This window comes from Chenopodium quinoa, unplaced genomic scaffold (genome assembly GCF_001683475.1).
Source record: "Chenopodium quinoa cultivar QQ74 unplaced genomic scaffold, ASM168347v1, whole genome shotgun sequence".
Classification (NCBI taxonomy): domain Eukaryota; kingdom Viridiplantae; phylum Streptophyta; class Magnoliopsida; order Caryophyllales; family Amaranthaceae; genus Chenopodium; species Chenopodium quinoa.
The window spans coordinates 2,059,703-2,186,057 of record NW_018744996.1 but is presented as its reverse complement, the minus strand read 5'-3'; the positions used below and the strand labels follow the sequence as shown (position 1 = coordinate 2,186,057).

The 126,355-nt window shown below is 34.8% G+C and overlaps 10 protein-coding genes and 1 non-coding gene across 14 annotated transcripts; 6 read left to right on the top strand and 5 right to left on the bottom strand.

The window, feature by feature from the left end:
• Positions 1-12,838: 12,838 nt before the first annotated feature.
• On the bottom strand, positions 12,839-18,945 carry LOC110707292 (methionyl-tRNA formyltransferase-like). Its single transcript, XM_021885309.1, has 10 exons — positions 18,290-18,945; positions 16,364-16,498; positions 15,514-15,616; positions 15,191-15,261; positions 14,997-15,101; positions 14,662-14,695; positions 14,000-14,100; positions 13,847-13,906; positions 13,597-13,791; positions 12,839-13,248 (listed from the first exon to the last, which is right to left on the bottom strand). The coding sequence occupies exons 1-10, from the start codon at positions 18,473-18,475 to the stop codon at positions 13,117-13,119; spliced, it is 1,122 nt and encodes a 373-aa protein (XP_021741001.1). The 5' UTR covers positions 18,476-18,945; the 3' UTR covers positions 12,839-13,116.
• Positions 18,946-31,815: 12,870 nt separating this feature from the next.
• On the top strand, positions 31,816-33,084 carry LOC110707170. The gene has a single exon (XM_021885176.1). The coding sequence runs from the start codon at positions 31,816-31,818 to the stop codon at positions 33,082-33,084; it is 1,269 nt and encodes a 422-aa protein (XP_021740868.1).
• A 10,942-nt stretch (positions 33,085-44,026) lies between these two features.
• Positions 44,027-63,062, bottom strand: LOC110707291 (villin-3-like). 2 transcript variants are annotated; one of them, XM_021885306.1, is made up of 24 exons: positions 62,868-63,062; positions 62,227-62,367; positions 61,744-61,843; positions 60,713-60,781; positions 60,395-60,631; positions 60,125-60,302; positions 59,908-60,040; positions 58,043-58,202; positions 57,591-57,741; positions 57,410-57,510; positions 57,147-57,305; positions 54,916-54,984; positions 54,768-54,836; positions 53,459-53,596; positions 53,145-53,273; positions 52,227-52,374; positions 51,843-51,853; positions 51,606-51,746; positions 51,399-51,524; positions 50,488-50,550; positions 46,294-46,398; positions 45,080-45,335; positions 44,615-44,856; positions 44,027-44,524 (listed from the first exon to the last, which is right to left on the bottom strand). In XM_021885306.1, the coding sequence occupies exons 2-24, from the start codon at positions 62,280-62,282 to the stop codon at positions 44,411-44,413; spliced, it is 2,955 nt and encodes a 984-aa protein (XP_021740998.1). In that variant the 5' UTR covers positions 62,283-62,367; positions 62,868-63,062; the 3' UTR covers positions 44,027-44,410. The 2 variants fall into 2 exon arrangements, with proteins under 2 accessions (XP_021740998.1, XP_021740999.1); XM_021885307.1 differs by having other exon boundaries at positions 62,227-62,291.
• Positions 63,063-66,949: 3,887 nt separating this feature from the next.
• On the bottom strand, positions 66,950-71,401 carry LOC110707290 (protein N-terminal glutamine amidohydrolase-like). Its single transcript, XM_021885305.1, has 6 exons — positions 71,227-71,401; positions 69,359-69,464; positions 68,763-68,840; positions 68,464-68,591; positions 68,183-68,307; positions 66,950-67,663 (listed from the first exon to the last, which is right to left on the bottom strand). The coding sequence occupies exons 1-6, from the start codon at positions 71,280-71,282 to the stop codon at positions 67,506-67,508; spliced, it is 651 nt and encodes a 216-aa protein (XP_021740997.1). The 5' UTR covers positions 71,283-71,401; the 3' UTR covers positions 66,950-67,505.
• Positions 71,402-73,694: 2,293 nt separating this feature from the next.
• Positions 73,695-78,500, top strand: LOC110707287 (DTW domain-containing protein 2-like). Of its 2 annotated transcripts, XM_021885302.1 has the most exons (3): positions 73,695-74,739; positions 75,504-75,939; positions 77,832-78,500. In XM_021885302.1, the coding sequence occupies exons 1-2, from the start codon at positions 74,361-74,363 to the stop codon at positions 75,899-75,901; spliced, it is 777 nt and encodes a 258-aa protein (XP_021740994.1). In that variant the 5' UTR covers positions 73,695-74,360; the 3' UTR covers positions 75,902-75,939; positions 77,832-78,500. The 2 variants fall into 2 exon arrangements, with proteins under 2 accessions (XP_021740994.1, XP_021740995.1); XM_021885303.1 differs by lacking the exon at positions 77,832-78,500 and having other exon boundaries at positions 75,504-76,181.
• A 279-nt stretch (positions 78,501-78,779) lies between these two features.
• LOC110707286 (cytoplasmic tRNA 2-thiolation protein 2-like) lies at positions 78,780-87,585 on the bottom strand. Its single transcript, XM_021885301.1, has 7 exons — positions 86,796-87,585; positions 85,653-86,001; positions 85,482-85,568; positions 85,255-85,376; positions 85,057-85,135; positions 84,572-84,972; positions 78,780-79,204 (listed from the first exon to the last, which is right to left on the bottom strand). Exons 1-7 carry the CDS (start codon positions 87,107-87,109, stop codon positions 79,156-79,158), a joined length of 1,401 nt encoding a protein of 466 aa, XP_021740993.1. The 5' UTR covers positions 87,110-87,585; the 3' UTR covers positions 78,780-79,155.
• On the top strand, positions 79,979-83,922 carry LOC110707288. The gene is made up of 2 exons (XM_021885304.1): positions 79,979-81,451; positions 83,532-83,922. Exons 1-2 carry the CDS (start codon positions 81,256-81,258, stop codon positions 83,669-83,671), a joined length of 336 nt encoding a protein of 111 aa, XP_021740996.1. The 5' UTR covers positions 79,979-81,255; the 3' UTR covers positions 83,672-83,922.
• Positions 87,586-88,936: 1,351 nt separating the features above from the next.
• On the top strand, positions 88,937-92,668 carry LOC110707285 (dentin sialophosphoprotein-like). 2 transcript variants are annotated; one of them, XM_021885300.1, is made up of 5 exons: positions 88,937-89,238; positions 89,343-89,400; positions 89,501-89,579; positions 89,663-89,745; positions 90,526-92,668. In XM_021885300.1, the coding sequence occupies exons 1-5, from the start codon at positions 89,156-89,158 to the stop codon at positions 92,521-92,523; spliced, it is 2,301 nt and encodes a 766-aa protein (XP_021740992.1). In that variant the 5' UTR covers positions 88,937-89,155; the 3' UTR covers positions 92,524-92,668. The 2 variants fall into 2 exon arrangements, with proteins under 2 accessions (XP_021740992.1, XP_021740991.1); XM_021885299.1 differs by having other exon boundaries at positions 88,938-89,238; positions 89,660-89,745.
• A 3,078-nt stretch (positions 92,669-95,746) lies between these two features.
• TRNAK-UUU lies at positions 95,747-95,818 on the bottom strand. Its single transcript has one exon. It is a non-coding gene; the product is annotated as a tRNA-Lys (tRNA).
• A 6,462-nt stretch (positions 95,819-102,280) lies between these two features.
• On the top strand, positions 102,281-109,981 carry LOC110707284 (exosome complex component RRP43). Its single transcript, XM_021885298.1, has 9 exons — positions 102,281-102,450; positions 102,982-103,179; positions 103,630-103,679; positions 103,777-103,846; positions 103,951-104,056; positions 106,488-106,554; positions 106,678-106,753; positions 107,492-107,790; positions 108,683-109,981. The coding sequence occupies exons 2-9, from the start codon at positions 103,020-103,022 to the stop codon at positions 108,764-108,766; spliced, it is 912 nt and encodes a 303-aa protein (XP_021740990.1). The 5' UTR covers positions 102,281-102,450; positions 102,982-103,019; the 3' UTR covers positions 108,767-109,981.
• A 959-nt stretch (positions 109,982-110,940) lies between these two features.
• Positions 110,941-117,753, top strand: LOC110707283 (magnesium-chelatase subunit ChlH, chloroplastic). The gene is made up of 5 exons (XM_021885296.1): positions 110,941-112,648; positions 113,171-113,253; positions 113,856-115,658; positions 115,962-116,438; positions 117,199-117,753. Exons 1-5 carry the CDS (start codon positions 111,238-111,240, stop codon positions 117,574-117,576), a joined length of 4,152 nt encoding a protein of 1,383 aa, XP_021740988.1. The 5' UTR covers positions 110,941-111,237; the 3' UTR covers positions 117,577-117,753.
• The last annotated feature ends 8,602 nt before the right edge of the window (positions 117,754-126,355 follow it).

Here is a 126,355-nt window from a genome sequence, read left to right as displayed (position 1 = left end):
AGAATACGAAAAACCTAAACTTTAGGAGCATGTTTAAGGAATTGGTAAAACTTAGCATCATATTAGGAAATTTGTGATTGATTGAAATTGTTTGGTAACAAATCTCTTTGGTTATTATTCTTGATTTTGTATGCCATGTAGTCTTATGTATGTTGAGTCATCTTGTAAGTAATTTTATATGCATTACCTTGCAAGATGAACTTCGAGGCAAAAGTACTTGAATGTGTGGATTGGATCATTATTATATTATTACTAATCGTTCATGATTATTGAATTGGAATGAGTAAAGGGAGAATTGAAGTCTTATAAGACAAGGTTGAGGATTTAAGGTGCCTTATGCACTTAAGATATTTATACACCGAGGTAGTTTAAAGGATTCAATACTAAATGTTGTTTGTCACTAATAATTCAAGAAATGAATTGGAAATTTTAATTGCTTAGATGATCAATGTTTGATTGGTTGTATTGTTTCTGTATTTGAGTCATCACCATGTTTAAACTTGTAAATCATGTAAATTGCAAGTGGATGAGCAATAAAACTCTGGATTTGTGCACATCTACAGTATTGACAAACAGGGGTTGGGGTTCACGGAGTATTAGCCGTGTACTTTTCAGAGGTCGTCTGATCTACAAGTCTCTTGTTTTCAAATGTTTTTTTAAAACTTTAAGGAGTTAGATGAGATCTCATACTAGCTATGGCCATGGAGTAGCGCCCGTCTGCCACTAGATGTTTATTGATGTTTCCGAAAGGAAGCATGAGGTTTGATTTTATTGATGTTCCTAAATGGAGCATGGGGAGACAACTTTGTCTATTGCTTAATCCAATGAATAAAATGAAATGAAATAACTAGAATTTACTAAAAAAGTCTTGTAATGTTAAAGGTCAAATCATGCGATAAAGTTAATAATAAATTGAAAGTGTGTTGTTTGAAAATTAGTAGCATGCTAGGAATTTATTTGTGATACTTCGTAGCTTGTATGCACTCAGTGTTGCTCATTGCGTGCTTTTGTGTGTGTTTTCTTGACCATGGCTTCGCCTTTCAATGACCCTGTGATGATCCAATTTTACACTTGTAATATTGGGGAGTAGATTAATCACAAGTGTTTGCATAATTGGGCTTGCATCAAGTGGCGAGGAATTGAGTAGAGAGTTGGTTACTACTTGTGGTTTATTTCTTGCATGAATATTAAACTTTTTAAATTTTTGGTTTGATTTATTTACTACTTTGATAATTGGGTTTTAAATAAAGGCCTTGATGGTTCCAACTTGTAAGACTTAATTTGGTTTTGCGTATTGGTTTTGAAACTTTATTTTAACTGAGTTAGTTTTTCCGTTGCTAAATTCTGAATTTGCCTTAACGTTTGAACACGTGGCTGTAGCACGTAAGTAATTCTCTTACATTTATTAAAGGTATTTACATGTAAAAATAGAGAATTAGTGGGGTGTTACAAAAACCATGCTAAGAGGGAATGGATCTCATCAATCAACCACTTCGGAATTTTGAAAATGCTCATCATATATGTTGGGATGGCTTGTGCAACCGCTTTAATGAGAATTTCTTTCTTCGACATAGACAATAATTTTCCCTTCCATCCTTGAAGCTCTAAATACCTCTATCTTTCTTTAAATATTTCTTTAAAATCGCACAATTGATCTGCTTGAGATTTTTTTTTGGTAATTTCCTAATTGATTAAGGGTTTTTTTTTAAAAAAAAATTTATTATCTTTCCGTAAACCTATTTGAAATTGACCTAGAAATTTTAAAATTGATTTTTTGGTTAAATTTCTGGGTTTAATTTCAAATAGTTTGAAGGAGAAATAATCAACCACACACAAAATAAATAAATAAAATAACCGAACATATATTGAGAAAGGATTTGTAATTGTTTGTTGTTAGACTTATTGGGTCTTTTGTGTTTCTTTTGATCTAGGAGCATGAATCTTCATGTTCCCTTTCATGTTTCCCAATAGTGTAGACAAATTTTTGTGAGAAAAATGGAAGAATTCAACCGTATCTATCAAAATGATGAATCATCTTCATTTTCCCTTCCATGTTTTTCAATGGACTGGACAAGTTTTTGTGAGAAAAAAAGAAGAGTTTAACCGTATATATCAAAATGATGAAGCATCTCAACTTGAAGTTTGTAACATATTGCTCAAGGGTTATACCGACCATACCGGATTTGGCGGAATCATGATGGGACATATGAACTTGTCCGCATTCGTCTCCCAAAAAATCCGGCTGGAGGTGGTAGTCATGGTGGTGGGAAAAGGAGAAAATGGGAGATTGTGGTTATAGTTTTACGTAATTTGTTAATTTATAAATAATGTAATGTAATTTGTTTATTGATTTAATTTTAACTCATTTATAAAAAATACTAGATGAAAGCCCGTGCAATGCACGATTTTTTTTATTTTTTAGTATTTAAATCACACGAAAGATTTTCTTAATTAACCATATAATATTTTGATTAATTTGCTTGTTTGAAAAGAATAGTTTTTATTATTCATTGTTGCTAGTTGTGTGAAAATTGTATTTATAATTAATAAATAAATCATAAATATGGTATATCATCTGTCAAATATTAGGATAAATATATCACCCATAAACATTCTTTTTCGTAGATCAAATCATATTAATAAAATTTATAATCAACAAAACATTGTCTAATCTGAAGCGAACTTGGTTTCCCTAATAAATATTTTGATAAGAACATTAAAAAAAGGAAAAATTATTAAAAATAATCCCAACTTTTGTCGGTTTGCTCAAAATAATCCGAACTTTGGGGGTTATTCGCTCAAAATGGTCCTAAGTGACCCGTAACCTGTTAAAAAGGTAATTTTTTTTTGGTTTAATTGACACGTATCACCTCGTGAATGGTTGAAAAAAAAAAACACCCAACCCCAACCCACGACAACCCCACAACTATCCACGTCAGCGTCTCTCTCTTCCTACCGGCCGCCCAGACCCCTCCTTACCGCCGAAAACGCGCTTTCCCGACACCTTTTCCCCCAAAACCCCATCGTGAAACCTCCTAGTCGATCTAAAACCGAAACCCTTAAAAACCCATCCCACCGCACAAACCCACCCAAATCGGCGTTCCAAAGGGCTAAGTTTTTTTTAGTGTTTCAAGTTTTTTTTTTGGGGCGGTGGGTGATTATTGATCAAGAGGGAAGGAGGAGGGAAGCTCCGGCGTGAGGGAGGGATGGTTTGGGAGCCGGCGCCGGCGTGAGGGAAGGTCGGCGACGGTGCTTGGGGGCTCCGGAAGCAACCGGTGGGTGGTGGTAGGGAGGTTGTCGTGGTGGTGGGCTGTTTTTTTTTCCTTATTTTTATTTAAAATTTTCAACCAATCTTATGGTGTCACGTGTCCCAATAACCTGATATAACAGGTAGAGTGACCGGTTGGGACCATTTTGAGCGAATAACCCTCAAAGTCCGGAATATTTAAAAATAATTTAAAGTTGGGTTATTTTGAGCGAACCGGCAAAAGTTGGGATTATTTTTAACAATTTTTCCTTAAAAAAATATACACATAAACACATGTAACAAAAAATATTAATTACACATAAATATATGTAAGAAGTATTATAATTTAAAAATAATAAAAAACATATATACCATTTATCTTCTATTTTGATAGAATCACCAACTTCATTCACAACCAACTACATCTAATCTAAAAGAGTGGATAAGTAGAACACTAAAATGTTAGCAAAAATAAAATTGATATAATAAAAAAAATCAATATATTTACCAAGAAGTGAAAAATTGTTGCGAAAAATGATACTGTATAAAAATTATAATTGTATAATATCAAATATATGCATTGGAATTTTTTCATTGTCCCTAGTTGCTAGAACAACAGTATTCTGGAAAAAATTGAATCATTATTCTGTTATCATTGACAACGCGATATTGCTTTTTATTTGGAACGACTGAAAAGTATCTAATAGAGTAAACTTTTCCTTCAATAAATTTTGGAAGAAAGTGTTGAACAAAGTTGGATTTAATTGAGGCATGAACGTGTCACCTTGTAATTAAAAATAAGGAAATAAGTTAATTTAATAACTTGATTAAGCCACCTAAATCACAAATTTTGTTTTTGTTCATAAAAAAAATTAATAAAAAATACTAAAGAGGTTTATGAAAATTTTAATTTATGTATTAAATTTATAAAAATACCTCCTCGTTCAATAGGACCATATCCAAATTTATAAAGTTAATAAGTTATCTTGTTTGCGAAAGTTAGTACGTCAAATAGGCTAGAAGCTACAAAAATAACTTAAATAGCAATGTCTATAAAAATTGATTCTCCATTCATAGCAAACTGTTTAAGTGGAGATGTGGGAGGGCAACACGTTCTGGCCATGTATATGGAGCTGACCAAACCTTCCCTGTCTTCCAATTGTAACAAACCAAGCGGGATTCTTGTATTGGGAATTACCATAGGTGTACTAGTAATTGTGTAGAAAAGGCTCCCAACAAGTTTCCTGTAAGTAGATAGGCCATCCAATAGCTCTCCCGCATTTTAAGGCTTAGATCTTGTTCCAGTTTGCATGCAGAAAGACCAGCAACCCTATAGCTGCAGAAGTAGGAATAATGGCAGGCTGCGAAGGCGCTGATACGATTGAACCCGAAGCAAAGGCCGCTACAATGACCTCAAGGATAGTTGTCCGCCAAATCTGATAATACGCTTCGGCGATGTTGGCGAAGTAAAATCAAATTAGTTGTACGTGGTCATCGAAATCTGCGCTGACAAAAGTGGTGGTGTACTTTTCTCAATAGAGTTTTTGAGCACTCCTAGCCTATCATACGGGTTTCTGCCTCTCAAGATTGCTTTTCTTTTATTAAGGCTTTCGTTCCAGTCCCTCTGCCTTGAGAGACACTCGTCTGGAGACTCCAACTCCCAGGAACTCTCTCTCTCTGCAAGAGAACTATCACTTTCCTAATAAATTGAAAACCTATCTTTCTTTCTCGCCTGAAGGCACAGGCAGGCCCGTAAAATCTATTTTCGACGGAATGAAAAAGACATATATGGTAGAATCGTAACCATAGAATACGACCCTAATCGAAATGCATACATTTGTCTCCTGCATTCATCATAGTTAGCAGCTCCAGCTCCGTATCAAGGTCACGATCGATATCGAGAAGTGCAAGATCCATGACCCGACCGCTTAGCCGGAAATAATCTACTCCATCCGATTGGTTCCGGGTTCGAGTCCCGGGCAACCCATTTTTTCTATTGAAATCATATTTTCGCGCAGAACAGAATGAGAATGTGATACGACGAGATAGAAAAAAAACAGGGAAGGGGTCACTCACTTACCCCGGCCGTTCTGTCATTGTCGTAGGTCCTTCACTTTCATTACATCGATGTGGATTGCCTCGTGAAATTGCAATAGAGCTCTTCCAGACATGGGGTGAGCTTTCTCACTATAGAATTCGCACTACGAACGAAAGACCAACGAGGATTCGCCTAAATAGCTGAGGGAGGTCAGCTGCGCAGGACCGTGGAGTCGTCTTTGAACCTTGAGTCATCAAAGCCTTTCTGACTTGGCCTGGCCCGGTCGCCCTACGCGACTGGCGCTTCAAAAGGTAGTTTCTACTTGCTCAACCAAAAAGAGTCTATATCAATCGATTATCAAACCATTCCTTAGACTTTATGGGTTTTCTTTCAAATGTGCGGCAACAGGATCCACTAGCAACCGCCTTTTCTTTTGACTTTCTTTTATTTAGCTTTTTAACCTAGAGTTCGTAAATACTGGCACGAATACCCGAAGATGGAAGAATAGGCTTTGCCAACATTTAGTTCACGAAGTTCCGGTACAAACCGCGCGTCCGCCTGCGGTGCGGTAAGGCACCACCTGTTGTGCCAGCAGCCAACTCCGGCGTGTCAGCTTAGTTATCCTCATCAAGCCACTTACTTGATGTCTGGTAGGCTTCGGCCATTTATAATATTCTTTGCGATCTTTGGTCTCTACCTGGACCCGATGAAAAAAACGGGATCACTTCTTATGGACTCGTTGAGAATGATTCTTATCTAGTTCATGGCCGACGTTAATAGCAGGTCTAATTCCGCGATAAAAGAGCTCTGTTTCCAAACAGATTTGTCCGGATCTCCGTTGGATCTCACCTGAATCGCCCCATCTATCCCCCCAACGTCTATAAATAGAAGCTGCTTTCTCTATTTGGCAAAGCAAGGCGATTTTCCAACTATTGTTGTGTCTCTACCCTGGACTATCATCCCTCTTCAATTTTGCGTAGTCTAACAATAGATCTGATATGATCATTGTGTAGGATAGCTAGACGGTTGCGACGGGAAGAAGTGGGCGCATAGGACTTCTTTCTTTCATAGCCAGATAGATGGCACATCGTTCCTTTGCTACGCTCACTCAATTACCTGTGGCGAGCAATCTAGCTATCCTTAATTTAAAATAACTGTCCTAATAGCGCTTGCGGAAGTGGTTGACCTAGTACACCTAAGACACCAAAGAACGAGAATAAGTCGGTGAAGAGTTAGCTCTCCTTCCCAGCTCGTAAGCAATTGAAGCATCTTGTTTAGCAGAAAGACGAGTATTCCTTGCTCGAAGCGAGCTTAAAAGGTTTCCCTAGGATGCTCTAATAGAAATTGATGTGACAAAACCTAAGCCTGATTCTGGTCAAGTCAAGAATAATAATCGAACTGGAGGAGCTTGCCGGGATGGCTTGGTAAGCAAGCAACCAGGCGCCAACTCCCAGTTCTACAACATATTTTCTGTTCACGTCACAAAATAACCAAACCTCCCCGGTTTTCAAGCTAATAAAAAGAGGTTCACAGTTTCCAGCAGCAAAAGGATCAAAATGACTGTCAAGCCTCGAATACATACAAGCTACATCGAAATCCATAGCTCTAGTTCAAGTGCCAGTTTTTGGTTCTATCATTTTCCACACCTTCCAACACTTGACAGGGGATTGCTTATGCACCATACCCACACCTGTGTCCATATTTATACTTCTAGTCAAAAAGGAGTTCTTCAAGTAATCATTTGGCTTGGGGAATTGATACATGGTTTCGGTATCCATATTCAAGGCCATACCATTATTGTAACGTTTGTCTAACCAATAGATATACCCCTCAGCACTAGAGAGCGGCTTGTTCAATAGTGTGTGCTTTGCATCCATACTGCCTTTACAGTCAATGGCTCTCCATGTTTTGTCAACAGCTACTGTACATACCATAACCTTAACTTCAAATTTTTCCAAAAGAAATCCAATTTCATCATAATCAGCGCATGATGCTCGTTTATTCTTGGAGACGAAAGAAACATATACCACCTTGTATTGGCCAGAAGCAGGCACAAATGCTATAGTAAAAAGGTACAGATTAGCGTTTATCCATTAAATACATTTTCTTTTGCTCGCATTCTTGTCTTGTAGTAAGATTATAATGAGCATCATATTCATTTAAGTAACCCTAATGTTTATCCAAAGTTGCAACCAATTGACTTATATGTTCGACAATGCATAATTTGACAGTTAATATACTTATACATTAATTATACGGATGAAATTAACTCAAAAACAATTAAATCATTGTTTGTATAAATATATTAGTGCATGAAGTATGATAAAAATAGCCCTTATGCCTATGTATAAGAGTCAAAAAAGAAAATATATATCAAGGATTGATAAACATAAACTACACTGATTTACAAACGATTTTGTCATATATAAATAATAAATACTTTGTAGTAAACAGAGTAAGCATTGTATATGTATCAAAAAATAATGGAGGAATTACTAGCTAATGCATTACTCTAATCAAATAATCAGTCACATTCCTATTTAAAATGTCATGATCGACCATGGTTTAAATGTTTAAGTCATTTCATTATTTAAATATCAAGATTATTAGCGTCTCTACTTGACTAATATACATTCATGTAGAATTGTAGAGTGGTCATATAATACTCATCAATCATTAATTAATACAACTAGTCCTTCGTGTGCACAAAAAATAAATAAATAAAATCATTAATTACGCTACTCCACCCACTACCAGTCTACCACTACTCTTTCCATGGTGGGACATTAATATTTCTTTAAAATTACATAATCGATCTGAGAATTTTTTTGGGGTAATTTCCTAATTGATTAGGTATTTTTTTTTTGATTATCTTTCCGTAAACCTATTTGAAATTGACCTAAAAATTTTGAAAATAATTTTTTGGTTTAATTTTTGGGTTTAATTTCAAATAGTTTTAAGGAGAACACACAAAATAAATAAATAAATAAAACTAATTACCTCAAAACAAAGACTGAGAAAGGATTTGCGATCGTTTGTTATTAGACTTCTTGGATCTTTTGTGTTTCTTTCGATCCAGCAGCATTGATATTCATGTTCCTTTCCATGTTTTCCAATGAACTAGACAAGCTTTTGTGAGAAAATGGATGAGTTCAATCGTATCTATCACAATCATGAAGCATCTCAATTTAAAGTTTGTAACACATTGTTCTTGGGTTAGACCAACCATACCGGATTTGGTGAAACGATGATGGAACATATAAGCTTGTTTGCATTCATCTTGCTAAAAAATCGGTTGAAGGTGGTGGTCATGGTGATGAAAAGGAGGAGCAAATGGAAGGGGTAGTTATAATTTCATGTAATTTGCTAATATATAAATAATTTTAATGTAATTTGTTTCATTATGATTTAATTTGAACCCACTTATAAAAAAATATTATATTCGCCACTAAATTAAATGCCTGATCACAGTTGAATCAAGGTGGTGATCAACTGATCATGATGATGAGGATGAGGAGAATAATATTACCGATAAAAAGGAGGGGAATATGGTACCTCTACAGTCACGTACACACTCTAAAATATCTACAGTCAGCTAAAGTTAAAGTTAAATCATAAAAGGTAGCAAACACAAATTTTATTCTTAAGCAATTACTTGCGTACATATAAAGGCCTTAAAATACGTAAAAAAAAAACTAATACTAATAAGTCTAATCTTAAGTTAACAACTTTTTAACTTGTGCCAAAAATATAAAAAACATGAATAAGTTATTGGACAATGTACCACGATTTACTCCACTACACTATACAAACTTACTAGTTCTAACTACAATACTACTAAGTTGCTACTATTATCTAAGAGAATAATTAGCCATTAACAATTGACTAATTTAATTAATAACTATTAACATTTTGAAGCATTTTTACTAACACACCCCATGTTTCAAATTTGTAAATATTGAAGCACATCTTTTTAAATTTGTGATGCACGTCTCATCACCTTCAAGTTTTACTTGTTGATGCACTTCTCACCCACAACTATTAAATAGATTCTCTTCCCAAGCATTTATGCTATGGTCTATTGCTCTTCACCTTTGGACTTACAATTCTTTCCCATATGCTCAAATTTTTGACAATTAAAATACTTAGGTTTTCCCTTATACTAACATTTTTTTCCTCGTGACCAATTTTGTGACAAATTTTGCATTGAAGGGACTTGCCTTTCCTCCTTTTATAAGGAGACTTTGCTAGAAAAGGTTTTTCACTTTTGTTTTTACCATTTTCATTTCATGGACCTCCTTTGATCCACTGCATGTAGGGAATTGATCAACTCCAAAATTGTCAACTTTGAAAAATCGTTAGTATCTTCAATCGAAGAAAGTTTAGCTTCATACCTTTCGGAAGATTAACAAGAAGTTTGTCCACTACTCTTTGATTGTCAAATTCTCCACCAAGTAATTTGCTTTGTTTGCAATGGACATTAACCGACTCCCGTATTTCTTGACACCTTCACAACCTTTCATCCCCATCATTTCAAACTCTCTTTTAAGGTTCAAAATTTGCATAAGTTTGATGGTTTCCTTCATACTCCTCCTTAATCTTTTCCCATGCTTCTTTAGGAGTATCACAACTCATAATAGTTGTGAAGATTCATTCTGACACTACCGAATGTAGACATGAGAGTGCCTTTGCTATTTTTGCCATATCCCATCATATTTTTTTGGATTGGGCTACGGTTGGATTTTGTGAAAAGGAATTGGATAAGCATTACTCTCAATTGCTTCCCACAAACTTATGGCTTTCAAATATGATTTCATTTTAATAGCCCACATATTATAATTATCTCCTTTGAATATGGGAATGAAAAGTGAAAAATTGTTTGGGGTAGACATTAGATACCAAACCCTAATCTCACGATTTTTAATCTCACAAACCCTAAGGATCAAATGACTCTTGATACCAATTTTGTTGGTGAAAAGATAAATGTAGATAGAGAATGTTAATTCATAGAGGCTAGAAAATACAAATTGTATTCTTAAGCTATTAAACATATAAAGGCCTTAAAATAGGCAGAAAACTAATCTTAAGCCTAATCTTAAGTTGTTATTTGAAACATGAATATAGGAAACATGAATATGCTGTTATTAGTGCTCCAAAACTAGTGGAACTTTAGTTGCATATTATTTTCCCAAGTGTCAGGAAAAAAAAAAAAAAAAGTCAAAGTATTTGAGTTAGTGGTGGAGTGTTTGTTACCCACTTGTTTGTTATTTCGTATGGAGTAGTTTATAGCTTTGTTAGTTTTTTAGAGTTGAAAGCCTATTTATATGGGCCTAGCTTAGTATCCTCTTCCCTAACCTCTATATAGTGCTAAATGCTCTTGTAATCCATTTTCTTCATATCACTTTTACTAGCTAGTCATACTTTTTCTTTATTTTTTTTTTTGGTATCCTTTGTCTTCTTTATATATCCCCATAGTCCCGACTTTCAACATGATAAACTTCTAGTATTTCATATATACAGAATTAATTATAAATTTTAATAAATATCCTATTACCTATTTTTATTTCCATCATAAAATTCGTTTTTAAAATTTATAAAATAAGATCCATTTATAATATATTGAATTTATTAAAAAAAATGATAGAGAATCAGTAAATATAAATTTTAATTAGTAAAAATAGTTTTAGTTTGGTAAAATACTTTAAGTTCGGTAAAAATAATTTAAGTTCAATAAAAATAATTTCAAGTCAATAATAACATAGATATCTATTTACCAACGTGGTCAATTGATCGAATTTTTTGAGGGCATAAACTAAGTTTTACTGGAATTTGTAATATACACTTGGGTGCACCGTACAACCAACTAACTCAAGGTTAGATTTTGCTCTTCATTTGATGATTAAATGAAAAACAATTATCAAAATGAAAGCAAAATACTTATGGGTATACGGTGCACCCGGGTGTATATAACAATCTCTCTAACGTGTACTTCTGCCTATGTGTGAGGATTCCCTTAGCATCTCCTGCTCTCAAAGTCTCAAGCTTTGACATGTGTAAGTGGACTACTTGACATGTGAGAAGTGTTCTTTCAACATGATTCTTATCCAGGAAGAACTGAGAAATACCAAGTAATTTTATGGTATATTGGGATAATCTACTAAAAAGATGTTGAATTGTTTATTTTAATTCATGGTTTTGGACGGTAACATATTACTTTTATTTGTAGATTGTATATTGAAAAACACTATATTAATTAACATTGAAATCAGCGTTTAGCTGCTTTCATTTGTAGATTGTATATTAAAAAACAATATAGTAATGTTTTAGGTTGTTTTATATCTAAGGTAGTAAGGTTAATCATTATTGTCTTTTACCTTAAGGGCTTATTTGACATCGTTTATTGTTTTTAGTTTTCTGTTTTTTTTTTTAAAACAAAAAACCAAAAACAGGAAACAAGAAAAGGATGTTTTCATATTTCTGTTGTCAGTTTTTAAAATTATCATAATTTCAACAAGTTTGACTAATTTTTGATTTATTATATGATATATATCATATGATTTTGAAAAATAAAAAACCAAAACACAGAAAACTACAGCGATGTCAAACGAACTCTTAGTTTAAGATTTTGTTAGAGTACATAAATCCAATTATCCCAACAAGTGCTTGCTAAACTTAAATCTCATTCAACCACATCATTGATGACAACCTAAAGTTTGAATACTCAATCATGCATGCATGCTACTTTCGCTAAGAGTTTCATGATCATTTAGGAATAATAATATCTAGAATTCTAGATACCTTCAATTGGAGGAGGAAACTAGAAAAGTGTATGTGAAGAGCGAAATCCCTTACTAGGCCTGGTATGGGCCTTGGCCCAGTTCATGACTTCAGAGTTTTTAACATGGTTTATTTGATTTGATTTAGCTGGTCTAGTAACATGGACAAGCCCATATATATATATAAAATCCAAATTATACTTGTTGTAGTTGATTAAGATATTTCAATAGGATCCTTGAAAAAAAAAATAAAAAAAATTGAATTCGACCAAATTAATGTTTATTAAAGTTGACAAAATTAATGTAGCTAATTTAGCATTAATGCAATTGCAAAGTTATTAAGATTTATATACTAACCTTGCACTAGTTTAAATATAAAAAATATTAAATAAGTGATTATATAAATGAAAAATTATCCGCAATAACACCAACTATGTGTAAGGTTCATACAACAGCATAAACCATTACCAACAACACAAATTTCAACAAGCGTGTAGGCAATGACATAAATTACATCATTGAAGCATAAATAATAATAAAAAAATGAATATCACCCTTTGACATATAAATTTTTTTCATACTTATTCCTAGGAGCAATGCATAGGGGAGGGAAGAGGAAAATTGAATTTCTCTTGATTATATTACGTTCGATGATTTCCTAAAAAAAAAAAAAAAATTAAAAAAAAATAAAAATTGATGAGATTCGACTAGTGGCCTCAAGCCTATAATTCAAAAGTGTTAATCAACTATTTTAAACTTCTATCTCAAGTGGTCTACTTTTACGTATAAGTGAAGAAAGATCAATCTACTGGGCTGCTGGCAGCAGAAGTATGATGTCTCAGATCAATAGTTCAAAAAATTACAAAGCCGAAACTCATGTTACATGATAATGGCAAGATAAGTCAGTATCGACAAAAATCAGGAATGCTGTTATACCTATGGACGGCACTTCATGTAGTGCCTCTGCTGCTCTCAAGTTTCAACTCTTCAATTAAAGCAACTATGGCAGCCTATCCCCTTCTTCACTAGGAAGTTCTGATGAAAAAACGAAGAAATTACTCACTTTTTACACTTGTGACATTGCAGCTCCCTTTGTCTACAGAAACTTTTAGCTTTTGACCTCGCAAGCCATTCCAGAATGCAGCTGCATTCACCACTTTCTTGCCTGGGAGCTGAACTTCTAGAACCTGCATTACCATAATGTTCTCTGCTTTAATTATCAATGAATATATTAGGAAATTTTTGATTAAATCCAATACCATATTTTAGGAAATGTGACAGTATTTCCAGTCGGCCCAAATTCATATACATGACTATATTAATATTTATACGAAAGGAGTTCAAAAGAAAACTATGGGGCATACACACAAACATTAGTGATCATCCTTATACATTAAAGCATTAGAGATTCTTATCTTGACCAATATTGGATATGGCAATTTGGCATACCCCACAACAGATACCTCCTGCAACCGAAGGAAAGGAAAAGGCATAGCTAATTCTAAAAAAAAAACTGAAGAATCAAATACTCTGACCTCCAAAGCTGTGCCTCCACCACAAGTAAAGATCAATGCACCATTTCTGAAAGCAACATAATCTGCCTCAGCATTCTGAGCGTTGGAAACTTTTGTTGAAATTATTTTTAACTCTAAAACATTCTCTTGAGCATGTGCTGCATCCACAACTAGAAATCTAGCTCGAGTTCCAGGCCAACCTGCAAATGCCCGTACCTAAAAATGTCGTCATGATTGACTCAAATCATATAAGAGTGTAAAAGAGTACTACCTTATTATGCAGGACAGTAGCGTCTTGATCAAACGATAGCCATGATTCTTCGGGAGTAATCTGCACAAAGTTATCAGTTTATCACCTCTTAACTCAGCTTGCACGGAGAAAAGATCCCCAGCATAGCATATTATAAAGTAACTGAATAAATACCTTTGGAGCTAAGGTAGCTTTAGAATCATCTTGAGGTTGTGCTTTAGTTCTTGCTGTTCCGTCAATTATTGAAGGAAGCTCGTGCAACAAAAGTTTTGAGCCTATAAAGCATAATACCATAGCATCAGAAATGTACTTGCTTTTGGGTTGAGAAAAATTTGTTTACTCAGTCTTGTATGAAAAGGATAGAGACAACATTTGCAAAATGTACGGAGTACAATAATTTAAGATACCATCCACTCTGTCAAAAGCACCAAATCCTCTTTTTTTCAAATTTAACTTTTCATCATCTAGCATACATATAATTACATTGCATCAAACTTAATCCTGGTTTAACAATGTAATTATATGTATGCTAGATGATGAAAAGTTAAATTTGAAAAAAAGAGGATTCGGGAACAACAATATCCCAGTCAACATCAATTTGAGTTCAAGTTATAATTCCATACTTCCATATAAGTTACTTGTGCAGAAATGAAGCACCTATTTCACAATACAACTTTACATTACGCATAACATGTACAATATATAAAGTTGCAAACCAGGGACAGCTGAGATCAATAACAGCTCAAGTCAAGGCTAACATATCAGCTATTTAACCAAGAAAACAGAAATTTTGCAGCAAGTAGTTGATATATAAAAGAAGTTGACAGCTGACACACCAAGATCAAAGAGAAAATCCAGTAAATCTGGTGCCTGCATGCAAATTGGTGAAAGTATATTAGTTAGACAATTGTGCTCACTGCGACCTACATTTGATTGAAAACTATATACACCATGTTACTAAATTTAGAGCAAACAGAAAAACATTATGGTATCTACAACAAACCATTTTGTCTAACAAGACTTCAGAGCTACAAGATAATTCTTGATGCAAATAAAAAATTATGATACATCCACTCCTTAGTAATTTCACTTTCTTAATAATCTATATATAGACTCAGGTTCTACATACAACTCCAAATCAATAATTGAGTTTCATGATAAGTATATGTACCTTAATATTGTCATCCACACCAACTTTTTGAGATGCAATGATAGGTCCAGCATCCAGTGCTCTAACAGTGAATGCTAATGAAACTCCAGTTTCCCTAACACCATCCTGGATAAAATTGAAACACCCAAGCATATATATATTAAAAATATGCATGCATGAAGGTAAATAGTAAAGATCTAATAAATCATTTTAACCTGCAATGCTCTTTGAACAGGAGCAGCACCACGATAAAGGGGCAGCAAACTTGGGTGTATATTTACTGTGCCTATACATGTGCAGAAACAACAGAGAAAGTATTGGGTTGAGAACTGGAGAGGGGAAAATGAGTGGAAATAAAAATAAAATAAAAATTAAAAAAAAAAAAAAGAAAAGAAAAGATAAAAATCATAGTGATTCCATTCTCATCTATTAACTAGGAAATTGATGCTATCATCTCAGTAAGGTGCTCTATTGCTATGGTCACATAATCAATGGGATACAAATATTTGAGGGACTGTAAAGGGATTGACGTACCAACCTTGCTTTGGAATGTTTAGAAACTTGTTGGATAGAATATTCCCATACGCTGCTGTAATACAAAGTTCAGGTTCCAAGGCTCTAAGATTGGCCAAAAACCATTCCTGGGTAATATGAGTACATAAAATGATCAACTCAATCATTGCTTACCTAACAATATTAGAGCTACAAAGAGGATATTACAGAAATTGTCACTGCTTAAGATAATTTAATAAGCATCTACAAGAAGTAGCCTTTCTGGAATCCAACAGCATTGACAATGGACCAGTTATGGTTCCTGAGGCAAGGTGTGGGGAGGTCTACAAGAAATCCTAGTACCTTGACACTAACCATATAATACAAGAGAAGCTACTCTTGAAAATCCTGTAGCCTTTTCTGTTTCAGAACTATGAATTTTATACCTAATAGTTGGTGAGATTGAAGCTGATAGAATCTCAGCGTATACCATTTTGCAGTCCACCTATGATGGATATGGGTCGAATTCAATAGTATAAAACAAATTTCACTATGCATAAGTACTTATGCCCCAAAGTCAATCAAAGCACAACATTTGTTTATCATGTTACAAGGTAGCACATGGGAGTATGGGACATGATCTCCCTGATGGTGCAGTCTATCGTACATATAACAGGCTCACAACATTTCTTGCATATTTCATTCGTTATTAGAAACCAAGGCATATAATTTAAATCTTGAAACAAACTATTGCAAAATCCTACGCATAAGCTTCATCTAGTAGACACAATTATAGTTCCCTAGTAACTCTAAAGTCACCATATACAGCACAATAATATCAACATAATATTTTACAATAAAAGCATAATTTGGAGTGACCAAGCCACGGTTATCACCTCATTTGCACGCTCGGGTGTGAAAATGAGATCAGAAGAGAAACCCCTTTCAAGGGCATGTTGTGCAACAGCAGAAGGCAAGACCTTTCTGCCTCTATTTCTCTGAGATGGAGGTTGGGTGACAATAGCTGCAACCTAAATCACAAATATTCACAAGTAATTTGAATCAATGATCCAACCAGCATGACAATACAGGAACTGAAATGTAACGGCACCACATTCTCGAGGGCATAATTACATGAAGGATTATCCATTAGCCTCATTTTCAGACAATTTTCTTCTTAAAGTTTTATGAATCTAGTAAACAGTACATGCTCTCAAAAGCAAATATGTTATAACAAAACAATGAAAGACAACATCAACTTCCAAACCACAACTAAAGTACGCCCAAAGGGATCATGACCTTAGCGACTTAGCCAGCAATAGCAAAGACACTTTTGAAGTTTCTACTTTCTAGTCACTAAAAATTGAGGAATAACAAATAATTTTAAGAAAAAAATACATGTTTACATTGTTCACAACTTCTGCTTAGGAAGGGACATAAACAATGTTGTCAAGAAAGTAAGGAAGAAATTTGCACAACGGATTTCCTAATTCCGTTCAAAGGCAAGTAGGTTATATCTTAATTCACCCAATCACCCACTTCAAAAACAATCCTTAATTAATACCCATTTCAATAATGGATCAATAAGACCAGTTGGGGTAAAAGAAAGGGGGGCAAAGTCTTCAATTGATTACACAAAAATAATTTTTCTCCTTAAAGGGAAGGGGAGGTTGGGGAATTAAAAAAATAATCCATCTTCCTCTAAACAAAATTGGCATGGAAAAACTAGCATGGGAAATATGTAAGGTCCTATCCTACTTACAAACATTCATAGAAATTACATTACTAATTTTGAAAAGACTCTTGTATTTGGAATAGCATATTATAAGGATGAATTATTCTAGCCAATGATTGTCATGAGGGAGTATGTAAGACGACATACCTCACAGGGTGAGAATGTGGAAAGTGTACATACTGAGGAAAGAATTAAGTCTTTATTGAATAATTGATTCTCCTAGATATACCAAGTTCAATCATAATAAGATAAAATATAATTCACACACCAAGGCTTATAGTGCAGTCAAGGCTTATTGCCCCACACCTACATGCCTGTAGGGTCGGTTTAAAGGACTCATGCATCAAAGCAATCAGCGTGTGAAAATACATGTTTGAAACAATGGCCGGCTTAATTGGGGGTATCAAGTCACGGGTTCATACAAATATTAGGATTAGGGCCTTCCTTAGAGCCCCCTCTTCCCTTTCCTTAATTCTAAGATACAGAAGATTAGGACCAAGCATGTAATAGAAGGTTCAGCGTTCCCCACTCTTTTATCACTACAAAAAAACGCCACTGCTCTTACAAGAGAATTCGTTGTATCAAAAAACATATGTAAATCATTACCACTTATTCAAGCTCCTATACACTATATTAATGTTGATGTTAATGCTTCTCATACAAAACGTGACTAATTTAAGGCAGGGTTGACAGGTGATTAGCACCAACTTAGAGTCTTGGATTAAAGGTTTCAGTTTTCAAGAATGTTTTAAAATTCTGATTGCAAGAACACAATGAACTAATTAAATTAGAAAGTTGAAACAAGGGAAGATAATCACTAGACATACACAACAGCTCATGAATTAATGTAGAAATCTCAATGCAATCATAACACATTTCCATGTCTTCCACCAAATGCTCAATTGCTACAACAATCATAACCCCAACTCCAATTGCAATCCATAATACACAACTGTTTCAAAATATACAAAATCACTAATTTCCCACAATGTAAATCAATCAAGTCATAACATAGAGAAAATCATTACAAAAACAAGAAAAAAAAAAAACCCACCAAAAATGAAATGATTAAAATTGGAAAACCAACCTCAAAAGATGAGTCTTGGGACTGGGATGCATTAAAAAGAGCATCTAGAATCTTGGCAGAAACCTGAGGAGAACCCAAGAAAACAAGAGGCTTCCTTTTGTTATTCAAGGATGATGAACAACGAGGATTGCTCAAGGTTGCGCGACAGATGCTGCGTCTCAGCAACATCGTTGAAGTGTTGTTCATTCTTTACTCTCTTTCCTTAAATTGATGGCCTGTGTTACCCAACAGAGGTTCTATCTCCATTGAAGAGAAATTGACGTGATAAAGACAAAATACGGAGTAAAGAACAGTTTTATGAAATTACGAGGCAGCCCCAGTTTATCATATCTAGTGACAATTTCGTAAATAAATCAACATAAAATTAAGAGATGAATACTTCTTTTCTGTCCTTGGCCTCGGCCTCTTGATGCAAGCAGCAAGTGTGCGACTTTCTCCTGCTCCCAGAACCTGGAAATTTTGCAAATTCATCCATCTATACAATAATACTTTGATATGGTTGTTGTAAATTTCCCTTGCCACATACATTTGGTCCATCTATATAATACTGTCTGTAATCAAACAAACAAATAAGCAAACATACTACATCCGTTTTATATTGAGTGAAGTATAAATGTGGGCACTAAACTTTGCTATTTGTTGCAGATTGCGTACTCACCTTTCACTTGTTGCAGATTGCATACTAAACTTTGTACTCAACTTTTTTTACCTATTGTACCAGGTTATGGAATTAATAACTAATTTTTTTTACCTGTTGTACCAGGTTATGGAATTAAAAATAATAATAATAATAATAATAATAATAATAATAATAATAATAATAATAATAATAATAATAATAATTCTTTTTTTTTCAAATACCTTGAAGTCTAAGTTGAAGTTGTGGTAGATCAGATTTATTTTATACCTAGGATTTTAATGGAAAGTTCTTATATGATACAAAATCCGGTATACTATCAAAACAAACTATGAGAGATTACAATGTCAAGGATTAGTTCAGATTATAATGTCCAGGATTAGTTCAGATTCTAACGTCAAGGATTAGTTCAGATTTTTTTTTTTTTTTTTTTAGCTTTAAAAAATAAATAATTCTTGAATGCAAAACAAATTTTTTTTTCCACAAGTTATGTTGTATTCACATATACATACTTCCAGTGGTATGATTTCTTTGTTTTTTGGGCAAGGTGTGAAATTATAATGTCAAGGATTAGTTCAGATTAATTGTGGGCTACTTTTTTTTGCCAAATTTGCTCAGAAATCTGGGTAAAATCCTTCTCAACTCCAAAATCAAAGCCTTTATCTAATCTTACATGCTTTCTTTCCAAATTCGATATCTGGGTTTTAGCATACCAGCGTTCTGTTGCGCATTTTACTGTTAATTTCCTAACTCCAGCGCTACTCACTCGTACACATTGCATCATCTTCTATCGCTTCGTAATGCTGTGTTAAAGGTCAGTTTCAATGGAATATGAAAACTGAATTGTATAATCGTAGTCCAACTGAAAAACCCATTACTGAAATTACCTCTAAAACAATGTTGAAGAAGCTGTTGAGTTCTAGTTACCTACCGTTTCAAGACCGTGTTGTTCAGGAGGCTTTGTTGTTTATTCTTGACTCTTGAGCTTGTATTTGAGTCTAGATTTTCGTCGAAATCGCACGGTTTTCGCCCAAGGCGAAATGCAATGTGTAATTTTGCTGGGGATTAGGACTATTAGGAGTAATTTTGCAGGGTATCTTTGGTATTTGAGAGGTGATTTAAGTGAGGTTTTGGAAAATTTTGAGAAGGGTTTAGTGATGAATTGTGTGGAGGAAGTTGTGAATGATAAAAGGGTATTGGTTTTTTTTTTTTTTTCTTTGATAAACCGGTTACAACCTGTGAGTACAGATTAAGTGGTCGGAATATTCTCTCCGACAAGTACTATCCCATAGTTTAGTACCCAATTTGCAACTTCTAATAGTTGAGTACCCAATTAGTAACAAATGAAGTTTAGTACTCACACATTATAGTTCTCTCGTTTTATATTATTTGCAACGATTAAACACTTTGCACTAACACTTTATTTTAAATCGTCGCAAATAATATAAAACAGAGAGTACATACATAATTACATACATTTGAGTAATTGATTTTGATTAATGAAATCAGTAAAGTTGTGTCAAGCAGCATGGACATAGCGTTTGATTTGATTAATACACCATTAATTAATTAAACTCAATGAAATCCAAGAAAATCAATCTCAACGAGTAGTGAAAATAAGAGAAGTAAGTGGTAATGCTACATACAAAAAGTTGAGAGTGGGATGGTTAAGGAACTTACTTTTGGTTCCACTTGTGCTCTTGAATTCTTCCTCTTCCCTAATTCGCCATATTTCGATTGAAGCATAATTTGCAGGTCCTGTAAATTTTGGTGGACTACATAATTTGAGAACTGGACCTGTTCTCAAATGGGCCAGCCCTTGACAAGGTCAGCTATGCGGGCTTGGCCCATTTCATGACTTCAGAGTCTTTGACATGATTCATTTAATTTAATTTATCTGGCCCAAATACTAATATTTCAAATGGATGGACTGTTAACGATGAAATTGACCAAATTATTGTTTTTTTTTTTTCAAGAAAAAGTTGACAAGATGAAATTGACCAAATTATTGTTTTTTTTTTTTAAAAAAAAGTTGACAAAATTAATGTAACTAATTACTTAATATAGCATCAATGCAATTGCAATTTGCAAAGTTTTAAAGGTTTGTAGACTAACCTCACACTAATTTAAATATCAAAAATATTTTTTATGAAGAACATCAAATAAAAGCGATACTGTAATATATAGGACTGGGTATCGGTCTAGAGCCTTATCTATTTGGCATCTGCGCCCTCGATTTATGTGTTATTTATTCATTCTTACTTTTTTTTATGCCAATGTTGGTGACTGGAGATAACTCTCTTCAATTATTCTTGGGATGGGAGGGAGTAGGTCTTGCTTCATATTTGTTAATTCACTTTTGGTTTACACGACTTCAGGCAGATAAAGCAGCTATAAAAGCTATGCTTGTCAATCGAGTAGGTGATTTTGGATTAGCTCTTGGGATTTCGGGTTGTTTTACTCTTTTTCAAACAATAGACTTTTCTACCATTTTTGCTTGTGCTAGTGCCCCTAGAAATTCTTGGATTTTTTGCAATATGAGATTGAATGCCTACCCTGCCCGCAATAACACCAACTATGTGTAAGACGCAAATAAAAGGAAAAACTTGTACCAACGACACAAATTTCGATCACGGGTGTAGGCAATGACATTAATTACTCCATTGAAGCATAAATGATTAAAAATTGATGTCACACAACTACACAAGAATTCAACCCAAACCAAACCCTCTATTTTTAGGCTAGGTTCAAGTCGAGTGAATATCAAGTTGAGTCAACTTTTACTAGCTATAATTTTATTATATCACCAAATTAAAATGCTAGGAGTGACATAATTATTTTCTCTAAAATGTATGAAGTAACAAACAATAGACACATCAATTGAAATTTAATGTGTGCAATATTAGCGTAAAGGCCGTCAAGCGTCCACGAATAACAAAGCTCCATGTGTACGTAACAAAGTAAGTAATAAGTCAATAAGTAACAGCATCACCTATTTATGGAATACTGTTAGACTGCATCATCACAAGCATCTAATGCTGATGACTCGCTTTGCAACTCGCATGAGCTGCCTGCTAGCTGCTGCCTGCTGCATGCAATGTCGTGACTCGTGAGACGTGAGATTGGGTGAGGGTTGAATCTAGAAACTGAACTTAGTTATGAGCTTATGACTTCATAGTAGCTAGCAGTTCTCTTGCAAAGCAACGTGGCATATTTGCAATGGGAAGGGTGGATTGGTAGTATAAGCACAAACTTACAATATAATATACATAAAACTACCAAGTGTAACATGCAATCGCAACTATCTCATTATTGTACGGTTGTACCTATTTATGGTCTAGTGATGTAAATTATGTACTTGTAATTTAAAATGGTAATGTGATCATAAAATTGACAGCTACATTTGGATACTAGAGTAGAAGTACATACCATAGACTATGCATCAGCGCATGCAACTTCCAATCTTGAGTTTGCGGCATTGGGGGTTCAATCTCCACTAGTGACACTTTGAGGTTGGACATCCTTATCCTCTCCCCCCCCCCCCCCACTTTAAAAGTGTCTAGCTTGTAAATTTTAGACCAAAAAAACCTTGAGGTTTGAAGTCTAATCAGGGTCCCTCTCCTTACCTTAAAATGAAATTAAACACCATAAATCACATACATAAAGTAAAGCGATTAGATTACTTAAATACTTCGTATTTATATTGATTTGACTATAAGGAACTTTATATACAGAATAAGGTGTTAAGAGTAAGACTAGACTTTATATGACCCTATCCTAATCGATCTAACAATAATACAGTACATGTTGATGAAAACAACTCGATCTATGTCCATATTCTAATCTAGATATTTGTAGAGGGATTGCTATATAGATGATATTATTGATATAGAGGGATGATAGGATGAATATTAAAATGTAGGAATACTACCATAATATCGACTGTGAACAAAGGTTGACAAGGAGTTATATATGATACTCCATAAAATAATTAAAATATATATATATATATATATATATATATATATATATATATATATATATATATATATATATATATTATTCTTGCTCTGATCCATATATAAAGCATTAAACTCATAATTATTACCTCAATATTTGATTTAAAATTTGTTTATTTTTTTCTTTGAAAATATTAGTACATCAAGATTAGGGGAGTCTTCTCTCTAGACTGAAATCCTACTTTATTAAGAGAAATAAAATTTAATATATAAGAATAGATTTATATCCTGATGATCGGTCTGACGAACGAAGATGAGTTAACGCTAAAAATTATAGAAGAAAATATATATATATATATATATATATATATATATATATATATATATATATATATATATATATATATATATATATATATATATATATGGATTTTCCAATTTTGTCCTTCAATAAAATTATTTTAATATGAAAATATATAAAATGTTCAAATGACTAAAAGAAGCTAAGACATTACAATTGCAAGGAACGTACCACACGGCCACGCCATTTGTTGTGAAGTTTGGAGTTAAGTTGTTTGATACCTCTAGTGATCTTATTATATACGTAGTAGTACAGACGTACAGTAGTAACTAGTAAGTACCACACAGTACAAGAATAATGAGTATGGTCTCTCTACTCGTGCTATTAATATAGTTACTATGTACACCTTAATTACTATTGATGTCTCCCAGCTCATCGTCGGTGCACCCAAACCACCATATCATTGGGACCTTTCTTGGAAAATTCAATGTTATCCCTTTTATATCGATCACACAAGTGTTCTATCTTTTTATAAGTTAGAATCTACGACAGAGTAGCTTCAAGAAGAGTGATAAAAATCAATTGATGATATAACATAGTACGATTATTTACAAAAGGTTAATAAGCTAAGGGGCTAAGGGCTACCCGGCCCTTATCTTAGTGCACTTTAAGATAAATTCAATAAATTAATTTAAGTAAGTGAAAATTAACAGAACAAAACTTAAAATTTGAGTAATAAGAGAAATATTAGCATGGTTTGTGGCTGAAGACATAGAATTGGCTTGGATTTAAATTAGGTACGTTATTAATTGGCCTTACTGGCTAATTCAATTCTATCGTACTTATATTGGGTTTTATGACTTTTTATCTTTAGCCTAGCTAAAGGTATTCATGTAGTGAGCTAACACTAGTGTCATAATGCATAAACATGCATGTACTCCGTACTTGTATAATTTTTAAGGTAAGGCGATAAGTGAAACATTTTGCATATATGCGGATTGCAGAAATTAGGGTTTTTTTCATACAGAGGGTGATGATCAAAGCACCGTCACAACTTACAAGGGTGGAATTCACCCATCACAACTCACAAGGGTGGAAGAAGGACCTCCACGCACCATACATAAAGAGCCCTAATCACCTAATAAATCCAAAATGTAAACTACATTAAAGCCACAAAATGCAAATAATAAACATGATAAATAATATGTGTAATAACAATTAATGGCGTCCGTATTTCATATTATTCACATAATTTTTATAAATCCAAACTTACTTCAACTTATTATTGATTTGGTTTTTGATTAATTAGAAAGATAGGGCGTTTCTGTTTATTGGATATATTTATTAAATATGAACCATAATAGTGGTGCTTAAATTAAACTACTATCATACAAAGGATAGGGCCTTTTCAAGCCCTTAAATCTAGTGCCTAATAGTATCAAATACTTCAATTCGAATATATATGGTCAAAGAAAACAACACATCTAAAGATGGATCTTTTTGTTTTTGCTTGATAAAATTTGATTAAAAAAAATAAAATAAAAAAATTGATAGTATATAGTTGTATATGAGATCGAGAAGTGACCAATATTCATATATGATGAATAATAGCTCCTTGATTCCTTGCTCACATTCCATATGTAGGCTCTAGCTAGCACGCTAATCATAAATTGCTATATATTCTCATGATCAAGAATTGATACCATTTTCACAAAGCCCGTGAGCAAAAATTAATTAAGGAAAAGTTGACTTTGTTGTGTATGAGCCATTTATTAATTACATGTTTAAATTATTAGTTTGTAATTTTTGTTTCTTTATTTATTGTATTGTATGTATGAGTATAATTGCATATATAGACGAAACAGGGTTCCTAAGTTTATCTCTTGTGGAGCACAATATTATAATTATTTCGAGTAAGTAATACATTTAGTTATTGGATCGTTTTCACTTTGAACGATTGTTATTGTACGACTTTAAAACTTACTCATCATTTGAAGTCAATTTAAAAGTTAAAAAAAAAAAAAACAATATTTATATTATGAAAAAACAATGCAATAGTGTAATTTATGCATGTTGTATTGGTTTACAATTACTAATTGACGCAATTCGCAAGACAAAGACAAACAGACGTAATTATTAATTATACATGCTATATACAATTATTATTGTTTTAGATGCATTGAAATATTTTCAGTCACGCATTCCCTTCATTTCACAAAGTCCTTCTCACTTTATGTTCTGGACTGGCTATACCTTTAACTTCACTTTTAATTTGCTTTTCACCATTTTTATCAAACATAAATACTACACTAGGCAACACTATTTTACCTTAGCTTTAAGGCTTTAACCCACTTTGAAGGGCTATTTTATGAGAGTTGCAAAAACAAACAATACGGAGTATAAATTACGTGAGTTAATAACTCACCTCCACAATATATTTATATAATTAATGACATACATAAGATATACAATAAAGTAGTTATTGTAATGGACCGTACATACCATATTATTACTCATTCCAATAAAACACAAGTATACAAGTACACAATATGCAATTTTTTTTTTTTTTTTGGACAGTTAGAACAAAGAAAGAAAAACAAAAGCAAAACACAATTAAAAGGACTAAAAAAGAAACTTCCGATCCGAGCCCTTCCCGCCAACAAATGCGCAGGAAACACCCAAAGCCGAGGAACCTTCTGAATCATGCAAGCCTCAACAGAAGAAAGAAGAGCCCGAATATCCCGAATTAACCAGCAAAGATAAACCTCTTCACGCTGCCTGTGGGCCAACATCAAACAAAGAGATTCACAATCGGAGTAAATAAGGATTCTTCGAAACCCTTTAGAACAGGCATATGTGTTGTACATGTGTAGTTGTATTAGAAACAGCCTCTTAATGGAAGTAATTAGTTAGGAATGAGTGAACGACTATGCCACATGCACGACATGCTCGCTAGGAGCTAGCTGCATACGAAGTCGTGAGACGAGAAAGAGGCATAGTAGATGCAAATTTATAATAACCAGCCCTACGTTGTGTTAATTAAGACTGGTATTCGTATAACTATGCAAATTTATACTGTATTTTTTAGCGTCTCTTTAATTTGATAGGAAAATTATCGTGTGAGACTGTCTCACAAGTCGCAATAAGCTATTATTACAAAATTAAGATACTAATGAATTCACATTTTCAAGCTAGGTTGATTTCTAGCTATGAAGCTTGCTTAAGTACTCCGTACTTAACAAGATTTGATTCCATCCACAAATTTGTGAACAAAGTGCACAAGAGTAATGTCTTTATTATATACTCGATTCATGTCTTATAGTTGATGCAATTAGTAATTAGACTAATGACTAACTGCTATATTGCTATACATACGATTATCTTAAGCAAAAATCATATGATGTTTACTTCAAGAATATACGGATTACTAGTATTGAGAAGGTCTCAGAAAGTGAGGAAATAGATGGTGGGGCTGGATGGGTGGTAATCATCAATGACCCGACCTGCTAACCCAATCCAGCCCGACTCGAAAAAGATTATGAGTGGGCAACATTTTTCAGTTCAAAAGCCACCAAGCCTGGTTAGTGGTTATAAAAGGCCCAAAAACCCGCTTTGACCGTTAAATCCGACATTATTTTGCAGGTTTTGGCACGAGATTTTATGCATACGCCTCACTCGGTTCAATTTTTTTTATCACCTCTAAATTTAGCTGATGACATCATAAGACACAACTTTACTGGCATACAAGTAGAGTACTACTACTACTACTACCAAAAATGAACCATTTAATTAATTTGTACTAGAATACTAGTCTTGTTGTTCAACCAACTGTGTGGTACTTTGCTTGGCTCCTAAATGACAGTCGAACCCACACGGCCACACCATGCATAAAAGTGTCCCTCTAAAATACAATGTTTTCCCTGTTAACCCGACCGACTATTTGGTTCCTTTCCTTGGACGACCCCTCCTATTATTATCATATTGCTACTACCTTATGTTATTTTGACACCTTAATAAATGAGTCTTTGAAATGTCACCAAAACTAATTACTATACTTTGTGCTTCCGATCCAAAACAACAATTATCTTTTAGTTGTATGAAGGGTATTTTGGAGATACTTAGTTGGTTGTCATCATTATACAAACGGTTGATGGTTGTCCTAATCCCTGGATAAATCTATAAGCTTGTAAAACAAAGAGAGTAATCAGTGACTGACCATAAGTCGATGTCCTTCCATGATCAAGTTGTAAAATGAACTTTTATAGAAAGAGGGAAAAAAAAAGGTAGTCAACCAATAAAGTCTAAAAATTAAGTCACCTTTGTTGCAATATGCCTTGAATCGGTGTTTGGAGTAGTGAGCTCACTAGGTAGCCTGGATTTGTGAGTAGGCAAGCTGTTAAATGGACCAGCTCAACCAAAAGCTTAAGTTGATGGTTGAAGTCCAAGATTGGTTTATATACTTTATCACGCTCCCTTATATGAGAGCCCTTTAGGCTTGAAATGTGGATGCAGCATGGGCCCTCTGCATACCCTGAGCGAAATATTTCACTTAAAAGTGGAGGTGAATGAGATTTGAACTCATGATCTTGTGTCACGTTGCCTCTGATAGAGTATATATATACTCTATCACAAGCAAGTTGCGACGAGGAGGCGAGCTATAGCCTCGCTCTAGGCGAGTGAGCAATAGCTCATGCATCATCATGGCTTGAGTAAGCTATAGCTCTTGGCGAGTGAACTATAGCTTGGCCCTATGGAGGCTTGTGGCATGCTTGAGCTAGCTGCCGAGCTCTTATGAAATAGTTTCCTATTTTGGTTTTCTCCACATGACGGATTTAAAATTTACTTGGAAAATACTCTAGAGTTTTTATTAGGGTTTTCTTATGTTATAAATTGACTTTTTAGGTGATCAATTAGACCACACCCTTATCACACCTTTTGAGCCATTAAGATTGAGTACTCCTTGTGTCATTCTCTCAACTCGTTGTTTCTCATTATAGTTAAGAAGCTCTCGAATCCCCCATCTATAAATGTAGGTCTGATTTTATTGAACCATAATGTAAATTCTTTATGTGTTGTTTTTTGTTTATCTTCTTTATTTTTTTTTTTCTCGTTCTTATTATTTCATTGACTTGTTACTCACTAATCAAACACAACACCACCCTCTTTCTTAACAACCTTAATAACTCCATATTTCAAGTCGGGGTAAGATAATACGAAGTATTACAATTGTGCAACCCATCATACCCTTGAAACTTGCCTACCGCCAAAATGAAAGCTTGAGCTTTGATCGGCAAGAAATTATTGATGATACTTTGATTTCAAATGCCCTATTGAATTATAAGGAAGCTGGATTACTTGTGAAGCAATTATAGGAGCAAGTTAATTAATAGAGGTAGCATCATATATACTCATACAGTCATACACAGTGATAATGTTTTGGAAGATACTATAACTAGCGGAACATATATCTTTTTAAGAGATTACGACATATTTGTCAATTTCTAAATTGCTATTTTATTTAATTAATTATTGAACAATTGAGCACCAACACATGCATAGAAGTATAGAACAATGAACTCTACATCAACGTTACATAATAAAAATTTAGGAGTATTAGACAATAATGCTCATAAATCAAGATTTTAAAAAATAAAGAGACTTAAATCATCTTTTTAAAGGCATACATAGTGCTCCACAATTTGTATAAGTTTAGCCAAATAGGTGGAGTATCCAGAGAGAAAGCGCTAAAGAATACACATTCACACATAGTGTAAAAGCAAGTAATAAAATACGGCCGTAAAAGAAAAGTGGAGTAAATGATAAAATACGAAGGGAGTATAGACTTGCTTATTATTCATGTTGTTAAAATTTTAACCGTATTTTTTGTGTTAAATTAGAGAAAAACATGTGAAATCTAGCTAAGTTTGTCTTAATGTAAATTTTTAATATTTTAACATTTTTTAATCAGTCAATCAATCAATAATAATATAATAATCATAATAATAATAATAATAATATATATTAAAAGACACACTAGTAATGACACATGTCATCTCCTGGTGTGTCCTTAATTTTTATTTAAAAAAAATGTCTGGGTGTTTAAGTTTAGTAGTATGAAAATTTATTAGTAGAATATACTTATGAAAATTATATCTTAAGATCGTGATATAATTTTCCTAAATAATCATATCACTAATATATAAAGTTGGTCTCGCAGCCAGGCCACGAGACAGTGACACTTAGCATTCTAGTTTTTCGCCACATAGGCGACAAATAGGATGCTAAATAATCGAATTTTGGATAGATTTTTGAAGATAAAAATGTTGTATAGAGTTTTATTATCGATACACTACTTATATTTCATATATACAAAATTAATCATAACTTTTAATAAAAAAAACTAATAACTCGGTTCTATTTCCATCATAAAATTCTTATTAAAAGGTTCTATAAAATAAGATCCATTTATAATATATTTAAAATAATAGAGATTTAGTAAAAAAAAAAGTTTTAATCGATAAAAATACTTTCAGTTTTGTAAAAACGATTTAAGTATGATATCGCATGTTAAATATTATGCATTATCAAAAGTAATTATATGACCGTATTTAACATTCAAGCCAAAAGGTTTATCCTAAAATTCAATAAACAATATGGGCATCGCACGGGGCACAAAACTAGTTATATCATAAAATTATATGGCGCAACACTTGGCGAAAAATTGGAATGTCAGGTGTCAGTGTCTCATAGCCTGGCTACGGGATCCAGTTTTATTTATTAGTGATATGATATGATATGATGTATGATAAAAAAATTTAAATGCATAAACCAATGAATGATTCCAAATCTAATATCTATTACTAAAAGAGGTATTTTTTAGGAGCATTCAACGCTCCACATAAGCAAAAGACTTATTTCAACCAATATAAAAAGAGCTTTGTATTTTATTTTTAAATTAAAAAATTCAATCGCCACATAAGTAAAATTAACGATTGAGCTTTGAAAATCTTATTTAAAATATAAAGAAAAACAGTGTTTTTTCTATGTGGCTGGCCACACTATATGGCCGAGGTTACTTATTCAAGGGTTATCTGGTCGGTCAAGGGTTACTGTAACACTCCCATATCTCCTTTTATGGGAATACTAGTATAATACATATAATTATACCGTAAAGAATACATTTAGGCGTATTACCGCCATGTGAAAACGAGAGCCTATTATGTACACCTGGGTGTACCATGTTTTTACTCATTTGTTGATTGAATGAGCAAATGACCCTGGGTGTACGGTACACCCTGGTATATATAACAAATTCTACAAAACATAAGGCTATTTTAAAAACTAAACTCAATAACAAACTTGCAGTGAAAAACTCAACTCTTCTTTATTAATACTTGAAATAGAAATCATTGTCATGAGTACTCATATGAAAACAAAAACAAACATCAGGTGAAGCAAATCTCGAGACTCCTATATGCTCAAATCATAGACTCCACCTAAAAAATTTATCACTGCTTACCATTATGGTAAATTAGGCGACTAAAACAAATAGGAAACACGGATTAGCAAAATATGCTAAGTACATTTAAGTGCAAGATAAGTAAACTCAATTTTTTAACAACATGCTTTTAAAATCAATCATGAAAATTCCAATATTTATTTCAATAATTCCAAACTCATTATTTCAACCCACTCTTAAAATTCTCAAATTACTCCAATAACTCATTAATTCAAATAATATTTCAAATAGGAAAAATCAATTTTTTTTTAAAACGCAATTCCTCTCCTAAGTATTTATGTTGTTAATAAAGAGAACGTACAAATAATATGACGATGATACAGAGTAATAATATTTTTTTTTTTTTTTTTTTACCAAAACTGATCCTCACGGCCTCACCTCATCTCACCTCACCTCACCTCACCTCACTCATTGAGTCTAGACACCAAATGATGTGATTATATGAATATATGATACGATACATTGATACTGAATATATTGATTGGAGTCAAAAAATAAAATGATGCCATATATAAAATAGATTCCACATTGTCCAAGAACCACCCAAATCTCATTAATACTCTACCAACATCGACTCCCTGTCTCCCTCCATTCTTTCCTTCTTCATTCCCTCTCTTTCTCTCTCCTCTCCTCCCTCACTTTCCCAGCAGCCATTGCACCACAACAAAGAGAGACTTCATTCCTTCATTCATTTTATAAAAGTTAAAGATTGTGCTCATTCTTATTTTATTTTATTTTTTATTTTTATCGAGTAAAAAAAAAAAAAAAAGATTGTGACATTTTATATTTTTGTTTTCTGAGTTAATTCTAATGGTTTTTTCTGCAAAATCCAATGGTGATAAAAATAGCAGCAGCAACAACAATGAAGGTTGGGGAATGGGATTCTTGCTCATCCTTTTTCATCATCACCCAGACAATAACAATAATAATAATAATTCTCACGAACAACCCAATTTCTTTGGTAAGAAGAAATCTTCGATTTCATTCTCTTCAAAATCAAACACAAATTTACTCGTTTCTAAAACACAATCTACTTTATCAATTTGTGGAATTTTAGTTTTCACAACTATTTTATTATTCACTCTTTCAACCTTCGAACCCACCTCTGTTATGAAGAACAATTACCCATCTTCTCGAAGATTTCTGAAACAGAATAACAATCACGAAAATACCCATCAAAGATTCAAGGTTTTGAGCATGTTTTCGAGTAAATTGAAGGGCAGTGAGAGTAATTTCACCCGCATTGATGCTGCGAATCCTGCTTTACAAGGTATGGGTGCTCTGTATTTAAGAGGGAGTAAAAGTATGAGTGATTTAGTTGTTGGGCATGTATCAGAAAATGCGTCTGAAAAGGAGTTGAGGACATTTCTAAGAGTTTTGATTCACCACTCTAGTCTATTATCGCGTGCTGACTTAGTTTTAATCTACTCCTCGGCGTCAGCCGCGGCGAGGTTCGGAGCATTGGTGAGGTTTGAATGTGACTCATTTCTTCAACTTTTTCGAATTGGTGGCGAGCTCGGGAGGTTCACCGAGTTGGAAAGCGGGTTTAGTCGGTACTTAGCCAAGAGGGAGGTTGGTGAAGGGGAGAAAGAGCCGATTTGGGGGAAGAAGAGAGGGAACTCGAGTGAAGGTGAGTTGACTCGGTCGAGTTACGGGTCAGTGCTCGGGTTTGAGGCTTCTGAGCTTGACCCGGAAGATACGCTTTCGGGTTTTTTGGTTCATGTGCCAATGAGTTTGAGGAGGTGGGCGAGTTACCCGATGTTGCTGGGACGAGTCCGCCGACAGTTTAAGCATATGATGCTGGTTGATATCAGGGATACATTGATTCTTTCCGACCCGTTTAGTCGGGTTCGGAATCGGAGCTCCGAGTCGTTGTTTATGTGGTCAAACCTCGACACCGAGCCGACTCGGCATCATCATGGCAAGAGGAACTCAGGAAAGTCGCAGGATTCGAACTCCAAACCTCAATTTAACCCCGCAGTCATTGTTGGTGGAAGCCGCGGGGTGCGTCGGTTTGCAACCGCGGCATTGACCGAAATCGTGCGGGGCGTGATAGAGCACAAGGGGAAGGGGCGAAACTCGGTTACCGAGTCGGGACTCGTGAACCAACTCGTTCACAGTGGGCACCTACTAAAGAACATAAATTTGATCACACCGACCGAGCCACTCGCCGAGTTGAGTTCACTCGGCGGGTTTAACTCGGTCGACTCGGCGAGTTCGAGTTACCTAAGGCTGTCCGATTACTTCAGTGTGGTGCAACGTGGGCATAGTAGTGGTGAAAGTGGTAGTTTAGATATTGATGAGGTGGTTATGAAAGAAATTTGTGCATCTCATAAATTATATTCTTCTGTTTATAGTGATTGTTTGGTTAATCAATAATAGTTAGTTTTAGTAAAAATAGTGCAAGTAATTGGGTGAAAAAAAAATACATAGGAGAATAAAGCTAAGTTTTATTTTTCTTTTTTTAGTTGATAATGTGCAAATTCTGTTCATAAAATATGGAAACAATTTTGGAAATATGGAATAATTACATTAGTTTGTGGTTGAATAAGTTTTTACTACATTGGTGTGAAATTTGTGTACCTCAATGTTCTGCCTGCCATTCAGTTTTGTTTGGGTGTGTTTTGGCAAAGGTTGTATTTATGCTTAGGCAAGTCAATAACGAACTGGCCAAAATTGGGGGATAAAATATTAATTTTATAGACTTTATATTAAAATTATAATATATAGTTTTCATATTATATGGTCCATGAATTCTAGGGTACTGAATTAATACTAGTGTAAGAAAAAGAGAGCATAGTTTATTAATTATATTAATTAATAGTAGTAATATAAAATAAATCAGACAATTTCTGTTGGTTATAACTTTTCCCAGGTTAGTTGATTTTATGTTAGTAGAGTTTGGTAATTATTGTTTTTGTTTTGCTTGTTTTAATTTAATGTATTTACAAAGTAGAGTTAGTATGTTTATCATGTTAAAATTGTTTAGAAGTAAAAGAACATGAGTCATGACACTTTGACACACTCATTTCCAATGACAAGAAAGATCCAACTAATTTTATACAATTACGGCTAGTGAAGACTGACAAGTACCCTAGATGTGAAACAAAGAACCAAATTTAATAAAGAATTGGAGTTATTAATACTAATATTGAGGAAGCAATTTTACAATTTTTAGTTTGGACCGACCGACTACAGATTAAGGAACTCGTCTATTTGCCTTAGCACAACTGCACAAGCCTAATGTATATTTTAATTTTTATTACCCCAAAGAGAATAGACGGGGAAGGTACAGTTTGGACTTGTGACCTTTAGTCTTTATCACTAGACCAAAATCTCATCGTATATTCTAATGATAAAACCTCATCATAGCCTAATGTATATTCTAGAAATTGTTTCGTATTTTCCATTTTTATTTTGCATGACTAGGTGGCAGAGGATTTTTTTGAGTGTCGGTATTTTATAAGCTTGGAGTGAAATTAAGACCACAAAGGACATGTGAACATGCTAGCTCTTAAAACGACTGTGAACTGTATGTTTATCAAAAGAGTCAATTTTACAATGTGGGACTAATTAAGAGAAGTGATAAAGTGATCAACAACCAAATGATTCAGGAGTATGGCTTATTGGAAAAAGGTAGTTAAAGTCACTAATTAATTGTGGGTGAACTATACTTTATATTATAATAATATAATACTGCCACCTATATTGGTGGTTAATTTAAGCCTTATTTTGAAGAATGTGATCGCATGCTGCTAAAACTTGGTAAAGATGGAAAAAGGAAAAGGAGCTTAGTTCATGTAAGTATACACCATTACTTCATTACTTCGATAATATGGTTATCCCTTCCAAAAATAAATAAATAAAAAGGTTCTAGTTTAGAGGAATAAATAAAAGAGATTTGTGTTTACTTGTTCGTACATTGTTTAGTATAATAATAGGTAGTCTTGAATGATGTGTTGTAGACAAGACTCGATTATGAGTTTTGAGGATTAACTTTTACTAATTTATCAAATACGTTTATTGACCATATAAACTGTGGTTTCCTGAAGGATTCACTATATATTCAAGTTATCATACTTTTTTTAAATAATGAAATAAATGCAAATTGAGGTCCGATCCTAAGGTTTTACCTTGTAAGAGTATACAATTATATATATATATATATATATATATATATATATATATATATATATATATATATATATATATATATATATATATATATATATATATATATATTTGATTTTGGATGATATTATAAAGTTTTTTTTTAGGTTTAATTAAAATGCTATGTGAAGCAACTTTGAGCAAATCGGTTTTAAAATATATATACAATCATAACAACGAGCACTTCTTTTTATCCAGTAGAAAAGTTTGTACGCTTAAAGCCTTAAAGGCAGCAAGTTATTATGCAAATAATATGCAATAATTTTGCTTGTGATTTATTCTTCCTGGCAGGGTAACAAATTATGTAAAAGTAGTAAATCCTTATTTTCTTAATTGTATATTATGGAGTATTAAATTTTATACTAATTTGGATACAGATTATATATGTATCTCCTAAATTGATTATTTGAGCTTCTACAAAGGAAAAAAAAAAAAAATTGATTATTTGAGCATGCATTAAACTCATATAAATTCTTTGACATTTTTTCCCCATCTTATCTTAATCAATAATCATTACCAAATGTACTAACTGCTAATTATTATTTTTTTAATAAATTATTTCTTTAAATGGTAATATTTCAATATAGAATACACATTTATTTTGGTTCAAAAAAAAAAAAAAAAAATTAGGGCATCTTATCTTTTTGAAAAAAAAAAAACACTAAGACTACAATATGGAAATGGTAACATTTTTATTACATTTGTGATTAAAGGTTTATTTTAGGTATTACCTCCATCTTACAACAGATGCAACGTTCACTTTGATAAGTCAACCTAGCTAACAAAAGGAATGTGTGAGTAATACATTATAGTCAATAATGATGATCAATTCATAATTAGGAGATAATTAATCCACCCAAAAATTAAAATTTAATAATAAAATCTTTGCCATATATAATTAATATTCCTTAGAACATGTAGGGGGGTGATTAGTGATTAGAGATTAGTGAAGATAATCATAACAATAAGTATAACATAACTCAAAAACGGTGTCATAATTGTGCAAAGGCAGAGATCTAGGAACGTGAAAACCATGCTAATACAAGCTAGCTAAAACAAAGATCCATGTTATTTAAGATTTGATGTTTCTTCTCATGAGATTTTAATCTCTCAATCAATGATAAAAGGTGAAGCAAAATAAAAGTCATGGAGGAAATGTGAGACAACTGCAAGCAATGCAAGATATTAGGAAGGTGGCTCAATTGCATTCATGAACTTTCCGTCCCCGACCCATGTGAGCTCCCATTTTTTAATGCGTGGGTTCCTCAACATATTCATTATTCCACCCTTAACTCTGCTTGCTACTATCATAAATAACGTTTTTGAGTGAGCGTCCTCTGCGAGCTAAGCTAGTATAGTTGGTAAAGTCACATTAGATCATACTTTGTATATCATACTCCTTCTATTTCGCATTAGTTGCAACACTTTCTATTTTTGGCCGTTTCATATTAGTTGCAACACTATTATATTTGGAAAGGACCCACCATTATTTTATAATTTCTCTCTCCCACTAACCCCATTTTCACAAATATTTTATTATTTCTCTTTCGTACCAACCCCACTCACATTACTTTGTTTATCATTTCTATCTCTTACTAATAATACTTTATATTATAAGACTATAAGCCTAGTCTATAATTTTCTTAAACTATGAGCCAAGCCTACTGTTGCAACTAATGCGAAACGGAGGGAGTACTACATTAAACAAAAAAAAAAAAAAAAAAAAAGAGAGAAAATTACACCACATATGATAATTTGAAGCATAACTTTCTCAAACAATATATAGTATATGTAACTGTCTACATTGGTAAAAAAAATTTAAACCATCTAAGACAATTTGAAACATATATATAACCTCGTAGACTCTATGAAACAAAGTCATGCGGTCTGACCATATTTTATATTTAACTTAAAACCTAAAACTATTAGACCACAACACTTCCGTAGCTGGCCGTCTAATTCGCTTGCTACATTGGGTTGTGTTGACCTATAAAAGTAGAATTGTGGTCCGATAATGTGGTTCACATTGTCATTAGAATATAAAAGAATTATACTTGTAAAAGAAGTATAGATAAGGAATTAAGGATTTAAGTTTAATACTATCTCCGTTGAATATTAGTTGCCACTTTAAAGTATTTTATATCTTACAAATAATACTCCAAAGTTGCAACTAATACTTAACGGTGGTAGTACAAAGTATAAAATATGAAGTTATACTAGCTTAGATAATTAGTTTGTTTAGATCTTGTTAAGGTCAATTAAGTGTAAATTAAGTCTAATGCTTGTAAACTTAAGAACGCAAGATCAATAAAGGGAGTATGTGAATGCGTAGTGGTGGACAGTAGCTCATAAAATAGGCCTGTAGCATTAGTTGCACAGTTGCATGCAGTAGTAATAGATACGGAGTAGTTAATAAAACGTGGGGTTTAGCACTTTGATGTTGCTTCCAAGACAGAACTTTACCCGTATTCAAAGCTTTGGTTGGGTAGCTACCATACAAATTAAGTCAAGTTAGATCTTTCTTAGAAACCCAACAATTTTACACTCTACTTTTACGCTCTGTCCACTCCCAAAAATACAACTTCACCCCTTTTATCTTTGTTTTATAATTACTACCTCCGGTCGCTATTATTTGCAACTTTGGAGGGTTTTACGGTTTACGAAGCATAATTTGATAATAAAAGGAAAGGGTACTTTGTACATGTGATTAGGAGGAGAGAGAAAAAATAAAATGGGGGACCATTATAATAAAATCTGATTTTGTACATGTGGTTAGGAGGAGAGAGAAAACATAAAAAGGGGGACCACCATATAAATGACATTTTAACCAAAAAAGTTTGTTAAAATGGGAAAGAAATTGGAAAGTTGCAAATATTGTTGGGCGGCCAAAAATAGTAAAAGTTGCAAATAATAGCGATCGAGGTAGTATTACAATTTGCACACACAATATTAGGGATATCAATTAGTTTAGCTCAATAAGCTGGTTAAGGTTTTGTGGTTGTACTTATTATGATTTGAAATCGAATCTCGTTTATATTATTTGTCTTTTGTTCATCTTTCTAAACATAGATAAACTATTTGCATATTAAAGAGAAACAAGAGAGGTATTGACGTAATAATGTAGGTAAAAGGATGGGGGGTATTGATTATTTAGCTCGATATATTCATGTGAAAATATACTTGAGGGGTAATGACTAATGAGAGTACGTAAACAAGTGCAACTCAAAAAAACGTGATTAAAAACGGACTATGTAAAAAACTCAAAGAATAAAAAAGGAGTAAACTTTTATTGAAACAACCATATATTGTTCAAGCATTATTAGTTGGTTTTTTTTTTCTTTTTTGAGAAAAAGCAATATTAGTTGTTTTTATTTATCAAATAAACTACTTATTCTACTAATATATACTTACTCTTTACTAATCAAAACTAATACTCCGTACCAAACATACATTTTTGTAGACCGAAAACTAGAAATCGACAATGTTGCGAAGTACATGATTGTTGAACAATAGTACAAAAGGCTGTGTTTGTAGTTTTTACAAGTATCGTACGTTGTCTTACAATTATTGGCAAATAATAGATCAATTTTATAGGAATTACCAAAGGAAAAAACAAAATTATCCCCACCAAAATATATAACAAATATAAAATTTCCAGATTTATGAGAATGACAAGAGTTTGGTGAAAGATGTGTCATTTTATAAACAGTGTTATATATAGAGACCTTAAAATAGTAGTATCTCATTATATTAATGTTCTAGGATTTTCTCATAAAAAGGAACCCCACCAATTTAAGTGCTGAAAACATTGTGTTGTTATTGCATTTTGAATTTATTTGTGGAAATCATATTTTCTCAAAAATAAAACAATTTTATCCACCGACACTAATATATGATTGATATCTTTTCTCAAAAAAAAATAAAAATACTTCCTCCGTTTTTTTAGTTGACCCGCTTTGACTTTTATACTATTTACCACCCATCCTTTGACCATCTTTTGTGAATAATATGTAAGGAAAAACATATTTATGTATGATCTTTTTTTCGTTTCAATAAGTACTATCATAATATATAACTTTTACATTTTTTATTTTTGGAGAACTAAAATTATTAATTATTAAAGGTTTATATTGATAAACGTGATAAAAAAACAGGTTAAGTAAAAAGAACTTATGAAGTAGATACGATTGATATCATAAATTCATAAGGGAGGACACTTTGATGTTGTCAATGCGCGCGTCATGCACTCGTGAGGTGAATTTCTAGAGTACAAGAGTGTATAATGGTGGCATTAACAATATTATAATTATTTCAATTTTGCTCTAGAAATGATATAGATTAATTCTACCCAGTACAACAAATGAACAAATTACTGAGCAATGCGAGTTACGTATTACGAAGTATATTCATTTGGATAAAAAAAAATGAAAAAAGGGATTGGAAAGGAAGATTATTAAAATGAATGATTTTAGTATTCGATGATTTTACAAATATAGATGACTTACTTATCTTCCTTATTGGAATCATGAAAATATTCATAAGATAAAGATATTCTTCTAAATTTCTTTTAAGAAGTATAAAATATAATATAGTCATGTTGAGTCAAAATGTAAGAATATTTAGAAATAGAGCGAGTAAATGAGTAATATGTAGTTGTAGAAATATTAGGCAGTATCAAACTACATATTCTCTACATATAAAATAGGTGGTAAATTAAAGGGGTGAAAATTCCCAAAGGAATATTTGATGTGAAGGAAAATTATATTATGTTGATTAGGAATCTTTCTTATTGTTCACAATGACATAAAATGTTGAATTACTTTTAACTTTGCTTAAATAGATTCAAAAGAGTGGATGTAATTATAGTAGAGATAGACATAGTATATACTTCATCTGTTTCATAAATATTGCAACAAGGATGAAATTACGCATCTCAAAGCACATTTTAAATGTTAAATATCCATATTATATAAGAGTAAAAATTATAAAAAGTTGAAATTGTGAAAGTATTTTACGAGACGAATCTAACAAGACCCTGCATGACTATATTTACTTTATGTATAAATCATAATATGTGGTCAAACATGCATGATGAATAGTGCAAAAGTCCAGTTATTGCAATATTACTAGAACGGAGAAAATATGATCTTTAAACACCACTTATCCAGTATTGTTGTAAACTTTGATAATAAAAGATAAGACACAAGCAAAAAAAGATCAAGTATTAGGGTGAGAGTTGTTTAATTAATCATCTCTTCTTCAAAAATAAATAAATATCTCTTTAGTTTCTTAGTTGCTAATGAGATAAAAAGGTATATCATCCCACAAAACCTTACATATGAGGAATTCTCAGCCTATAATAATTTGAGTCATGAATGACTCTAATAACACGGGTTGATATTACATTATACTTTGATGGTATTATCATGATACTAAAATATTGATTCAATGATACCCACGAGTACAAAAATGTTTTGTGGTATTGATATAATTCCTTGTTGGTATTTAGATGATACCATTTAAACACAATATAATACTAATGTCGTGTTATTAGAGCCATTCATTACTCTAATTATTAGAGGCAGAAAATTTCTCCTTACAAATTAAACTCAAACACTCTGTTTAGTTGAATTTTTTTTTCTTTGAGACTATCTTATTATATGAACTTATTATAATTGAACATATGTTGTCGGTTGAATAAAACTTATCTTACTCGAAAAAACATATTTTTTTCTATTTTCAACATATGTTGAACTAATTTTGTATGAGGTGAGTTAAAATAAAATGAAACAAATAAGCCTTAAACTAGCTAGCCAGATTCTATACATATTTCTAGCACATGTAGCACATGCTAGTAAAAGATAATTAAAATGAGATGAAAGTGTGACTAGATAATACTCTTCCTAAGGAAGCAAAGTTTCTCTTTGATGTTCTCCCGTCAAAAAAAGGAGGAAAATGAAAAAAGAAGAGAAGAAAGAGCAAAGATTAAAGAGCCCAAAAAAGGGTTTAATTAAGTGTTGGACCATTTTTTAATACTTCGTTTGTAATTTTTTTTGTTGCGTTCTCATGTTTTGTTTCCTTTATTGCTAGCCACTACTTTGTAAGTGCTAAAGACAAATAGAAGTGGACCATCTGACCTCTAAAAGACTATAAATCACTACTTATTCTATTATTTTATTTCGAAATGTAGGTTTCTTATGATAGTTTTACGAAGCAATGTTTTAATTTGGCACTTAACACTTCTTGACAAATTTGTTGTGTCAACGCATGCTTCAATGTTTTGTCTTACCAATCCACAATCATTTTCAATTTTCATAGAGATATTAATTCAATAAACGAACAATGCGACATTCCTAGCGATTAATTGTGTCTACTATGACATTTTTGTGAATATTAAAAATTTTAAGTTTCATTAAGCAGTCAAATAGCACTAAGAGCAACTCCAATGGTTATACTTAGGGACTTGCTTGCAATTTTCAAAAGTCTCTAGCTACTAGCTTGATCATTAGAGCTAAAAAATACAATTAGCTTGGCCAAGCAAATTAGCTGAAAAAGTTTTAAAATTTTTGGAGATTAATATATTATAATAATTAAATTTATAAAGCTAATTGAGAAAGTCAAACTTATTAATTAGCAAGCTAGTAGCCAACCATTGAACACAAATATAACTACTAACAAAATTAGCTTGAAATCATATGTGGCATGGCAAGCTAATTTAACAATGGTAGCACATATGACAAGTTACAGCCCCCCCCCTCACTTTTTTTCCCTTCTCATATGAATTTCAATTAGATTTGGATATGACATAAAAGGTAAAATTACCATTCTACCATTGTTAGACAATACTAAATAAATCTAACTTAGCTCCTATTGAGCACCCTTAATCTAGCTTTGAACCGTTTAAACCAAAAAAACCCAAAAAAAAAAAAGAAAAAAAAAACTAAATATCTCACCGTTAGAAATTTATATCTCCCCTCATCATTTCTATCTGGATTGACCCGAGTTCTCATAAGTATATATATGTCTCTTTATACAGGTAACATTTGTATAAATTTTTCATCCGTTTTCTCTAAAATTCTAAAACTTTACTTTTTATTTTTTAGACATAGAATAAGCATTACTCTTAGCAATACTTATAACTAAAAATTTCGAAAAGGACTACCATAATGGCATAATCCAATTGCATGTAAATAATACAACCACTTCTTTCAAGACAGAAAATTAAAATTATCGATTTGTTGATAATTCAATATAATATACATAATACATAAGCATGAATACATATATTTGAAATAACATAGCGTTGTAGTGAAATTAACCCGTGGTGGATTTAGTATCTTTATTCCTTGTGCACTAATGTTTTTTGGATGAGATAAAAAAGAAATAAAAGGATCCTATGTTGTAGATTTATGTCTTCCTCCTACCCAATAGAAATTTGGGAGAATTTATTCAAAAGTGAAGGTTCCATGGAATTGGAATATATTTAAGTTGGGTGTGGGTGTTTTCAACAAGGGAAAATATTTGCAAAAAAAAGTGTGACATAATTGACGATATCCAACATCAATAATGAATGCCAAAAGAGAATCATTGTAAAATTAATAAATTAGGAGTATTAATTAGCTAGTGACACTAATATTTGGAACTAATAGTATTGGATATTTGGATTAATCATACTACTTGTAAAGTAGTAATCATTAGATGTGGTAGGTACTTTGGATAAGTGACTAAGTGCTCTACATCAATAGTATGGTTAAGATGCCCCAAAAAAAATAAAAAAATAAAAGGACTTTAAATTGACCCCCACACATGGAGCACTCGTAGAGAAGCAACAATGAAAAGAAAGCAATTCTTAATTACTAAGGTCATGAAAAAGGCCACTTTAATAGCTATTCCATGAGGTTTATTGTTTCATTTTAATTTAGTTATGCATTCTTGATTTTTTTTTTTAAAAGTTTGCATCAATCACTTTCAATTTTTTTTTTTTTTTTTTTTTTTTTTTTTGGTGAAATCACTTTCAATATTTTAGTGTAAAGTAAATCTTGAACCCCTCTATATATGAAAAAATTAACATAGTGGATGCAACGAATGACCTCATAAAAGTTTAACCTACTATGAGTATATTTGTTGACGTTGCTAGCATGACTTCATTAAATTTGTTTCCTTATTAAAACTGGTAGTTTATTTTGAGGGAATCTCTACGTTGAAGTGGTAAAAAAAAATATACTAGCTCCGTTTCTTATTATGTGCGACAAAAAAATATTTTATATTTTAAAAATAATAACCTTTTGTTACACATATTAAGAAATAAATGTTGTCTTGTTTTGGTGCGCCGCTAGCCAATTTAAACATTGATGCAATGTTGAGTAAAGCACATGGGAGCAGCTTGAAGCAACCCAAGTAAGACACAATTTAAATTAGACAATCAATCCAAATGGAATTGCAAAGAAAACCATTGTAATTGTAGAAAGGTTGTTATTCCTCCATTTAATTATTATTGGTTTCATTTTTACGCTTGCCGAGCAAAACTTCAACATTATATCTCTAACAAGATCTTATATGAATCAATTTTTCTCAAGTAGAAATAATAAAAAAAAAAAAAAAAAAAAGTCTAAGTAGAGTAAATAATGTAAAACTCGAAACCCAACTAAACTAAAATAGAGGAAGCATGATACAAAGAATTTTGATTGTGTGCCAATACTATACATAGTTGGTGGGCGTGGTATGAAGTTTTTTCAGACAATATGCCATAGTTCATGCATTAAGCAACTTACGAATAGTATGCTTTCATAAACAAACTTTTGCAAGGGATGAAAATTTATTTTGCTAGACTTGACCACAAATTCTTTCCTGGCTATAGCTTATGAGCTAACGGCTTATTCTATTTAAGTGAAACTGACTCATTAGAACATTATCTTCACTTTGTTGTGATCGAACACACTTAAACTCGTTTCACATGAATACACACCCACCATGACGAAAATAGTAAATGTAAATTTACATCAAGTCAAATGTTATGTCCTCAGATACATAGATTCATACTGCTTATAGAGTGACGTAAATTTGTTTGAGCCATGCCATTCACCATTTTTTGGGGAGGGTCGGGGAGGCGGGTAAGGATGCAGGAGTAATTGACGCAACTGTACACACAACATACCATAAATCAACACAACACTTCATTGAAACTCTTGAGTAATCAGCCTGAACACAACCTTCATACAGTACAATCCGGTACATATACACCCTTGGACAAAAGGATCAAATCTTGTTTGATTGTCTAGAATACATGATTACTATAATATAGAAAAGAATGATTGCCACATCTTTAAAAATAATAAAAAAAATCTAAAACAAATGGAATAAGTGAAGAGATACAAAAATCACTCTTCTGACCAGTATCCCAAAATCAACACCAATATTAACAGCTATAAAAACAAACCAACCTGCAGGAACCATACAGAAACAAACCAGGCTGAATGTACTGTATGACCCACATCTTTTACAAAAAGATCACGAACTTGCGCGGCGGCATCCAAGCCTAGAACAGATCGAACTTCTTTTTCTGCATATCTTGCTTCCATCTCGGAAGTTTATAAAAAGCTTCCTTCGTCACACCAAAAATAGACTGGAATTCTTCCTCGGATAGATAGGCCTATGGTATTAAAACAAGTGGAGTATGACAATGGGATTTAAGTAATAAAAATAATTATACTATTGATTACAGATTTATGAGTGGACCAACCTCTCTGCGCTTAAAATCAATTCCTGTGACAGGATTTTCAGATCTAGCCCTCAGTTGCTCGTAAGTGAATGTGCTCTGTGTACTTCCAGAAATGGAGTCTTCCTGTTCAGCATCATCTTTAGACACTGACTCCTCCCCGTTGCTCTCAGGTACAGGCTCCACAATCCCAGTTTCTTGAACTTCTTCTGTAGCTTCTTGTGACTCTTCAGTCACCTCTGGAGCACTTTCAGTCTCTTCTTGAGCTGCAGGAAAGAAATGAATATTATCAAGGTTCCTTTTTCTTTTCTTTTCCCACCTTTTTTGTGTGTATAACACATTTACCAAAAAAAAACAAGAGAAATAAAAACGGTTTTGCTTATCTATTTTTGGTTCATATTTCTTAAACAATGGTTTGATTTGCTTATAAAGGCTGTAAAATGAACTAGAATTTGCTGATTTCAGATATGTTTTTTGGGAGTAACTCACCAGGAAGGGTAGTAGCTGGTGGAGATGGACTCCTAGTAGACCGGGGAGGAGATACATCGGGTGTCTTTTCAGCTGTAAGGGCTGATGAAAGAGCAGCCAATGCAGCTGCTCTTTGGGATCCTTGACCAGTATTAACTGGCCTTGGAGTAGGAACTGCAGCAGGCTTGCTTTCAGATGATGGGTTCAAGGCAGATGACAAAGCAGCTAAAGCCGAAGCTCGTTGAGTTGCTCCGCCTTGGTTCGACCCATTTGACTTCTGTAGTAACAAATAATGCATGCATCAGATAACTTAGAACTGAAAAAATACCTGAGTCACAATCACAAATACACAGATTCTCTGTTGCGTATTTAGGTAGAAGAGGGATAATAGAGTAATCCTCCATAGAGTACTGGTGTACATTCCTTTAGGGGTAGGTAAATTTTTTGGTTAGTTAATCTATACAATAAAAGGGATTCTCAATGGGAAAAATTTGTCCACAACCAATTAAATAATGATTTTGAGCAGTGGTTAGAGCCTAGGCACAGATCAAAGCATGCCTTATTTTTCAACAATTTAATAAATCTGTTCAAAATCACATATTAGAAGAATAAGCTATGATAGTATGATACGGAAATGCAACTTAAAATTATACAGCATAATACCAATATTATATAAAGAAACAACTTAACATAAATTTCAAATTTTTGCTGCAATTTTGAATTTTAGTAAATTGGGCCTTTCTTCCTTAGGCCCTTGGCCAGGCCTTCCTACAGCTCAGGGACGAGCAAAGGATCGGATGACCCAAAATACTATCATATGTTACCTCCATTCCTCTTTGTTGGTTACACTTTCTACTTTCATCAGTTTTGTTTTGTTGGTACTATTGCATTTATTACTGATTAGCTTTACAATATACCCAACTTTTTCAGTTTTTCTTAACCATGCTCCCACTTTTTACACTCTCATAACCCCCCCCCCCTCCCTTCTCCCCCTCTTGGTTTTAGTTACCAGTTACTGTAGGCATGAGAGGTAAAAGACAAAATGGGTTTAATATCCACTGTTCCACAGGAAGACAGGAGCTGATTATAACGGATAATATACACTCACTTTCCACCCCCCTTCTTTACCCACCTTTTTTTTTTTTTTTTTTTTTTTTGTGTCTCAAGACAGTTTGCATATATTTACATTTCAAACTTTACAAAAGTTAAAGAGGAATAAAATAACAGTTACTCACATTTGGAGAACTGGACTTTTCTCCGGAGGAGGGATTGAAGGCTGATGACAAAGCTGCCAAAGCTTCAGCTCTCTGTGTAGCACCTCCATTTGATCTAGATGGGCTCTGCAAAGTCAAAAACAATCAGTCATCTGTTTACATCTAACAAGTCTGCAGTCATTAACCAAGGATAAAAACAGCACAAATTAAATCAGACAGACATCCTGCAAAAAAGAGCATTGTTTAAAAACCCACCCACCCACCACCACAGGGAGAGAGAGAGAGAGAGAATAGTCTCATCCATAAATATATAAAAGGATTTGCATAACCTTTTCTAGGAAAAGTTAAGGAATAGATTGAACTTTCACTGGTCTCATCAATGTAATCCCAACTTTCGTTCAACTGAGAATAATCAAAGATGGCAGTTTCCTTCTCAAATAGCCAGGTTAGTCTCAATTGGCCAACAACTTGTTTTTGAGGTTGAAAAAACACTATCACTAGATAATCTGATAGAAGGACAGTTAACCTACCCCTTGCAAGGATAACAGTCCCAGTACCCCTCTTTTATTACGATCTTACGATCCCATCATCAGTCACCAACACCTTCACTTCCCAATGGCACCATCAAACCCACAACCACTGTGGTGCTCCTCCACCCCTACACACTATGACCAGCACTCTACTGCCCTAACACCATTACCACAGATGCATCCAGCTTGATTCCTATCACTGCCAGTGCATCTCTGTCTGAGGATTTCTTTCATTTATGGCAAAGGCCTTGATGAGTTCAGCACTTTTCCAGTTGGCCAAAGATTGCAGAATCACATACCTTTGGTGCTACATGCCACCCCCACACACTATAACCAGCATTCTACTTCCCTTACACTACTATCACCAATGCATCCAGCTTGATTCCCAGCACTGCCAGTGCTTCTCTGCTCAAAGTTTCTTTCACTTTTGGCATAGGCCTTGATGGACTGAGCACTTCTCTAGTAGGCTGAAGATTGCAAGATCACATATCTTTGGTGCTAGCTTTTCTTTCTTCCCACTCATCCTTTATCTTGCTAGCTTGATATCAGCTCCTGGCAGATTTCTAATTCATGATTTGCTATAGGAAACTTTCAGAACCTGCCTTTCTCTTTTCACTATCACTAAGGCTCTCACAGTTCAACAACAATGGGAATGAGAAGGAAGGAGCTAAAAATTTGGGTTAGGGAGGGGGGGGGGGGGGTTATGAGACAAATGGGGTAACAACGCAGGTGAAAAGGTAATCTAATAACACTCTTAAACAGTTAAACCTATGGAACAGGTAATTATCTCCACTTGAACAAATAAACTTTAAATGTGCTTCACCCTTTATTTTATTAGTTAATATAAGCCGTGGTTTTAGTGTTGCTAAGAACATTAGGAAGATAAGACATTGTTCGGTCAGGATAGAGAAAGTTAGAGATGATCTTGTAGGCTGAGAGTGTGTGTGATTGACTACGACAGAGTTGGAATGGGTCTATGAATATGAAATGTCAAGAATATTACATTAGTAAGGAAGTGGTAATGACCTAATCCCTGAGAACCCACTCTGTCATATTAGTGTCACAGAATAAAAAATGGTCAGCACCAAAAAGGATGAAAAAACAAAGGCAGAGCAGCAAGGGTAATTTCCAGTGATTCTCGTAACGAGTGCCGCGAGATCAATGATGGGTTATCAGAGAAGAAGGAACAATCCCATAAACCTTTTCTTCTCACCCTGGTCAAATTAAATGTAGAAAAAATGGACAGACCACTAATTGAGGAATACACCCGATTTTATGGTTTCACAATTCGACAGCCAATATTTCTCATCTCTATAGCCCATTCACTTTTCATAATTCTGCAGTGAGCCAATTATAAATTCTTCCTGGTCTTACATATTGGGAGCCACCACTTAATGACACAAAACACTGGAACGAAATGGATATGTTGAATGCTTTGCTAAGTCTTAGCCTCATCCCCTGGGTACCTGGATTCTTAACAAGTTCCCAGTGACCTTAATAGGGGCTTAGAAAATTGATATCTCTGAATAAAATAGCTCTAGAATCTTCAAATGTATATAATCTTTCCAATATGCAACCACTCATTCTCATATAACATGTTTCCTTCTCGCTTGTCAATGAGGCTATGTGTTAGAATCCAACCCTCTTCTATGTATTAGATGCCCTTTTAATGCTTTCCTAGAGTTTACTTTATGTTTTCTAGGCCTTAGATCCCATTATTGTGTTACTGTCATCTCAGTGTTCACTAGGGATTCTATGCATGTACTATTTAAAGCTCTTTAGAGGGTGAATGATTGAATGAAATCTTAAGCCTTCTACCAGGTGTTGCTTTGCTTTTATGCTTGTTTGTTGTTAGACCTTTATAGATATTGAGTCTTACTTGCATAATAGCTCCCCTCCCCACCAATTTGATGCACTAAGAACTCGTGGTTCGGACCCGCTTATGCCCATCTTGAAGTATCGGCCGTCACAAGCCCCGACCACCCACACTCCGTCGCCAAAAGACGTGAGTGCTCTTGAGATTTAATCGCCCCCGCTTGTGTTGCTTCGTGCTCACAAGCCCCATTTCCGCATTAAGCCTTGCGCTCTTGCCGCCAAAAGGCTAAAGCGCGCCGCACGTTCCGGTGCTCAAAATCCCAGATAGTGACACTATGCCAGGATTCCAGGAACACTGTTAACAAACTTAATAACAATAACTTCCTACAGAAATGGATACCAGTATACCACTATAAGGTTATATCGAGCAACTTTGTGTATTTACATAGCAGAAATTTTTGATGAATATTAATAACTAGGTATACAGGGCCTTTGGAAGTCAAAAGTAAGCCAATACTGGCTGAAGGAGAAGCTGGAGAACCATTGACGAGCTCTTTCAACTACATCATTAAAGGAAAAGCAAGAATTGTCAGTTCCACAATTCTTTAGCTGTTAGAAAAGGTGCAAAGTCAGTAAGGTCCTTAGTACCATCTTTTCCAGCAAGAAGCTAGGCAAAGCCCACATGTTATCTCAAACTCATCTTCAAAAGGCTATATCATATGTCAACCCAATCAAGCACTGGATACAGCCCAGAACACTGATCTTATGAACCACTTTCAGGGTATTTTATCATAATTTGGATGGGTGGACTACATTTCATCAATGCCACCTTAACATGAATTGGTTTTGATTAAGGGAAACAAGTAAAAAGAAATTCAGTAGCAACCTATGGATTTCATATTACTGGTCCATATAAATATTTCTAAAGCATTAGAGTCAAGCATGAATTAATCCACACCAAAACCCAATCGACTTAAGAAAAAAAGTACTCCTCCGTCTCATATTACAAAGCCTATATTCCTTTTTGGGTAAATCAAAACTAAAAGCCTTTTTCTATTTAAAGGTTGTACTTTTTGACAATATTACCTTCTTTTTGATGAGTTGTCATCTTATTTCTTTGTCTTTTTTGTACTAATGATGTCTTTTGACATCAATTCCCAACACTTTCTCTTTCCCTCTCTTCAATAATTCTCAACTACTTTTTCTCTCTCTATCTCTCTCTAACCCACATGCACATATGTACTCCCAATCATTTGTTTTAAGGAATCTACAACCTCCTTTAATTCCTTTGAAAAAACCCAAATAGGCTTCATAATATGAGACGGAGGGAGTAGTCGGATAAACAATACAGACACCAAAGACAATTTGGGTAGCAACTTTTCCAAGTAAACCTTGTCTTGGCCCTAGAAGTAGCCTAAAAAAATAGCTAAAACAGTACTGCACTTTGATGTGCACAATCTCTGCTACTTACTCTTGTCAGAGACAGGGGAAAAGTCAAAGCTCATGATTACAAGCATGAATAAAGCTCCTGTGACATTGCAACATATCAGGCAGATTTCCAGAAGAGGACCTTAAGTCTGCCTTAACCAAAGCAAACAAGCAGCACTACGTTCACAAAAACCAATCCAGCTGAAGGATTTTATGTTACAAAGTCTTTGAACTAAAGTTGGAAAGTTGATGATGCAGGTGCAAGATAGAAAAAGACACATAGGTAACAGATTGGAGAGTAATGAAAAAGTACAGATAAATTACCCAGACATGAATGCCACAACGGTAGGTACAAAAGTTATTAAAGTCACATGCTATACCACATACAACAAACCAAATAAAAGAAGAAAAAAACTATTATTTTATTCACTTCATGATGTACCTCTGCAGAATGGCCAGCACCAAATAATAGCATGACCTTCTTCTGAAATGAGTTCCCTTGAACCTGTGAGAAAAACAATTTCCATGAGAAAATGTGCTACAGAACCAAAAGAAAAGGCAACGCCTGTTTGGAAATAATTACAAGGCATTACAATTCTTAACAACTTGCAAAAATGCATCATTTATGCATGATATACGCCACAAAAATAATGTGGCATACAATACCAATCTTTTCCACAATATTTGAGAAAATATGTTAAGTAAAGATATGGCTCCAACAAACTACTCAAGATGAGAATAGAGGGTTCAAGAGACTAAAATCAGCAGTCCCATCACATTGATGGAAACAAGGACCAGGATCAAACAAACAAACAAGAACAAGCAGCACTATGAATCCTGTGTCCCATCAAGAACCTGACTCTTATATGAATAACTCAAAGCAGCTGATCTTAGACTTAGTCATCTTACTACTTCCAAGGTCAAAAGTCTAGAGTTTCCAACAGACATTGATTGCTACAAAAAAAAAAATATTTAAATAATGCAAAGGTAGTATTGTTGTGTACAACATGCTTCTAGTCACCTCAAATCACATATAAGTTGGCTTATGTGATTTAAGGTGATTAAGCTTGTTGTAAAAATACACTCGAGTGAAAGACCTACCATGCTTTATAAGCCTATTGTTATCACCATAAACAATTGAAAGGAACTAAAAAAAATGAATAAAGAGCTTCACAAAATGCTTTGTAATGCAATCTTACTTTGCTGTCCAACTACGGAGTATAACTTTCAAGAATTATCTCAAATCTCAATTATTTAAAAAGGCAACTTCGAATTTTGCAAAGCTAGCGGTAGTGCCGTTTAGATACTAGAAGTATGCAGCTATATACTTTTTTTAAATTTAGATGCACCTACAATGGCTTTAGCTGGTTCCCATGAAAAGTAAGTTGTGAAGAAACATGGCTCATTTCCTTCAGTGATTCTGTAAAGAGGAATATGTGGAGATAGCCCTTCTAGTGACGCAGCCATCTGAACATATTTCTGCAGTTGAACAAGAACTAACGATGATGTTTCATATAAACCTACAAAATTATTATTCACAACGTGTTTAAAATATAGTACCTGGCCAATTTCAAAAGCTGATTGCTTTTCCTTGGGATCAACTGACTGACCAAGCCAAACAAAAACTTCAATATGGGTGTCAAGTATCATCATATCTTCAGTCAACAGATCATCTTGGGTAAAATTGTAGATTTCCTCAACCTGCACCATTCATATATGATCCAAGAAATTATATACTCTTATAGATATGCACTGAGAATTTCAGCAATTTGCAAGGCGATTTAATGTAACACACACCTGAAACTTTCCTGCAAATCAATGGCCAGGGCAAAAAAAACAGGAGACAATGTATTAGTAAGGAAGCAGCTTTTGTCGAATAATCAATGAGAAGCTGAAAAACGTGTAAAAAATGAACTCCCTTCTCAAGTTTTATACTCCTTTTCATGGAAGAATTGTTTAAAAAAAATAAAAATTGCTCCCCTTCCACATTTTCAATGTACCTTTATGTCAAACTATTGTGGCCTTATTTTTAATACGTTATCAAATCCTTCCAACTCACATGTTAGTTTGGCATCCCAATAATACTAGAATCCGACATTAATGTGCACACTAACGAGCTTTATGCAGATACAGGAGATGTGGGGTGAAATAAATTATTGGAGGTAAAGACTAGAATCAAACCTTTCTTAAAAGAAAAGGAAAATAGGTGTGGGTCCCTGACAAGTTCCTGAGATGTTTTTTTGCTTGCGTAAGGTTGTTTCCCTCCAAGTGCAGACCAAAATACTGAATTTTCAGTTCCTTCTTTGGCATGCTTAGTAGTACTTCCAGGCTGGCAGTGAAAACCAATAATATGCATCAGTTACAGTCATAGTCAAAAATATCGCAGCTAAAAAAAAGGTTTCTGGAGTGTGTGTTTATCAAGCCAATACCACCACTGGACTTCTCAGCAAAACTCACCGTAATAAAATGTCAGTAAGCCAAATCCATATCATAAAGCATCAGACACACTTAATTCTAATAACAATTAATCAGATAGTCTGCTTCAATTTCCTGTTCCTATGTCAAGCAAATATCCAATTATCCTTAACAGGAAATTCAACATGGATACCCTTTTGTGCACTCCAGTACTCCACTGTACCACAAGTTTGTCAATTGACAACAGAGTAAATAGTACTCCACTTTCAAGTTTTTACAGTGGATTTATGAAATGCTAAGATGACTTAAGTTATTGGCAAGTAAAAAGTTCAAACTGCAACAGACAATTAGATAAAACTTTAGGATTTAGCAAATTGTTCAAGTTCATTATGGATGGTCTTATGAGTCTTATCATATATGATATTGATGCAAATTGAGCACCGGTCTTGGAACTTGGCATCATCTCTCATACATCAAAAGGTTTTCTGCTATGCACTAACTCATGCCTTTCCATGATGCCAGGGTGATGAAATACATCAAGATAACAGCAGCAAAAGTTAAGGGGGAGCAGAAATAAACTTATCCACAAGTTCTATATAATTCTTGAAATAGTTACATGCTTACATCCAATCATGATGCTAAAGTTCATTAGAAAAAAAAAAAAATGAAAGCAAAAAGGGTAACCTTTAAAAATTCAGCAATTTTAGCAGTTAGTTGTTGCTGTTCAAAAGTGCTCTGATTGCCATGCCAAGTGAAAATTGAAGAGCCTGATTGCAAAATATAGCAATTGTAAGAGTTCAGTGATGTTGCCACCTGAAATGAACACGGTCATCAAAAAGTAGAAGTTCAGAATAGTTCCACAAGACATTCTTTCAAGCAATTGACTGTACCAAACAAATAGAAAACTAAGAACCCTGAGATGACGCAATGATTACAGGTGAGACATTATAAAGCATAATTCAACATACTCAAACTACTAACGAGCAGGTAACCCATACCGCATCAACCTGCATGGCTTTGTTATTGTGCAAGGAAGTTTCCGATATCTCTATTAATGCAACACCGTCAGCTGGATAAGTTGAATCAGTCAACCCTTTCTCTTCAATGAACTTCTTATATCCAGAGCTCAGACCACCCTAAATACGAAAACAGAATTCAGAGAACTAATAATTGGAGTGAATGCAAGGAGATTCAATATAATTAATTTATTTTATTTATTTGATTTATTTGGTATGGGTTATTTTACAGCTCAAACTTACAATCAATATAATAGATTAGTTCATATTTATTTAGTGGTTTCATGCTACAGTGATCATGTGTGTTATCATCATGAAAATCAAGTGGCAATAATCAAAAGAATTTAAGTTGTAGTCGCTGTCGGTTTCTTAGTTTTGTCACTTAGATAGTTTAACATTATATATTTTTTTAACAATAAAAGGTTGGTGAGATTTGTCGTGCACGGTTAAGATTAACTCAAAAGTGTACTTCTCTTAGGATTTATGGCAGTTTAATAAAGCTCCATAAAGGAACTCTTGTAACATGTTTTGAAGATATAAAAATAAGATGCGTAAAGAGTTTATTTTCTGCTATAATTGAGCACTTATGATTTAAGAAACTCATGAACCAATCAGTTCTTTTAGGGTTAATTAAACGAAATTGTCTATCAACTACTTATACTTTTGCATTCAAATTAATACTTTCTATGCTTACTTAAATTGCAGTTTGACTTTTGCACATTTCACAAAGCAACTTAGAACATATACTTCCTCCGTTTTTCTTATATTACACCATAAGGACTTTTACACTATTCACATAATCTTCTTTGACACATCTTTTGTGATTTATCCGTTAGGAAAAACATAGTCATGTGACATCTAGGTTAGATTCATCTCGAAATCTACTTTTCAAATATCAACTTTTAATAATTTTTACAAAAGTATAATTAGAGATATTAATAGCTAAAGTAATGCATTGGCAAGCGTGAAAACACTCATGGTGCAATAAATAAAAAAAACAAAGGATGTATTAGCTTTGAATATATTTTCCAAATATATATTTAATACATGTTTGATGAAAGATTTATAAAAAAAATAAGGGTCAAAGTTATGCATCGATACATGTGAAAGTCAATATGTTGCAACAAAAAAAAGAGGAAGAAATATATGAAATATTGTTGGATTAGTCTAAATGTATATTTTCGTGGCATCAACTGTCTACAATTTTTACACAACACATCTAAAAAAATGATCACAACACAGACAAAGTATGGGGTACTTGTTTTGAAACAAGTGCATTATAAAAAACTACCTTTAGCACAACCATAGGCTGAAATATTGAAATAAATTGAGGTGGCTCCTTTCCTTGAAAAATACGACCCTGCACCAGTCAAACCTTCAAATTAGCCACCCACATATTAGAAATTGAAATAATGCAATCAAAGGAAACATGATAATACCAGGACAGGTCTTCCTTTCAGTGAATTACACATTGTGTTAGCCAACCTTGCAGCCATCTTCTGGTCATCCTGTAAATGAGAAGTTAATAGAAGCTCAACTTCTCCTGAAGCGAATTATGAGAAAACTCAAAAGCAAGTAATAGAAAAAACTAGTAAAATACTGAATTATGTCTCAAACTAGTAAAACACGCACGCACCCGCTGCGCGCGAGGAAAAAATGGATTTACTTCTCATGGGAAGTAAAGGCTGATTATATAGGACCACATACACTAACTTAGTCACTTTGCAACCCTTTTCTAACCCCTTTTATTAACTTTGAGACAGTGTGCTTACATTTTCTCTTCTAATTTCAAACAGTTAGATCATCAACTAATGCATGAAAGAGAGAGGAAAAACCCTCAAAAAAGAATATCCTCTCGTATGGAGATCCAAATCTATAATGCATTGCTTAGCTTACACCCTTTCCTGGCTTTTTCTTTTTTTTTTTTTTATAACTTTAATACTCCTTCCATCGGTCCGTCCCCTTTTGATCTACCCTTATGCCACTTTCAGTGGACCTAAATAATGTACCCATTCCATTTTTTTTTACCAATTACGGGTAGCATTAAATTACCCTTTTATCCTCAATTTTTCTTGTCTTTATTAGGTGACCTTAAATAACCCTCTATTTTGCAAAAATATTTGTGCAAAGTTAGTTTTTCCATGTGAATTTAGCTTTTTCATGTATTTCTACTACTTTCTCTCTCTACTTTTTGCAAATCCCGTGTGAATTTAACTTTCTAATGTACTTTTACTACCTCCTCCTTCCCCTTCTTAATTCCCGTGAAAATTGATCATAAGGGTAGATCAAAAAGGGACGGAGGGAGTATCAATTAGCCATTAGAGACAAGCAGATGGTTGCAGGCTCAAACTACCAAGAATCACAAAGGCATGGTTTTTAAACGAGTGATCGAGAAATCATCCCATGTCCGATCAATTTGTTTAATCTTGCAGTAGTCTTGGTGTTCCAAAAATCGAAATAAAATTTATAATTGTTGCCAAAACATTGTTTTGAGAGGGGGGGGGGGGTTGAAATTATCAACCAGCAACTAGCTAGGTGTTTGCAAGCTCAGACTACCTTCAACCCCAAGGACATGGCTTTGACAGTGTGATTGCCAATCTTCCCTAGCTAATTAATCTTAATCAGATGACAAATTGTAGCCACTACTTATCTCTCATCCTAATTTTAATTCTTCACCGCATATTGTTAATCCATTGGGTTTTGATGATGACAATATATAAGACCTTTTGAATTGTTGACTTGGTTGTAATCGGTGTGATTTCCACTGATCATCCATATAATCATGATTAACTACAGTTATTTCATAATCTGGTTGGTGATTTCTTCTATAATTCTTCTAAACACTCTTCTTAGTAGCCTAAAATATACTGTTCTAGGGAGAGAATAGCTATGGCCTAAGAGCAACCTCAACAGTAGTCTGAGGCAAAATCTTTGATGAAGTCTCCAGGTAAAATTTTTATTTATTTTTTTTAAATGGAAAGAAGTGCTGACAAAATGGATACATTTTTGGGGAGCCTAAGCAAAGGTCATTGATTTCAATTTTTTCAAAAACCCAGAACAAAACTCAAGTAGTTATCTCGGCACATGGGTTTTGATCAATTTTATTACTCCCTCCATCCCTTAATTACAAGTCTGTATTCTTTTTTAGGCGTCCTAAAATGTTGTGCCTATTTCTAAAAATATCACATAATCATTACTTACTTTTTATCTTTCCTATACAAAATACACATATACCAAAAAAATCATTACTTACTTTTTATCTTTTCTATACAACATTTTCAACTTTTTATTCCCATACAAAATTCTCTACTTTTTATCTTTCCCATGTAATATTCCTCAACTATTCCCATCCTCCTTAATTCCCATATTTTTTGAGAAATAGGCTTGTAATTAAGGGACGGAAGGAGTAAATAATAAAAGAGTATTTTATATTCTGAAGTGAGTCTGAGGGATAAAGCATAAAATTTGAGGGGATATGAAGAGAATTTGAGATGAGTCTGGTCCATTAAAAGTTGGTTTAACTTAATAGAAAGCTGATTTGGCAAAGTCTGCACTTTGAGCAACGTCTAAGGATCATCCTAATTCTTAGCATAACACTGTCAGAGGATGCAAAAATATCCTTACCAAAACAAAAGGAAAAAAAAAACCAAAAGATGCATTAAAAGCTTACCTCAATGCTATCCTTTCCAATCCACCAGCACAAGTAGTAGTCTTCTTTCTTCTCACCAGAGTGATAAGTATACAAAATAATGTAGCAATCCCCACTATAAAATTTGCCAACATCCTCTTTTGGCACGGGAGTTTTGGCACTACCATTGATTCGCCACACCTTAGAATTTATTATAATCAATTGCTTTAGCTATGTCCTTAAAGGCCAAAAGCAATGACCAATTATTTCACATGAGAGGAAACGGAAAAAGCAGTGCGGTGTACCTCAATTTTACCACTGGTTTCAAGCAAGGGTGGAACATCCTCATTAACAGGAGCGCTTTTGTTTGTTCCTTTGGCACCAAAACCTTGCTGCTTCAGAAAAGCTAACAAAATACCCACAAAGATGAGTTTGGATAGAATAACAAAGATACTGGTCTTTTGACAAGTAAAGGAATAAAATCACCTGCTACTTTTCCTCTTCCTTCTTCATTACTAGGAGCAGCAGACCCAGCTGGCCAGGAGTCAAAGTGAGATTTAAAAGAGTGTGTCTCATATCCTTGAATAACTCGAGTGACACGTGTTGTCTTCGGTCTTTTTTGGCTAGTAATAAAGTCCTGCAAAAAAAAAATTATTCAAGATCAATAGTCTCAAGTAATAAACATGCATTTAGTTCTCATTTAAATGAAGTAGGAAATCAGCCAATAAAATTGCATCAGGGATTCATGTCTCACGTATCTCAACCTCATGGTTGGATGATCACCTGTGGTTTTCTCACATTACCTTCAAGCCATTAATTTATCCAGCCCCCGGGCATTTCCTATGGCTTGATCCCTAGTTCTGTAAAGGCTAGAAGGTCCTCTACCAACCCAAAAAAGAAAACAATGAAGAACTTGAAAATTAAATAATTAATTATACCTCTGCAGTATGGCAGGCAGCTTTTCTATCCTCCAATTGCGTCACACGACCAAACCAAAGAAAAACCTCAACCCCGCGGTCCAGTAAATAACATTTGTTATTTTCCAGCTTTCCTTTTGAAAGTTCACCTTCTAAAGCTTGAGCTTTACCGTCCTCGATGCTACAGTTCCAAAGCAGAAAGCCAAAATTACACAAAAGCATAGAGGTATGTTTCTAAACAATGACTAACGCTAATATTATAATTTGAGCTCTGATTTGCAAAATGATGGTTTGCATCTATATCACAATTGCGTGTGAGCTCTAAGAAAACTATAAAATGTATAATTCAGTTTATTCTACATATATTAAGTATAATACTCAGTCATGACAGGAAGTTTAAAAATGATTACAGCTAATATAGAGGAGATATAAAGCTTGCAATAGAAACCAGACATGAATGATGGGGCAATTAAGCTTGCTTTATTTTGGTATGAGAATGGAGAAAAATTCCATAGAAGTATCCGTAGAAAATCATATCATAGCCCACAAATACAGCATGGTGCCTTGCCAGATTACATAGAAGTTCACCATAACTATTGCTTGATATTAAGAACAATTATAGCATCATCGGATCATCGGACATCTAGCCCCAAATAACTCCGATTTAACAATAAGCATCGTTGTTACACATTGATCACCACCGGGGAGATAAAGAGGGGTCAAAAACTAATTAGATCTACAGCCATGAGATCTTGAAGTCCAATCAAATCAACTAAAGTCCAGTTTCACTATGTTTACAATCAAACCATATAAAAATAGAATGAAGTGCAAAGTCAGATGATCTAGAGTTGATGACTGAAGAAAGACAGTTTGCCGAGAAAAAAATTGCTAAGCACAAGCCTAAGACCACAATTATGAACAACAGATCTACTAGGCTCATTGTTATTGACAAGGGAATATCCAGCATCCCCTAGGAGCAGAGCAGCAAGTAAAGGCCTGTCATAGTCAGAGGAACCATACAATAAGGGTGTAGAGACTAGATGTCTTGGTGGTTGAGGGAAAGAAGATGAAGAAGAAGAAGAAGAAGACATTTATCCAGATCTAAAACAAGTAGCCTGAATTAGCATTTGTAAAGTGATTTTTCTAAAGATCTGCCTGTTTCAAATTTAAATTTATTTTAATGTTGGATGCATGCATAAAAATTAGGAATAGGCTTTGTCTAAGAATATGTGCTAGCTGTTGCTAGAAAATAGAGAATGGCCCAAAAGTGACAATGGAAACAGTGGCTCTTGAAATAGGCTTGTGAGGTTATCTAATCTTCATTAGGTTTCAGATGCAAGCTTCATCCATGTATTCATATTCACAGACCAACAGCTTCATTTCCCTGAAAAACCAAAATACAATTGTTCCACTTCCATACAAACAAATACTAAAAAAAAAGGCTTGTGAAAAAGGAAGTGGGAATTTGGGGAAGAAACCCAACAATCTGGGCAGGAGTTTCCTTGACCAACATAAATGATTGGCAACAAATCATATGGATATTTCCTCACTTATCAGCTTCCATTGAGCAGCAACCACTGAACTTCATTGTTACAATCATAAGATCTTCCAACAATTGCATATTTTCACTACCCAAATTCCATCTACTCAGGAATACAGAAATATTTAACATAAATTGCAGTACATGATAACCAATTTGATCCAACAAACACCAATAGCGTTGAGACATCTTCACCAAAAACAGGAAAAGGCAAGAACAAAGCTATTATGTTATCCAGATTGGAGTGTTTGATGTCCATACAACAGAAATTAAAATACAAAGAAGTATGCAGTCAGGACCTAAATTACGCTTTCTAATTGCAAGAACATTAAAAAAGTGAGAGTACCTATAAAGCTTAGCCGCAATTTCCTCAGGAATAACTTCATCTTCACTAACGACCTTTCGAGCAATTGGGGCAAAACCGCCAAAGAGAACCCAGAATTCACCAGAGTCAGATTCAGCTTGTAGGTTTCCATCATCTACATCAATGACAATGGGTTAGAAAAAAGTCAAACCAGCAAAAAATGCGGTAGGGAGAAAGCACAAAAGTTTTTCTCTCATACCAACAATGGCCACGTCACACGTCCCACCATGATTTTGGTCCTTAAGAAACTGGACAACTTCCAAAGCCTTTGCCCTTTCTTGAATGTTGGAGTTTGCACCATTGAACTGATAGATTTTGTCTTTAGTGTCCAAGATGAAAACATCATCGTGATTTAGAGAGGAACGAGCAAATGGGACCTGCACATCCAGATATTCTTATCATCTACAAAGTATAGCCAACAGCATAAATAACTGAAAGCTGATTTAAGAATGAAATTACAACAGAGTACCTGCTTCATCTTGATAGCTCGTTTTCCATGACAGATATACAACTTTGTTTCAAACTCATCTTCCTCTGGCGTCTTGAATCCAGATGCAACTCCGCCTTCTAAAGGTATGATGCATGGTTTAAAGTAGGACAAAAATTTGTCAGATTCAAAACCTTGAAGCTCCCTATGCTGCACAGCTTTCCCTCCAAGAGCTACATCTAGCTCAACTGTTTTAATAGCAGCTGTTCCAGCCTCGTCCTAAAATAAATTTAAATCACACAGTCAACTACACAGCAACCGGAAAAATGAAATAAGAATGATTAGACAGATTAGACCTACCTGGCTAGTATCTTTTCCAAGCCAAAAGTGAATGTCATACAGATAAGCACCCCCTCTGCCAGAACTTGTCTGCAAAAATATGTATCAAAACTAATAGGCATGAAGAACATAATGTAAGCCCTCATGATGAGATGTCAATAACGTATAAGCTGCACAGAAATGAAGGTACAGGAGAAAATTTGTGCTAATTGATACACAGCAGAGAAAGTACATTTCTTCCATAAAATGATTCATAGCAGCTTCTTGCATTAATTGGTATAGGCAATATTTAATAGTCAACTATATTTATTGGGAATATCATAAAGAATGAGATCGAAAAAAAAAAGCCCATTCATCCCTTTCCATCAAGCAAACCTCACTCCAGAAGCTAAAAAGCCACTCAAGCGAAGGATTAGCATCAACAAAGCTGCTGAAACTAAAAAGAGAGGCATGGAATATCCATATCTATACTAACATTTTATAACAAGAAGTTTCACAAGTAATATAGCCACAAACACCAAAGTGAGTAGAACTGATAAAAAACGGATGAAAGCAGAAACGGAGTAGAATTTAGAAAAACGGAGGAAGTATTATAATGTGATTCAGCATGGTTAAGATGTAGATAGGAAAATAAAGACAGGACATATTTGTGCTATAAAATGATTCCTTGACATCCCTAACAACCAAAAGAAATCTTACCAACAGCCGCCCACCTACCCAAAATATTTAAGTGCAGCCAAAGGTTATCTCTACTCACATAAGCAGCTCATTTAAAGATTACAGTCATACACATATCTTTTCAGCCAAATCACAACTGGGTCCAAGCCCCAAAAGGACCATGCCACAACATTCCGTAATCATCAGCAATAATAATTGAACTGAGATTGTCAAGTTGCAACAACAAAGACGCATGTTTTGATAATGACTAGAACCATATTAAATCAAAAGTAACTTAGCAACCAAAGTTAGGGAAAGCATACAAAATAAATCCATGCAAATGCAAACAATTAAAATTCAAAAAAAAAAAAAACCTTTTTTAAAAAAAAATATACCTGTAAGACAATGTAGGAGTCTCCTGAGTAGAATTTACCATAATCCGACTTTGGCAATGGAACGGGTACGAAGTCCTCAATTCTCCATACCTCAGTCCCTCTACAAGGAGTTAAGACTCAAACAAGTAGTTGTGTACATGAGATATTAAAAGCAGCAAGATCAACAACAATGCTGTAGGTTTTAAGCAATAGTAGCCCAATCCTTTTCAAGCAATAGGTCTATGCATTTAGAATGTATGGCATGTATACCTCCCAGAATTTCAAGCGTCAAGTTCAATTCCCAAAAGGCATAGTGATTCGAGAACTGTGCAGCCTCAGCCTCGTTGGCTTGTCATAAAACAAAGAATTGAGGGAATAGGCATTGAAAAAGCATTAGAAACCAATCATCATTCTAAAACTAATTCTCATTTTCACTTCCCGGCCACTTAAACCCCAAACTTGACATCTATGTATATATACAAGTATATGACAAAAAAAGGATACGGTTTCTGCCCTGCTCCTTGGAAAGCAGGATCAGTAGCCTTCGTAGTGCTTGACATCGCCGATTTCTTAACCAGTTAAAGCAGGAAATAGTTCTTACACTTGTACTTTCAAGTAATAAATCAAAGCAACCAAATAGCAATACTGCAGAACCCGAAAAGTCGAAAATACGGCTTACAAACAAGCGAAAATAATAAGAAAGCTAAAATTAAACATCAGAGCCTTCAGAGGACAGATATACATTCATAGGTACATTCTTCAAAATTTTAACTTCAAACAATCAATAATTTTCCCACCAAAAGGAAAAATCAAAAATTCAACTTCTACTTGTATTAGGAGCTTCTTCCTTAATCATGCAATAGAAATTCTCAAAAACCAACACTGTAATTTGCCATTTCTTCTCATTTTCAAAGTTGATCAAATCAAATTCAATAAACAAATTAATCAAATTCACGCATGAATTAACAACAATAAAGCTACAAATCAAACACAAATAATCAAAAACATCCAAACAAATTCAAATTAAAACCTCAGATCAATCGAAAAAAAGCAAAACCAATCAAAAATCAACAAAAAAAACTCAAACAAATCATCAGAAAGATCTAACTAAAGCTAGAATTAAACCAAAACAATCAAAATCAAACCTAAATCAACAAATCAACGATCTCGAGGCTTGATGATGATGATGATGAACAGAAAAAAGGCGAAAATGAGCACGAAAATTGCAGGAGGAGAGAGAAAAAGGGAGGAGAGGAGAGAGAAAATGTCCTTTGGAGCTGGCAATTTTTATGGAAAAATAGGTGGGGTATGGGATATACCAAAAAAAAAAAAGAAAAAAAAAAGGAGATTTGAATAATTGCTTCCTTTTTTTTTTCTTTTTACTATTTTATTATAAATATTATTGATGGTTTAAAATTTAGAACTTTTGATGTTGAGATTTGCAGAGAGAGAAAGAAAGAAAGAAGAAGATTGATGATGAAAATGGAAAGAAAGATGGAGGGGTAATTTGGTAATAAAGTGGAAAAATGAGGGGTTAGTTGTTAAGACAGGCTGGTGTGTTATAAAATTAAATGAGGAAGACGAGGGGTGACTGTGACGGTGGGCCGGTGGTACCGGTTTTGTCGGGTTAGGCGATTTGGGTGCCGGAATTTTGTATTCTTTGCTTTTCTTTGGAGTTTTTGACTACTTTGGACTTGACTTGTAGACTCAACAAACGTTATACGGGGTAGTAGTGTAGTACTAGTACTTGTTATTTTATTCCCTCCGTTCTTAAAACATGGTTACGATTGTCATTTTGGATATTGGTTACGAGTGCATTTAAATTATTGTCGAACACATTTTCTTTCATACTTACTTGCTTTTAATGTAAGGGTTTGTTTAATTCACCTTATTTTTGCTTATTTGATGTGGTTTGATCTAATCTGGTCTGGTCTGATCTTGTTTAGTCTGGTCTGATTTAATCTGACTAAACTTTGACCCTATATATACGATAATCTATAAAGAAGAAATATATCAAATGGGATCTTGTTAGATTTGTATGAATATGTATTTTATTTATATGTAATTTTTATAATTTTTTTCATTACGTAAGTAAAGATATTTAGCGATAAAAAACCGCACATAAAACGATGTTTTGATCTGAACTTATTTTTTCTTATCTGATCTGATCTGAACTGAACTTATTTTTTCTGATCTGATCTAATCTGAACTTATTTTTTTCTAAAATAAGTTGAACTAAACAAGGCTTTAACTATTATTTTTCAAAATATTTACCTACTCCTAAAGCAACTAATTCTATTTACAAAAATATTTAACTAGTTCCAACGTAAATATTCATATTTCCAATGTTGACTTAATCCCAAAGGAGCCTCATTTTCTCAAATGACATAAATGTAAATAAGTGTACATTTACAATATTTTATAATTTTTGCTGAATTAACACTGTTAATTTTCCATCCACCTTCGCTCTTCTTCTTCCTCCTCTTCCGATAGCAAAAATTCGTTGAAGGAGCTTGAGTTTTTGTCCACCTACATCATCTTCATCCTGACCCATCTTCCACCATCACCTCCGGCCCATTTCCAAAACATTTCATCTCCACAAATATGTCCACTGCATTTCCGACGACTTCACCACCTAAATAAACGAAAACGCTAAGAACAAAGAAAAAAAAAATAAAGGGTGTTATGTCCCTCCACTGATGCTCTTCGAATGAAATAGAAATACCTGTATCCGCAACTTCTGGGTATAAACTCTACCACTACTAACATGTACACCTTCACAGGTAACGTTGTCTAACTAGAAGAAAAAATTGAAATGACATAAATGCCCACAAATTTTCCTCTGATGACAGGGAGCGCCCCTTTGAGAAACATACAATTGAGAAACTTGTATTTAGCCCTTAATCCCACTTGATATGTGACATTTGCTCATTGTTTTCCAATATATTATTTTCTTTAGTAACTGCGTAAAATCATCAAACGTAACAATCTTTCGAATAGAGGGAGGAATCCTTAATTTTCTTAAATAGGACTAATACGCATCATACGTTGTACTATTACTTAAGGTAATATCAATCAAATGGTTGGATTAAGGTTGTTAATTGTAATCATATTTTGTCCATATGAATTAGCATACATAGGAGATCAAAATTTAGTCCAATCATATCAAATCAAGCAATCATATCAAATCAGATTAAAAAAAAATTAAGCATCTGCTTAGATAAGAAAAAATGAATTCATATCAAATTAAATAAAAACAAGGTGAACTAAAGTCTTACCTTATTTACAATAATGCAATTTTTTCCTAAAACAAAAACATTAATGCAATTTTAATTCTTATCCAATGTTTTAATTACATAAATCACAAGGGGAGTCAGTCATAAAGGATGTTTTAAATGTTTTAATTACTCAGCATTTTTTCCCTTATCTTTGTTAATTGTAACTTTAAATCTTACATCAATTACTTTAATATTTGCACAAAAAAAAATCAATTACTTTAATGTAAATTTTTAAGTAGTAATTATAAAAAATTGATATTTTACAATTACATATCAATATATATAACTAAAATAACATTTTACATAATACTCTCTTCCTAAATACTTACAACACTAGCATATTTCGTAAGTTCATGAATACTTACAATAATTTCTACTTATTAGTATGGAACCATCAATATTTTATTACTATACCGGTATTTTTTATATAAAGATATTTGTAACCATAAACCATTATTTTGAAACGAATAGAGTATTTATTTAAACAATTGTTAAAAAGAAAAATATACGGCTAAATGCGGCGGAACCGGTGAACGTGAACCACAGGAAGCAAAAAAGGGAAAATAGAGAACATTCTGTTGAACCATTTAGCTGGACTTTCTAAAAGTAGGACTATAGGAGGACCCAAGCACCAACTACTTTGCTTGCCTGGATTGACCCCACCATTCCACCCAATCATCAACTTCCCTTTTGCTTCCCGCTTTGTTCAAGGGCTTTGCTACTGTAGCACTGGGTAATTAACCTCGTACATTATCAGGGATTCTAACATATTCTTACTCTATGGAATAATATTGCTTGTTTTAATCCTTTATATCAAATTTTCATTGTAAATATTGGTTGTTTTACTATTATAAAGTGGACATCAACTAATTTAATGATTAAAATCTTGGTATCTAAAACATGAGATCGAATTTCGTTTATATCATTATCCTTGTGGCTCTCTCTACTAAAAAAAAACCCTTTGACGATTAGTTCAATGGATAAACTAAAACTTTTGTCTTGTCAAAAAAAAAAAAAAAAAAAAAAAACACTAATACTTTTGTCGCAAATTAATATCGCCAATGACCAAAATAAAGAGATAAGATAATACAAGTAGACACATCATTACATATTACACATTTTTTAAAACTCCTCATTCTACTATGAAGTAATCTACTATGAGATAGTGGGGGATAGCTCACGTGGTTAGAGCTCCCTCCTAGTTTCAGGGATTCTTGGGATCGATTCTCATCTCCGTCCTTGTGGTTCTCTAAACACCAAAAAAAAAAAGTAATCTACTATGAGTCTACGACTATTTTTTGATATCGCTCTGCATCTTCTACTATATCCGTCATCAATAATGTCATACTAGCACTACTCAGTTGACCTATTTGCATCCTCTCGAATATGGTAACATTCACATTGAAAGAAACTCTTGCCATCATTCAGGATAAAACTAGTTGAATTTCAAACATATAAATTTTTTTTATTGAGGAAATTGTCAAACATCCAATTATGCTAATGTTACCTTTATTGTTGTTAAAAAAAAAAAAAAAAAAAAAAAAAAAAAAAAAAAAAAAAAAAAAAATCTTAATTTTTTATAAATAATTTACTTGTTTAAAATAAGGCAATCAATTAAATAAGCACGCAATCAAACTGTGATAGGAAGAAAATCATTTTCATTCAAAAACTTGACAAGTAAGGCAATCAATTAACTAACACCCCATGTCCTACTCCCTCATCTGATGATGTCCAAACAAACTGTGATAAGAACATGTCAACATGTGATTACGCCAAAATTGTACACACAAAGCAATACAAAAGAGGTACTCAACGAAAGCGCCTATGTACGAATATTCATCTTCATATTTATGTTCATCTGGAAGATGCCTTCTAATTTCTCACAGAACAGTAGGATAACCTCAGCACGATTAAGACACAGGCTTCGAACATAAATGAGAGGATACATGTAACATGTCAAAATGTCCGATTCCATGTGGAATTTCTCAAGTAATCAGTATCACAATAAAATTTTCAATTGTACCCAAAACATGCGTTACAAAGTGAAACATAGAGTTGATTTAACACATTACACAGTTAACTTTCAGTCAGCTACCAGAAGACGGTCAGAACTCAGAAGTGGTTCTATTCAGGCAAACTGATTCATCCCAGGATTTGTAACTACACTCCTCTATGTGTATATCACGCTTCCGATGCTCCTCTTACATAGATGACTGCAATTACAAATCTTGGAAGTCCCAAAAAGACACCAAATAATTCCACAACCAGTCCTCTCCTCTCCCAAAAAATGTAGCAGCTCTGTTAACACACCGTACTTCCAGTATTAATTGTCAAGTGTAATTTGAACTAGCACGCGACAAGTCTGACATTTAAATCCGGACGGATTTAGGAATTAACAAGTCTAAATGTGAATGTTTCAAAAACTAGAAGTCTATCACGACAGACACATACATCATAATAAACACCGTACAAGCTTCAGAAGGGAATGGCACACCACGTAATTGCTCATGTAGGAAGAGTGAAGAATTCTTCAATCTGTTTTTCATTTACCACCACGCCGAGCTGTTCATTTTTTACAGCATTTACCAAATCAGCTTCTATAATAGGTACAGCATCAACGCTGCGAATTTCCATGTACTCATTCAGGTTATGCACTGTTCCATCTACAGGAATAGGACAAGAAAAATTGCATTATGGTCCAGCTAGTCATGAACCTAAGAATAAATTAACAAGTATTAAGAGCTATCAGAAGAACTTATGATTGCTTACTGACTGATATATCATAGGGAGAACACCACCACACCAATCCTAAACGTACGAAGTACTATATTGCAAAGAGATTTACATTTTAAAGCAGATCTTACCATAATCTCAGACAAACACATAATAAGATTGAACATGCTGGGCTGTTCTGGTAATTAATCATGAAACATCGGTTTAATTCATGCGTAGTACAGGGCAAGATAGAAGCCTCATGAGACGCATTGGTTGATTGTAGAATGAGCTCTCTTGGCATATATGAAGTTATAATTTCAGGAGGAAAAATTTGTGTTCACTTCAAATCCCATTTTAGTATAGGCCAACAGACAATTGTAGCATTCTTAAACACTATAAAAACTGAAGTTTCGAGAACATAAGGCAATGGGCCAATAATAAAAGTTATCTGATGCGATATATTGTACCTTCAGCAATTATTGGATCATATGGAGGCGGTTGGGCATTCCAATTCCCATCAGAATCCTTCATGTGTCTTCTATCAGAAGCAAAACAGCGGAAAAATATGGGAGCATGTACAATTCGATAAAATCTGAAAAATGAAAAATCTAACTGCTTCAGAACAATCATTATATTGGCCATTTTTGGTGCATAATTCCATATTATTGAATGTCTTCTATAATATTAAAAAAAAAAAAAAAAAATAGAAACAAGTGGGAGCTAGTCTTTTAAGAGGAAATTGGCACACCTTCGAAACTCAGAAAAGAGCGGAAATGATGGACGAAAAGTTTCTGCAACGTATGATGCTAGAGGAGAAGGAAATGGAAGAGTAGAATCCAGATCCCATACTAGCGGAGGCTTTTCATTTTCTTTTTTCTGCAATAGGAGGTAAATATGTTAGTTCAAAATCAATCCTCAACGTAGAGAGGTGAAGCAGCACCCCTACATAAAAAAATAAATATATATAAATAGTATATATAAAACAAATAAATAAAAATTCTCAAGCAGTAATGTCAATCAAGAATCACTGTGAAAGAAAAATATCACCTGTATGCAGATTACATGGTAGTCCCAGAGAATAACCCCATCAGCCCTATGGCTGGCCTTCTGATGCCAAAGTGGAATCTACAGCGAACATCCAAATCAACACCTATCATTATAAACACTTCAAATCTCCCTTCATCTTCAGTAAGGCAGTACCTAATGATAACATGTTGAAAAAGATACAGCCTATGATGATGCTTTGACTCATATGAGTGTCACACGTAGGGGTGTGTGTGTGTGGGTGTGTGTGTGTGAGTGTGTGTGTGTGTGTGAGAGAGAGAGAGAGAGAGAGAGAGGCTCATTTTCAGCCAATAATGAAGTGTCTATAACTCCATACTCATTCAGAGTGTGAAGTATCTAACATGGATAGTTGAACTGAGTCTAAACATCAGGTTTCAGCTAAGTATGATGATAAATGATAATCTCAAATCTATAAGCAACTAGAGCAACTTATTAAGACAACTAAAATAAATGTACTCAATAGCATGTCCATTATCCACTGTACACATAACAAGGGGCTTATGTACTAAATAAAGATCAGAGCCCGTTTCAGAAACTGAAAAGGAGAGTAATGGACCAAGTAAAAATGTTAAACATACTTGTTTCTTATCATTAGATATAAAAACAACAAAAAGATCAGAAGCCTCTGTATCTGCAACCCCAGTTGAACTTAATTTCTTGCAAAGCCTGTACACATTCTCCTCGCTACCAAAAACAAAATAAAGAATAAATAAATAAATATGAGAGAGATAGAGATAGATAGATAGAGAGAGAAGCTGCTAGATATTCTGATGATTCCAAGAAGTTCCATCATAAAAATTTGAGATCTATACTTCTATATAAATGTCATAAAGTTTCTAAACACTGTGTAACACGAGCAAATTATGACAATAAAAAAATTTGATATTCTTTAAAGCCCATTTATTCGTGGTTATATATGGTGGTAATGGGAATAAGCTTGGATTTCAATTTGTAAGAAAAATCATAGTTTATTCTCATGGCAATGCTAGTTCACCCCAGTTTTTATCTTTTCCTCTAAAAATCGTCATAATCACTCATTACCATTAGGGGGTGGTACTGGGCGTTAAAGGATATTTATGAAGAAAAACACACATTCAGGGATGAGGTTCCATTACTAAGGACATTAGAATGTAGATTACACTTAAATTGTTAATAATTCCCCAAGAGCGATTCCCATTCAAGGTGGATTAGAAAAAGGAAAATAAAGCATATATAGGCATTTCCTTCCCCTATGAACCTTGTCTATTCCATAGAAAGCTTTTTGTATCATTTAGCCTTGCTTATACAAAACCTTATCCAAGAAATAAGCCAAAAAAATAAAAATAAAAAACATTAAATATAACATCCTAATTTATCAATCAAAACAACTGAGAGTGATGAATCACAAATTCACAAGATATGAATTAACCTAAACTTCCAACAATTAAACTAAATAGAACAAGCATCTCAAATTCTCATATGAAAATGGAGAATCCAATCATTTTTTTTTCCTAATTATTTTTCAAGTTAGATGCGACACGCGAGTCATTTTAAAAAAAATCTTCATTTTTAAGTGAAATGCATGCTACTTGTAATTCAATAATTAAAATTTGAGTTACTTGTGTGTAATATGTATTGTACAGTTTAGGAATTCAAGTCATTAGTGTTTAACTGTTTTTTCATCAATTCCTCATAAATCTTAAAAACAATTTTTCTAACTCGGCATAGAATTGAATACATCTTGAACACTTCTAGTTAATGTTCATGAACAACTTGGCTGCATAATGATCACATAATTTGCACGAAAATTACTTGCATTATAAGAGTACATTTACATTTTAAATTTGTCCTCCCTGTGAAATTTGATTGGTCAAACACGACATACTTAATGATCTAAACTAAGTTTATGATATTTTTAACAAATTTATCCTTCCATCATTCAACCAAAAAAATCCAAGTAAAACATATCTAAATATTACCTAGAACTCGAGAACCAACTCGATTTCGCTCAATAATACATGAACAAACCTCGACTATGTTCAAGCTCAGTTAATTTTAATAAACGAACATAAACAGTCCAGAACTGGCTTCTATCAGCACATTTACATCCCTAAATCCCTAATTTTGATACCAATTTCTTCCCTAATTTGTCAAATTAACCGCAAATATAACTACAATTGTGCATATATGATAGAGAACAACCATCAGACCAATAACAATGTTACATAACATAACAAATGCAAATAATCAAAGCAAAAATCAAATAAAAGCGTCTGATTCTCAGCATAATGAATCAATTAAGAAACTCATAAATCTTAAAAATCAATTAATAAACATTATACTACTACATTTGAGAAAATTAGAAGAAAAAAAGTAAGTAAAATCAAGGTCAAATGATCAAATTATGCATAAAATTGACAGGGAATCGGATAATTTACAGAAATTGAAAAAGATAGAGATGAAATACCAGTAAAGCGGAGTGTGATCAAACTGGGATGTCTCTGTCTCCTGCTGCGAAGCCATTGAAATCTGGACTCAGTTCAACCAGGAATGTTCTCCAGGCCAAAGGAAAGGAAACTTCAGCTGTGTTGCGCTTTTGATTTTCGCAATTTACCTGTTCCGACCCAAACGTTTCGACATACCATTGGCCAATTGTATTTGGGTATTTTAAAACATGTTGCGTACCCCAATCCTTACGGTTTTTTTGGTCCGATATTTGTGAGTCAGACACTTTGAGAGTGAATGGGAAGGATAAGGGATCCCCACATTCAAAGTGTCTCTAGTGAGGATTGAATCCCCAACCTTAAGGTTAGAAGTCGAAACCCTTACCATTAGACAAAACTTAACTTGGTATATTTTTGTGAAATTGGTACAAGCGGTTAGAAATATACAAATTGATCTTCATGATACTCCCTCCGTATTAAGGTCTACTTAAAAAAGGAAATTGAGATACGATCAAAGTCCTTTTATAGTAGACTACTCAAAGTGTCTCTAGTGGGGATTAAAATGAGAAATTTTGTTTTGGGGTAAATGGTACGAAATAATATTTACTTTGAAAATAGGAATAAGAATAATCAATCAATCAATAACATAATACTAAAACAGACACAAAAAATGACACGTGTCACTTCTTGGTGCTGTTTAGTTCCCTCCAAAAACCTTTTTTTTTAATTCACATCCTTTACAAAAAATATTCACTTCTTTAAATAATTTTGATTCACATCCTTTACAAAAAATATTCACTAAATCATATAATTGTGATTTACTTTCTAAAAAAATATTCACATATTTTCCATTTTTTTATTTTTACATATTGTTCTATATCTTTTACTTTGTATATCCTACGGAGTACATATTATTTCTTATATATCAATTACATTTTACATAATACTAAAACAAACACCAAAAATGACATGTGTCACTTTCTGGTTCTGTTTTTTCCCTCCAATGCCATTTTTTATTAGCCCAAATCTTCTTAGAATAATATTTAACATATTATTATAATATAACCTTCCTATTTAAGCATCATAGTTTTATCATGTAATAATAAAAAAGAAAAGATTCATATCATTTGTATTATAGAAAATATGTCAAAATTATCACCAAAAATTATACTATTCCATATATTGCTAATATAATTTTTTTTAATTAAATCTTCAAATACATATAAAATTCTATACATAAAAATGACAATTTTAATTTGTCAGCAAAATTTACTATCATCACCATAAAGAAAGATTATATCTAATATGATTAAAAATTAAATATAATTTTAAATAAAGTATATTACATGTTGGATCACATAGTGAAATACACACACTAAAAAGAACGTATAAAAGATGCATATGAAACTTTGCAATGCAAATATATAAGTAATGTTTTATTTTTATATTTACTTGATCATATAATTTGTACTTTTTTCATATAAACAATATTGAATCATTCAAAGTTTTAAAATTAATCGATAATCGATAATCAAGATAATTTAATTTATTTAACAATTTATTAATAAAATTCAAGGAAATGTATTTATTCTATCATGGTTTGACATACAAAATTGAGTACAAATCGACAAAATTTATTATAAATTTTTTATTGTGTTGTAAAGGTTTATGATATTTTTGTTGATTTTGTACTCAAATTTTTATGCATATTTTTACATAAATAAAGCTTGATGTATATTTTTACATAAATAAAGCTTGATGTATATTTTTGCATAAAAAGGTTGATATATATTGCTATATTTTTTTTTATTATTTATGATTAAGATAACAATAAATAAAGTTTTAGTAATAACCGTGCATGGCACGGGTCCTAAGCTAGTTGTATTATTATTTCAAAGTGTGAGGATAAGTATGTAAAAGTATCGGATTTAACCAAATCTATATCTATATTGATATTTCAAAGTGGGGGTTAATGAGGGTAGAGCAAAACCCAAATACTCCTCTCTCATAGTGTCACCTCATTTGCCTCATCATATCACAAACAAAATTTATTACAGTATACTTTTTGTAACATATCAATTAACTGAGAAAAAAATGGGAAATTATCTTCAATCAATATCAATCGAGTAATTAAATATTTTCAAAAAAATTCAATAAAGATAATAAATAAAAGTTTAATACTCCCCCCGTATTATATTACTTGCTCCATTTGCACGCACTATTTATTTGACCTACTTCGACTAATGTTTAATATTTATATGTAAGGAAAATTATAGTCTTGTAGATACTTGTTGGAATCATCTCAATGAAAAGATTATTAATTTTCAATTGTTATAGTTATTGATGATTAAAGATATTACTGATCAATGATTTGCATCGACATACGTGCTTATAAGAAATGGAGCAAGTAATAAAATACGAAGGGAGTATTATTTTCCTTCTTAAAGTGATACAGCTTATGCATTGGCACGAGTACAATGTTGGGGTTGAGGTTTGTTGTGGTGTTGAACATGGTGTTTTGTTGTGGTGTTGGACTTCATCCGCCATTGCTGATGAGAAAGGAAAAAGGAAGGTTGAAGAAAGGAGAAGGAAATGGAGCTAGCTCTTTACAGACGAGAGGAAGAAGGTGAGTCGACAGCAAAAGAATAGTATTATTTACCAATTTTGTCATTGGAGAAACATTCAATTAGAGAAACTGAGACCCGCTCCTATAAATAACTACTAATCAATCTATCTATCATCAAGTTTAATTTGCATCCCTACCTTTTAAAAAGTATGAGTAAACGCTTATGAACAGTGCTAAGAATGTGAGACTATTATGCCTTAAAAATGTTTGCCCTCATTAATGTTAATTGTTTTTTTTTTTTTGAACTCTTAAGAATAGCGTGTGGACATCTATACCCCTAAAAATATTTGTTTACATATTTTCACTAATTAACGATACTAATAACATCAAACCGAAAGAACTTTTAGATACGACTAGCTATGAGGCGTGCATCGCGCGCGTTAACTGCCCTATTCATTTCAAAAATATTTGAAAAATTGTTTTAAAAACAAAAAGTTAAAATAAAAAATCTGAAAAAGAAAAATATATATATAAAAAAAGGAATTAAGTTACAAACTTGGCCCAAAACTTCATTTCAAAACAAATGGGCTTATGAGTTATGACGACATAACTCAACAAATGGAAGAACAACTCCCATTCACTGCAACACAAACACTCACCGACGCCGACGAAACACGCCGGAAAATATGCTCCGGCGGCTGCAACCGCCCGGTGAACGTCTGCCTGTGCGATAAAATACCACAAAATCCAATATCAACCACCACCCAAATAGTAATTCTACAACATCCTCACGAACAACGCCAAAAATTAGCAACAGTTCCAGTTGTCAAAAAATGCCTCCAAAATTGCGAAATCATCGTTGGTCGGAAACTTCGCGAAGGTTCCTCGCAAACCCTTGATTCTCTCTATCATGGAATCAATGATTCAGCTCAATTTGACCCTATTCGTCGCGCAGTCTTTCTCTTTCCAGGTATAGCTTTTTGCTTAATTTTGAGTTAATTTTTGGTGAGAGAATGTATATTGTGTAGTATGGAATTTGTGAATTTTGTAATTTGGACTCTTTGATTCAATAATTTTTTTATTTATTAATGTTTATATAGTTATATGGCATTGAACTAGATAATCTTAGTGTCCTAGTCTTACGGTCTTACCAAACTCAAGTTCGTCTTGCATGATTCGAAAATAAGTAGTTTTAGTATTTTTCACTCTCTCACGACATTGCTTTAATTGAGTTACATTTTTTTAATTTGAGGGAATGTCTCAATAGGTGGATGCGACTTTGCGAGTGCATGATGCTAGCTGTGCGGCTTCTTTTGAAATAATTACTCGTATTTGTGATTGCTTAAGTAAATAACATATCTTATAACTTTATGAACATGTTCATTAGAAGAATATATTATGCAAACAAATGAACATAATGGAAGATATTGTCGTTTAATCAAAGTATGCCTTGTTTCAATTGCATAAAACCAATATACCGTTTGCAGTAAAGGAACATCGGTTAAAAATAAAAAGATTGTACAAATTATATATTTCATATTTCTTTTGTGCTTAATTTTTGAGTTGATTTTTGTGAGGAATGTATAATACTATGGTTTATGCAAAGGTTTTCAACAAATTTTGTACATAAAAAAGATATATCTATGGATCAAGTGGAATTGACTAAAGCTGTGGACTGCAATTGATTTACATAATCTTCACCATCGATTAATATTTTAATTTTTTTTAATGTAGGCACGGAATTGATGCCTTCGATAGAAATTAATGAGTGGAGATCATCATTGAATAGTACGTGCACAAATGGGATTGTTTTAATTGTATTTGACGGTACTTGGAAACATGCTAAGGAGATGATGTTTGCGAGTCTCCCATTTATATCAAAATTTGCTACTCGTGTATGTTTTGATTGTGATTTTGAGGTTGGTGGTGGGACCATATATGATTCAGATCTCATCCTGAAGAAGGAACCTTTTAAAGGGTGCATGAGTACCATGGAAGCTGTTGCTCGAGCTTTGAGAGTTCTTGAGCCATCTGGGGGAGAAATAGAAGCAAAGCTGGTTGAGGTTTTGAAGTCGATGGTTAGTCTACAGGCTTGCTACTTAAAGACTGTGAAACCACGGAAAAAGTGTTAGAGAAGGGTGTGGTGCGGAAAAACATATAGAAGCAGCAGGTCAGTGAATATCAATTATTGAATTTTTGTTCTTTGATAGATTACATTGAAACAAGAATATGTAAAAATCTACTCCAGTTACTAGTTTTTTTTTAGAATGCATCAGATCTGAATGTGAAGAATCTGTTCCTGTTTAAGAAATTTTCAATATATGTATTCTCCTTCCCTCTCTTTCCTTGAAAATCAAGGATAAGAAAATTTTGGGAGACATCCATATTCTATCAACGTTTTGTTTTATTGAATATTTCTATGAACCAGTAATTTTCAAGCAGTCTAGTCTCCTTTTGGTAAGAGAGAGGAGTGAGGATGTTGTAACATAAGATTGTAAGGAGATAGTCATTAGCTAAGTTTTTTGAGTACCTCAGATCAATTTTACAAAGAAATATAGACACTGATCAGGATGTGATTCATAGAATTAAGTGTGGCAGCTAAGTTATTATGCGACCGTAGCATGCCAATTGGTTAGAATTAAAGGAGAAAGTCTACAGGATAACAATTAGACTGGTTTTATACTGGTGGGCATTTAAAAAGATGAGTGTAACAACGATGCTTATAGTGAGACAGATGTGTGTGAACACCCTGAGAAATTGAATATCTAAATATGTAGATATTCAAAAGAATGTTGGAGTAATCGAGCTTAAGGTAAGGGAGAATTGCCTACATTGGTTTGGGCTATGTTACTCGGATTCTTCATTTCACCTCACGTACCCGTGTCGGACCCTCGACACTTGGACATTGGTGGGACACTTGGACACTTCATTTTAGTTCAAAATCATTGAAATTTTTTACAAAATAGCAGGGTCGGACACTTGGACACGTGTCCATGTCGGACATGGGTACTCGAGTCCAAGTAACATAGGGTTTGGGCATGTGAAAAGTTGGCCAGAGTTTGCACCTATAGGGAGGTGGAAGTTTGGGATTATGAAGATTTCAAAAGAAGTTGAGGCAGACTAAAGCTGACTTGAATGGATGAAGTTAAAAATGGCATGTACGGAGGAAGTGGGTTTACATGAACTTGTAACACTAGATAGCAGCAAATGAAGAGGATCTTTGTGGACGACCACATGAGATGTATTATTGATTCGTGCTGCCAACCCCATTTTTTTGGAAACAAGGCTTTGATTTTGTTGCTGTACAATTCCCAAGCTGATTTTTGGGGGGCTATTTTGTTTCATGATTGCACTAGAACAAAAGTTGCCTTTAGTTTTGGATTAAACATGATACATTTAATCTTCCATCGTAGGCAAATTTAGAGGTAATAATGAACCTAGCATGCTTGCAGGCTACAACATGATACTTTTTAACTTCCATTGTAGGCACCTTTAGAGGTAATAATGAACCTAGCATGCTTGCAAGCTACTCAAGCTTGCCTTGGTCAAAGCCTGGCAAAGGTAAGCTTGGCTCAAGACTTAATTGAGCTAAGCAGTTGTGAGCATATACACTTTTACGGAGGCAGTATAATATATGAGTAGATTTTACTAATGAGCAGAGCACTTGATAACATTGCTAAATATTAGCTACAAACTATTAGTAACTCGAAAGATTATTTTCTTAGTTGGAACCCGTGACTCGGGCTTGAGCTTAGGTTGATCAAGTTTGAGTCAGTGGGACCGGGATACCCCAGTCTTGACTTGTTATCAGTTTATCACCCTGGCACATCACGCATCGTAATTTCTGTTAAAACCGCATTATATGTAGGCTACTTGTCAGCTTAACTTACTGTATACTTGTGATTATTTGTGGATGTTATTTGATGCTCTTGGTCTCCCTTTAAGCCTATCTGCAGCCCATGAAATCTGCTTTGTTCAAGTAACAAATAGCTAGTCTAATGACGGTAATTTTCTTATCTATCCTTTTCATTCTAATTGACCCTTTTTGAACAATGCTTACAGATTGAAGCATGGTGAGAGGTTAGATAACAAAGTGGTTTTTAACTGCGAGTGGCAAAACCTTGTATCTTGGTCATTGCAGGAAATGTGTTTCGTTTACTTGAAAGACAACCCTGAAAGATTTCATTGTTGCAATTCAGAGTAGTATTGTAGTAATACTGATTAGAGATCCAAGTTTTTCATGTGGAATTCAAATCACATATCTTCAGAACATAGAGAAGCTATACAACTACCATAGCACCTTTCTTTTCATGCTGAATCAAGTAAATCGACTTTCGGTAGTTGAATGGTGAAGGCACTCTTCATACTTGTACGCAGTTCACATGAGTGAAGGGAGAAGGAAATGGCTCCACTCTTCGTTCTGTTTTTTTTCAGAGGTTAGGAAAGATGACAATATAAACTTGGCTTGCTCTGAAGGAATCTATGGAAATAAAATTGAAGGAAAGAGTTGCTTATTGCTACAACATAAGGTCTGGGAAGTGTGATTCGATGCTGATTTATTATTATCTTGCACATCATCTTATTTCTGGGCTATTATACTATTCACACTCTTGTCACAATAGCACTATATACTGATGAAAACTTTGTTCATTCTTTCAATATATTTTGCCAGTTGTTTCTTCCTCTCCATAATTTCCTTCTACATTTTAATCAAAACACATTATTCCACTGATAAAAAGAGAAATTATTACGTAACTAATATTCTAGTTCAATACAGAATCATATTGAAGAAACAGTAACTTCAAGGAGAGTAATATGCTGAATAACTGAATGACGTTATTCTCACCTCAAAATACTTTCAAATAGGCTCCCCTTAACTTCAAAAAAATAGTCAGAAGAATTACAATTAATGCATCGACATTACCCATCTCAGAGGATTGATCTATCATACAAGATTATCAAAATTGAGCAATAATCTAGTAAACTTCTAGTTTCTGCAAAACCATAATCTAGAGAACAGAAATGAATCACAAATAGATTGCAAATTTGCAATAAGTAAAATACAAGCTACAGCAGAAACACCAACTTTTGGATACTGCAATGCTATTTCTGCTTCAAAACTGTCACTGTACTTTGAAGGTCTACCCTCTCCTAGTGCTAGAGTTGAATCAACTCCATAACGATTGAGCATACAATTTTGATGCTGCCAAGCCAAGCAATATAGGGAGCTTGTCATTAGTAGCCAGCACCTTGTTAGGCTTTGCACATCTTCCAGTCAACTAAACAGCAAGTTATAAGACGTGAGACCTGATCATACATCTAAATCGCATCACCAAAGGCTTTTACAAACAGTGCAGAGCCAAGTCATCCATCTAATTTGTCGAGCTTAGCTTCCATCTTCACTATCTGAAAGTAGAAAATCCTGGATTTGCTCCCTGCATACAGGTCATTGAGATCATCAGCATTTAACATCAACAGGATAAAAGGAAGAAGAGCTAAGCGTGCCTCTCCCCAAGGAACAATAACCAAAAACAAGAGGCAATATCGAATTGTTCTCTTCTCCTCTCCGCTCCTCCCACCATCCCCAACATGGCAACACAGCGTCCCCCGGAGCTTTAAAAAACAAACAAACAAGACAACAAACAAACCTGACATCTGATTTTTTTTCAAGTGATTAAGGGAACACAGGTCTGAATCTTCTCAGACCTAACCAAAGAATGAATTTCTAACATGGCAGCTGTTGATAACTTGATATACAATAGGGGTGAGCAAAGACCCAGGGTACCCGGTACCGGACCCGGTTAGGATCCGCCGGGTCCGGACCCGGAACTGGTCCCACCGGTTCCGGGACCGGGTCCAAAATGTCGGACCCGGTTGTAACCGGTTCCGGGACCGGGTCCTAAAATTTCGGACCCGGTACCCACTGGGTACCCGGTTTAAACCAATTCCAGTTCCGGGTACCCGGTCCCGGATCCAGACAATCCGGGTACCCGGAACCGGTACTGATTTAGTTATAAAAAATTATTTTTTTTTTTAAAAACCCAACAATCCACAGTCCAATACAACATTAGGCCCATTTCATCCAATTCATTTCTGCTAGGGTTTCTGTCAGCCACTAAGCCTCCTCATTTCATTGAATTCATTTTTGCTAGGGTTTTGTTCTTCTCTGTTCATTCTCAATCTTCTCTGTTCTCCTCTGAAAATCTCATCTTGTCTTCTTTCGTTCTCATCAATTCACTGATTCTCGGTCTTCTTTCGTAAGTATTTTTCTCTTGGTACTCAAAATCTCATCCTCTCTTTCGTTCTCATCAAGCCACCGAACGACTGTCTCTTTCGTAAGTATTTTTCTCACTTTGTTTGCTTTTTGTTTCATCTTGCATATGTAGATCTCTGGTACTGTTTATTGCTGCTTGCATTTTCTTTGGAGATAGTTAGAGTGTTTATGTTAATTTTAATTTTTATTTTCTTCAATTTCTGAGGGTGTTACGAGTGTTTAATATGCTGAAATCAATGAATTGGTACAAATTGACTGCACTTATAGTCTTTTTCTGCAATTTCTGGGTGTTTGAATAGATTCTTATTGAGTATTAATTGGTGGGTACCATTTTTAGTTGCTGTACATGTTTAGTTCAGTCATTGCTTTTATAGAAGTTGTTGTTTGGCTGTTAACATTGTGGTGTTGATCTCAGTACATGAGGTGGGTACACTGGGGTTTCGTTTTAATGATGTTATGTTTGCTGCTTGCATTCTCCCTGATAGAGTTAAAAACATTGGAAGAAACAGAGTCAATAACTCAATGTTCTATCTTTTGGCTTTTACCACTTGCGATGGATTAGTGGAAAAATTGCTTTAGAGGAGATATTTCCCAAAGTTCAAAAATTTTTTGTTGAATTTTTTTCCTGACTGAATGATTAAATAAAAAAATCATACTACACTACACTACAATCCCATCTTCTGATCACATTCACCTTGCATCTTTGCAATAGTGTTTTTTTTTTTTTTTTTTTTTTTTTTTTTTTTTTTTTTTTTTTAATCTAGTTATCATGATATTGGTTTACCTTGTTTTTTCAGATTTTCAGATCTATTTCTTGTTTTATTGAGCTGGTCTTTTCTGAAATTTGTAGTTGTGGAGAAAGATGTAGATGGTGATGCATGTGCAGGAACTACAGTTGGATTTCTATGTAGAATTCTGCTTGTTTAAAAGGTTTTTATAGAGGAGAAAGTGTTTCAACAACTAAAGGAACCTTCTTTTCATAAGATTAATTACCATTTTTTCTTTATTAAGTTCCAATTCCTTTTTGTATTCTTCATGAAGATGATGTACTAGGATCTGTGCATATTGTCTCTCCTTTCTTTCTTTGTGTTTATGTGAGTGAGACAATATCAGTTCTGACTGTTGTATGTATTTGTGTAATGCATATAATCACTCTCACTTTGTGTAATGTTTATGTCTTATTAAAGTTTAATTTGTTCCTATTTCAGAACTATGAGCAATACCGACAATTCGTCAGTCCCTATGGATGATGAAAGTGAGGTTGGAAACGAGAATGCAACAACCAAATCAACCAAGGTTGGTGACAAGAGGAAGTCTGAATACTGGAACCATTTTTGGGATTTTAGAGATCCAGTAACCAAAAAAATTGTTCAAGTCAAATGCAAATATTGTGAGAAAATGCTAACAGGTAATACTAATAATGGAACTTCTTCATTAAAGAAACACCTTGGTGCATGTTCAAAATACCCTCCAAATGTAGACAAAAAGCAAAAACTCATTTCTGTTTACAAGTCTCCTGAATCTGATGCTACTATAGTCTCTAATTGGAAATTTGATGAAACTGCTTGTAGACTTGGTTTGGCAAGAATGGTTATTGTTGATGAACAACCATTTTCTATTGTTGAGCGTGAAGGTTTTAGGTATTTTTGTAGTGTTGCTGTACCTCAATTTCATATACCTTCACGTTTTACAGTTGCAAGAGATGTGAAGAATATATTTGTTTGTGAAAGTGGAAAATTAAAGAAATTAATTGGGTGTTTGAAATCGAGAGTGTCACTAACAACTGATTGTTGGACCTCCATTCAAAATTTTAATTATCTTTGTTTGACTGCTCATTTTATTGATGATAATTGGAAGTTGCATAAAAGAATTTTAAATTTTCAATTAATGGATAGTCATAAAGGTAAGGAAATTGGAAAAGTTGTGGAGGCATGTATTCTTAAATGGGAGATTGAGGATCGATTGTTTTCTTTAACTGTTGATAATGCTAGTTCAAATGATGTGGCGGTTGGATATTTGAAAACACATTTTCATGATAAACTTGTTTTGGAGGGTTCATTTTTTCATATGAGATGTGCTTGTCATGTTCTAAATTTGATTGTGAAAGATGGTTTATCTAGTGTGAAGTCTTCGATTGCTCGAATTCGTGCTGCTGTTAGATATGTGAGGAGTTCACCTTCTAGAGCTAAATTGTTTGCACACTCTTCTATGTTGGTTAAAGTTTCTTGTAAAGGTTCAGTTTGTCTTGATGTGGCAACTAGATGGAATTCTACCTTTCTCATGCTTGAAACCGCATTGAAATTTGAAAAAGCTTTTAATAGGTTTGCGGAAGATGATCCTGATTTTAGTAGGGAACTCAAGGATGGAGTACCTACACAAGAAGATTGGGTAAATGCTAAAGTGTTGTCTTTGTGTTTGAAATTATTTTATGAGTCTACAAAGAAAATGTCGGGTAGTTTATATGTTACTACAAACTTGTATTTTCACGAGGTTTTGGAGGTGTTAAGTTGTTTGATAGAATGGGAAAACTCTACAAATATGGATATTCGTATTATGGGTAGACAAATGAGGGAAAAGTTTGATAAGTATTATGGGGATCTCGGTAAAACTAATATCATGATGTTAGTTGCGGTTGTTTTAGATCCTCGATATAAGCTTAGGTTTTTGAAGTATTCTTTTAAAAAACTTTATCCTAACGACTTTGCCAAAGTCGATGTTATTTGTGACAATTTGTATGACAATGTTCAGAAGTTATTTAACCATTATGATGCTATTATTGCTTCTTCCTCTTCCAAGAATAATCGTAATATTAATGTTGCCAATGTGGATAATGGTTCTGAAAACTTGAGCTCTTCAAATAGTGAGCAAATGAAAAAGTTTTGATGATTTTGATGAGGAAGAAAGTGATTTTATTGTTGAAAAAAGTGAATTGGATTATTATCTTGAAGAAGCTCGGGAGAGAAGGGTTGAAGGGGAAATGTTTGATATTTTGGGTTGGTGGAAAGAAAAAAGTGACAAATACAAAGTATTGTCAACATTGGCTAAGGACATTTTGGCTATACCAATTTCTACGGTTTCTAGTGAATCCGCATTTAGTACATCGGGTCGCATACTTGATCAATTTCGTAGTAGTTTGGGGCCAAATATGGTGGAAGCTTTAGTTTGTACTCAAGATTGGTTAAGGGCGTCAAATGTATGCATTGATATTGAGCGCTTCCTTGAGGATGTTCAAAAATATGAAGAAGGTAATACACTAATACTTCTATTATTTTGTATATTTATCTATTTTATTTCTCTAAGTTTATTACTTATATTGTTTACTGTTTTTTTTAGAATTGGATGGTAGTGACACTGGCATCACACAAGTTAATGAATTTGTTGGAAATAATTGATGTGACAAAGGTTTGTATAATTGTATTCTTAATTATATTGTATGAAAAGATATCAAATGACAAATATTCTAAGGACATTTTGGCTTTTGTTTATAGGGAATTTGTGCTTCCTTGTTGGCTGCTGCCTCTTTGCTTTGTTGTCTGCTGTATGCTGTCTTTCTCCGTTGCTTAGATGGTTGCTGACTTGCTGCTGGTCTTGTTGCTGGCTGATGGTGTGCTCAGCTGCTGCCTGCTGATGGTGTGCTCAGCTGCTGCCTGTTGCTGCCCTTCCTTTTCTTCCCTTTTTTTTTTTTCTGAACTTTTATTTAAGTAGTTGTTTTGGTTATGTTTGGATGTTTGGACTTTGCAGCATTGTTGAAGTTTGTTGTACTGATATTTTAGGTTGTTGAATTGGTACTTTTTGGCTTATTAGTTTGTAATATTTGTATTTTGAAATATTTGTATTTTGCTAGCCTCCAAAACTAATTTAGGGATATTATTATGTTAATATAACTAGCCTGCAAAATTCCATTATATATAATAATATATTATATAACAATTATAAAGAAAAAAACAGTATTTTACTACGTTGAATAATACCGGGTACCCGGTTTTGGAACCGGTTCCTACCGTGTCCGGGACCAGTTCCAAAAAATTTGGATCCGGTATTAACCGGTTCCGGGACCAGTTCCAATTCTTGGGACCCGGTTATAACCGGTTCCGGATCCGGGTATTACAAATATGACCGGGTACCCGGTCTTGCTCACCCCTAATATACAAGATCATCAATATGTTTTTACACTCATAAGGTTTTCCTGCACTCATAAATTCAAATAGAGAGGAGCGTTCAATTTATTCACTCGGAAAAACCCAGGCCTGTCATCAATTGACCATTCGTTACATAAGACGCATCCAATCCATGCCTATTGAAAAGAAATAGAGTTCCTAAGATGAATGACTTTCTAGAAGAAGAAAAAAAAAAAATCAATAAAGTAACCAAACAACAAAACTAATTAATCCAAACCAGAAATCACACTTAAGGACACAAAAAACGCACAGTATGACAGTAGCTCATATGCAAAGTATTAACCACTATTTCAATAGACTATTTGACTATGCAATATTTAATGCACAAAAAGCAATTAGATGTTACTTGCCTTAGCAATGCATGGTTACTGGAGGTGTCACTGATTGCTGCTCTGGACATTATTGGCTGGGGTAAGAATGCATAGAACTGGTCCATAGACAATGAGTCATCAGGAAGTATTTGGTATCTGCAACTTGAGCAGCAAGTCGCTCCAAATGCCTCGGCACTCTGCTGCTCACCAGAAAAAATGCCTAAGCTTGAGGAGTCAGAAGCATGAAGCGGGCTGTTGCACAGTAAACAGAACGATTCTGGAGGAGTGTGCTCATCTGATTTGATATTAAATTTCTTTTGACGCCTTTGAGATGCTAGACGTGCCTTAGGGTCATCAACATCTGGTAGTCTATTAAAACTGAAAGGTGTAAGCTTTCCAGCAGTCCTCACAATTGTGCATTCCCGAGAAGGATTTTCTTCCTGAATGGGCAGAATATCTGTTAAAATATTGATAGGATTCATGCTAATTGCTCATGAAATATTACAGATACCTAACTCTCTAACCTGTAAAAGCGAGACAAATGATGAAACCAATGCATTGATTCCAGACTGAGGACCATTTACTGTCGCTAGTGTCTTTAATCTGCCCTGTCAAAAATGGAACAGCAGAGTCATAAGCATGAAAGAGAATGATATGCACCTATAAACACATAGAGGTCCTTAAGCAAAAGTAAGCACACTGAAGGAATATAGTTAACAAACCCATCAAGCTGACAAAGAGTATTGAGCTCTTGTGCAAGACAATCACGAAGTGGAAGCAACACAGGCACCTGCCATCTTGCATCAACATACTGCATATCTGCTGGTAAGGAGTAGCCCTGGCCCTGCACCAAACAAAATAAATGCACAAAAGAATTTAAAAAATCCCATTAGATTAAGCTAAGATTCAAAAATGTTTTAGACCTCTGATCAAAATGACAAAGACCAACCTTAACAGTGGCTGAAAGTACATGACGAGCAATAGTCGATGTGCAAGACCCAAGAACCAACTGAGTGTACCCGTTTTCCAGGGCAACCTGCACAACAGCCATCAAATAGCTTTAAAAAACCAATTTCGCCATGATAAAACTTGCTGCAAATGATAACAAACAGTATCTAACCTTTTGTAGACATAGCATACGAAGATGCGTCAAAAAATCTTCTTTACCGGTATTATCACTGATAGTTTCTAAAAGCATTCTCAGCCTCTCTCTACCATCAGCAGGATTTAAGGCATATATGCTTTCAAGAGGAGCAATGTGCAACGTTTTTTCTGGCGTGGCAAGATCACTGACAACAGTTTTGATATGTTGAATTGCTGCATCTGCTTCAGCAGTTGGAACACACCGAGCTGAGCTTTCATCAATATAAACAACCCCCACCCCAAACACAGGAAGAGATCGATCCCTACTCGCTTCAAAGTTCTTTTGAGCTTTATCTTGCATCTCATGGACAAATTTTAAGGCCACCCTGGAACATAATCATTCTTCTTCAGAACAGAAAATAACACTAGCAATTTTTTTCTATTACTGCTAACCTTGACATATACTAGGGATTTAAGCGATCGGCTAACCTCTTCAGTCATATGTTACTTTTAGCATTTAGTATCAACGAACGCCATAATATTATAAGTGAAAACCAGCACCGGAGCGTTTTCACAAAAGATATCTCCTAGGGCTCTTACTGCTTATCATGTAGGGTAGAAACTACCACCCTGTTTTAAAGCAAACTTATAACTCTAGTCCAATTAATGATCCAGGACATAACAAGCTAAAACTAATATAATCAAAATCTTGAAGAGTTCAATGCATCTCTATTCATCGTGGTCGAAGTTCAGGCTTATGTTAGATGGGCACGAACACTACTAGATTTACAGGCCAACATTTATAGTTTTTATACCCTAGAGTCCAAGTAGTCAAGTACTCTAATTTGAGACAGAATGAAATTCCTGATTTCAATCATTTCTGTAGTGCTCATGATAAAATTTCCCTAAATAAAAGATTGCAAAGCAATATGTTCATTAGCAGCTTAAGCTCGAATCAGCAAACTTTAAATCACTATTAATCCACAACCAAATCCACACTTACATGACTTGAGTCTCAATTCTCTCAAATATAAAATCAGAATACTTACTACTCAACTCACCAACAATATCAAGCTTCAATTATGCTAGCAAAAACACACAAATTATAGAATCCTAGTATTCTACTAAAAAGTATAAATTGTGATTAAGCAATGAAGAAACAACTGCAATAGAAAATTACCGAGAACAAGAGCCGGCGGAAAAAGCGACGAGAACCTTATCAGAGGGAGAAATCATGCCGGTAGAAGTGACGGAAAACCTGAACTTTCCGAAGAGAGAACCACGGAAGCAGTCGGCGCAAAAACGGCCGTCATCGCCGCCGCCGGAACCACCGGCAACGGCGTCGTTGAGCTTACACTTGACGCATGTGTTAGGGTTTAAGGGGGGTTGGCGGCGGCCATTGGTGGTGATTGGAGGTTTGGTGGGAGAGAGAGGTCGTTCGTCGTCGTAGTTACTGCAGCCTCCTGATTGGCAGGATGGCTTACCGCAGGACATTGTGTTGCGCTCCCTTGGTCTGACTGGGTGGAATTGGGAAGAGAGGCACAAAGTTTGCTTTGAAGCCGATCTTTAGTTTATGAACGATCGAGTTCTGTTTGATTGTAGAGTTAGGAAGCTGTAAATAAATGCAGTTTTTTTTTTTTTGTTTACGATTCATCAATTGAAAGTACCAGTTTTACTAAATTAGCGGTTTTGTCTCTAATTTTAGAAATTTAACCTTTTGAGAAACAAATTTTGTTTCTTATTTTGAGAAAATATTGTTGGTTCAACTTTTGGCAACTCTACTTAGCATCTAACGAAGATGTTATAGAAAAAAATAAATAAAAAATAAACTCACCCAATTTGACAGGATTCGAGTTTGCCCCAATTTATTTTCATGTAACAAAAATCGTATCTAGTGACATTTTTATAAATAAATCAACACAATATCCCAGTCAACATGATATTTTTGTAAATAAATCAACATTTGTGGGACCCGCATTTAATAAAAGTTGATGACTTATTTACAGCAATGTCATTAGATAAACACTTTTTTGTTTATCATAAAGATAAACTTGTATTTTCTCACTGGATTCATACTAATTCAAAATTGACTTGATTTAGGATTTAACCTATATAGGTGGTACTTGATTTAGGATTTTTTACCAAGTTTTTGGAGCGCCACGTATGATTTTTTTTTTAAAAAAAAATTATTAGAGCGCCACTTAGGATTAATATTTTTAAAACACTACAATCGAATTATGCCACGTAAGATTAGTTTTATTTTAAAGCGCTACGTAGGATTGTATAAAAAAACACCACGTAGGATTAATAATTTTAACTCGCTACAATAGGATTATGCCACGTAAAATTAATTTTAGAGCGTCAAATAAGAAAATGTTACATTTTAGCCAATGAAAAAAAAAAAAGAATTGCAATTTATTTTAGATCAAAAATATTATATTAATTATAAAAATAAAACCAGCGTGCTTTTTGTGTGGCTGGCCATATCGTGTGGCCGACTGAGACACAGCCAAACACTGACCGAGTAACCTCTGATCAATTGAGTAACCCTTGATCAACCAAGTAACTCCTGACTAATTAATCCTGACCACACGGTGTGATCAGCTACATATGAAACTTTATGAAATAAAATATTATCTTTTTATATTACAAATTTATCTAAATATGAGAAACAAAGTTAATAATTCATTTTATATTAAAAAATTCAAGTAGTAAGCAAAGAAATATCACAAAGTTTATTACGAAGTAGATAAATATATATTTAATAAAATATTTTATTTGAAAAAATACAAACAAATCGTGCATCGCATGGGCTTCATCTAGTAAGTAACTAAACTCGACTCAACTAAACCTGTCCTAGTGTCTTGAATTACTCTGTAACACCTTTTTAGTTTTCTTAGGGGGCGGTTGGTTAGTGTATTTTTTGGATTGGAAACGGATTCGATTAAACCAATATCGTTACCGTGTGTTTGGTTTGAAGACATGGTAACAATTACCTTACTTAAGGGTAATGGTTACCCCTCATTTGTTACCTCTCAAAAACTTGGGGTAACAAATACCCTTACCCTCCTCTTAACAAATACCCTTTCCATGGTTAATCCAAACAAATGAAAAAGGTAATAGCTAACTGATTTCTTTCCCCACTCTTATTTGTTTCCTTTGCACTCCATTTCCTTTTCCGAACCATATGCCCCCAAGTTTTTGAGAGGTAACAAATGAGGAGTAAAGGTAATTGTTACCATACCTTCAAACCAAACACACGATAACAATATCGGTTTAATCGAATCTGTTTCCAGTCCAAAAAATACACTAACCAAACGCCCCATTAGTGTGTATGAAAATAATTGTGAGCAGGATTAGTCCTTTACAAACGATGAGGCCCTTTTTGGTAATGAATTGCCAATATCAAATTACCTTTCAATCCAGCCCGCTTAACATTACCAAATAGAGAGGGAAAATTAAATTTCCTGAAACCAATTGAAAAAAACATTAAATCAAATTACATAAACCCTAAAACCTCGAAAACTAGAAGAAGCAGCCATGAATGCTTCAGAAATTGATCTCGATTCACCTGCAATCAAAGCTTTAGGTTCTCTCTTCAAGCTTACCGAAGTATTCTTACTGTAATTTTCACTATCTTTCTCCTTCTGTTTCTCCATTTGTTGTCGTATTTTTTTTTTTAAAAAAAATCAGAATTTAATTTGACTTGGAATTTATGCTTATTTAGGGATGATGGTTTTCCAATTGATGATAATCGACAAGTTTCCTCATGTCCTAAACACATCGTAAGATTTTCATTTTCAAATTTGTGTTCAAAATTTGAGATTTTGTATGAGCAATTATTGAATTTTAATCTGCTTGCTTAATTGTTGTGATGTTAAATAGAGATTCAAATATGATGATGACGACGACGACGATGATCATGGTGGGAAAATTAGCTCGAAATCGAGCATCGAAACCTTGGGTTAGTGATTTCATAATTTCAAGTGCATGAATTATGGTTAGTGAGTTGATTATTGATGATATGGTTTGTTTTGTTATCAGAAGAAAGTGTTGTAATGGAGGATGTTGATATCTCCTTGGAAATGAGTGCACTTGGGCTACCTCTCACTTTCCAAACTAGCAAACATGTAAGTTGAAGTTTAAAACATTGTTTTTTTGGTACAAAGTTTAAACCTTTATTTGATTTGTGTTTACTTTGCTGAATTTCTAGTCCACTGTTTGTTTATTTTCATGTTTGTATATTTGGCTAATCTTATTCATTTCGTATCTTGATAGAATGGTCTTACTTAGATTACCTTATGTAGGAGTACCATAAAAAAAATGTCCTTTAATGTTATTTTAAAATAGACTGTTCTTTCAGCACATTGAAATTGGAGTATAAGGAGTTATATTTAAGTAGAAAGTTGGGACCTTTTGCCTGTGCTGTGAACGAGTGGTTTGGTGGATAAAAAAAATTTCTATATCATATGGGCATATGCCTAGCAAGACTAAAACCAGGCAGCGTGGGATAATCGTGAAGATTAAATACCAGATGTCAAATTTTTGAGATGATATTACAATTATAGTTCGATTTTTATTCAGCTGCAAATGCATTCCATCGAAAACATGATCTTGGGCATAGCTGCAGCTCCTGTAAGAGATCATGTTAAAATTAGGAAAAAGATTCTATTGGATTGAGACATTGAAAAAAAACTGTAAAGTACTTGTATGGTTTTCTTTGGGTGTAATGGTGTCCGAGGTGAGACTCAAACAATTATCTAATGCTATTTCATTAGGGGAACTTTTGTGATTCAATTTGTATTGTTTCTTTATCTTGTTCATGGAAATTGCATGCTGTCACCACTGTATCAAAGATTTTCTTTGTAATGGTAATAGTTACACATTCTGAATATTTTTAATTTTTACAGCCAAGCAGTGTGCAGTCTAAGGAAAAACATAAATTAGTGCAGCGTAAGGATCAAGATAGTCAGAATAGGCTCAAGGAGAGAATTCTACTATCTCCTAATCCAAATGCAGAGAGCCAAACTTATGCAGAGTTTCAAGATACATCAAGCAGTTCATCTTCCTTATCTATGCCAGATCAGGCTGAACTCTCTTGTTCTGGCTTTGATGTCTTTGATGACACTGTTAGATTGTCTAATTCTAGTGATGGGGAGCAGCCTGCTACTGTGGCTGATGTACCTAGAAATATGTCTTGTGAAGTTCTCATTGAAGACCTGTTGGAGACTGATTTCCAGATGGAAAATAATATTTCTATAGCTGCCACATCAAATTTGTTGGAGAGGAATACAAGTTGTGGACGCAATATATTTAATGATTGTATCATAGAGCATCCAAAAGAAATAGATAGAAGTTTGATGGAACGAGTTGATGCAAAGGGGGATCAGTTGGGTAATGCTATGCAATTGGATGACCTTGGCTCCAGTATGTGTATTGAACAGACTCAGGTTGCTGGCATGCCTTTAGACTCTGATATGGTTCTTGACAATAATGCTAATAGCAACTTCAGTTCCAGTACAGTTTCTGGTGAATGGAATGCCTTCTGGGATTCTTTTTACATGAGATATTATTTTTATAACAGCAAAACCGAAGAGTCCACATGGTATCCACCCCCTGGGATGGAAAGCTTTGTTTATGGTGATGTCTCTAACACATGTGATGAGTCAAATACAGAAGCGATTGGCGCTGTTGTTGATCCTGCTTTTTCTCAAAATGAAGAACAGTTAGATAGACATGAATTGGATGATAAAGTACGCTTTGATGAACGTACTGAAGACAAAGTGTTTGGTGTTCAAGCTTTCACCACTCAGGATTTATCATCTAGTTCGGTAATGCTTTCTGATAAATCCTATGCGGTGAAATTATATGATCACCGTGTGCTCGATGGAAATTATCAGACTGCGATTACATCTAGTTCTTCACTATCTACCATCAATCCTTATCAGAATCCAGAAAACGAAAGAGAGCAAGAGGGTTCTGGTGGCATGTCCACTAGCGTGTCTCAGTCAAATAACTATGACTCTGTTGACAGTCCTTGTGAGAATGCTAATGGAGACTGTAGTGGCAATCTAATAGCTCAATTGTCAAATTCAAGCAGTTTGAGCAGCGTTGATGAAGCAGCAGTATGTGATGATAACCTCATCAATCATGCACCAATAAGAAAGTTAGAGAAAGAGGCAAATGGATTACCCGCTGCTACCAAACAAAAGACAAAAAGAAGAAATCGAAGAAGGAAGAAGTCGTTCAACAATAATGATGATCATGAATTTCAACCTGCTGAAGAATATTATGTAGATATAACCAAATATTGGTGTCAAAGGTATCTTTTATTTTCCAAATTTGATGTTGGTATACAAATGGATGAAGAAGGGTGGTTTTCTGTCACTCCAGAAGCTATAGCCAGACATCATGCTTCCCGTTCTGGTGGTGGCGTTGTAATTGATTGCTTTACCGGTGTTGGTGGGAATGCCATACAATTTGCAAAGACAAGTAAACATGTGATTGCTATTGATATTGATCCGAAGAAAATTGATTATGCACATCATAATGCATCCATCTATGGGGTTGAAGGCAGAATTGATTTTATCAATGGAGATAGTTTTTCTGTGGCACCAACATTGAAGGCCGATACGGTCTTTCTGTCACCTCCTTGGGGAGGGCCTGATTATCTCAAAGTGCAGTCTTATGACATAAGCATGCTTCAGCCACATGATGGGCAATATCTTTTTAACACTTTTAAGGCAACTGCCTCACTGATTATCATGTTCTTGCCTAGAAATGTTGATATTGTCCAACTAGCAGAACTTTCTTTATCTTCTAATACTCCATGGTCACTCGAAGTGGAAAAAAATTACTTGAATGGTAAATTAAAGGCAGTTACAGCTTACTTCAGCAAGAGCAGTTGAAAATCAGCTGAAAAGCGAATCATGAACAAAGTTTATTCAACACCAGGTCTTGGATTGTTTATTAATTCTTTGATCCAATTGTTTCAAGCCTTCAATCTGATGTAAATTTTTTATTTGTAATGGCAATATGTGTAATTAAGGTAAACAGCATTGCCTTCCTTACTACTTTGTATGTGGGTTAAGATGTTGCTGGTGGCGTAAATTTGATCAATTTAGTTTCCAAATGGTCGACTGCTGGAATACTGGTAACAAACCTCCAGATTACTGATTCCTTTGGACTCAGAAATTTGCAACTCCTTTCTAGAGTTCTAACAGGTTAGTCTCAGTGATCAATATAGTTTGAGTTGTTTGATTTCATCTGATAAGACACAGTAGTGACTCCGTACTGCATTTCAAGTGGATGATTCTTTCAGATGTGCTCTCCTGATGCAGGAATTGATTTAATTTTAGCCTACTGAAATCCGAATCCGGGATGCTATCAATGGAGGAGCTATAGCATGTAATGGAACTTCAGCTTTCCGAGCTTATGACATTGGCTTCTTATACTGGAGTCATATGGACAGCTGACAATAAAATTACAATTCAGACTTTCTTGTCCTTGTTGAAATGCTTCTGAAGATAGGTCTTAATTTGGTGGACCATCAACAAAACCAAGAGTCTATGCAATTTTTCAGTGTTGCAAAAATTCCACATTTTTCCACATTTTTCAGTGTGCAAAATTCCATCACCTGCAATCCAAGTACTGATTAAAAAGCAACTTATTTTTAGTATTTTGTATATTTGGCCCTAACAAATGCTCTAAAATGTTAAACCCTAGATTAGTAATCGTACGATGCATGATTTAGATTTTTAAAATTTATTTTTTCAATAAAATATACTTCCTCGGTTTTTCTTTTATTGCACCATAAGGACTTTTACACTATTCTCTTAATCTTCTTTGACCATCATTTGTGATTTATCCATTAGGAAAAATATAGTCATGTGGGATCTAGTTAGATTCGTCTCGAAATCTACTTTTTAAATATCATTTTTTTTTATAATTTTTACAAAAGTATAATTGAAGATATTAATAGCTAAAGTAATGCATTGGCAAGCGTGAAATCCCTCATGGTGCAATAAAAAAAGAACGGATGAAGTATATACTAATTAATTTTGCAACAAATTGAAAACTTACATAACATAAGGTTTTTGGAAGATAAGAAATTATTAATGCATTTTTGGTAGATTGATATTTACACTTTTATTTAATTTTTTAAAAAATATTTTACCATGATTGAATTCGGAATGACAAAAATAAAAATAATAAAAAAAATAGAGGAAAATAGGATGTTGTCAAAAATAATTTTGGTGGGAAATTTTTTCATGAAAAATTGACACGTGTATCAAGATGATGTAGCGGTTTTAATTAGTTATAGATTTGAATTACCAACAAATTGATTTTTATTAATCTTCAAAGTAAGTTTCAAAAAATTGTCTCAAATTGATTATGGGGTTTGATCAAATTTTGATGCCCTCCTTCCTGGCTTAGTTGTGTCCAAAACTGGCAATGACTTGAACTAGCTTGCCTCCTATACAAATCACGGGACCTCAATTTGTTTTGGTAGGGACTCAACTCGAGTCAACCAAAGTTTAATTTACACTAGTGCATGACTAACAACTAGCTCTTTTGCCAAGTAGATGGAATAAGACACGTTTAGTCCCTCCATCTCCCCCCAAGTGATGGTGTTCGATGTCTCATCTCTCATTTATGTGATAGGGTTGGGAGCCCTTCCTCGTATCTTAACGTTTAAAAAAAATGTTTAGTTAATAAATAGAATTACATAATACTTTAAGAAATTTGTGATAATAACAAGTTTAGCTATTCTGAGACGGAAAAACTACTTTTTCTATAAAAAAAAGTTGTAATACTACTTTCATCCCATTTTACTTGCAGTGTATATGGATTGAAGAAAATGGAGGGAAAGGAAGGGAAGTGAAATGGAGGGAGTGAATATCTTTTATTTAGATAACAAATTAGGGATGAAGGGAATTGGAGGGATTAAATTCTACAAAAAATGATCCCTCTAACAATGGAGAGATTTGGAAGGAAAACTCATCAATCTTCCTTTCTCTCCCCTTCACCCCCTTCACCTCCCTCCCCTTCTTTTCCTTCCCTTAATACTACCCAAACAAAGTGTTGGCTTATTTGATAAGAAAACAAAATATTTTGCGTATAACCTTTTCAGTCAAATAGGGCAATTAAAATAGGATGGAGAGTATTAAAAAGTTTGTCCTCAACCTAGATAATGTTGTCTTATAAAGAATTTTATGTCAACAAGGGAAAGCGATTGTGTTGATTTGGACATATCGAACAAAGATTGAAAGACGTTTCACTAAGGGAAGTAGAGATTTGGGATTAAGAGATCGAAGAAGGGTAAACCAAAGACGACTTGAATGGAAGGAATTAAGGACATAAGGAAGTTGGGTTTGTAAAAGTATGTGACATTGAAAAAAGAGAAATGAAACGAAAGGATCATAGTTGACGAGTACAAGATATAAAATCTTGGTTCATATAGTCGACCTGTCTTTGTGATTAAAGCTTCAATTGTTGTCGTTGTTATACCCCGTTTGACATGATTCCGAAATCACTTAGTTTACTTTTTTTGGATTCTTACAAATATAAAAATTTATAAGTTCGACAATTTATTCATTCAATAGTAGATCTAACATACATAGTGATTAGGGGATTTTTATCCACCAATCACCGTCTGACAAGTGGACCAACCAGGTTCCGCCACGTGTCTTTCACGTAGGCCAATAGGAGCCTGCCACGTGTCAATTACAGATTCGTCCTCTGCGGACCAATTGAGACACGCCACGTGTCCACCCATGCCAAATGGGAAAACCGGCCACCAAGGCCCAATCCTGTTTAGAGGCCCGGTCAGCCCTAGGTTTACCCTAAACCTAGAGAGTGGCACGCTTCTCAAGACTATAAATACTCCTCTTAATCCTCATTAAGAGAGGGAGAACTCTAATAACACACGGATTATACATTAAACACTCTCACCTAGAGAGACTAAACCACTTTAATTTCCGTATTAATTACTCCTTAATCAGGTACTAACTTGACCGTTGGAGGCGGAGCTCTCAGGAGTCTCCGTTATTTTGCAGGTACAGGCGGCCGGTTCCAGTCTCGGTGTTGTAACTCTCCCGCAGGACATCAGAAAACCCCGAAACATTTTGGCGCCGTCTGTGGGGATCGAACCCACGACCACGTGGTTAAAAGCCACGTGCTCTACCACTGAGCTAAGAAGGCATCCAACACAATCGTAATGGATCCGCCTCCTGTGATACTCCTCGAACCTGATCAATTTACAAAACTAATACGACCTGTCCCAACATCATAGCAGGCGTCCGACGGCATCCCTCCGGATGAAATTCGTCGCAGAGAGCAGCTCCCTTTTGGGTGGAACATTGTTCTATAAACTAATTACACGGCACCTATACGACTGTCCCCAAGGGCAACCACGTAGCCTTTTTTGAGACAAGGATAACTCTATCACTAACCAAACCAGTGGTAGCAGTTGACGTCTGAGTCAGATGACCGCCTGTATTACTTGGGATAAATGCAGGGGGTACCTATTGAGTTAATAACCAACAAACATTGGCGAATCAAGGGGTCTAGCCGGCCTACGCCGCCTGGTACCTCTACTTCTCAAACAAAAGTGGCGGCGACTGAGTAACTCCAACGTTAACTCATAGTCACTCCTTCAAACTTGGTATGGAACCTAAAAAGTTTGAGTCGTCCGCCTGTTTTAAACAAACAAGGGCACTCAAACCCCTATTCCTACTAGGTAACCTATTGAGTTAATAGCCAACAAACATTGGCAAATCAAGAAAATCAGCCGGCCTCCGCCGCCTGGTACCTCTACTACTCAATCTAGATTGTGACGAAGACTAAGTAACTCTTATGTTAACTTAATAGTCACTCAAACTTAGTATGGAGCCTAAAAGGTATGAGTCGTCCGCCTGTTTTTAACAAACAGGGGCTCTCAACCACTACTCTTGCTAGGTTAACAAATTACGAGTTAAAAGCCAACATTGGCAATAAAGGGAAACAACCGGTACCCGCCGTTTGTTATCCTACTTAATTCCTTGGCGACTAGGTAATACTATTTACTTGGTCAGACCAATTGAATAAATGGCCGACTGATCGCCCAGCTTGGAAACAGACAACCAGTCGTCCAGGGGCATAGGCGGACCATCCGTACCTGTCTACAATCGGCCATGCAAAACAGTCGATATAGTGTACAATGCAATATCAAATATTCAACACAGACAAATTCCAAGCAAAAAATGATTTCATTAATGAAGATAAAAATATTCAGAACCCCGGCCCCCTGGCCGGGTAAATACAAAGCAAACGGCACGCAGGCCGTGGAAAAAATACTTAAAGCTTAAGAAGGGGACAGTTCAGTATTAGCAGTTGCCGCCTGGTCAGCACTCTTCTTGCTGGACTCGGCTTCAGCTGCATCCTTTTTCGATGCCTTGCCCCCAAGTGGCACAAGCGCCACAACCGGCTCATCCTCAACCAAGGCTTCCTCCAACGCCTCGTCCTCAGCAGCCGCCAGGATCTCTTGATTATATATTTCAGAACACTGGCGGTACGTTTTTTCCCACGAGGCAAAGTCGGCACTGGGGAAGAGGCGGCTCCAGGTCATGCGCTGGATCTAGGAAGAGTCTTCAATCATCTCTCGGACGAGCTCTCTCTTCTCTTGCTCAGCCTTCTCCGAGAGCTCTCTCTTCTCTTGATCAGCCTTCTCCGAGAGCTCTTTCGTTAGACTCTTCTCCTGGGTCACCAGGCGTTCTTTTACGTTAGCCAAGGATTTTTCCATGGTATCATAGGAGAGTATCTTTTGGCGGAGAGGTTTAAGCTCGGCCTTGAGGTTGGAGACGGTCGCCTCCAGCTCGCTGTTCCTCTTCTGGGCCGCCTCTAACTGAGCCCGGATAGCGGCGGCAGCCTGCGCCTGATAATAAAGAATATCAATTGTCAGAACTTCATTTTGGGCAATTTGAAACATTGCCTTATCACAGTTAGAGGCGGCCATAGCTTTTGCAGCCTTTACCTCTTTGTTTTTCCGATCAAGCGGCTTGCGAAGGCCGTTCACTCGGAGCAGGGCCTAAGTAAAAAGGGAACAGACGTCAGTTTCCAAACAAGATAACAGGCGTCCTGGAACTCAAATACAAAAAATGCTAAGTATACCTCAGCAAGGACCCCTGCAATCCCATCAAGGTCAAGGGTGCCGACACCCCTGACCGCCTCCCTTTCAGATGGAGGAACTGCTTTGATAATGGACTTGGCTACCTCTACCAAGTCAGGTTCCTGAGGGCCGGCTGCATCAAGCGTAAAAAAGCAAGTTAGACCTAGTCAAGAAGAAAGCAAGTGAGTTTTTTCAAGTAATTGTCCATACTTCTAGGCGGCCCCGCCGGAGTTTTAGAAGAAGTGGCCGGCTGCTTTTCAGCCGCCACTGTTTTCCTGGAAGACCCAGGAGAGCTTGCAACAGTCGTCCTCCGGGCCTTGGGGTCCGGCTGTTGCGAGGAAGAAGCTCTTGGAGTGCCCGACTGAAAAAAAAAAAAAAAAAAAAAAAAAAAAAAAAGTTAGTATATGCATAAGCCAACTCCTAAAAGAGGAAGAGTTTCGAGGCCTACCAAGGGTGCCCCCTTGTTGGGGGAGTCGGTACAAGACTGTTGCATGAGAGAGGCCCGCAACATGGCCGCCGCAGTCTTGGATGCTGTTATTTTACTCATGGCGTCAGCTGCAAAAAATAAACAACAAAGTTAGTAAAAATCTCAAGTAAACAAGGCGTGAAAAACAGTATTTGTCAGGCCGGCTACCTCTAGAGCACCGACTGCTGAGGCCACAGGCGGCCAAAAAATACTCGTCATAGAGCCACTTAAAGCTCGGGACGCAGTTCAGGGGTACTTGCTCTCGTACCCCTGAAGTAGAGTTCACCCTAGTCTCTACTTTGAAGAGTCCTTTGTCTAGGATCTCTTTTTTAGCCTTTGGGGGAACAGGCGGCATGCTGCGGCCGCCTGCGAGAAGAGGCGGATCCCTATTCCACTTGTTAAAGCGTTTGTTCAGCTCCGTGTCTGAACCCTCGATGATAAGGAAGGTGTTCCGCCAATCCTTCCATTTGTTCGCCTTACCTCTCGTCATGAGGTAGCCCCTGTGGCTTGTTAATTGATACCAGCCGGTACCGCCCGACTTAGGGGTCCGGCTGAGATAGTTCATGTGGGCGAAAGCCTCGAAGCTTGGCTCCACCCCGTACATTTCGCACCCGGCCACATAGCCGAGTACGTTTACCCAAGAGTTGGGGGCTAACTGCCATAACCCCAAATCATACCCATCTAAAATCCGCTGAACAGCCGGATGTAATGGGAAGCGCAGTCCAGCTTTGATGGCCGCCTCATAGCAGCCAAAGCAGCCGCTATCATAGCTGGTACCAGCCGGCCAGACGACAGTGTCTTCTGGATCCGGCACGAACAGTAAAAATCCGGGGCCCATTCTGTGGTTAGCTATAAAGCTCTCCACTTTGTCCTTCATGGCCGCGATCCGGCCCCGGGGTACCGTGCAGTAGTAGGGGGTGTTTTCCTCTCTGTAAGAGGCGGACGGCTCCGCCCAATGGCTCCCCTTCTCAACTGCATGAGAAAGCCTTGCCTCTTGTAGGCGGCTGTTTCTTTCTTCTGAGCCTGGAGAAGCGTGGCCAGAAGAGCTGGACTCGGACTCGTCCTCTGACGAGTCCGAAGAGGACGACTCCTCCCCTCTCCTAGAGGGGCCCGCCTCCTCTCCCTCAGAAGGAGCAGGAGAAAAGTTGGACATATCAACGGTAAAATGGGAAGGGACCACCTTGCCCCCTCCCTCAGAACTGTCGGCTTGGCAGCCGCCTTGTTTCCTTTCTACATCTGGCGCTTGGTCAGATGTTTCACTAATGGGCACCCTTTGGGAGGAGCCGTCCGAGTTTGAGATCCTAGCAGTCTTCTTTGTTCTGGCCATCACGTTCTGCATAGACACAGATACAGTCGGACTTTGTATAAAGGGCAAAGATGGGTCCAGAAAAGGGCAGGCGGCACTCCTAGTCCTAGATTCAGCCGTCCCCGGTGACCGGCTGATCACTAACTTAGGTCGTGTCGTGTGCTTCCATGGTGCCATTTCAAAAAATAATAATAAGAAAAAAAATTAAGAATAAGAGAACCGACGGTTACCTGAACGAGTGACGACTGATGAAATTCTGAAATCCCTTGCAAACGGCTTGTCAGAGCAGGCGGTAGGCAACAAAAGTGTCAGAGCAAGTTCAGGGGTCCGAATGTTCTCTCGCGAAGTTCTCAAATGTGAAAAATGACCGAAGTCAGCACTTCCTTATATAGGCAAAGTGAGAAGGCGAAGGGTCGCTTCCAAATTCAAAATTTGGGCGGGAAAATCTCTCGGCCATTTGCAAGGTGACACCTGCAGCAGGCCGTCGCCTGTCACCATGCGACACCTGTCACAGGCGACACGTGACCAGTCACGTGCCACCTGTGAGGGGCAAATGATTAGGGGATTTTTATCCACCAATCACCGTCTGACAAGTGGACCAACCAGGTTCCGCCACGTGTCTTTCACGTAGGCCAATAGGAGCCTGCCACGTGTCAATTACAGATTCGTCCTCTGCGGACCAATTGAGACACGCCACGTGTCCACCCATGCCAAATGGGAAAACCGGCCACCAAGGCCCAATCCTGTTTAGAGGCCCGGTCAGCCCTAGGTTTACCCTAAACCTAGAGAGTGGCACGCTTCTCAAGACTATAAATACTCCTCTTAATCCTCATTAAGAGAGGGAGAACTCTAATAACACACGGATTATACATTAAACACTCTCACCTAGAGAGACTAAACCACTTTAATTTCCGTATTAATTACTCCTTAATCAGGTACTAACTTGACCGTTGGAGGCGGAGCTCTCAGGAGTCTCCGTTATTTTGCAGGTACAGGCGGCCGGTTCCAGTCTCGGTGTTGTAACTCTCCCGCAGGACATCAGAAAACCCCGAAACACATAGCACCTTCATCTTTACCATTAAAATAGGGTATGTTTTGTATATATAATAAAAAAAAATAGTGTGTGTTTAGTTCACCTTATTTTTTCTTATTAGATTTGATTTGAATTTGTTTTCTCTGATCAGATCTGATTTGACTAAAATTTGACCTTAAATGTACACTAATTTATAAGGAAAAATACATCAAGTGCGGTCTTGTTAAATTCGTAATAATGTGTATCATATTAATACATAATTTTCATAATTTTTCATTACAATATTAAAGATAATTAGCGATGGACATATAAATCGATAAAGCATGTCATAATTTATTTTTTCTGATCTGATCTGATCTGAAATAAGTAAAAATAAGGTGAAATAAACAAGGTCTAATGCTTCATTTTTGGAATGGATGCAATTTATTTCCCATGACACCGTGTATCAAACAATTGCCAATTCTTAAGTGAACATTGCATCAATAGTAACAATAGCTCCGGAGATAATTAGACGATACCATTTATACATTGGAATACAGTACACATTTTAATCTAGGAGTACAATAAGGTTGTGCTATTTTTTCATGTAATTCATTCAAATATATCTTTAGTTATTAGCATACCAACCTTATAGGGAAACAAATAAAATCATGATGATTCAAAATCGATTCCCATCTCACCCGACTAAATTTTCAAAAATTTAATCAAAAGATTAATTAATTATACCTAATACATACGAAGTACATTATAAAATTGAATTTTTTTTATACAACAACATTTTTAGTATACAACAATAAATTAAACATTAATTCTTATCATATTTTAATCCTTGTTTTATAGTCATATAAGCTCATTAATTCATCATTCTATATCAATGAAAATCTCTTTTATGCTTTAGTGCGTTTTCTGTATCGATGACCAAACCCTGTGGCCGGCTGACACACACTAAAACTTTAATTGGATAATCCTTAATTGACTGAGTCACCCCTGATCAAATAACCCCTAATCGACCGAATAACTAGGGATGTCAATGGGCGGGGCGGGGGCGGATGTTGGCCTTCCCATCTCCATCCCCATCTAAAATTTTCATACTCATCCCCATCCCCATCCCCGCAGCGGGTCTAAAATTCATCCCCATTCCAATCCATTCGACGGGTCTAAAATTCATTCCCATCTCCGCCTCGGCGGGTACAATTCCAAAACCATCCCCGCCCCAACCCCCACTTGGATATCCACCCCCCACCTACGACCCGCCTAATCCCCGCCTCTCAAATACACAATCCTTCATAATTAATAATGATTGCAAAACGAAAAAAAATTATTGTTAATATTACACATTTTTTTGTTTATAATATAAGTGTATTACAAAGTATTATATTTACTATTTTTTTTTTTATAAAATAGTATAAAAGTATATAATTTTGTTTTTAAAAATATATTGATAAGGGGATGAGACGGGTACGAAATGGGGCGGGTACAACCTAAAATCCACCCCCGCCCCATCACCCATGGCGGGTATGGTTTTTATCCCCATCCCGCCCCATCACCTGCCAAACCAAGACCCATTCCCGCCCTGTTAAAATGAGTTTTCTATTTGACCTGCCCCACTGACATCCCTACGAATAACCCCAGTAATCCTTATCGCACAGGGTGGTCAGCCAAATTTGAAACTTTGTGTTTATGCTTTCATTCTATATGCCATATCAAGTTATCAACCCTAACACATTTAATTACTTTTTTGAATTGGGTTCAGAAACAAAGTAGCTCACACGCCATTGCCAAACCCACTCTACCCTCCCGCTTCGCCCTCTCCTCCTTCTCGCCGGTGATTACGGCGGCGAACCACTCTTCAGCGCCGCAGCCAACTCCACTATCAAAACAGGTCTTTGTTTGTTTTCTCTTTCTGCTTCGCATTTTTTTTAGTATACTACTGTAAAAATCGAGAATCAGCTTTTTATTTTTATTTTTTATTCTATTGTTTAGGTTTTAAATTTGTGAAAGACTTGATTAAAATGTCTCATTTCTAGCTATATTCTTGTATTAATTATCTGATAACTGTTGAAATTTGGGGTTTGTGAGGAGTTTTAATTGTCTAATTCTGTCTGTTTTTTGGATAATAATTGAAATTTTGCATGAAAGGTGTAATGTTGTTCATATTTACTGTTTATTTTGATATTTTGCTGTATTTGCATGAGTTATGTTGATTTGGGAATTGAAAATTCGAGGGCATTGCCCGGGCTACTCACTAGTTAAATACGTTTCTTTGTTTGGGCTGTATCAATTAGTAATAACCTTTTAACATAGTTTCATGGGACTTGGTATTTGGGAATTGTATCTAAGCAATTTAGGTTCATAATTGTGTTCTGCTGCAACGATCTTCATTGTGTTTATATTTCCATTATATTTCTTATAGGGTCCGGAGATTCGAGGGCGTTTTAGGTAAATATTGAGATGGGGTCATCAATGGCTTCCAGTGATTTGTCAGCAGATATGGAGATTGATGCTTTCAGACGCTTATTTCCTGTTCAGTTTTATGAACGGCATTTTGTTAAGTCCTTAAGACCTGATGCAAGGACTCTTAATGCAGCTAGAGATACAACTGTGGCACTTGGTTGGTTTCGATCGAATGCTTATATTTCCCAGCACTGATTTTGTTTTGTTTATATTAAAGTCAACAACTTTTGATTTCATGTGTTGTAGCTGTGCTTTCCTGAGAAACTCCCGGTTAATTCTGATAAACACGGGAAGTATTTGCTGTTGTTGAATATGCAGTTTTTACAAGTTTATTTTTGCTGTTTGTTTTTTGTTTTCTTTTTAAATTAAAATACTTATACTAACGACTCTAGTGCTGTTATGTGAGGGATTGATACTTTTTTCAACATGTTAGCTCTTCACGATTCATTAGGCACAACCTGATAGGTCCCGTAAATTTGTATTTGTACTTTCCAAAGTATAAAAAACTCTTAATACAGTTTATTAAGTCATGAGATTTGTGGATAACTTTATTTAGTTTATCTAGGATATTATCTGGCACGCCTCATGCTATAACGTACCTGTGCAGGGGCTGTTTCATCTGCTAATGGGTCTGCACTTGTAAAAATTGGTTGCACTGTAAGTTATTTTCTGACTGTCCCTTGTAATCATGTTTACTTTGTTCAATAGAAAGGCTTCTATGGATTCTAAATAATTTCATATGTCCCTTCTACAGACTATGCTTGCTGCGGTCAAGATGGAAATCATGACTCCTTCAACGGAGTCACCAGATGAGGGTAACCTAGGTTAGCATATGTTCATCTTTGTCATTTCTTCAGTGTTAAATATGTTTTATGCTCAATTTATGACCAATTTCATCTTTGTAACATTGCTATTTATGTTATTGCAGCTATTGAGTTTCACATGCCTCCTATTTGTTCCCCCCTTGTTAGGCCTGGAAGGCCAGCCGATGCAGCACCAGTTATATCAAAGCAATTAGCGGACACCATTTTAAGGTAATTAAATGGCTGTTAATGGTTTTTGCTTGCTAGTTCTAAACAATTGATTGCCAAGTTTATTTTAAACCTTAGACATAATTTGGTTGCACCTCAGGCATCATTGGCATTAACGACATATATACTGATACACATCCTATCAGTTGTACTTCCTGAGATATTGGCATCACTATTTAGACGTTTTACTACTCATGATTGACATGAACAATTTATTATGTTCATGACATTGTTTGTCAAAACATTTGTGTTATGACAAACACAAGAAAGAGAGATCAACAAACAAGAACACATATTTTACGTGGATCATGAGTTAATTACGTCCATGGACAGACGAGAGGAGAGTTTGTTGATCTTGAGGTACAAACCAATCTACAGATTATTGAATAGCGGCTAATTTAAACTAGAGAGTTTATACAGTACAAGTGATGGTCACTTGTAAGGGGCTAACAGATTCAAGGTATATTCTAACAATTTGAAAACATGTCTTTTCGTACTCTTTTTTGTAAAAAGGTGTGGTTTTGAGGTAAATATGTGTCGTATGCTGATGAGTTTCCTCACTCCAAAAGGTCTGAATAGGATTATCAATTACAGGCTAGTTTGTGGTGGTTCAATACTTCAATTTGACTAGTAGACTTGTGGAAATGTTGAACAGTAGACCAATTTTGGTAGGTGTTTTTAGCCATGCGAGGCCTCTTGGTTGATCTGCATAAGTCCAAAATTTAATGTGTGTGGTTTGTCATGCTACGTGTTCACTCTACTGGACGCAATTGGGTTTGTCAAGGTTACTTCTGCTCTTTAGGCTATGCTGTTCTTGTCAGGGTTAAGAATTGGAATGTAATTTAGTAGTAATCTGTTAAAGTAGCTGAATCATGAATGGTGTAAAATTGTGCTTGTGGCCTGAGATGTGGTCATCATGACCACTGGAGTCTTTATTCACATTATTTGTGCCTGCACAAATTTTCTTTGGATAGCTTCCACTCTGCCTAAGAAGCTTGAATTTATGGGTTGGGATAAGAACACTCAACCATTTAAGAGTTGTCATTCTTAGTTAGAAGAAAGAACAAAGTACCATTTGCAGGTTTTTTGGTAGCTTGGTGAGTGGTGACTGAGAAATCTCCTATTCAGACTGTTTGATGGCGCCTTCTATCCAACATACTTTTTGGTGGGTTAGGTTCTGTTTTAGCTCATGAAATTAGAGACGTTTGCTGAATGTTAGAACGAGTTACAAGTAGTCAATATTGAGACTCAGAAGCTGTTACTTGCTCAGCACAAGTAAGAGAAAGATTATGCAGAATGCTCATCATTTCTTTTGAAGATTGATGTATTGGCATGGAGGTGTGACGTGTGTTGCCCCTCAATATGGGCTTTGTTTGCATATTTACTGTGTCTTATGATGTTTAGGTGAAGGCTTTTGATTGGTTGAAGAGCTAATAGGTGCCTTTTAGGTAATTTTTTTTTGTAAGATACAGTATTAAAGTGGTTTTAAAGGTAGCTTACCAGACTTCCAAATGTTAGGTTTGGCAAAGGAGTTATTGCTTTGAGTGTGTTTGAGCCCTTAATTGAGAAATATAGGAGGTCTTTATAATCTGGCTGGGAGCACAGATACTATTAGTTATATCACTTCTGATTTAATGTAAGTGTAGGATGGGGAACTTGTGTTTATTGTTTGGATTAGGGGGGCCTTGGCCTTCTTTTAGCTTCCCCTTCAATGATATACTACCATAATATTGCCGTTGTACTCACTTTCCATTATATAATTGTTCTTTTTTTTTTCTACTCAACTTACTTTATTTCATTTTTGGCATACCCCTTTTACCATCTACCCCACAATCTTTACACCTTTTCAAACACTCTCTCTTACTTTATTCACCTTTTTTCTTACACCCGCCCACCTTTATACACTCTCTCTTCACTTTTTTTTCAAAATTTTCTTAAACTACATATGTCAAGTGAGCTGAACATTAAAAAAAAAAAAGACAAAAAAAAGACAAAAAAAAGAAAAAAGAAAAGGTTGAATATATATTGTTCAACAGTCACACTAATGTGCACAATTTATGGAGTTGTGGATATCCATATCTATTAGACAGTAATATGGGTTTTAACATTTCTTGATGCTAAGAGTCTTACATCAAAATTTAACTATTGATTTATTTTTGTTTATAAGATGCTTCTTAATGGTAGCTGAAATTGACCTTTATAACCTCTCTTCTAAATGGGGTGGTAGGAGTGTCGTCTAATTAGCTTGTAAATCACTTGCAAGTTTCATTTGAACTGTGAATGGTTAATGTTTTTCTTCCTCAATGTTTGCTATCCCAACGTTTAGCTATTTAGAGCTGTGTCATTTGATTACTTATTGCAACTATTTTATGTATCTGAAATAGCTCTTATTTCAAATATTTGATTTTTGAGATACTTTCTATGGGTTCTGCAGTTCCGGGATGATAAATCTGAAGGAGCTGTGCTTAGTCAGTGGAAAAGCTGCTTGGATGGCGTACTTGGTAACTGTTTTGTTCCTGCCTCATTCTTCGTCCTGTGATAAATTTGATTATTTTAGGATCTAAATGATATTATCCATTCAGACTTCAATTATCAACATTATTTTTAAATTTCTACTGGTCCAGGATATATGCTGTTTGGATGCTGATGGCGCTCTTTTTGATGCTGCTTTACTTTCTGCAGTTGCTGCCTTTTCTAATTGTAAGCTGTTTATCAGTCCATTTCTCTTGTTTATCATTTCCTTGATCCTTCTCACTTTTCTGTTGTAGGGTCTTTATATCTCACTTTTAGCGATATACTCCCTCCGTTTAATATCAATGGTCACATTTTCCTATTTTGGAGATTTCACAAACTGATAAAATTTTATGCATTTCCATGGTGAGACAGGTGGTTCACAATTAATTTTATTCATTTCCTTACTATTTTTTCTACTCCCTGTTTCAGAAATTGCAACTCACTTTCTGTCATGAGGTTTTTCTAAACTCTTAATTGACTCCAATTTTGGCAATTCCTCTCTACTATCTTACCCCTTTTACCCTACACTGTTTACACCTTTCCAGTCACTATCTATTACTTTATCTACCTTTTTCTTACACCTAAGTACCTAACCAACATTTTACACCATATGTTTTACTTTATCCTCCTTATTAATACACTAGAAAGCCTTTTCCAAACTCTCCTAGAAACAAGCTTCCTGAGTAAGCAGGAAGTTCTAATGCCTAACTATGTCTCACAAGAGGAAATAAAATAATTTGGATTTTGCAAAATTTTTCTATTGAAACGTTGAATCAATGCTTGTACTTCACTTTACTACCTTGGAAATGTATATATAGGTTCAGAGTATATGGCTTGAGTGCAAGTGCTAGGTTTTTACTTGTTCAATCAAATGGAATTTTGTGTACCTTGCATATCTGATTTAAAACTTTTTCTTGATTGCAGTGCGTATCCCAGTTGTATCCTTGAATGATGAAGGAAGAGTCTTTATTATGTCAGAGGAGATGGAGGAAGGGAAGTCGAAGAGAGAGCCTGTTAATAACGAGCTAAGAAAACTGACTTTAAGCAACATTCCATTCTCACTTTCTTGTGTTCTTCACAAGAATTATATATTAGCTGATCCCACGGCAGAGGAAGAGTCCATTATAGAAACTTCAGTGACCGTGGTATTGAATTCATCTGGTCAACTTGTTTCTCTATACAAACCTGGCGGGCCTGTTCTGGCCTACTCAGCAGCCATCCAGGCAAGTTTTTTACCCTGAACAGCCTCTCTCTCTCTCTCTCATATTATTGAAGGACCATGAAAAGGGCAGATTCCTCTTGCTACCTCTGGTTTGGATTGGAACATCCACTTCCATTACCAAACAATTACATGTGGAGCATTTTGCTGCATGTGAACTTATTTGATATGTGGAGCATTTTGCTGCATGCCGATTTACGGACGTTTAGTGAGTAGTGTAACCGATGAACTTTTGGTTATGTATCAGAAATTATGAGGTGTCTGATTTGTTTATACCATATTTTAAGCTGATAAAGCAAGTTGAAAATCTTTTTGTAGTCTTTTGTAGTTTTGATGACTTTGTAACAAAACAGAAGTCAGAAACCGTGAGCAATTGATGAAGAATTGCTTATGTCAGTTGGTAGTGGACTAGTGGTAGGGGGGAGGCCGGAGGGGTTGTTGAATCAATCATTTAATCGTCTTCGTATTTAAATATTTATATTATGTAAAATAATGTTAGAAATATGCTGGGAAGTCTTATGTGCTGTTCTAAGATGGAGACTTGCAACCATTTTAGGTTGACCAGATGTAGTTGTTGCCTTTCCCACTTCCCAATAGCAATTTTTATTGATTGGATTTCATTATGTGCCTCTACTTAAATTATGCAATGAAAGAGTAGAAATAGTACAACTATGATGATTTATGAAGGGTAATATTTTTGTAAAATCATGTCACTTCTGTAATTTAAGAAGTTGGTACAATGTGACAACTAATTTTATACGGAGGGGGTATAAGATAATCGAATGCTCATTTGCTTATATTTGAAGAAATGTAGTTTTGATGTGACTACTGTGTTTTTTGTTCACTTATAAGAGCAATGTTAACGCTGATTGCTAATGATTTTACCTTGACTGCAGGATTGTGTTGCATTAACAAAGCAAAGAGTGCAGGAACTTCAGCAAATTCTAAGTGAAGCCATTTCTGACATGGAGGTAGATTAGATTCTAATGAGTTATTTAGTGGGTAGCCGTAGCTGATATTTGTACATTTCGTACTATTATTTTGAGGACCTTTTTTTTCTTCAGCGAGGTTTTTTGGCTAGCTTTGTAGGATATTTTCAAGGTTGTCCACAGGGTTATTTAGCATATGATTAAAGATGATCTCATTTTGATTGTTCATATAAGAGATTGACTGGTATTCTGTATTTCATATCAGATTACCTTGATTTTATTAGTTTTGAATATGATTTTTTTTTGGGACTGTAAATCAACCTATTATATGTAACCTGCTTTTTTTTATGTTAATTATTATACTGACAGTAATCCTTTTTTTTTTCCTCAGTTCAAATTTTGTCTGAATAATAGAATATAGATGCAACAGAAAACTTTATGCATTAATCTGTGATCATGGTTTTAAGGTTATAATTATTTTTAATGGAAAGGCGAAGGGTAGTTTAAGTCTTTTTCTATGAGTACTTGAATAGTGACAGTAATATGCACAGCAATAGAGTTCTTAATCTTAACAATTGTTAAAATGCATAATTTGGTCCTGTGGTTGAATGTAGGACAGTACAATTATTAGGAATTTGCAATCCCTTGTGTTTGGCTTTAGTTTTGCACCCTTTTAAACATGAATGAAAATGTATCCTTGTATTTACTTAGTATTCCCATGGTAAGGAAAGATAAAAACTCCTACTGTCCTACATAACAGTTGAATCCAAGATTCACTAATTTTTTTGATACAATTTTCCTTACAAAGTTGGAACATTCCTCGTCAATGTTTACTTTAATTCGGTGCTCATGATATATTGATTTTAAAAAAAAAAAACATTCTTAATTTCATCATACTTGGTGCTCTTAGTGCTAACCATCAATCTCTATCAATAAGTCAATAAGTAACATTTATCGACCTAAACAAAGAATCCATTTATGTAACTGCTCAAGTTCACCACAGTCCGCATATATAAAAGTGAGCTATCACACATTTGATTTATAGAAAACATATTAAATGAATAATGTTTCACATAATGCACCTTTGATCATAAACCATTTGAAAAAAATAAAATAAAAAAATCAAGGCCATATTTTATATGGCATAGTTTATGAGACTATGTCCTTACTCCTTACATCCTAGCGAATACTTAAAACCTGTATCGGTTTTAAATCTGTGTGTTTAATTGTCTTTATAATAAACGCACTATATACAATGCCCCTTAAGGTTTGGATCTTACCAAATGAAAATTATTTAGATGATATTGTTATAATTCATATATTGGTCATTAGTTACAGATAATAAGGATATTATTTGTTATCCATTCTTTTTCATACATTAGGAGTTCCCTCGTAAGCAAGGTTTTTTTTTTTTTTTTTTTTTGATGTTTTCCCTTTTTTTTTTTCCAACCAGTGTTAAACAAAATTATATGTGCGGGGATAAGGCTTTCAAAGTTGTATTATTTAGTTATAGTGGGATGTTTTGGTTTATTATTAGAGTTTGCTTTGTGTAGTGGCAAATCTGTTTAGGTGTCTATTTAGCTTATTTGGTAGACATTTTTCTTAATTTGATAATTACTTATCTATCTTTTATAACTACAAACCAACAACATCAAAATAATTAAAATTACTAAGTTAAAATTATACATGTTAACATAACCCTTTTGTATACATCAACAACTCTATCATTTGCTCACTAAAATAATGTTACAACATCTATTTTGGCTATCATTTTGTTCATTAAAGGAATTTTGTATGCAAGCCAACATCTAGTTCTTGTGCTAGACACATGTACACATTTACTCTTGAAGTCTTGATAAATGGACTACGTATTGCATCAACATCAAATGGCCTAGAACAAGTATACTTGGACCCATCTCTATCTCTCATAAAATATCAATTTCTCTTTTACACACATTCACACAAAATCTTAGCATGCAAAAACAACCACCTTTCTTTCATTACCTCTTTCCAAAATACACAAAAAAATCATTTTAAAATCTAGTCACAATTTTACATCTCCACTTGGCTTATTTAGGAAATCCACCTCAACCAATAGGAAGCCAAGAAATTTCATCATCAAACCCTTGATTCAGATAAACTAACCCAAAGTACACTATCACTCTCTAACTTTCTCTCCCCTCCTCACCTAAACAAAGCTCAACCTCAAAAACATTTTCATACCATTTTTTCTAATTTGTTATGACACGTGTCCTCTTCTACACCCACTAACAGAAACAAAACAGAAACTTTTAACATAAAACACTTCACTACTCTGTTTCAGTACCTTGAGTTTTAGTGTTTTTTTGCACTCTCTCTCTAAAAATTCAAGAGAAAGAGAGAAGAATTTGCAAAAAAAATTCAAACCCATTTCAATTAAACTTCCAAATAACTATACCCAGATTTTAGATTTTGCGTTTTCTCACAAAAAATCGAGACTTTTCTCAAATTTTGCTTGTCTCTGAAGAACAGAGCGTACAGCAATGTCTTCCATGGTATCTTCAGCATTTACCTTACCATCAACCAAAACTGACCTTATTTCATCAATCTCACAGAAAAAGTACATTCTTCACTCTTTTCTCCCCAAAAAATCAACCCAATTTACCTCAAGATCACCCAAAAATGGTAAAATCAAGTGTGTTGTAGCTGGAAATGGTCAATTCACCCAAATATCACCAGAAGTTCGACGAATTGTCCCAGTGAAAAACAAAAATTTACCCACTGTAAAAATTGTGTATGTAGTCTTAGAAGCTCAATACCAATCATCCCTTTCAGCTGCAGTTCAGACCCTGAACAAAACCTCCGGTATCGCGAATTTTGAAGTTGTTGGCTACTTAGTTGAGGAGCTTAGGGATAAAGAGACTTACCAAGGCTTCTGTAAAGATCTTGAGGATGCCAACATTTTTATTGGGTCATTAATTTTTGTGGAGGAGCTTGCAATTAAGGTGAGGGATGCTGTGGAGAAGGTTCGAGATCGAATGGATGCTGTTCTTGTGTTCCCTTCAATGCCTGAGGTAATGAGACTTAACAAATTGGGTTCATTTAGTATGTCTCAACTTGGGCAATCAAAAAGCCCATTTTTCCAGCTTTTTAAGAGGAAAAAACAAGGTGCTGGTTTTGCTGATAGTATGCTTAAATTAGTAAGAACATTGCCTAAAGTATTGAAGTATTTACCTAGTGATAAAGCTCAGGATGCTAGGCTTTACATCCTTAGTTTGCAGTTTTGGCTAGGAGGGTCACCAGATAATTTGGTTAATTTTGTGAAGATGATATCTGGGTCTTACGTACCTGCATTGAAAGGGATGAAAATCGAGTATTCGGACCCGGTTTTGTTCTTGGATAGTGGGGTTTGGCATCCTTTAGCTCCTTGTATGTATGATGATGTGAAGGAGTATTTGAATTGGTATGGGACAAGGAAGGATGCAAGTCCTAAGCTTAAGAGTTCAAAAGCACCAGTAATTGGGCTAGTTCTTCAGAGGAGTCACATTGTTACTGGTGATGAGTCTCACTATGTTGCTGTCATTATGGAGTTGGAGGCTAGAGGGGCTAAGGTGATCCCTATTTTCGCCGGTGGGCTCGATTTCTCTGGCCCCGTCGAGAAGTTCTTTATTGATCCTATCACCAAGAAGCCTATGGTGAACTCTGTGGTGTCACTTACTGGTTTTGCTCTTGTTGGAGGCCCAGCAAGGCAGGATCACCCAAGGGCAGTTGAGGCTTTGATGAAGCTTAATGTGCCTTACATGGTTGCTGTACCTTTGGTGTTTCAGACTACTGAAGAGTGGTTGAATAGTACCTTGGGTTTGCACCCTATCCAGGTGGCTTTGCAGGTTGCTCTTCCTGAGCTTGATGGTGGGATGGAACCTATTGTTTTTGCTGGACGCGATCCCAGAACAGGTAACTATATTTTATAGCGATGTTTTTACATTTTCCAACTTTAGTTTATATCCTTTTTTAGGTTGATTTATTTGCCTGAAATATGATGTGTTCTTGATTTTGGCATATAGACTTTGTCACTGCAAATTAATGTTATGGATTAAGTCTTTATTGAATGTAAAATATAGTAAAACGAAAAAGATTGTTAATCATATCATAGGCTAGCTTCTTTTTTGATGTTGAAAAGAAGATTGAATTTCTGTAGCACAGCTTCTCTTTTATCATGATAATATGACAATTGGCTTAATGATGCATTACTGTAATATGTCATTTGGATTGCGAAGATCCAAACCCAAAGTAGGGTGTGAGATTAATTTCATTTGTATATTCTAGAGAGATGCCTTCAACTAAGTCATTTCTTTTCGTTTGGACGTCCTGCCTTTTGTTGTTATCTTTTTATTCCTGTTGTTGATTACATTGAAAATTATGTAACAAGAATATCATCTTCTGGAGCTGATTGGTAATGATGTTGGTATGATGCAGGAAAATCACATGCCCTTCATAAGAGAGTGGATCAGCTTTGCACTAGAGCAATTAAGTGGGCTGAGTTGAAGAGGACACCAAAGGTATCTTGAGTTCCAACTGTTCATTTTCCAACAGAATTTTGACTAATTAGCTAAACACTAGGTTCTCTTGATAATTTATATGATAATATCTTCACATACTCTGATAAGCTGCATATTTTATGGTGAATTCAATTTTAATACACCGATCATATTAAGAACAACCTGTTTGCATAGCTCATGCACTAAAAGATTTTTGAACTGGTAATCGTATGAATGCTAATAGCGTTTTTTTTTTTTTTACTGTTTTGTAATATCTAAATGGAGGTATAACCTTGCTAAGGGCTCAACGAGTTAGAAGCACCATCCTTTATGCTCTTTTGATAATCACCATTTTTTATGTTTTTTGTCACCTGCATTGTTGAGATTAGGTAAACTAAACTTCTTTTAAAGATTAAAAACCTACTTCAACCTTAGCAGTGTCGAAATCTTTCAGTTTTTAACATTTGTGTGTACACTCTGAAAATCCCTACCACAGTCCCTAGTGTTCTTACCTGTTTTCTTAATTGTATTTTAAAGGTATCTTGATATACTGTATATAATTGTCACAAAAATATTAAAATTTCTCAACTAGGAATTATAACTGATGACATGAATGTTTGCAGGCTGAGAAGAAGCTTGCCATTACAGTCTTCAGCTTCCCTCCTGACAAAGGAAATGTTGGAACTGCTGCATACCTTAACGTATTTGCCTCCATTTTCTCTGTCCTTAAAGATCTTAAAAAGGATGGTTACAATATTGAAGGCCTCCCAGAGAATGCTGAAGCCTTGATTGAAGATGTAATCCATGACAAAGAGGCTCAATTTAACAGCCCAAATCTCAACGTTGCATACAAAATGAGTGTTAGGGAGTATCAGAACCTAACTCCTTATGCAACACTCTTGGAAGAAAATTGGGGAAAAGCCCCAGGAAATCTGAACTCTGATGGAGAGAATCTCTTGGTATATGGAAAGCAGTATGGGAATGTCTTCATTGGTGTTCAGCCTACCTTTGGTTATGAAGGAGATCCTATGAGGCTGCTTTTTTCTAAATCAGCCAGCCCACATCATGGTTTTGCTGCATATTACTCATTTGTTGAGAAAATATTTGGAGCGGATGCTGTTCTGCATTTTGGAACTCATGGTTCCTTAGAGTTCATGCCGGGAAAACAAGTGGGAATGAGTGATGCTTGTTTCCCTGACAGTCTCATTGGGAACATTCCTAATGTCTATTATTATGCTGCTAACAACCCATCTGAGGCAACAATAGCTAAACGTCGTAGCTATGCGAATACTATAAGCTATCTGACCCCACCAGCTGAAAATGCTGGACTTTACAAGGGACTCAAACAACTGAGTGAGCTCATTTCCTCATACCAATCCCTCAAAGATACAGGCCGTGGCCAACAGATTGTGAGTTCCATCATCAGCACTGCAAGACAGTGCAATCTTGACAAAGATGTGGATCTTCCTGATGAAGGAGCAGAGATCTCTGCTAAAGAAAGAGATTCTGTGGTAGGAAAAGTCTACTCGAAGATCATGGAGATTGAGTCTCGTCTTTTGCCTTGTGGGCTCCATGTGATTGGTGAGCCTCCGTCAGCCTTGGAGGCTGTGGCAACTTTGGTTAACATTGCTGCTTTGGATCGTCCTGAGGAGGGAATATCCGCCCTCCCTTCTATACTAGCCGAGACTGTTGGAAGGAGCATAGAAGATGTCTACAGAGGAAATGATAAGGGAGTCTTGAAAGATGTTGAGTTACTAAGGCAAATTACTGAGACATCAAGAGGAGCTGTCATGGCGTTTGTAGAAAAAACAACTAATAGTAAGGGTCAAGTTGTGAATGTCAATGACAAATTGACTTCAATTCTCGGGTTTGGAATAAATGAACCATGGATTCAGTACTTGTCAAACACTAAGTTTTACCGAGCTGATAGGGAGAAACTTAGGGTTCTTTTTGCATTCTTAGGAGAGTGCTTGAAGCTGGTTGTGGCTGATAATGAGCTGGGAAGTTTGAAGCAAGCTCTTGAAGGGAGATTTGTAGAGCCAGGTCCTGGTGGCGACCCGATCAGGAACCCAAAAGTGCTACCAACTGGGAAAAACATTCATGCTTTGGACCCACAAGCCATTCCTACAACTGCAGCCATGCAGAGTGCAATGGTTGTTGTGGATAGGCTGCTCGAGCGTCAGAAAGCAGATAATGGAGGAAAATTTCCTGAAACAGTTGCACTTGTATTGTGGGGAACTGATAACATCAAGACTTACGGAGAGTCACTTGGTCAGGTTCTGTGGATGATTGGGGTGAGACCAATTGCTGATACCTTTGGGAGAGTCAATCGGGTTGAACCTGTCAGTCTTGAAGAGCTTGGAAGGCCTAGAATTGATGTTGTTGTTAACTGCTCAGGTGTCTTTAGAGACCTGTTCATCAACCAGGTAATGCCCTTTTAAGAATCCACATAAACAATATATAGTGCATAATACTGTCATAAATAAGATTAAATTGCTAAAATGCCTAAAATTATATGTTAAAACATGATCTTCTTAAAAATCCACTTAGGTGATCTTTTATACTTTGTTTCTGAAAGGATTGAAGATTGTGAGATGGTAAGGATAAAGAAACCCAAGTTAACAATTTTTGGTTACTAGATTATATTAGGACTCAAATTTCCTGCATCATTATGCTTTGGGAATTAGTTTCTGATGTCAATTTTTCCACAATTTGTTACCTTGTATCAGATGAACCTTCTTGATCGGGCAATTAAGATGGTGGCTGAGCTTGATGAGCCAGTGGAGCAGAACTACGTGAGAAAGCATGCGCTGGAGCAAGCCGAAACCCTTGGTGTTGATATTAGAGAGGCTGCTACAAGGATCTTTTCTAATGCCTCAGGATCATACTCGTCAAACATCAACCTTGCTGTTGAGAATTCCTCATGGAATGATGAGAAGCAACTGCAAGATATGTACTTGAGCAGAAAGTCATTTGCCTTTGATTCTGATGCACCTGGTGCTGGAATGACTGAGAAGCGGAAGGTGTTCGAGATGGCTCTTTCAACAGCTGATGCTACTTTCCAGAACCTTGACTCATCGGAGATCTCTCTGACTGATGTGAGCCACTACTTTGATTCAGACCCCACAAATCTGGTGCAGGGACTCAGGAAAGATGGGAAGAAGCCAAGTGCTTACATTGCTGATACTACTACAGCCAATGCTCAGGTGAGCTTAGTGTCACACTGTCATCAATGATTGTCCTTATTAATCCTTTGCAGTCTACAAAACTGAGTACAATTTTACCAGATCTGTTCATAATAGTATTAAGATGAGATAAGATAACATTGAAGAAGTAATTTTAAAGATGAATGTCACATAAACCGGAATTTAGTTGATTGCATATATCAAGCTGAAGGTCAAAATTTGTTAACTTTGATCTTGGAATTTGAAATACCCTACTTTTAAAACATAGGTAGTGTGTTTGAGAATGGTGAAAAGTATCTAAAATAGTTCACATGCTGCTATTGAATTTTGCTGGGAAAGGTGTACACGCCAATTTCTTGACACGACAACACACCTAATTTATGTTCTATTCCTGACATAAGAAGCCTAAGATCAACAACATGATTCCATTATTCACCTGTCTAATGCCTTGTTTTCTTCCACTTAAAAAAATAAAAATCTTTAAGTGTATAAAACAAAGAAACATTAGTGATTCAGTTTATAACAGTTTTAAACAGTAAAATTGGTTTGATCATCATTACTATATCAGTCTATTAAGTAAATTTCTGATGAATAGTGGATCCTAAGCCAACAAATTAAGAAATGTCTAGTAGCCCAAGGTGTCACAGATTGGAATTTTAAGAATGCTGAATGTATGGCAAGTCAAGTTGTGTCGTAACTTTTTTTCATTGATTACGAGTAGCTACATGGTAAGTGAGATATTATAGTTGACTAAAATGGTTGTAAAATGAATTTTCTGCAGGTACGTACTCTCTCTGAGACTGTACGCCTAGATGCACGAACAAAGCTGCTGAACCCCAAGTGGTACGAAGGAATGCTGTCCACTGGATATGAGGGTGTGCGTGAGATTGAGAAGAGACTCACTAACACTGTTGGATGGAGTGCAACCTCAGGCCAAGTGGACAACTGGGTTTATGAAGAGGCCAACACAACTTTCATCAAGGATGAAGAGATGCTGAAAAAGCTGATGAACACCAACCCCAACTCTTTCAGGAAGTTGTTACAGACTTTCTTAGAGGCCAATGGAAGGGGTTACTGGGAAACTTCAGAGGAAAATATCGAGAAATTGAGGCAATTGTATTCTGAAGTCGAAGACAAGATTGAAGGAGTTGATAGGTAAATTATGTAAAATAAGCTTGTGAATATGCCAGACACATTGTTCTCTATTCATTGTGAGCCATAATTTGTCTCTGAAAATGAAAACTTTACACATGTTTCTGATCTTCTGTTGATATTTAATTTTGATTTAACCATGTAATGTTGAGACTTGCCAATCTATTCTACTTGAATTGGACAAGATAACTATAACTCAAATAAGCCTTAATTTTTTTGGGTCAAATCCAACCAGACCCATTTTACCCGACTGACCTTGAATCATCTTATACATAGTAAATAAATGAGATTATGATGATCTAACATGGTTTTTGGTTGGACTTGCACATCATTCATGGCTGGATTGTTTGTATGGTTTGTATTTTGACAAATATTTTGTATGTGGATTAAAACTATACACATCATCCAAATAATATGCAAATATAATTGTCATTAAAAATCCCTTAAACTGTTAGGTCGACCAAAACCCTAAAGTTGAGTCATGAATAGGCATTGTTCAAATCAAACCCAAACCCAAACCCCAACAGCACCAACCTAATATTCTCCATGACCTGACTTGATCAACTCGTTTGACAAGTTTATTCAAGACTGACTTGACTTGATCGACTCGTTTCACAAGTTTTGTCAAGACTGATTTACATGTAATGTAAATTTACTTATTTTTCGGGTATTTTGGACCGAGTTGTAACACCCCCAAATCTCCCTCTACGGAATATGTAGAAAAAATACGTATAAATACCGTAGAGATAGATTTGGGCGTATTACCGCCGCGTGAAAATGCAAGGCTTATACTTCAAAATACTTTTGCAGTGGAAATACTTTATTCCTTAATAATACTTCAAAATAAAATTGTTCATTATTCATGACACAAAAACAAAGTCAAACTTTTCCCTAAGCTAGGTGAAATTCCCGTGGACTCCCATATACATCAATCAACTTCCACCTGAAAAGTCCACCTGCTTACCATAAATGGTAAACAGGGCAAAGCCAAAACAAAAGCACGTATTAGCAAATTATGCTAAGTAGATTATGTGTAAGATGAGTAAAACATCGATTAAATCATTTAAGTTTAATTTCAATTATTTCAACACAATCTTCCCAATATCATACTCATATAAGAACTTTTACAATTCAAATCTTTTAAGACAAGTTTAAAACTCAATCGATTACATTTCAAAACCAATTCCTCACTAAGTGTGCACACCCTCCAAGTGGTTTACTTTATGAACAAAGGCCAATCTTGAGGAAAGACTAGGTCATGCAAAGTCCATAGCCTTCTGTAATCCATTCCCTAAGTGGGATTTATAACCATATCGATTGATTGCTTAAAAGCACCTTTTAAAATCCGTTATACTTGAATATCAATAACTTGTAAGTCATTTTTAATCCAATCCTTTTTAATAATTTTAATCACAATTCAAAGTCTCTTTTGATTAACCAAAATCATTAATTGAAGCCATCATAGAACATAATTTCATAAGAATCATAATAAAAATAATTTCATAAGAATCATAATAAACATAATTTCATAATAAATCATATTTTCATAAGAAACATAATAAATCATAATTTCGTACGAAATGTATTAAAACATAATTTCATAGACAACTTTCGAAGGTATCAAACCACATAACGTACCTTGATCGTAACACGAGCGATTCACACAACTATTTCACTTAATCGCGATCACCCTACACATTATTATAACCTTAATTAATATAAGGCTATCAAATAAGCACAACAACTTAACCAATTTATCCTATATGTGCATGAATTAATTATAATTTATTATTGTATTTTAATAAAATAATTTTCTGTTTTTATAACTTAAATAATTTTTAATCTATAATTTATTCAAGAAATAATATATATAAAAATCAATTACAAAATTTTAGAATTGTAAAACAAGTTTAGGAGAAAAGAGAAATTGAAGGATGAAGATGAAAACCAAGGCAAAGGAGGAAGCAAGGTGGCCGGCAGTGAGAGGTGGTGGCTGCCGGCGGTGGTGGCTGGTGGTCGCCGGTGGGGGGCCGCCGGTGATGGTGGTGGCCGGAAGTTTGAGGGAGGAGAAGAGGAGAGGAAACCGTGAGAGAGAGAGAGGGAGTGAGAGGAAGATTTCTTGAGGTTTTTAGTGTGAGTCTTGGGGTGTTTGGAAGGGGTATTTATAGGTGTTTAGGTGATGAGTTTATAGCAATTTAGGGTTGTATAATTTATGGTAATTTCAAGGAATGGAAATTAGGGTTTTAAGGGTTTAGGAAATAATTAAATGTATGGAAGAATATTAGATTTTATTTGGTCATGAAATTTTTGTTTAGCAAGTTTTGAGCTTAGAGTGCAAGTATAGAATAAGAACAAATAAATTTTTGATTTAGGAGTAGAAATAAGGAATATTATAGGATTTTTATTTTTAATAAAATAAATAAAAATTATTAAGAAAAACTATAAGTGGCCGAAAATATTGAGCTCAATATAGCTCAATAATTTCGGTCCCTCTATGTTAATTCATCGATTTTTGTAAAATATTTTTATGCCTAAAATAAATAATTTAATTAAATTTATTTTGTGAAAATTAATAGTTCGAAAATAAAAAAAATCAGATTTTCTTTATTAATATCCGAAAATATTATGAAGAATTTTAGTTTTATTAGTTTAGGAAATTAGTCTAATTTATTAAATAATTTTAAGGGTGGCCGAGAATATAAAGTAAATAATTAACTTAATATTTTCGGACCACTTATACTAATTTCATAGTTTAGGTAAAATATTTTTATAAATATATATTTCATGAAAATAATTAATTTAGAGAGATATTAAAACAAAGGAAATTTTGTATAAAACCACCTTTTTAAAACTTGTTTTTGTAAAAAAACCACCTTTTAAAAAAAATGTTGTGAAAGACTACCTTGTTTAAAAATTTTGTTGCAAAATAACACCACTTGCCGGAAAGTTGCCGTTGACCATTAAATTCCGGCGTTGACCCAGTGACTTTTAATTACCCAATTTTTTTTATTTTATTTTTTTTCATTTAAAATAAAATAAAAAAAAAAAATTGGGTAAAAAAAATAAAATAAAAAAAAAATTGGGTAAAAAAAAATAAAATAAAAAAATTGGGTATTTATTTTATTTTATTTTTTTATTTTATTTTATTTTTTTAATTTAATTTAAATTAATTTAATTTTATTTTATTTTTATTTAATTTAATTTAATTTTATTTTTATTTTATTGGGTATTTAAAATAAAATTAAAAAAAATTGAAAAAAAATAAAATAAAAAAATTGGGTATTTAAAAAAAATAAAAAAAAATTGGGTAATTAAAAGTCACGTGCGAAGCACGTGACTGGGTCAACGCCGGAATTTAATGGTCAACGGCAACTTTCCGGCAAGTGGTGTTATTTTGCAACAAAATTTTTAAACAAGGTGGTCTTTCACAACATTTTTTTTAAAAGGTGGTTTTTTACAAAAACAAGTTTTAAAAAGGTGGTTTTATACAAAATGATCTAAAACAAATCAGATTTTCATTATGTAAAATCCGAAAATACCATTTAATTAATTTATTCTAACCGAATTAATATAATTTCGGTTTATCTATTTAATTTTTGAGAAATCAAAAATACTATTTATAACATTGGTATAAAATGGTTTTATTTATTGGATTATCCATTTTAGTTAGTTTTGTAAAATAATAAGACAAATGATTTAGGCGCCAAAATTCAAATATCATTTTGGCTCCAAAACTAAAATACCCTTTAGGAAAATAATTAATTTAGAAAATACGTCAAAATACGAGACTAAAATACTCTTTAATTTAGAAAATGCCTTTCAACAATACAGGGTATTACACGAGTAATTAGTCAATTTTGCCAAGTCTACTTGGATCAAAAGCCTTATCCATTGATTATGGTGTAATTTAATACTTCATCCATTTCAAAATTAGTTACATGTTTTGAGTTTTGACTTTTGCCACTATTCACAATCGCTACTTTGACTAGCTTTTGTGATTTATAGATAAAAAAAATTATCTTAGATTTTTCTCAATGTGCATTTTTCAAAATATCAACTTTTTATAATTGTTACTTATTGATAATTAGAGGTATTTAAGGTTTAATGTATGCATTAGCAAACATGATAAAAGTAACATATCAATTAATATGAAACAACGAAAGTAATATCCAAATATGTCGCAAGGTAGCCATGAAGTAAGTAAAGACACTACGGCCCTAGTCTCTTCACCTTAAAATAATAGTTTCAGCATAGTTTAGTAATTCAGTTTAGTAAAAATCAGCAACTTTAAAGTAGACTAGGGTAGCTAACGCGCCCAATGCGCGCGCATAGCTAGTTATGTCCGGAGATTATTTTCAGTTGTTGACAACATTAACGAAGGAGAATATGTAAGCAAATATTTTTTGGGATATAAATGTCCACACCCTATTCTAGAGTTCCAAAAAAAGGCAATTAACATTAATATGAATCTAAGTACTATAATCTATATTTAGCTGATAAGTTTTTTATGTAATCAAGAATTTTGAAATTATGTGATAAGTTATAAAATTAGAACAATTAGTGAATTTTGATGCTGAGTTGTTGATCAAGAATTTTAAGCTATGTGATAAGTTATAAAAATAGAACAATTAGTTAATTTTGATTCTAAGATGTTGAAACCTCTTAACTAATCTTATTCTCATATACTATCATTTTCGACATAATGTTAGCTTTTGAATAAATATTGGTGCGCATGTAGTTATTATATGATGGCATAGTGGAAGACTGAAAGGCATGTTTGTGACCTATGAAATACTTGAGGAGAAGTTATTGAGTTTTATTCACGATGTTTTAACAAATTAAGGGCTTGTTTGTTATCGTTTACTGTTTTCAGTTTTCTGTTTTTTCGAAAAACAAAAACTTAAAAATAGGAAATTAGGGGTTTGTTTGGTATCTCTAGGGTTTTTTGTTTTTTAAAATCATATGATATTTATCATATAATGACTCAAAAATTAGTTAAACTTATCAGAACTATGATAATTTTGAAAACTGACATCAGTACATAAAAATGAAAATACCTTTTTCTAGTGTTTTGGTTTTCGTTTTCCAAAAAACTGCAAACTGAAACAAAAAATATGGCAAACAAGCCTACAGGTTCGTTTGGTATCGCTGTATTTTAAAAACTAATCATGTAATATGTGTCATTTAATAAAACAAAAATGGATCAAACTAGAAAAAGTTGTTTCTATTTTTCTGTTGTCAGGAAAAAAAATGATCAAATTTATTAAAATTATGATAATTTTGAAAACTGACAACAAAAAAGTGAGGAAAACAACTTATTCTAGTTTCCTTTGGGACGAAGGAGTGTGGTTTTCGCTAAGGGCAAATAGTTGTAAAAAACACATTAATAAGGGCAAATGAATAAACTTTTTAGAGGGTATTGTTCCAGGTATGGATCTGGGGGTTCCGACTGGAGCAGGCTGGGTCCAGCTGGGTAACCTACACAGGGTGACAAACGTAACTGCCCTCAGGGGTGGCTCGAGGAACCCCCCCTCCGACGCTTAAGTTAGAATGTGTCTAGAGAGAGAAAGTGTACTTAGATAGATAGATAGATAGATAGATAGATAGATAGATAGATAGATAGATAGATAGATAGATAGATAGATAGATAGATAGATAGATAGATAGATAAAAAAAAAAAAAAAAAAAAAAAATAGATAGATAGAAATAGATAGATAGATAGATAGATAGATAGATAGAAAAAAAAAAAAAAAAAAAAAAAAAAAAAAAAGATAGATAGATAGATAGATAGATAGATAGATAGATAGATAGATAGATAGATAGATAGATAGATAGATAGATAGATAGATAGATAGATAGATAGATAGATAGATAGATAGATAGATAGATAGATAGATAGATAGATAGATAGATAGATAGATAGATAGATAGATAGATAGATAGATAGATAGATAGATAGATAGATAGATAGATAGATAGATAGATAGATAGATAGATAGATAGATAGATAGATAGATAGATAGATAGATAGATAGATAGATAGATAGATAGATAGATAGATAGATAGATAGATAGATAGATAGATAGATAGATAGATAGATAGATAGATAGATAGATAGATAGATAGATAGATAGATAGATAGATAGATAGATAGATAGATAGATAGATAGATAGATAGATAGATAGATAGATAGATAGATAGATAGATAGATAGATAGATAGATAGATAGATAGATAGATAGATAGATAGATAGATAGATAGATAGATAGATAGATAGATAGATAGATAGATAGATAGATAGATAGATAGATAGATAGATAGATAGATAGATAGAGAGAGAGAGAGAGAAAGTGTGTGTGTGTGTGTAATAACTCATGTGTCTAACCTCTTTTCCGTTGTATTTGGTTCCTTATTTGTAGTCGTACGGTCTCCTTTAGGCGGAGTCATACTTGGTCAGCCTGTAAGTCGACTCTATCGAGCTGGTGAGCCCCTCTGAGTATTCTTCTAGCGATGAGTGCGCACCCTGTGAGCAAGGCTGGGAGCGCGGTGATAGCTCAGCAGGAGCTATCCCATACAACTAGCCCCTCAAGAGGTGGTATAAGGTCACTCATGCCAGCTCTTGATTAATTGGCCCGTCCCCACTGGATGAGCTCGGCTGGAAGGAAATAGCTCAGCAGGAGCTATCCTATACAACTAGCCCCTCAAGAGGTGGTATGAGGTCACTCGTGTCAGCTGTTTTGAGCGTGTAACCTTTTCGGTAGTCACTCAACAAGTCGTCCGGCTGAGATATCCTCCCTACAATTATCCCCTCAAGTCTCAGGAGTACATACGCGGTTTTGAGACTTAAGAGAACATGTTGTGAAGTGCTGAAGATGGATTTTGTTGCGGTATGTGGATGATAGCAGCCCCTCATTTGTGAAGATGTGATTATCTCTGTAGCAAAGAATTTTGATTACTCTCTCTGAAATTTGAGAAATGACGAGCTTGCAGCGAGGATTTTTTATTACTCCCGCTGAAGTATGAGAAATGACGAGCTTGCAGCGAGGAATTTCGATTACTCCCGTTGAAGTCTGAGAAATGACGAGCTTGCAGCGAGGAACTTCGATTACTCCCGCTGAAGGCTGAGGAATGACGAGCTTAGAGCGAGGAATTTCGATTACTCCCGCTGAAGGCTGAGGAAGGGCTTTTTTTTTTTCTTTGGCGAGAATAGTGTCTTGCATGTGTGGGAGACGTGTCAGCCATCCAAGGAACATTTTATTTTACTGAAGCGATATGGCGGTTGAACTTTATTGATTATGTAAAACCGCCTATTTATGATCACATTTAATTTTACTGTCCCTTTTTTTACTTCCTCTTTTTCATTTTCTCACTTTTCATCTTCCTTAATTCAAATTCTTCGCTCTCCCTTCTCTTTCGCCACTGCTCTTTTGCGAACGGTCGTCACTCCTTGTTGTTGTAAGTTTCTTCATTGTTATTCTTACTTTTTGCCTTTGTTTGACTTATTTTTCCTTCCTCAATTTCTTATTTTCTTCAATTTCTTGTCCTGCATTTGGCTTATTTTCTTCCTTGATTGTAGTTCGAAGTCTTCACTCGATTTTCAACTTTCGGTGTTGCCATTGTCGTTGCGTGCCATTATCCGTGTGATTTCTCTTTGAAAGGTACTTTCTTTGTGCCTTTCTTTTATTTTTGCTTGCACAATTGCATTTCCCATCTGTTTTCTTCGCAAGGTTAAATCTTTGTTCTTGAATTTAACTGTTCACGCGCATTCCTTCTCTTTGCTTGTTATTAATTGTGTTTTTTGCTTCCACTTTGCAATTTTTTCCCTCTTTCTCTGTTGTGTCTTTCCTAGATTTGCTGTTAGGGCGCAACTGATTTTGCTTTTACTCCCCACTATTCTTGTCTTTTGGGGATCTCTTGTTGTTTGTAGATCTTAAAGATGTCTGACGCTACTGACATTCAGAATCCGAGTTCTCCTTCTGTTCGTACTGAGTCCTCTTCTTCCCCTGAGCCTTATCGCCTAGGTGAGCGTTTTGAGCGAACTTCTTTATTTTCTTCAGCTTCACCCCCCATTCCCTTACAAGTAGTCATGCCGGGTGACACTCCTCCTACTGGGAGCGGGGTGAGTACTGCTGCTACCCCTCCAATTGAATTCGGGTTGAGGGGTCCCGCTGTCGGCAGTGCTTTTCGTCCTTGACTTTTTTTACCCTTACTGTGAGCGGGAACTCACATACAATGGGGTTTCCCTCTCGCATGTTATGCGTTTGAGAATGCGTGCTATGCGCCATAAACTTTTAGCCAATGAGGTTAAGGCTAATCCCCCTGATGTATCCCTTGTTAGTCCCATTCCCCATGTTAAGCCTTTAAACATTTTTGCTTGGCTTGGTGATATGGCTGATGTGAATCAGTTTGATCACTATGTAGTGCGGGGTGGTCGTTCTCCAACTCTTTCGCCATTTCCTTATCCTACAAAGAATATGGGTAAAACTGCTGAGTCTCCTAGTGAGTGTGCTTTTCAAGATTGCCACTTGTTACGTTGTTGAGCCCGTGGAAGAGGGGAAATATGACCTCTACTTGGATGAGAGGTGCATTTTGGCCTTAAAAATTGTACGCTTGACTCTAACTGGCGTAAGGACGCTGAGAGGCTGGATCTTGTGACAGTGGGCCAAGAGTTTTATGGATTTGGACCAGGCTACAAGCTGGTTCTTCCCGCTGAGGGCTCAAAGTTATCTGCTCCTCTTGACAGGCACATTGTTGTGTTTGCCTCTCAGCTGGATTTGGGTTGCG

Coding starts and splice junctions, on each gene's coding strand:
- LOC110707292 (XM_021885309.1), bottom strand. CDS start 18,475: ATGAACAACACTTCAACGATGTTGCTGAGACGCAGCATCTGTCGCGCA. Junction 16,499..18,289: donor CCCAAGACTCATCTTTTGAG/GTTGGTTTTCCA, acceptor TTTGTGATTTAG/GTTGCAGCTATTGTCACCCA. Junction 15,262..15,513: donor TCTAAACATTCCAAAGCAAG/GTTGGTACGTCA, acceptor GCACATGTATAG/GCACAGTAAATATACACCCA.
- LOC110707291 (XM_021885306.1), bottom strand. CDS start 62,282: ATGTCAAGCACTACGAAGGCTACTGATCCTGCTTTCCAAGGAGCAGGG. Junction 50,551..51,398: donor GGGAACCAGCTAAAGCCATT/GTAGGTGCATCT, acceptor TTTTTCTCACAG/GTTCAAGGGAACTCATTTCA. Junction 44,525..44,614: donor TTGATTTTAAGCGCAGAGAG/GTTGGTCCACTC, acceptor TTAATACCATAG/GCCTATCTATCCGAGGAAGA.
- LOC110707170 (XM_021885176.1), top strand. CDS start 31,816: ATGAAGAACAATTACCCATCTTCTCGAAGATTTCTGAAACAGAATAAC.
- LOC110707283 (XM_021885296.1), top strand. CDS start 111,238: ATGTCTTCCATGGTATCTTCAGCATTTACCTTACCATCAACCAAAACT. Junction 112,649..113,170: donor TGGACGCGATCCCAGAACAG/GTAACTATATTT, acceptor GGTATGATGCAG/GAAAATCACATGCCCTTCAT. Junction 115,659..115,961: donor GAGACCTGTTCATCAACCAG/GTAATGCCCTTT, acceptor ACCTTGTATCAG/ATGAACCTTCTTGATCGGGC.
- LOC110707290 (XM_021885305.1), bottom strand. CDS start 71,282: ATGGCTTCGCAGCAGGAGACAGAGACATCCCAGTTTGATCACACTCCG. Junction 69,465..71,226: donor GATCACACTCCGCTTTACTG/GTATTTCATCTC, acceptor TGTTTTTGGTAG/CGAGGAGAATGTGTACAGGC. Junction 68,308..68,463: donor CTCTTTTCTGAGTTTCGAAG/GTGTGCCAATTT, acceptor TTCATTTTTCAG/ATTTTATCGAATTGTACATG.
- LOC110707285 (XM_021885299.1), top strand. CDS start 89,156: ATGAATGCTTCAGAAATTGATCTCGATTCACCTGCAATCAAAGCTTTA. Junction 89,239..89,342: donor CTTACCGAAGTATTCTTACT/GTAATTTTCACT, acceptor ATGCTTATTTAG/GGATGATGGTTTTCCAATTG. Junction 89,580..89,659: donor ATCGAGCATCGAAACCTTGG/GTTAGTGATTTC, acceptor TTTTGTTATCAG/AAGAAAGTGTTGTAATGGAG.
- LOC110707286 (XM_021885301.1), bottom strand. CDS start 87,109: ATGTCCTGCGGTAAGCCATCCTGCCAATCAGGAGGCTGCAGTAACTAC. Junction 86,002..86,795: donor TCCGCCGGCTCTTGTTCTCG/GTAATTTTCTAT, acceptor ATTATGTTCCAG/GGTGGCCTTAAAATTTGTCC. Junction 85,377..85,481: donor TACTTTCAGCCACTGTTAAG/GTTGGTCTTTGT, acceptor TGTTTGGTGCAG/GGCCAGGGCTACTCCTTACC.
- LOC110707287 (XM_021885302.1), top strand. CDS start 74,361: ATGAGTTATGACGACATAACTCAACAAATGGAAGAACAACTCCCATTC. Junction 74,740..75,503: donor CGCAGTCTTTCTCTTTCCAG/GTATAGCTTTTT, acceptor TTTTTAATGTAG/GCACGGAATTGATGCCTTCG.
- LOC110707284 (XM_021885298.1), top strand. CDS start 103,020: ATGGGGTCATCAATGGCTTCCAGTGATTTGTCAGCAGATATGGAGATT. Junction 103,180..103,629: donor AGATACAACTGTGGCACTTG/GTTGGTTTCGAT, acceptor GTACCTGTGCAG/GGGCTGTTTCATCTGCTAAT. Junction 104,057..106,487: donor TTAGCGGACACCATTTTAAG/GTAATTAAATGG, acceptor TGGGTTCTGCAG/TTCCGGGATGATAAATCTGA.
- LOC110707288 (XM_021885304.1), top strand. CDS start 81,256: ATGAGCAATACCGACAATTCGTCAGTCCCTATGGATGATGAAAGTGAG. Junction 81,452..83,531: donor TTGTGAGAAAATGCTAACAG/GTAATACTAATA, acceptor TTTTGTTTATAG/GGAATTTGTGCTTCCTTGTT.